Source organism: Eretmochelys imbricata, chromosome 6, assembly GCF_965152235.1.
Source record: "Eretmochelys imbricata isolate rEreImb1 chromosome 6, rEreImb1.hap1, whole genome shotgun sequence".
NCBI lineage: Eukaryota > Metazoa > Chordata > Testudines > Cheloniidae > Eretmochelys > Eretmochelys imbricata.
The window spans coordinates 70,870,223-70,986,120 of NC_135577.1; the positions used below are offsets into that span (position 1 = coordinate 70,870,223).

Here is a 115,898-nt window from a genome sequence, read left to right on the forward strand (position 1 = left end):
TGCTGACACAAGCACAACTGGGCATTTCAGACCCAAGCCCCGATCTCCCAAACACTGAAGAGGCCTGGGTTATCTGCACCATGTCCTTGTGCTTCTGCACTGCTTCTGCACTCATAGCAAAGCCCTCAACCCTCCCCACTGGGAGTGCCTGCAGCAGTGAGGCACAGAAGGTAATGCTGACTGATGAGGCATTATGGTAGAGAGGTATTTCCCCACAAGGCTTATGGTGGGGAAATGATACCAAGGCCAGCCTGCTCCCAGTATGTGAACCCTAGTCCCTGCAGCTCATCTCCAGAGGAGCTTTGGCACAGGTGGGAGATATTCTGTGTCCCCCAGACCTAGTCGGCTTGATTTGGGCCCCCTCCACTTGTCAAAATGTAAGGGACGATGTAGCCTATGAAAAGGGAACAGATTTTAGCTTTGAGTTTCCATGGAGCTATTTTTGTGAGGGGGAAAAGAACCCTGTGAAGGTTATAACAAATAGCCTGACACATAGGTGCTGGAACTAGGGATGCTGAGGGTGCTGCCTCACCCTGTGGCTTGAAGTGGTTTCCATCCTATCCAGGGTTTACACTTTGGTTCAATGGCTCTCAGCACCCCCACTATACAAATTGTTCCAGCCCCCCTGCCCTGACTCTGTACTTTCATCATAATCACCCTGCGAACCATAGCAGAAAGGTGCCATAAGTATCATTATAGCACAGTGCAATTTTCAATTTGTAATCATAGTTAAGATGTGTGGCACTTATATGGTGCCTTCCACCTCAGGCTCCCCCGGCAAGCATTTGTGAATTAAGTCCCCTGTGAGGAAGGAAGGTATTGCTATCCTCATTCGACAGATGAGGAAACTGAGGCACAACAGGGTTCCATAACTTATGCCAGTGTTTCCCAAGCCCCAGGCTCTGGTTTCTGCACTCATACTAATCCTCATCCGTTTGCATTTCTGTTAGGAATCCCTAAGGTGTTGGAACAATGCCAAGTAGGGGTGCATGACTGTAATGAAAATGTGTTTTCTCTCCCTCCTCTGTTTCTACAATCTGAAATGAAAAGGCAAGGAGGAGACACTGACAAATCAGGTATATCAAACAGCTAGCAGGGAACCATGGTGCTCTCGGGGTAAGGAATCCATGGCAGATCCTTTGTGGGGACTATGATGCTCTTGTCAGTTCTTGGGCTATGATGCTCAGTGTATATGATTGCTAAAAGCATAAAGCATTTCCAGTATAATCACTGTAGCTAATCTCTATCTCTCCCTTAAATCCATATGTACAGATCTAACTATATATGCTGTATATTGATGTACACATTTATGTGGGCCATTGCTTATAGAAAGTAACTATGTTCTCAAGGTTTAGCAGCCTTGTGTGAAGAGTAATGGGCATTATATGAACTCTTTGCATTTTTACAGCATCTTTCATCTAAGGATTTCAACTGTTGAGGTTTACAAATGTCACAATATCCCTCTGGTGGGGGTATCAATATTCCCAATTTAGAGAAGGGGGAATTGAAGCAGTGATAAATGGGAAATTCAGGTATAGATAAATGAAGTGAGTTGATCAAAGTCACACAGAGAGTCAGTGGCATAACTGAGGACTGACCCATATTTCCTGATTCCCAGGCCCATGCTGTAATTATTAGACAATGTTTCACATACAAGTGTGCTCAGGGCCAAGATAATTGAAACAAACTGCAGATGAACAGAGAACAAGATGGAATAATAGAAAAATGACACACAGAAAAAGAGATCTGACCCCCAAGAGATTTATATGAGATATAAACAATTGTACATAAAGATTTTTATCTGATGTGCTATTTTACACACAGCCCTGTCTCCTCATCTTGGCAATGAGTTCAGGTAAAGGCCAGGAACCTATAGAGAATGCACCTAAGAAATGCTGGGAGATCTGAAATAGGCATTTACTCTTTTATGGTTATTATTTTAAAAGTTTTTGACCAAGTATAGAAAAAAATTTGTCTAAACGTTCACCAGATTTTTTTTTCCTGTTTCTCAACTAGCTCTAGTTACCAGCGTCCCGAAAAACGAGCCTATAGAGGCAGCTTTATCTGCAAACGTGACTGTGTGATATGAACTTTTTGTTAAGGGCCATAGGCCTGACTCTCAGCTGGAATAACTCAGCCTAGCTCTATTGAATTCAATAGAATTCATCTGATTTACACCAGTTGGGGATCTGGCCTCATATCTTCTCAGAAGTCGGTTATATCCTCAATGATAAGGATGAAGAACTGTGTGAAAATTGGACTGAAATCCTGGATACTTTGCCAGTTGGACTGCAGACTGCTGTGGGAAAACTTACGGGAGAGTGCTATGTTACCATGAAGAAATCAAAAAGAACTTGTGACTTTTGAATGCTTTTAAGATTCAGAGGATCATGAACAAACATTCCTTGCTTTTCAGCATCAATGATTTTGTGTATCGGTGCCCTTGTACTATTGGCCCTAGACTACCAATGACAATGTTCATTACACATCAATTTATAAAGGACACACCACAACGACTCATAATTAATCTATCTCCTTCCTTCCTCTATTTTGATATTGTGGTGTTATGTTTCACCTGACCCATTGGATGCTTTATACGCATTTTGGCAAAGGCAGAAAGAGCTCAGCCCTACAGAGAGTCAAGTGCCAGTCGAGCATGTTGAATTTTTTTTAAATTTCAAAATGTTGGTGAAAAATTTAATGATGAAATTTTCATGATTCTCCCCCCCCCTTTTTTTTTTTTGTTTTTTTGTTTTTTTGAGCAACTACAGAGCTGGTCAAAGTGTTGACAAATTTCTAAAGGCAAGAGGAAATTTTTTCTTTTAAATATTGGCCAGATTTTTTTTGCTCTGTTTTTCAACCAGCTCTAATTATGAGGGTTGCTGAAAAATGAGCCTACAAAAGAAGAACTGTCCATCAAAAAAGAAAACAGCTTTGTCTTCATTACCATCGCAGCCTCTCTCCGATGGCTGAAAAATAAAGGCCTCACTCTAGTGTCCCAAATTCTGCAAAGGCTACTAGATTACATCCATCTTTATCGTTGCTGCTGCTATTCCCCTGCAGTTTTATACACATTCCCCATGTTTTAAATGAGGTGGTCTCCAAACAGCTGACTTAGTTGACACTCAGATGTGAATGTCCAGTCCTTTCCATTCTCTGACTTTAGCTTCAAAGGGCACAAGTTGTTCCCGTAGTTGTTAGAAGATAGGCCTGTCATCCTGCATTAGTAAATTGAAGTGCTGGCAAGAGTGACAGTGAAGTGACATTCAAGTTGCAGGAGTAGCTCTGCTCTGCGGCGAAGGAGATCCAGAATGACTGTTCAGATACTTCCTGAGCTGGCTGGGGGATGGCTGAACCAGCATGTTCAGCCCCAGGTCAGAATGAGAATGGGAGCTACATCGGGCTTTTTGTTTTGTCAAATAGCATGAATGACTCTGAAGCTAGCCCAGCTGTGTGGGCCTGCTAAGCTAAGGTGTAGCTTCCTCAATTATGCCCCAAGGCATGTTCAAAGGGGTGGGGAGGGAAACTTGGTGGGAATCTTTAGGGCTTAAAGCCCTGCCAAAGATATATCCAAGGAGATGGGGGATATTCTGATGGAGGTAGTACATATATCTAGTGAACACTTCCCTGAAAAGATTAAATTAATTGGTTTGGCAACAGTTGTTTCCCACGTTCTGCCCAGCCCATCATAATAATGGATTTGTTACAACTTGTTTACATCATATAATAACTTTGCACAGTAATAACCATGTCTAGGGACCCACTTAACATACGGCTGTCCCTTGACATAGTTGAAACACGGGTCAGTCTCAGTCTTGCACCTAAATATCCTTTTAACCATGTCCCCAGACTGACTGTGCTAGAGCCTTGGATGTGACTGGGATTTTCGCACAGTTCAGAGACATAGGCTCCAGCTACACTCCAAGACTGAATCACATTTTAATTGTGTTGGGGGAACTCGCACTGTAACCGGCTGAGAGCTCTTTAGACACATCTGAGCCCCTTCCTTTCACTCAATGTGTATGTCTCTATCATCCCTTTTCTGTCTCCTTTTGTGTTCCCTTCCCCCTCTCCTCTACCTCTCCATCACCTCCTCTCAGGGCCAGCTCTAGGATTTTTGCCGCCCCAAGCAAAAAAAATTTTGGCCGCCCCTCTTCTTTTTCGTGCCCCCACAACTCCGCCCCGCCCCCGCCTCCTCCCCCGGGCGTGCCGCATTTCCCCCCCCATTGCTTCCTGCAGCTCCCCCCCAACCCCCCACCCTAGCTCACCTCCGCTCCGCCTGCTCCCCCGAACATGCCGCCACTCCGCTTCTCCCGCCTCCCTCTCAGGCGAGGGACAGGCAGCGCATTCAGGGGAGCAGGCGGAGCGGAGGTGAGTGAGGGTGGGGAGGGGGAGCGCAGGAAGTAATGGGGTGGGGGGTAGAGGAACCGCTCCCCGCCCCAGCTCACCTCTGCTCCACCACCGCCGCCTCCCCCGAGCGTGCCGCCGCTCGGCTTCTCCTCCCTCCCTCCCAGGCTTGCCGCGCGGCAAGCCTGGGAGGGAGGGGGGAGAAGCCAAGCAGCGGTGGCGCGCTCAGGGGAGCAGGCGGAGGCGAGCTGGGACACATTTCTAGGGGCTGCATGGCCGGCGCCGGAATGCCACCCCTAGAAATGTGCCGCCCCAAGCACCTCCTTGTTTTGCTGGTGCCTAGAGCCGGCCTTGCCTCCTCTAGTAGGAAATAATGCTGAAAAGTGTCCAGTTCCTGTATTTCTGGAAGCTGCAGCCTCCTCCAGTTCTTAAGTCTTTCATATGCTCTCAGTTTAACTCTGTGCGTGTGTATGTAAAGGAGAAAGGGAATCATATTTTAAACAGTCTCATCTGGAGTCCTGTGTCCAGTTTTGGGCCCCACACTACAAGAAGGATGTGGAAAAATTGGAAAGAGTCCAGCGGAGGGCAACAAAAATGATTAGGGGGCTGGAGCACATGACTTATGAGGAGAGGTTGAGGGAACTGGGGATGTTTAGTCTACGGAAGAGAAGAATGAGGGGGGATTTGATAGCTGCTTTCAACTACCTGAAAGGGGGTTCCAAAGAGGATGGATCTAGACTGTTCTCAGCGGGAGCTGATAACAGAACAAGGAGTAATGGTCTCAAGTTGCAGTGGGGGAGATTTAGGTTGGATATTAGGAAAAACTTTTTCACTAGGAGGGTGGTGAAACACTGGAATGCGTTACCTAGGGAGGTGGTGGAATCTCCTTCCTTAGAAGTTTTTAAGGTCAGGCTTGACAAAGCCCTGGCTGGGATGATTTAATTGGGGATCGGTCCTGCTTTGAGCAGGGGGTTGGACTAGATGACCCCCTGAGGTCCCTTCCAACCCTGATATTCTATGATTCTAACTGCTCCATCTAAAAAATAATTAGAGACGAGCTCAAGCTATAGGGCTCAGATCTGATTCTTGATGTGGATTTAAAATCTCCTCTTATTCTGAGTGGTGGTGGGGTGCACCGTTGTTCAGATCTGAGGTTTGGGTGGCTCATTATAGTGTGAATCTAGGTCTGAATTCTTCCTAGATTTGAATTTTACCACAATTGAGATTTTGAGGTGAGTCCATCTCTGAAAACTCCCCAAACCTAGAACTGGCTCTTCTAAGCATTGGAGCAAGTAACTCTAAGCACTTTTTCTAAAGGTAATAAACTAAAAGCATCATGTATGTTTCCTAACTTTTGTAATTAGTGCCTAGCTGTCAAAGTGGTAGTCACTTACATAAAACATTTATAGAAATAAATAAATTCCTGTAGACTGAGACAACCTTTTGATTGCAATCACCATCATTTACAGATTAAGTTTGTGTTGTATATGTGAAAGCAATCCCTATCTCTCTTGTGTTGAAATAAATGCAGTATTACAAAAACAGAATAATTAAACTGAAAGGATTTTTACATGATGCAACAGTCAATGCCATAAGAAATCACTGTATATGTATAGATACAGATATGATCTACACATACCAAACAGGCAGTTCAAATTTCAGATTACAAGTAGATATATAAGAAACTGGTCTGGGAGTAAGCATTTGTTAACAATCTCTTAGTGGACAATGCTTTTTATTTATTTGCCCTGTGGTATTAAAACACATTGTTTCTGAAAAATACTGTAGTGCATTCTGATATCCACTGTAAGCCAATGATAATCATGATGTCCGTGATCCACCCAACACCATTTCTAGGTCTTGTTCAGTGTGAGACAATCACTCATTGCATGCAGGTTTGCGTTCTGAGATGGTCCCTTAGCAGTTCCTGAGAATGGTCAGCCGCCTTTGACTCGTTCAGATCTTGGAGCTAGGAAATGTTTAAAAAATGCTGACTCCCAAGATGGGAAAGCAGGAGTGCCACTGACAGAGCCTAGAGCCTTGTCTACTATTGCCAACGGCAGTTCAGCTCCACCAGTAGCAGAGCACTCTGTTGTAGATGTGTCATGGGCTGCAGCCGCTGTTTTAACCAGTGTGTCATTTAGACCTGCTCTGAGCAGGATTAGATGACACAGGGGCCAATCTGGCATTACACTAAGGCAGCTCTACCATGGTCTGGCAGCATAAAGGGGCCTTATGGGGAGAAGAAACAGCACCCCAAGGATATCTCTATATAAAGGGCCTCCTGGCCAGCATAGACCTAGCATAGAACTAGGGGGGGAGGGATAGCTCATGGGGGGAGGGATAGCTCAGTGGTTTGAGCATTGGCCTGCTAAACCCAGGGTTGTGAGTTCAATCCTTTAGGGGGCCGACAGGGCCATTTAGGGATCTGGGGCAAAAATTGGGGATTGGTCCTGCTTTGAGCAGGGGGTTGGACTAGATGACCTCCTGAAGTCCCTTCAAACCCTGATATTCTATGATTCTATGATACAGGCGCTGTGCCCCCAGCCCCTAATGTTGGGGCCATGGAGTGGGAGGCTGAGAATGGGGCAGGGGATGTAGCTTAATACACAGTGCTACAGCTATTCTTTGTTTCCCAGGGCCCATAGAAGGCATGGGAAACAGAGTTTAAGTTAGAGCAGCTCTGAGGTTGCTCTAACTTACACTGCGGCCTGTGGCAACCCCCAAACAGCCCCAGAATATGGGGAGGACAAAGGTGACAAAAGGCCACCTTGCCCCTTGGCCACCTCATTCCTGTGCCAGGTGTGGGAATGGAGTAACTGGGAGTCAGGGTCACAATGCTAAAAATGGTGGTGCCCACCAGCACTCAGTCTACAGTAGTGCCCCCAACATTGCTAACTGTGAAGAGTAGAACTGGGGCTAGCAACAGGAGGAAATGTTTATTGACAAGGCCCGGGAGTGTGATGGGGTAGGAGGAAAGGTGGGATGGAGCATGTTCTTTCCTTTTACTGGTAAACTTCAGTATTTTGGGGCTTGACCCTTCAGTGAAAGTTCTGGGTGTGCAGCACCTTTCAGTATCAGGCCCTTAGTTTATACAAATGTGTTAAACTTTAATCCATTAAACTTGTGCCTTGTAGATACCATTTTTTACTAGTACTAACTGGCTGTACCCAGAAAGCAAGGAAGAAACTTTGATTAGGCAAGATCCAGCACTCTTTAAAACCCTGGGAAGGAATGACGAGAACTTAGGGAGCAGAACTGAGACAGCCATAAAGGAAGACAGGCATGGACAGAGAAGAACAGGAGGAAGTGAAAGAGGGAGGGAGTAAATGAGAGAAGGAGGAGGGAAAGATAAACCTGGTCTGGTGGTAACAGCAGGTGACTGGGAATCTGCAGATTTGAATTCTGCTTCTGGCTCTGCCACTGACCTGCTGTGTGATCTTGGGTGAATAGCTTAACCTCCCTGGGCCTCAGTTTCCTGCCTTACAAGAGAGTTGGGAGGCTAAATGCATCAATGTTCGCAAAGCGCTTTGAGATCCTCAGGTGGAAATTGCTGTTGTAGTGCAAAGTATAATGACTGAAATGTGAGGGGAGGCTGGAGATGGGAATGAGAGGGGAGACAGAAACAGGGGAAGAAAGAAAAGGGTGACTGATGAGTGGAAGAAGGGTAGGAAAGAGGAAAAAAGAGAGGGGCACCTAATGATGGGGAAGTAATGGAAAGTGGCAGGAAGAGAAATGAGTAGCTGCTTGTCGGAGTGGACATATTTTCTTGCATTGGCAGGGAGGGGAATTAGAATCGGAGAGTTTGCCCTGTGGAGCCAGTGTGTGGTGGCACAGTCTTGAAGTTAACGGTTTCCCTGCTGATACCATCTCTGTCAAACAGCACTAGTGCAGTGGAGCTGTCCTGGGGAGGGAGGAGCCTAGAGCCATAAGGCCTGATCACAGAGATGTCTCCAGGCAGGATGAGCGCCGGATGTAGAAGCGCCTTCCCTCGTGCCCTTCAGATCTGTGCACAATTAACACTGGGAAAAAGCGGGCATCCTGGTAGGTGGGTGGGTTTTCATTGATGGCGAGCTGGCTAGAGTAAGAGCAACACTGTTCATCCTGGCAGCCACGGTCTGCAATGCTGCTGCTGCAACTCCTCCAGAGGCCTGTCCTGTGAGAACCATGAACCCGGCACAAAGAGAAGCGGCTGGTGTTGAGGGAGAGGTGTGAGTTTCCGCTGCCACTGTGGAAGGCGTAGCGGGAGAAGATGGAGGAGGTGCTGGAGGCCTGATTGCAGCGCTCACAGCCATGAGCTATTTCACTGTACCCACGCATGGAGTAGCCGTTGTACACAGGGGAGTCTGTCAGGTCCAGGAGCATGGCCTCCGAGTAGCTGGGGATCAGCTGTCGGTTGGTACAGATGTGCCATTCCAGCTCAGTGCTGTCCTGAGTGTTATCCCGGGGCATGCAATACCTATAAAGGGGCTCCTCTGCTATGCCGGGCACTGTGTACTCTAGGCCTAGGAGCTTCTCAATGCGGTAGTGCACATATGCAGTCCGATACTCTATGAGCACCCGCAGTGGCCAGGAGATCATCAAGACAGCTGCCACCCAGAAAGTGTAGTGGGACACATACCATGGGAGATGCTCTGGGTCCCCATAGGCCATCATAAGCTCTTTGAAGTCTATGTTTTTGAGCTGCATGCCTTCCCTGACCTCCATGTAGTCATCCAGCCCCTCAATTTCTGTGAAAAAGTGAGTCCTCTGGGTCAGGTAGGCGTTCTCTGACTCTGTGTTGGCAAAGCTGAAGCACTTGGTGAACTTCAGTTTTGTGGCTGTGTAGCATTCCAGGCCTAGCAGCTCCTTGGAAATGTCCTTGAATCCACAGTGAGAGTAGTCGAACTCAGCTTCAGCCACATGTGTGTTGACCCGCTCATGGTAGACCTGTGTGGTGGTATAGGCATCACCATTGCGGTACCGGGTCACCTGCCGGGTGCGTCGCACAAAGTGGTAGCTGATGGCCTTCCACCAAATACAGGGAGTGGCCTGCTGCATGTGGTTGATACGGTCATAGATGCTGTCCACATCCGCCTTGTACTGGAGTTCACTTTTGGCATGGCAGTGCCAACATTCCACCAGGTAGGCCACATACAGTATGGTGAGGAAGGCTAGGGGGATGTAGACATAGCCATCAGAGCACGGGCTATCATGGTAGATCATAGACTTGCCTTTGAAGGAGCTATCAAAGCTGAGCTTGGTGACTCGAGCTAGCTGACACCAGGCCACAGCACCCAGGCAGCCATACATAAGGACGGAAAGGAGGAGGCATTTCCAGTGGGATTCTCTGCACATGGAGGCACTCAAGGACTGCTTGACAGGGCGTTGCTGAGAAGCGAGAGAAAGAGTAATTTACGTCAGTGGCATCATTTTACATAATACATGACTCTTACTTTCAAGATTGTGTTTGTCTTAGCCACTGAATGCCTTAGGGCTAGCTTGGGCCTGTAGGCAGAGCCCTCAGTAAGGTGTGGTCTGCGTAAACTGCAGTCACAGGAGTAGCCCCATAAGGCATTATGCCTCAGAAATGTCTCTCCAAGGCACAACACCTTCCCTTTTCTCTCCTTGCTCCACAATGGGAGTAACATGGTGCTGGCCTGTACCAAAAGCAAATCTACTCCAGACCTCTCTCCTTCTGGTCAAACTAAAATCGCAGCCTGTCTCTCTGACATCTCCTTGAGGATGTCTAGCCGTCAGCTCAGGCCAAATATGGCTAAAACAGATCTTTCTTCCAAAATTCTCTCTGCTACCTCCTTTCACACCACCATTCTTCCTGTCACTCATGCCCATAACCCAGATGTCATCTTTGATTCAGACTTCTGTCTAGGTCCTCATATCCAGGTTTGTAGATTCTTTCTGCTTAACATCTCTAAGATATGGCCATTCCTATCCATACACACAGCTAAAACTCTCATCCAGTCTTCTCATCATCTCGCATCCCAATTACTGCCACATCCTTTTCTCTGACAAAGGCAATTGTGCCCTCTTCATATCCATTCAGAAGGCAAAGAAAATTTCCTATCCTGTATCTTTGACCATGTCACCCCTCTCTTTGTATCCCTTCATGGACTCCCTCTTCTCTTTTGTATCAAATGTAAGCTGCTTGTCTTCACTTTCAGGCCCTTCATGACAACATCCCACATAGTGTTTAATTTGTAATGAAAGAGGTGCCAGGGCTCAAGCAATTTTTTTACATTCACAACTGATGCAGCAAGCCCAGAGACACCGGGGCTATGAACTGCCAAGCCCAGAGGCACCGGGGCTATGAATTGCCAAGCCTAGAGGTGCCGGTGCTCAGCCCTGGCACATATTAAGCACTGTTCCCACCCTACCTATCATCTCTTATTCAGTACGGAAAAGTCATCTCCTGCCTCTGACCAGCCCAAGAGGCCAGCCTCTATCTGCCATTTGTTAAATTTCAAACAAGCACCTTTTGTGCTTCCTCCCCTGTTGCCCCTCATGCCTGGGAGGTGCTCTCTGTAACCACCTGCAAAGCGACCTCATTATCCTCCTTCAAATTCTTCCTTGAAACTACTGTGCTGCGATACCTACAAAAAACATGACAATGGTTAGGCTGCCAGTGTGCTGAGGCCAGTGTCGATCATGCCGACCAATATTGTCTCATTGTGTCCTTGTACTATCCTCATGTATTGAGGGGCAGAGTCAATGCTTCACCCATTCTCACCTCGCCCATGTGCTCAGGGGTGAGGATAAGCAGAGGCACAATACCTGCTCACTCCTCTGTGCTTGGGCCCCAGATCCGATAGCCCACACAAGGCACTTACTCTCTGTTACACCCCATAAGGACACATAGTCCAACCTCTGCCTTCATGTACATTCTGTGCAATCCCACTGAAATTGATAGGGTTGCACAGTGTATGAATGAGAAGACAATTTGGCTGCTGTCTTGGCCCTTACATTCTGCAACTGCTGAATTTCTGAATCCGCGCTCCGTTGCTGAGAAGCCTTGGGAGCACTCTTCTTTAGTGGTTTTCCACCCACTCATTCTGGCCATGCCCCAGAGTTGGCAGAGGACTGCCAGAGCAGCATGAAGCCAGAGGAATGTAAACCTGAACCAGGGCCTGTGCCTCCAGCAGCACGGAGCTGACTCACAGGTAATATCATAAATGATCTGGAGAAAGGGGTAAACAGTGAGGTGGCAAAGTTTGCAGACTGTTCAAGATAGTTAAGACCAAAGCAGACTGTGAAGAACTTCAAAAAGATCTCACAAAACTAAGTGATCGGGCAACAAAATGGCAAATGAAATGTAATGTGGATAAATGTAGAGTAATGCACACTGGAAAAAAATAATCCCAACTATACGTACAATATGATGGGGGCTAATTTAGCTACAACTAATCAGGAGAAAGATCTTGGAGTCATCGTGGATAGTTCTCTGAAGACGTCCACACAGTGTGCAGTGGCAGTCAAAAAAGCAAACGGGATGTTAGGAATCATTAAAAAAGGGAGTACTTGTGGCACCTTAGAGACTAACCAATTTATTTGAGCATAAGCTTTCGTGAGCTATAGCTCACTTCATCGGATGCATACTGTGGAAAGTGTAGAAGATCTTTTTATACACCCAAAGCATGAAAAAATACCTCCCTCTACCCCACTCTCCTGCTAATAGCTTATCTAAAGTGATCACTCTCCTTACAATGTGTATGATAATCAAGGTGGGCCATTTCCAGCACAAATCCAGGGTTTAACAAGAACGTCGGGGGGGGGGGGTAAGAAAAAACAAGGGGAAAAAGGTTACCTTGCATAATGACTTAGCCACTCCCAGTCTCTATCCAAGCCTAAGTTAATTGTATCCAATTTGCAAATGAATTCCAATTCAACAGTCTCTCACTGGAGTCTGGTGTTGAAGTTTTTTTGTTGTAATATCGCAACTTTCATGTCTGTAATCGCATGACCAGAGAGATTGAAGTGTTCTCTGACTGGTTTATGAATGTTATAATTCTTGACATCTGATTTGTGTCCATTTATTCTTTTACGTAAAGACTGTCCAGTTTGACCAATGTACATGGCAGAGGGGCATTGCTGGCACATGATGGCATATATCACATTGGTGGATGTGCAGGTGAACGAGCCTCTGATAGTGTGGCTGATGTTATTAGGCCCTAAGTGAGTTGTAGCTCACGAAAGCTTATGCTCAAATAAATTGGTTAGTCTCTAAAGTGCCACAAGTACTCCTCTTCTTTTTGCGAATACAGATTAACACGGCTGTTATTCTGAAACCTGTCATTAAAAAAGGGATAGAGAATAAAACGGAGAATATCTTATTGCCCTTATATAAATCCGTGGTACGCCCACATCTTGAATACTGCGTACAGATGTGGTCCCCTCATCTCAAAAAAGATATACTGGTATTAGAAAGGTTCAGAAAAGGGCAACTAAAATGAGTTTGGAACAGGTCCCATATGAGGAAAGATTAAAGAGGCTAGGACTTTTCAGCTTGGAAAAGAGGAGACTAAGGGGGGATATGATAGAGGTATATAAAATCATGAATGGTGTGGAGAAAGTGAATAAGGAAAAGTTATTTACTTGTTCCCATAATATAAGAACTAGGGGCCACCAAATGAAATTGATGGGCAACAGGTTTAAAACAAATAAAAGGAAGTTCTTCTTCACTCAGCACACAGTCAACCTGTGGAACTCCTTGCCTGAGGAGATTGTGAAGGCTCAGATTATAACAGGGTTTAAAAGAGAACTGGATAAATTCATGGAGGTTAAGTCCATTAATGGCTATTAACCAGGATGGGCAAGGAATGGTGTCCCTAGCCTCTGTTTATCAGAGGGTGAAGATGGATGGCAGGAGAGAGACCACTTGACCATTACCTGTTAGGTTCACTCCCTCTGGGGCACCTGGCATTGGCCACTGTCGGTAGACAGGATACTGGTCTGGATGGACCTTTGGTCTGACCCAGTATGGCCATTCTTATGTTCTTAAAAGCGACACCTACCAAATTATCAACACCATGTGTGCTGTAGCATTGTCTTGGAGGTCTCCCATCCAGAAACTGCCTAGATTATACCATGTTTACTTTCAGTTCTGACAGAATCACAGTTCCAGGTGGCATGGTAACAAGCTGAAAACAATATTGGCAAGAAGCAAAAAAAAGGGTTTAAGCTATGTAGCTAATGGTGTATATGTGAATAGTTAAAATCCAGCAGATCCCCCTGCTTTGAGGGCTCAAAAGGCAGGACACAGATCACAAATAAAAGAATTTACTCTTGTACACTCCCACCTGTGTTCCCTGAGAGGACAGGATTAGCATCCTCACCCTGATGATGTTGCAATGAACCTGTTGCAGGTCATGCTGTGCTGGGCTGTAATAAGAAACAAATCAAGCCAAGTAGCCAGAAACTGTAGCAACTGAGCGGTCTCTTTATAAAGAACAGCAGCAGCGAGAGTTCCAGCACCGGCTGGCTCCAGTGTACGGGCTGGGAGGAGCACACTCAGCAAGAGCCTTACACCTGATGTGTACGGTTGAGGAATATCTCTGTACTGGCCTCCCTCTTGCTACTGATGCCCTTTGGCCCCACTTTGTAGTAAGAGTGTTGTAGCAATAAAAACAGTGAAACACACCAAGATACATACACCATCTCTCTGCTTTTCCCCCACTGATGCAAAATGGAACTAATCCATCTCCCAAGGGGCCACCTCTAACATTCCAAACTTCTTCACAGCTTCCAACAGATGCCACAGTTTTAAAACAGCCTATCAGAGAAAAATTGCCTCCTTCTCCCCCTAAATGTGATGTTTCCCCCTAATATTGATTGTGTGAGGCCCACAACAGGCAAGATTCAGTTCTGGACCAGTGATGAGTTTAAGGTCCAATGCTTCATGACCCTGCAGAGCTAGAAATGGGAGCTTTATGCCATTTGCAAGTAGAGTTTGCCTTTTCCCGGTGGGACAGCAGCATTTGCTTTTAACTTTGCAAGGCTGAGGTTTGACTTTAAAGTTGTTCATTTTTAGGCACAGAAGAGCTATTTTAGGTCATTTTTAGAGGTCTTTGTGGTTTCCTTTGAGGCTGAGCCCCATACAGTTAGACTCATGGGGCTAGATTCTAATTTCATAGATTCTCATCTCACTCTGGTGTAAACTCAGAGTAACTCCAGTGATTTCAATGGAATTACACCAGTGTAAATCTAGAGTAACTGAGATCAGAATGCTTCCAGGAGGAAATTATGACAACCACTGGCAGTGTAAAGGGACCAAATTGATAAAAATGTAATTCACATCCTCTTTAAGGCCCCATTATGCTTCCATAGTGGTGTAAAGGGACCTTATTACAAATGTAAATCAGGCTCATTTTTCCTCATCTCCTTTAGGGAACTCTGAGGAGAGGAACAAAGTGGTTACAACCAGCACCCAGAACTCTGAACAATAACTGCAAAACAGCAGGAGCCATGTAGGTATATGATTGAGTCCAGATCCAGCTACTGAGGGTATGTCTATGTTGCAATGTAAGCCCAGGTTCTGACTCAGGTTCAAGCCTTAAGCCCTCTTCCATTGACATTCAAATCTCTCAGGCTTGGATCCAGGGTCCTAGGAGCCTGTGAGAGCAGAGGGTCTAAGCCCAAGTCAGAGCAGGACCCAGGGTTCGAGCCCTATCATTTTGCAGTGTAGATCCAACTGCCCTGGACTCAGGTTCTTGGAGTCCACCAAAAGTATCCACAACACTATGCGCAGACTTCATTTGTCCTCTCTCTCCCACGAATCATCAGTCGACTCCAGGGAAAAGGAAGCACCCCACCTTGTTCTAATACAACAGTTCAGCATTTTATTCTGACAGCCAATCTGCAAACAAACCTTTCGAGAACCTGCAGCGTTTGCCATGGATACTGACCAGAAGAAGTCCTTTACAAAGCATGCTGCATTGTGGTTACCGGAGCACAGATCGATTTTGGTTAATCTATTGTGTGAGGCCACGAGAGTTTAACCAAACAATTAATTTTATTAGTAAGAGTATCAGAAATGACCATGCATACCAGCAAACAGCAAAGAAGCTGGCGGTGCTGGAAATTTACCAAAGCGGTGATCAGTGCAGGGAATGGATTAAGTGGATTAAGACCAAATACCGGAAAACCAGGCATCACAAATGCGCCTCTGGCAACTCACCAGCATTGTACCTATTTTATGATGAGTTTGACCCTGTGTAGGGATTGCACTGAGCACTGGGCAATGAGCGGTGCACAATGACCTGGTCAGCTGGGATGATGCCCTGCTGGCCCCTGTAGCCAGCATGGGAATTGATTGGAGCCAGCAGCAGGCACCAAATGAGGCAAATGAAGTAACTCTGCTGATGAAACGAGCCCCAGAGGAGGCTTTGCTGCAGAAGCAACTGAGCACATCCTGGGGCCATACTTAGAGGAGCTTTTTGATGCCCCCCCGGCCCAGAGGAACAGCCCACCGTGGATCCAGCAGCAGAAATGGAAGAAGGAGAAGCTGCCCTGAAGCCTGGTAAGTTTCTGAGTCTATATGTGGATTTATTAATATAGGAACGAAAGGGATTTCGGCTCTATGAACCAATGCAAACCCTGGGAAGCAGTGTATATCTGCTAATGGTGGATTGCACGTCAGTGCCTTGCATCCCCCCTCCCCAACCCTGTGGAATTTCAAATGGAGACCAGGAAATACAAACAGTAAAACAAGCATGTAAAAGTGAGTTTTTACTGGGAAGCAGAGGCAGATTACAGTTTAGTGGGGCCCTGGGCCAGGACAAGTGGAGGACCCTCCCCACCCCTTCCACCTGCAGTCCCCTCACTCCTGGTGCTCCTGCCACGGAGTAGGGTCAGGGGGCGGCAGCTTTCCCTGCTCTGCCCCTCTGCCTGGCACTCCTGCCAGGGAGCAGGGTCAGGGCACAGGGACTTGCCCCCCTTCACCTGCCCGCCCAGCACTCCCGCTGTAGAGCAGGGACGGAGTGTGGGGGCTTGCCCAGCCGTGTCTATGGAGCGTCAGTGGTGTGAAGCAGCCCTCTGCCAATACACTGAAGTTCAATAAGGAACATTTTCTGTCTTTGAAATTCCAAGATGATTTTTTCTGGGCTCCTGCACTCAGCTATTTGAGACAGTAACCTTCTGAGTCTCATCCTATTCCAAGAGGAAAGACAAGCTGAAAGGCAAGCGGGAAGGCTCACTCTGGCTGCGCAGCTTGAGGACAGGGTAGTGGTGCAGGAGCAGGCATATGCTTCACAGTTCCTGGAACAGGAAAGGCAGTGAAGGGAGGACAATGGAGCACAACAGAGAGAATTGTTTGAGCAGCAGCTGTCTCGAATGGCTGCAAACGTAAAGGCTCCAAGGGCTTGCGTGCCCTCCGTGGTACCCTGGCCTGCATTCAGGAACAGCCTGGACAATTCCATGGCTGGGTAGGCCATGCATTTGGGCCCTATCAGTGGCTGGGATGGACATATGTGCCCCATGCAGTCTTCAGTGCTGAACCCCTCCCCCATGGACACCTCCACGTCCCTGCCCCAGCACCAAGTGAATGGCAAACGTGAAAGGAGAACGGTGGGCCGGGGGAAACACAACAGTGTGTGTATAGGGTGTCTTGTACATCATTTCACTGTTTGCACAAGTTGATGCTCTTGGATACTTTTAAAGCTTTCGGTGTTGCTGGTGTTATAGCGGGCTAATGGCAGCTAGCCTGCCAGGCAGTGGTTAATATTGGACTTTTCCACTAACTGTGTAAAAATAAAGGTTTTTTTTTTCATAAAGAATATTTATTGCCATCATTGCAACACATGAGATAATGTGTATTTCAAATAATAAAGATAAACAGAGGAGCAGGGACAAGTGGGACGTTGTATGCAAAACCCATGTCTCACTACAGCTATATATATACAGCAGCTATTTACATCAATCCATAGTGGTTTCTCCACACCACCCCATTACATAAACAGTTATGTCATTCAAAAGTACAATGCAGGGCAATCAATGCCCCCTCCCCAACAAGCACGTAGAGGTACTATTCTCCCTCTTCAGCTGGCCCATGGAATGTGGAAGCACAAAGCGTCCCTGACTTTTGTTGCCGGGGTACATCCAGCTCTAGCTGTGTTTGATGCACTCTCTGGCTGAGTGTACCAGTTCAGGGGGCCTTGCAGTCATAGGTTCATTCAGGGGCAAATGGCTCACCGCTGGCTTCACAACGATCGTGAAGAGCGCAGCAAGCCACAGAAATGCAGACAGCGTTGACGACACTGGCGTCCAAATAGGTCTGTAGATACCGCCAGCGGGATTTCAGTCTGCCATATACACATTCAGCCACCATTCTACACCTGCTAAGAATGTAATTAAACCTTCTTTTGCCAGGGCATCTGAGATCAGGGTATGGTTTCATCAGCCAAGGCAAAAGTGGGTACATGGCATTCCCCAGAATAACAGTGGGGATGGAACTTCATATACAATAATGTTGTGGTGGGAATAATGTCCCAGCTTGTCCATGAATATAGACTCTCTCAATCAGCAAAAAACCCTGACATCATAAACTTTTCCAGTGCAGCCAATACTGACATTCACAAATCAACCTCTGTGGACCATGAGGGCCCACATAACAATGGAGTAGTACCCTTTGTGGTTTATGTACTCATGTGCTCCATGATGAGGGCGAACCATGGGTACACGGGTCCCATCAGTGTCCCTGGCACAGTTTGGAAACCCCATTCTCTCAAAGCCAGCAATTACCTCAGGAATATTTTTTATACCTACCAACTTGTGGTAAACCACACACCCGATTGCCTCAGAAATCTCCACTGCCACTTACCCACTGTCGACTTTCCAATACCAAACTGATTGGCCACTGACTTGTAGCGGGATGGGGTAGCCATCTTCCAGATGATTATAGCAAGCTGCTTGTGGACAGGCATGGCCAGCCTCATGCATGTATCTTTACACTGTTGGGTCAGGGCAAGCTGCTCAGAAAGCTCCAGAAATACAGTTTTCTTTGTGTGAAAGTTCTGGACCCACTGCTGGTCATCCCAGGTCTCCATGATGATGTGACCCTAACAGTTTGTTCTTGTTGCCTTGCTTTAGAAGTGCTGGTCTATGGAGGGGATATCAGTGGCTATACCGAGTGTCATGAGCAGCATCAGCCAGTTCAAGTCTTCCATGTCTGTGTCCTCCTCCTCCTCCTGCTCTGTCATTATCTCTGTCAGGTACCTTTGGTGGGTCAGAAAACACTGCCGAGCTGCCCACCAGCGCCTCACATTTTGGGAAGGTGCTAGGAAGCCTGAGATACAGTTGGTTGGATTCATGTCTGCGTACTCCAATGTGGATTCCAGAGCTTAAGGTTTGGGCCCAGGTTAAAAAATTCTTAACCTAAATTTGGCAACAGGGCTGGCCTTCCCATGAGGTGAACTGAGGCGGCCGCCACAGGTGCCAGACTAGGCGGGAGGGGTACCACTAGGACCCAGAGTGTGGAAAATTGTGTCTGCTGCTGGTGCATATGTATTCTCTCTGCTCTAGGTGCACAGAGATGGTGGAGCGCTGTGCTGGAGGAAGGAGGGCACAAGAGACATAACAGGCAGGCACGAGAAAAGGTGAGAGGGAATAACAGAAAGCAGCAGGAGCTGCAGGAAGAGAGAGGAGGAGGAGCCTCTAATGTACCTCTCTAGCACCCCCAGGAGCCTGGACTGATTAACATCAGCTTCTCAGGGAGCTTCCTGTTTCCCGCTGCTTCCCTGAACCCACTTGAGGAGAACAGGCAGTCGACTGAAGTAGTAGGAGCCAGTTAGGACCTTAAGAAGCTGATATCTTCCCTCACTCAGACCCTGCTACCAGCCTGCTTATTTGTCCCCTTCAACTGAGTGTTGAGAGCCACTATAGCTGGCACAGAACAGCAGTCATGAATGAAAGAAGAAAACACCCCTTTGGGGCAGCATTCAGAAAAAGAAAGAAAGCACAGGAAGCTAGTTAGTCAGAGTGCAGGTGTCATAAATATAAAGGGAAGGGTAACCACCTTTCTGTATACAGTGCTATAAAATCTCTCCTGGCCAGAGGCAAAATCTTTTCACCTGTAAAGGGTTAAGAAACTAAGGTAATTTGGCTGGCACCTGACCCAAAATGACCAATGAGGGGACAAGACACTTTCAAATCTGGAGGGGGGGGGGAAGGCTTTTGTCTGGCTGTGTGATACCTTTGCCGGGAACAGATCAAGGATGCAAGCCCTCCAACTCCTGTAAAGTTAGTAAGTAATCTAGCTAGAAAATGCATTAGGTTTTCTTTATTTTGGCTTGTAAATTTGCTGTGCTGGAGTAAATGTGTATTCCTGTTTTTGTGTCTTTTTGTAATTTTAGGTTTTGCCTAGAGGGATTCTCTATGTTTTGAATCTGACTGCCTGTAAGATTATCTTCCATTCTGATCTTACGAAGTTGTTCTCTTATCTTTTTTTGTTCTTCTAATAAAGTTCTGATTTTTAAGAATCTGATTGGGTTTTGGGGTCTTAAAAATCGAAGGGGTTTGTGCTCATCTTGTTTATTCTCAAGCCTCCCCAGGAAAGCGCGTGTAAAGGCTTGGGGGGATATTTTGGGGAAATAGGAACTCCAAGTGGTCCTTTCCCGGTTCTTTGTTTAAATCACTTGGTGGTGGCAGCGTTTTACCTAATCCAAGGGCAAAGACTTTGTGCCTTGGGGAAGTTTTAATGTACTGAAATACCCAGAATGCTGCATACTGTTTTTGTTGCAAACTCTTCCAGTCTAATGTTCCAGCCACAATGGGTGCTACAAGAATAAAGGGCTGGAAAAATCTGGCTAGAAATCTGGCATGCCATGAGAAGGCAGCAAATCACCAGAGAGCATTCCATAGGTGGAAAGAGCTTGAGATGAGACTAAGGTTAAAGGCCACCAGAGATGATCAGCATCAAGAGAAGATTGCATCAGAGTCTCTTCACTGGCAAAATGTTCTGAAAAGGCTCATTGCCATTGTGAGAATGCTTGCTACCCAAAACCTAGCACTGCATGGCACTTCACATCAGCGGTATGTGCCAAATAATGGAAACTTCCTTAAAATTGTGGAGCTGATGGCTGAGTTTGATGCTGTACTCCAGGAGCATGTAAGAAGAGTCACCACCCAAGAAATGTACACACACCATTACCTTGGAAAAACAATTCAAAATGAGATCATACAGTTACTGGCAACAAAAGTCAAACAGAAGATTGTGGCAGATCTGAAGTCAGCAAGTTATTACTCTGTTATTCTGGACTGCACACCTGACATCAGCCATACGGAACAAATGGCTTTAATGGTGAGTTTTGTAACAACAACAGAACCTAGTGAAAATGTCCCTGCAATGGTGACTGTCAGAGAGCATTTTCTAGAATTTATTGACATTGATGATACTACAGGAGCTGGTATGACAAATGTGCTTCTTAAAAAGCTGGAAGATACGGGAATTGCGATAGCTGACATGAGAGGGCAGGGCTACGATAATGGTGCCAACATGAGAGGAAAGAACAGAGGAGTACAGACATGGATCCAAGAATTAAACCCTCGAGCTTTTTTGGTCCCATGCAGTTCTCATTCATTGAACTTGGTGGTCAGTGATGCAGCATCAGCTTCGAGTGAGGCTGCTGAATTTTTTAATGTAATTCAAAGCATCTATGTATTTTTCTCTGCATCAACTCATCAATGGCAAATTTTGAAGCAACATCTGGGAACCTCCTCTCTGACGCTGAAACCAGTGAGTGCCACACGATGGGAAAGTCGAGTGGAGACGAAAAAGCTTATCAAACACCAAATTGGGAAGATGGATGATGCCATAGTTGCCATTATGGAGGATAATGCTATGACAGGAATTGTTCGTGGGAGAACAGTGGCAGAGGGAATTGGAATCACCAGAAACGTACATAACTTCAAATTTCTGTGTGGCTTTGTGTTGTGGTATGACATACTGTTTGAAATAAATGTTGTAAGCAAGAGACTCCAAGGTATTGACCTTGATATATCTGGAGCAATGGAACAACTGGACAAAGCAAAGTCATACCTCCAGTCTTACCCGTCAGATGAGGATTTCAAAATGTTCTGAAGAGTGCACAGAAGTTGGCAGAGGAACTTCACACTGAAACTATTTTCCCACCCATTCGAGGATACAAGAGTCACCAAAAAAGAAGACATTTTGATTACGAGGCATGGGATAATCCCATAAGAGACCCCAAACAACAATTCAAAGTTGAATTCTTTAACCAGGTGCTAGATTGTGCAATACAGTCAGTTGAAGAACTTGCAGCTCAAGGAACACAGCGGTGTATTTGGGATGTTGTATGATATTCCAAAACTCCTCACTATACCTGAAGAAGACCTACAACAGCAATGCAGGGCCCTAGAGACAGTGTTGACACATGATGACATGCGCGATATTGATGCGAGTGACTTAGGTGATGAACTGAAAGCCCTTTCAAGATACAATTCAGCAAGATCAACTCCAAAGGTCGTACTGGAATATATGTGCACAAATAAGATGACCACTCTCTTTCCAAATGCTTTTGTTGCTCTGCGCATACTTCTAACACTTCCTGTAACAGTTGCGAGTGGAGAACGCAGCTTCTCCAAGCTGAAGTTAATAAAAACACATCTATGCTCCACAATGACACAGGAGAGGCTGGTCGGCCTTGCAACCATCTCAATAAAGCATGAGCTGGCCCAGACTGTGGACCTTCGGGAGGCAGTTCAAATCTTTTCAATCAAGAAACCACCACTTTGATTATTCAAACAGATAAAAATGCCAGTGTTTACTATGCAGACAAGAAAAGTTACATTTGCTGTTCAGGCATTTGAAAGTTAAGTGTTACCTAAAATTTTTGAACAAAGCCTTTTAAGTTGTTAGTTCTCCTTTATTGGGGTATCAGAGTAACAGCCGTGTTAGTCTGTATTCGCAAAAAGAAAAGGAGTACTTGTGGCACCTTAGAGACTAACCAATTTATTTGAGCATGAGCTTTCGTGAGCTACAGCTCACTTCATCGGATGCATACCGTGGAAACTGCAGCAGACTTTATATACACACAGAGAATATGAAACAATACCTCCTCCCACCCCACTGTCCTGCTGGTAATAGCTTATCTAAAGTGATCATCAAGTTGGGCCATTTCCAGCACAAATCCAGGTTTTCTCACCCTCCACCCCCCCACACAAATTCACTCTCCTGCTGGTGATAGCCCATCCAAAGTGACAACTCTACACAATGCGCATGATAATCAAGTTGGGCCATTTCCTGCACAAATCCAGGTTCTCTCACCCCCTCACCCCCCTCCCAAAAACCACACACACAAACTCACTATCCTGCTGGTAATAGCTCATCCAAAGTGACCACTCTCCCTACAATGTGCATGATAATCAAGGTGGGCCATTTCCAGCACAAATCCAGGTTTTCTCACCCCCCCCACCCCCATACACACACAAACTCACTCTCCTGCTGGTAATAGCTCATCCAAACTGACCACTCTCCAAGTTTAAATCCAAGTTAAACCAGAACATCTGGGGGGGGGGGTAGGAAAAAACAAGGGGAAATAGGCTACCTTGCATAATGACTTAGCCACTCCCAGTCTCTATTTAAGCCTAAATTAATAGTATCCAATTTGCAAATGAATTCCAATTCAACAGTTTCTCGCTGGAGTCTGGATTTGAAGTTTTTTTGTTTTAAGATAGCGACCTTCATGTCTGTGATTGCGTGACCAGAGAGATTGAAGTGTTCTCCGACTGGTTTATGAATGTTATAATTCTTGACATCTGATTTGTGTCCATTTATTCTTTTACGTAGAGACTGTCCAGTTTGACCAATGTAAATGGCAGAGGGGCACTGCTGGCACATGATGGCATATATCACATTGGTGGATGTGCAGGTGAACGAGCCTCTGATAGGTTTCAGAGTAACAGCCGTGTTAGTCTGTATTCGCAAAAAGAAAAGGAGTACTTGTGGCACCTTAGAGACTAACCAATTTATTTGAGCATGAGCTTTCATGAGCTACAGCTCATTAGGCCCTGTGATGGTGTCCCCTGAATAGATATGTGGGCACAGTTGGCAACGGGCTTTGTTGCAAGGATAAGTTCCTGGGTTAGTGGTTCTGTTGTGTGGTATGTGGTTGTTGGTGAGTATTTGCTTCATGTTGCGGGGCTGTCTGTAGGCAAGGACTGGCCTGTCTCCAAAGATTTGTGAGAGTGTTGGGTCATCCTTTAGGATAGGTTGTAGATCCTTAATAATGCGTTGGAGGGGTTTTAGTTGGGGGCTGAAGGTGACGGCTAGTGGTGTTCTGTTATTTTCTTTGTTAGGCCTGTCCTGTAGTAGGTAACTTCTGGGAACTCTTCTGGCTCTATCAGTCTGTTTCTTTACTTCCGCAGGTGGGTATTGTAGTTGTAAGAAAGCTTGGGGTAGGTAGCAGAGCAGTACCATGAGAGGAGTAGAAAAAGAAGAAGGCAGAATTGAGACCTTTCAGAGTTTTGGCCCAAGCAAGGGGGCATGGGGCTGTCATTTGAGCTCCCTGCCTCAGGTGCCAAAATGTTGTGGGCCGGCCCTGTTTGGCAATCACTGTATATGCTCAAGCCCTGAGTTCTCAAACCCAGAGTCCGCTGACTTGAGTCCCACTAACTTACATTGCAGTGCAGATGTACCCTGAGTCTTGTGAAATTCCCTCTAGCACCTACTTTTAAACCCTAATCCCATTATCACTCTACTGTGCATTTCTGAACAGCCCAACTTTTGGGCCCAGCAAAGCCCACAGCCCCAGACTCCCCTGATATGTGGGAACTATGGTGGGAACCTCATGAAGACTCTTAGACATCTTTTCTATATTTTAAAGTAAGTTTCTAGCCCTCTTCTTTGCGAGGGGACTGTAAACTTCTATAAACCAGTCTCTAGGCTTGGATTGAAGCAGCACCTGGGCTTTCCTTCTACAGCAGAAGGCCATGATGGAATTTCAGATCCACACTCACCTGCACACAGAGGCACTTTTTGTGTAAAAAGAGCCAGTTACATGTGAATTCTGGAGGAGATTTGCAAAACAGTGCAGGGGCTCCAGCCATCTATTGCAATGGAAGATGTGTAGCTAAATCCCCTGCACAGCTTTGCAAATCTCAGCTCTCCTCAGTAGGTCCAACACCTCTCCAAATCCCCAGGCTGGGCCTGAGCACAATGCAAGGGTGGACAAGGATTGTTTAAAGCTGGCTGTGATACCTGACAGCCTCATGTGTTCCCAGTGACACTGGAAATACCAGAATCACCAAAAAATGGCAGATATTCATGCTGTTTTGCAAACTCATTTTGCCCATCCCTACAGCCTGTCACTGTCTCTGTACCATTGCCCTTACATGCCAATGCCTCCACTGCAGCTCAGCTGTAATCCCCAATCATGCCTCCATCTCTTTCCTTGATTATCTACAATTCTGTTCTCTAGGGTCCACTCTCCACACACCAGCAGGTACAGAATGCTGCTGCCCCCCCCGCCCCCCCCCCCCGCAATCTCACAGGCACAAAGAAGTGCAACTATATCACTCCCATCCTCAAATATCGCTCCCCTGACTCCTCATTCACTTCAGAATCCAGTTCAAAATGGTCTTTGGGTTCAAAACCCTCCATGGAACTGCTCAGGAAACCTTGTCATTATTTCTCTCCCTTTGTTCACTGTCTTATTTCTTCTTTTTGCCCCTGCACCAATTCTCTCTGCAGCTGCCTTATATCTATCTCCTCCGCTGTTCATTTTATCTCAAATCCCAAATATATTTCCCCTTGCCTATACACCTTCATTTCTCCCTTCCTTTGGCATTATAATTATTTAATGTTGTAATTCTATTGGCATATGAGCATTTTGGCTCAGTTTGTATGAAAGATGTCAGATATAATAAAGAATAAAAACAACAATAATAGTAGTAAAGTATCGCCCACTCTCAAAATCTAATGAAGAAACACACCCCTCTTTCATACAAATTCATTATATATTAAACTACAGTCTATGAGTTTCATATGCTGTCATGACTTGTTTACTATCTGTTGGTGTGAAGCCTTTGGACCATTGCTTTATGTGATAGATGTTATTTAATTTGTTCCTGTGGTCATTAGAAAATAGTCTGGAAAGTCACAACCTGCAGATTAAGAACTGGAATTTCTGGTACATGTACCAAACAGGTGTTTCTAGGTTGGCACTTGAAGAGATTACCAGAGGTGGGGCAGGTGTGTAAGTCTACAATTAGGTTAATTTTCCCCTTCAGGACACACGTAGAGAATCCTGTGTGCAGTTTCATTTGTAAATCATGAAGTATCAAAGCCCCGACTTCCTGGGCAGTTGCCTTCAAAGACACTGTGGGGTGGCAGGTGCCCAAAATAAAGAGCAGCTATGGAATGGTTTTGGTTTCCCAGGCACGCCCAGTGTTTCATGTTCCTTGCTGAACTGCAGCTACAGCATGTTAGTCCTTTTGCTTCTTCAGCAGTAACTCAGTACCTGCCCCCAGCCCCACCCCCTTTTAAACAATATTTTGTGTTGTAACAAGCTTGGGGTCAGACTTTGGCTTTTACTCCTAGATACCAATGCTGGGTGAAGGAAGAGGAGAGTCTGAATAGACAAGCTGGCATATTTTTCCACTTGCCTATCAGGGATGGATTGTACTCTGTTGGCTAGAGCAAGGAACTGGGTACCAGGGCGCCTGGATTCTTTTCCTGATATCTACTGCCCTTGAGCAAGTAGTTAGGAGCCCGTTAAGATGTGCATTGTTACACTCATTCTGAATGTCTTCAGCAGAAATGTCTCTAGCATGGCCATGGATTCCAAAAGTATTGCTGTTGTCTCTTTAAAAATTACAGTCCAAAGATGAGATAGAAGTTAGAGGTTCAGGAAAAATATTTATTCCAGTCAGGAAATGTCTTTGTCACTCTGCTTCCTGAGAGTCTTGTGAGAGGTAAAGAGTTTTAATGGAGCTGCGTGATAGCCCAAAAGCATGCACTCATTTTCATATGCTAGTTGAGTGGTCAGAATCACTGACTTCTGACGAAAAAAGTAAAAATGTAGGACAATATTTTCAAAAGCTTTCACTGACTATGAGAGCCTCACTTTTTGGGTGCCCAACTAGAAACATTCTGGGCCTGATTTTCAGAGGTGCTGAGGATCCACAGCTGCCATTGACTTCACTTTGGAGGTAGGACCACGCATCACCTCTGAAAAGAAGGTCCACTGTGTGTCAAGTTGGTCATCCAAAATTAGCAGACAACTGAATATGCTGGCTCATGTGAAAATGTTGACCAAATGACCACATGACAGGTCCCAGCTAACAATGAGCTGGGATTTTTGTCATGTAAATAACAATCAAGGATAGTCTCAGTTATTCTTGGATATTTAAGGATATTCTGAGGCATCTAAAATATTTATGAATATTCCTGGCTTTGTAAGGATATTCTGGACCAGGGAGCTTCAGCTTCCATTAAAACTAAATGCAGATTCATAGAGTTTAAGGCCAGAAGGTATCATTAGATCACCTAGACTAACCTCCTATATATCACAGGCCATTACATTTCAACCAGTTACCTCTGTACTGAGCCCAATTGTGTTTGACTAAAGCATAACTTCCAAAAAGGCATCCAGTCTTGATTCAAAGACATCAAGTGATGGCAAATCCACCTCTTCTTCGTAATTTGTTCCAACAGTTAATCACTCTCACTGTTAATAATTGTGCATAATTTCTAACTGGAATGTGTCTGGCTTCATCTTCCAGCCATTGGTTCTTGTTACACCTTTTTCCTCTAGATTAAAGAGCCCTTTAGTATTGTGTCTCGATGAAGGTTCATATCCATGGTAATCAAATGCCTTTTCCATCTTCTTTTTGACAAGCTACCCAGATGGAGGTCTTTAAGTCTCTCACGGTAAGGCATTTTCTCCAGCTCTTGAATCATTCTTGTGGGTCTTTTCTGCCCCCTCTCCAATACCTCAACATCATTCTTAAAACGAGGACACTAGACTTTTTCAGAATCACCAATTTCCAGGATACAGTCCCCCACTCTGTAGATATGGCCTTCACTCATTGTTCCTAAATGTATGACATTGCATTTGGCTGTATTAAAACACCTCTTATGTGTTTGGGCCCAGCTAACCAAGCAATCCAGATCACTTTTCATGACTGCCCTACCCTCATTATTTACCACTCTGCCAATCTTTGTGACATCCACAAATTTTATCAGCAGTGATTTTACATTTACTGCCATAACATTGATGAGAATGTTGAATAGTGTTGGGCCTAGCACCAATTCTTATAGAAGTTTATGCCTTCATAAAACTAAACGTCTAGGTTGTAAAACCAAAACCATGAGCCCCCATGTAGTCATTAAAGAGCCCATGTCAGTTTCAGCACCAACACTTTGGTGTAATGACAGTATTCATTTCAGCATAGTAACAGTTTTACGTAAATCCTCCTTGTAACTTTAATTGCATAGTGCTGACTCTGTGGGTGCTCCGGGGCTGGAGCACCCATGGAAAAAAAACAGTGGGTGCTAAGCGCCCACCAACAGCCCTGTGGATCAGCACCTCCCCCCCACCCCCCAGTGCCTCCCACCTGCCAGCAGGCCCTCTGATCAGCTCCTCCCTCCCAGGGCCTCCCACCCATTGTGGATCAGCTATTTAGCAACAAGTAGGAGACGCTGTTGGGGGGGGCAGGGAGGAGCGAAGGGGGGTGTACTCAGGGGTGGGGACTGAACCAGATGGAGCAGGGGCAGGAAGAGGCAGGGCGAGGGTGGGAAGAGGTGGGGCTGGGGGGAAGGAGTGGAGTGGGGGCAGAGCCTGGGGAGGAGCGGGGGTCGAGCACCCCCAGCAATTCATAAAGACGGAACCTATGTTTAATTAACAATTTATTATTTACTTTCTGTTCCAAACTGTTATTTAATGTTGCTGAATGCTGTTAGACAGTAGTAGTGTTCTACTCCAGAAGTAATTGCATTTTGGTAATGCATGAAGCAATCCCTCTCTGTATATCTTTTTCTAGCTAAGTGCAGCTGATAGAGAGAGGATAGCTAAGGTTGCAAGCAGCTTCCGTTATAAGCCTTATATTTAGTCCAGTTGTAACTCTGGCTGGCAAAATAAATTTGACCTGAAATTACCATACTTACTCTGAAGGCTGGGGAAACATTTTCTGCAAAATTCAAAGGAAACTGAACAAACTGTTTTTGAGTTATAGATCATTAAATATGTTACCCTAACGTGAAATGGTGACCTATGTTTATTTCTTTTTCTCTCTCTAGTTAAAAAATGCCTTGTTACTACCCATTCAGATTTTCCACATCTTAAATCTTGAAAACTCTTGCAGTGGATCTATTTGCAGAAAATGTGTTGCAGGTAAATACAATGATCCATTGCATTTCTTTTGTGGATAGTTTAGGGCCCAGTGCTGACTGTGCTGTACCTGACTCCAAACCAGATCTGCTGGTTCCCCACTTTCAAAAGCATTAAAATTCACAATTAATAAAAAAAATCATTGCAAAAGCATTTCTAAAATAGACCTCTGTTCCTTTTAAAAACCATGCTTGCCCTTGATGGCTGACCTCAAGAGCTGTAATTTTGCTGAAGCAAACTGCTATCATGTCTAAAATGAAAGATTGAGGGAAAAAACAGAGGGTAACCCAGACGTGGCCTGAATGGAAATAGCAAAAATGACAGGGAATTGGAGAAGAAAGGAGAGAGAGGGAAGTCAGCGAGAGGAGGGAGAAAGGATAACCCAGACGTGGGTAGAATGTAAATGGAACAAAGGCGGGGAAATAGCGAAGACAGACAGGGGAGAGAGAGAGCAACTAACCTACACAGGAAAAGACTGGAATATAGCACAGAGATGGGTCCCAGGTAAGAATTAATTGGATGGCAATGAAGATTACACCACTAAAGCATGATATACCCAGTAATCCTCAATGTGTAGCTGTAATGTTGCATGTGGCCCTTCCAGGTACCACATATGGTTCCTGTGGAATTCGCTGGATAAGAGCTTTGAGAGAAAGAGAAAAAAGAAACTCTTTCCTCCAAATTCCATCTTAGCAGACTTGAGCGGTGGGGAGGGATTGTAGCAAATGGAGTCAGAGAGCCTCATAACAATCTGTCATGCTGGGATGTCTCTGCATTCCACTGTGATGTTTACATCACGGCGTAGCAGCAATATGGATTGTGTGGCCACCTCCCCTTCCGAGCCTAATGCAAAGTCAGGACATCACTCTACAGTGCCTTTATGACGCCATTCAATGATAAAACAACTCAGTAACTCAGCAAGGCTAAGGATTACTCACGTGGGCAATGATTCAATGTTATTTGTTTACATGGGTGAGCCTTTATTTTTATATACCGGATAAGGGGCAAATAAGTAAAAGATTGAGAACACAGATGAAGGAAATCAGAGAAGAAGAAACATAGCTAGACAGGGAACAAGCAAATAAAGAAAAATATGATGGGCCAAATTAATCCCAGGTGTAATTCTACTGACTTTAGTGGTGTACACCTGGGATGAATGTGGCCCAGAGAATGAGGGCAGTGAAATGAGGAAAGAACACTGGATTACCAAACATTACGCTCTACATCAGGATGGTGCCATGCCTGGGTGGAGATGGATTTTTGCTATAATTCTGTGAATCTTTTCACCTTGATCTAGAGAGGGCTGTGGAAATGCATCACCTAAGAAGAGAAACGTTGTGCAAAGCTACCTGTTGGTTGACTAGGGTGTTAATAAAATGCTATTGTCCAGCACAGTGGCACTGTACATGCAGCAAGGTGCTGCAGTATTCCAAAGTGTCCCACACTTTAGAGAAATATTCTCAGCTTGCTTCAGTTGGGTATTGGAAAAGAGAGACAGAAAACTCCCTGTGAAGCTGCCAGGGAGAATCGCATTACAACCCACTTTTCTTCTGACCGTTTGGGAGTTAGCATAACCATTGTCTAACGCTGTGGAGGTGGGGATGTCTAGAGAAGAAAGTTAACTGACTGGGAACCATTCAAAATCAATGCACATGCTCCTTTTTCAATCTAGTTCCAGCTGAACCCCTATATCAGGTTTAATTTGACATCCATATAACGAGAGAAGGTCCTGAACCAAAATTCTAGCTGCCAACATCCCTGAATTAGGAAGCTGACCACCCCTAAATTTCAAGATGTGGACCCATATGTCATGGCCTTTGGCCAACAGGAAGTGCTGAAAGCATGGCTGCCAAAGTGTATAGAGAGGAAAATATAAGGGGATAATTTAATGGAAAGAGTCATGTAGCATCCAGGAGGATTTCCCCACAGCACCTGTTTGTTATTGGGTATATGTTACAAATGCACTGTTTGCTCTTCTGGGATGGAATTCCAATCAAAGTGAAATCTTTTGTTCAATAACTCTCCTTTTAAAAGCTGTGGTGTCAAGTGCTGCTCAGAAATGTTCTTTCCTATGGTCTAAAAAAAAGAATTTTCACACAATCCGTGCCTTTGTAGTGTCACAAACCTAGAGGTATTTATTTCTGCAGAAGATTTAGTCCTTATCACTCCCATCTGCTTCTTGTGCACCTGAATCTCTTTTGGCTTTAAATCTCTGCAGCTTCTGTTTTCCTCTCATTAAATCAAGTTATCAGACTGATTGTTTAGAGAGAGAAGGCCATGCAAAATGGAGGGGGGCAAATTCTCTCCTTAGTAATTGCCTGTATCAGGATGGCAGGTTATAGTACCCAGAAGAGAGAGGCAGAGCTCTTCTGCTGATTGGTCTGAGTGGCGAGCTCTAGGACCTTGCATAAACACATAAAGCTGCTCTACTGACTCACACTGGCCACCGTCCCAGATGGGTCCTATTGGCTTCAACCTAGTTTATAAAAACATTTGAGCCTCCCTCTGAAGACGAGGGAACCAGAGGCAGGGACAGAAGGAGCCTCCAACCCTGAAAGCAGTCAAGTTCATGGGCAAACTCTTGCGCGATGCTTGTTTATTCTTCAAGTCAGAAGGAAAGAAAACCCCAGGAGAGAAGTAAATTTGGATCTTAGCCAGTGTCTGTAATATACTAAGAACAGGTCGGGTGGGAATGCCCCCTACTTCAACACCAATGGCATGAAGAGAAAAATTTGGTCCAAAATCCATTAATGAGTTTAAGGCATTCAGATTCTACAGTGGTGAGGGCCAAAAAATTAGGTCGCTCTCTAAGCAAAGGATCCTGATCAATAAGGTGACCTTGATTTTCAGAATTTTATAAAAGGCCCACTTTTGTGGCAACATTTTACATGGTCACAAAACATTAATGCCCAGAGAAGTGCCACCTTTTAAAACGTGTGCTGCTGCTGCTGCATTCTGACTCAGCAGCAACACAACGTGTATATTTCCAGCAGAGGAGGACTCTTCCCAGTAATTCTGTGTTCTGAATGACTTCGTCATCCAGTGCTGAACAAGTGTTAGAGCTACTCGTTTACTCAGAGTAGATGCTGATAGTGACTGCACGCATTAAAGTTTTCAGTCCAAATTCTGCTCAGCAGACTGAACTCTCATTCCACGGGACTGTTTGTTATCTCTGGTAAGCACAGAGCAAGTTTTACTTCCTATAGCAGTGTGTCCTGAACAAAGATTTTGCATTAAAAAAGGTTCGATTGATGAAATAAGAAAAGAAAAGAAAAGAAAAGAAAAGAAAAGAAAAGAAAAGAAAAGAAAAAGGAAATGTAAGATGTCCTGAAAGAAATTCCTGAGACACCAGGATGTTATTTGAAAAATGAGGACTGTACCAATAAAACTGGGATGCATGGTCTCTTCGCCTGTCAGTGTCCTACATAGCTGTCCAAGACCGTCATTATAGCTTTCAAAGGAAGTGAAACTGGCTAGTGGGTTTTACGGGGTGTGGAAAATACAACTGCAAGGCTCTGTGCCTGACCTTACCATCAATTCACTATCCTTAGACCAGTCATTTGACCTCTGGTGCATCAATTTACCTAGACACTTAGAATAAATAAATAATGATCATCATCATAATCCCTTTCCACGTCATAGGGATCCTGTAGGACTTAATCTGTGAATATAAAGTTCTGTGAAATCCTCAAAAGAAGTATTCTGTGGGACTGAGCCACACCCCACTGAAGTCAATGTTAGTATGTGCATTGCCTTCAGTGAGCTTTGGCTCAGGCCCTTTAAGAATAATTGTTCTGTTTTCATATAGTTTTTATTCACACCTCTGCAGTTATTTCCTCCTTTCTACTTTTTAACTAGAAAGTTTTCAATTTTTATCCTATGTGATGACTCTCTGGTTAGACTCCACACGCACCTGCCTTGTGAATCCATGAACCGCTTCCTCACAGTAATAACCTGTTTGTGGCAGCTAAAGCTACTGTAAAGGAACTTCTATCACTGAAGTGTCTACAAGGGTCAGGCATCAGCTGTGGTAGCTTCCTCACAGTGCTAGCAGTGGGTGATCCTCACAGTAGTGTCCAGCCATTGTTACAGCATCAGCAATGCTGCCACAGAAAAGTTGGGTTTAAGGAGTATGTTTCCTTGCATCCACACCTTGTCAAATGTAGCAAGGACCCTGGCAGTGTGGTAATTATAACAGTGCCCCTGTTAATACCAGCTAGAATCTGTGCAGTGAACACTTCTCTGGGAGAAAAGAGAATTGAAGGTAAATATTGCCTCCCAAAGGAAGGTCACACAGACAAGTTCTGCCAAAGATTCTGAAAGCATAGCACTTAGAGGACTTCAGCTGAGGCATACTCACATATCAGTTTAATTTTATCCAGTGCGTCCAGTGGGCCAGGAGCCAGGAGTCTTGGGTTTTGTTGCTGCTGACTCATTCTGTCCTCAGTTAATCTTGCTGTGACTGAGTGTACCCATCCATAAAATAGAAAACACACACCTGCCTCAAAGGGACATTGAGAATTCATGTTTGTGAAGCGATTTAAAATCACCTTATTAAAGACACCCTGAAAACGCAAAGCAGCAGCCTGGGAGCTGGCTATGAAGAGAAGGCCAGGCAGCTTGGGAGCAGTCATATCCTGCAATGGGTCAGTTACAAACTTGTGGTAGCTATGGGATTCCAACCCACACCCCCAAAGCCACAGGACCTCACGGTGGGGCCAGCAGACTGTTATAAACCATCTTTCTTTGGTGTTGAAATCCCAGTAGGGTAGTAGGGTCCACTCTATTGTATATCTTGAGCATGGAGGTAGGGTGTCATTCTCCCCCTCCTCGGACACACCTACTCTTACCCTGCTGTCTCATTTCCATCCAAAGAACAGTCCTCCAGAGGTTTGTTTCTTGCACCTGGTACTTGCACTTCTGGCCAGTGGGACGAAGTAGGAATGTTCTTAATGTTTTCTCTGAATACTGTGTGTGTGCCTCAGTTTCCCCTAGGCATTTCTTAAGTATCTAGGTGGTGGGATAAGGGTGTGTGATTGTTGCAGAGCCCTAGAGGGCCAGTGTGATGGTGTCTGCACAGAGAATGGCTGACACCCTGTCTCCTGGCAACTGATGGCCTGGGCCCCTCCTCTGCAAAGGTGCCAACTGAAGGTGTTGGAGAACAAAGAGATCAGGTGGCCTCCTGGCCCGGGAAAGAGACAAAGGCCAGAGGAGGGGTGGGAGAGTTTCAGTTTGGAGCTGGCTGGGGAAATGGAGGGAGGCCCAGATGGGGCTCTGAACTCCCTGGCCCCCAAGATGGACCTGACTGAGGGGTCCTGTTTCCTGTACCTACAAGCTCTGTTTTAGACCGTGTTCCTGTCGTCTAATAAACCTTGTGTTTTACTGGCTGGCTGAGAGTCACGTCTGACTGTGGAACTGGGGTGCAGGGCGCGCTGGCTTCCCCAGGAGCCCCGCCTGTGAGGACTCGCTGTGGGAAGCGCACGGTGTGAGAAGAGGATGCTGAATGCTCCGAGGTCAGACCCAGGAAGGTCGAAGCTGTGTAAGCTTCTTGCCCTGGAGACAGTCTGCTCAGAGAGAGGAAGCTCCCCCAGAGTCCTGACTGGCTTCGTATGGAGTAATTCCAAAGCATCGCCTGGTGACTCCGTGACAGCCAGCCATTCAACCTCTTGTCAATTGGAAGGGTTTCTTCTCCTCTATTTTGGGCTATTGGTGGGATCCCACAGCTTCCACCGGTTTGTTGGGGGTATACCAGCTCCTAGGTGGCTGGTGGCGGGTTCCACATGGTCAGTGCAAGTGCTGAAGGTGCTCCAAGCCTTAGGCTTTTCCAGCTCTAACCCCTGAAAACACTGATGTCTTTGGTAACAGAGGATTTCTTTACTAGAGCTGCTGGAAATAGGATGCAGATTACCTAGGCACCATTGCTTTAAGTTACAGCACAAAAGAGATGGTACTCCACAGGTCCTAATGCAGCCCCTAGGTGCAGTCGAGTCGTGTCAAAGTGGGGCTTCTCATGCCAGGAATAATCACTCCAGCCCTCCCCTTTCCTGGAGACAAGCACACATTGGCCTGCACATCCTCCAGCCAGAGTCCAGTCCCCTTGTTCAGCACCTATGGTTTCATTCAGGCCACTCCACATAGCTGCCCCAGTCTGCAGGCTCCTCCTGGCTGGCCACCAGCTGTAGATACCACTAGTCCCTTTGCCCACAACTGGCTGCTTCCCAGCTTGGTTCTCAGCCCTTCAGTCCCAGTTCCCATGTTCTGCTTCCAGCCCACTGCTCTAGCTCCCATGCAGCCTCTGCTCCCTCATCTCTGAACTCAGATGTCACTTCCCTTTCCTGTGTTTTGGAGATTATGGAGCCCTCAGAGGGCTGGGTGTTGAACTGGGGATTAACACAGTGCCCTGTAATGAGCCAGCAGGTATTATATTAGTACCCAGAACCACAACATTGTGTGTGAGTTAGGTTACTCTGTACATAACATACCTAATCCAAAAATCACAAAAGCAAAGAAATAAAAAGTTAAGGCACCTAATAGTACATCCACTCTACTCCTTCTCCCAGACACCCATCCACCACCAGAACCACCACCATACACCATAGACAACACATCACAACCCTAACTCTGCTGGCAGGGATGCCAGCCTTCCAGCACTCCCTTCCCCAAACTCATCACCAGCCTTCTCCCAGCCCTCACCCCTTACTACGTTCTGCACATTTCTGGAACATCACACTCTCTCATGTTTGGGGAATGGAGGGCTGGGATCCCTACTGGGGTGGAGTGAAGGTTGTGATGTGTGTTGTCCGTAGTGTATGGTGATTGTTCCAATGGTGGGGTGTTGTGTCTCTGGGTTGAGGAGGAGGAGTAGACGGTGTTTACTATTAGGTACCTTCACTTTTCTTTTCCATGCTTATGTGGTTTTATGTTAGGTATGTTATGTACAGAACAACCTTGACTGACGCACAACAGTGTGTATTAATTTCCCAGGGATATTCAGATTGAAAGTAGCTCAATTACATAGTGCCCAGATGACTTGGTGGTGCCACTCCAGAATTGGATGACCACTGTGACAGAGCTCCTGGTCCAAGATGAACCAACAGCTAGTGCTTGATAGAAGGTCCTGGTCATCATAAACTATGGGCTCACTCGGCTCATGGCCATGTAAACTAACAGTTTTTATATAAATCCCCATTTTTCTTTTTAAATTAATAAAATAATTACATAACCCAGAGACCTCACTGAACTCTATGTACATTTTTTAAATTTACTTTCTACAGGTTGTAATTTTTAAGCTAGAAGGGCCTAAAAAACCACAAGACTCAGCATACTCTTTTGTGGACCAATTTTTCATTTATTACAACTTGGAAACTAATTAACTGATTTTCTTGAAACTCCTCAGAAACTTCAAGTTTTCCTCAGAGGTTATGTACATAAAATTTGGGGCAGATGCACTTGCTTGTTCATCAAAAGCAAAGTGCTTGAATTCCTTATTTAAATGAATACAATCTTAGCTATGACGTTGCAACCATGTTGTGGTAATGACTCAACAAACCTTTCAATGGTTACTGTTTGTCATCTAACATTTGTCAGTGTTAATGTCCTACAATGTACTACAAACTCACCTAAAGACTCGTGCTACTCACTGGGTGCTACTTCAGAGCTTCTCAGTCTTTTTGCCTCCATTTTTTGCAACATCTCCTGATGAGATGAAAAAACTTAGCTACCATCTTTTGCAAAGAGGCAGAAGGAGATGGCAAGAAAAGCAATATCAGGCACAGATACCGATTCTCAAATTGTACAGGCTGGAAGGATTAAAATAAATAAATGATCGATACCCTCTTATTCAGGGGACCCAACGTGGGTCCCTTGCACTGAGGTAAGCAAAGGCTGGGATCCCAGCAGAGGCAGCATGCTCTGCTCCCAGGAAAAAGATGTACCTTACACCACTTTCTAGCAAAAGCTTCGACTGGCTAGAGAAATAGCCTTTGTGAGCATCAGAGGGAGACTGGTCCAACTGTTCTCTGCCAGCGAGAGGTTAGCCATAGTATGAGGCCCCTGATGAAGCAGGGGAAAGTAAAGAGAAAAACAAGGAACATTCTTGGGGTTCCAGGCATGGAGAGTTTTCTCCATCTGAAGTGGTGGGAGAAGAGAGGTTAGCAGGGCATGCTGGACGTGCACAAGTCCATGGGGCCGGACGAGTTGCATCCGAGAGTGCTAAAGGAATTGGCGGCTGTGATTGCAGAGCCATTGACCATTATCTTTGAAAACTCGTGGCGAACCGGGGAAGTCCTGGATGACTGGAAAAAGGCTAATGTAGTGCCAATCTTTAAAAACGGGAAGAAGGAGGATCCTGGGAACTACAGACCAGTCAGCCTCACCTCAGTCCCCAGAAAAATAATGGAGCAGGTCCTCAAAGAATCAATCCTGAAGCACTTACATGAGAGGGAAGTGATCAGGAACAGTCAGCATGGATTCACCAAGGGAAGGTCATGCCTGACTAATCTAATCGCCTTCTATGATGAGTTACTGGTTATTACTGGTTATGTGGATGAAGGGAAAGCAGTGGATGTATTGTTTCTTGACTTTAGCAAAGCTTTTGACACGGTCTCCCACAGTATTCTTGTCAGCAAGTTAAAGAAGTATGGGCTGGATGAATGCACTATAAGGTGGGTAGAAAGTTGGCTAGATTGTCAGGCTCAACGGGTAGTGATCAATGGCTCCATGTCTAGTTGGCAGCCGGTGTCAAGTGAAGTGCCCCAGGGGTCGGTCCTGGGGCTGGTTTTGTTCAATATCTTCATAAATGATCTGGAGGATGGTGTAGATTGCACTCTCAGCAAATTTGCGGATGATACTAAACTGGGAGGAGAGGTAGATACGCTGGAGGGCAGGGATAGGATACAGAGGGACCTAGACAAATTGGAGGATTGGGCCAAAAGAAATCTGATGAGGTTCAATAAGGATAAGTGCAGGGTCCTGCACTTAGGACGGAAGAACCCAATGCACAGCTACAGACTAGGGACCGAATGGCTAGGCAGCAGTTCTGCGGAAAAGGACCTAGGGGTGACAGTGGACGAGAAGCTGGATATGAGTCAGCAGTGTGCCCTTGTTGCCAAGAAGGCCAACGGCATTTTGGGATGTATAAGTAGGGGCATAGCGAGCAGATCGAGGGATGTGATTGTCCCCCTCTATTCGACATTGGTGAGGCCTCATCTGGAGTACTGTGTCCAGTTTTGGGCCCCACACTACAAGAAGGATGTGGATAAATTGGAGAGAGTCCAGCGAAGGGCAACAAAAATGATTAGGGGTCTGGAACACATGACTTATGAGGAGAGGCTGAGGGAACTGGGATTGTTTAGTCTGCAGAAGAGAAGAATGAGGGGGGATTTGATAGCTGCTTTCAACTACCTGAGAGGTGGTTCCAGAGAGGATGGTTCTGGACTATTCTCAGTGGTAGAAGAGGACAGGACAAGGAGTAATCGTCTCAAGTTGCAGTGGGGGAGGTTTAGGTTGGATATTAGGAAAAACTTTTTCACTAGGAGGGTGGTGAAACACTGGAATGCGTTACCTAGGGAGGTGGTAGAATCTCCTTCCTTAGAAGTTTTTAAGGTCAGGCTTGACAAAGCCCTGGCTGGGATGATTTAATTGGGGATTGGTCCTGCTTTGAGCAGGGGGTTAGACTAGATGACCTCCTGAGGTCCCTTCCAACCCTGATATTCTATGATTCTATGATTCTATGATGCTGCATTGTTGGATATGGCCCAGTAAGAGAATTTACTGCTCCTCTGAGTATCCAGTAAGTAACAGTTATTCCTATTCATTGTCACACAGTGGTTACAATCAATTTGATTCAGTCCTATTCCATTTAAATTCATGAGCCCGATCTGCAGCTGGTTTAAACTGGCCTAGTTCCATTGAAGTCAATGTAGGTACTCCATTTACCCCAGCTGAAGATTTGACCAAATGTATTTAAGGACCTACCTTAAATGTTTCTTTGAGTCTTAGGCTATGTCTACAATTAAAATGCAACAGCTATACAGCTGCAGCACTGTAATGCTCAGTGTAGACAATTACTACAGTGACAGGAGGGGTTCTCCATCATTGTAGGTAATTCATCTCCCCGATGGGTGGTACCTAATTCTTCCATCAACCTAGCGCTGTCTATACCAGGGATTAGGTTGGCTACACTATACCACTCTGGGGTGTGGATTTTTCACACTCCTGAGAGATGTTGCTCTGCCGATGTAACTTTTCAGAGTAGACCAGCCCTTATTTTGTACTTATTTATATTTTAATGCTTGGAAGAATGTTGAGAGTCAATTCAAAGAACTGTAGTCCTAAATAAACCAGACGGATGAAGTAATGAATATTGTTTATTACATTAATGAGGTTTTCAGGGGCTAGTGCAATTTTGATCATGTAGTTCCATCAGCTGGTTTCCCATGTTTTTTCTTCTCAGTGATATCCATAGCAGAGCATTATTGAAAGGAAATCCAAACTGATGGAATTTCATAGGTACTAAAAACCCACTGCTAGGAGGAAGCACACACTGTTAGAGTCCTATGGAAGGACACTACTGTTAAAATGCATGTACTGCTGGAGTTATAGCTGCCATTTGAAGCTCAAACACAGAAAAGTGCAGTTTCTTGGTTATTTTTTTCACTATCATAAGTTTTTGGTGCGGAGGACAGAGTACAGAGCCAACCCCAGAACACAGACCATAGACACATGATTAGAAAACAAAGCAGGACAAAAATACAGGACATAAGAAAAGAACAGAAACTCTGAGTGAGGATGTGAAAAGACTCAATGGCAAGCTAGGACTAGCCGTTGACAGGATATGCAGTGCAGCTATTCCCTGGAACTACATTAACTGTAAAGAAGGGTATTCCATTTTCCTGCATTGCTGCTATGGTTGTCACTTTGAACTGCATTTACAGTGAAGTTATCCATATCAATAAAGCAAGTTTATTCCTTGCATTATGTTTGTTGGGGAATAGAGGTGGGGAGGGGAAGGGATCTTTCCTCTTCCGTTCTGATTCAAAAGCATTTGGATGAATGAGGCGATTGGGCCAGCAGGAGGCAAATACACTTCAGTGTCAGAAAATGTAGAATTAGTATATGATCAAAGCAGCAGTCTAAGGATTATGTGCTAAAATGGGACAGTCTTCTGGCAAAGCAATCAGGTAAGGGAGTTGGAGAGGTGGAAACATCAGCCTAGTACATAGCAGCTGTGTTTATATGAATAAAAAAAAATGAACCAGTTACTAGAACACATTAGCAAAGGGATAGAATATGAAACAAAGGGTGATGCTGTTGCTGTATCATGCTCTGGTGAGGCCCCTGCTGGTATCTTGGATGTTGCTTTGGTAGTTCTTGCCAATGGGATTCAGAAGGGGCCAAGGAGGAAATGGTGCTTCTCTGGCTTCATCACCCCCGGCTCTTGATCTGGGAGTCCCCAAAAGCTCCTCTGCCAGAACTCTGTGGGGATGGTGCCTCATGGAATTTTGGAGAGGGCAAGGATGAGAAAGACACCAACTGCTCTCTGCAAGATTGTCACCGACTGACTCTCATGATACCTGATTGGGAGCAGCATGAGTCTTCCCCCCTCCCTCAGCGTTGTTTCTATTGAGCAGAGAAAGAAGAGAATGTAGCACAGCTCCTTCCTTCGGAAGGAGGAGGACAAGAGGGGAGCATGGAGGAAATGTCCCTCTATGGGACTAAGGAGGTTCCCATCCCTGCATATTCTGGAGATCTACAGTGTTGGGAGGCTGCACTCCCTGTTTACAGGGCTCATAAACCTTTCTCAGATGAAGATGAAGATTTGATGAAAATGCCATGAATTACCTGGGCCTCTTGTCACCTTCCATTGATTATGATTCAGTCCATGAACAGGGTAAAATTTAGAACATGAGAATGTTAGGCCTAAATCTAAGTCATGAAGAAAGGCAAGGGTAGTTGATCCAGTTCTTAGCATTTCCAAGGCTGTGAAATGGGATTGTTAACATTAACATTAAACATGCCTGAAAATTTAGGGCATTCAACCTAAAATTTAGTGAACGGCATAAATTAGGAATTCAGAACTTCATGCAAACAGTGATACACAAGGGACTATGATATGACAGGTAGAGAATGGGCAAATGAATAATACAAGTGCATTTGAGATGCCTAGACTTATGTCAGAGAGAGGGGTCTGGTGAAAAATCATGAAGCTGTGATTAAAATAAACCCCAAAATGGAAAATGCATTGTATTGTATGGCCTTTTGTGTGTGAGAGAAAAGAGTCACATAACATGCTGGCTGCTCTAGAGAGAGCCAGAAGCTCACAAATAAGCAATATTTTTTAAAGTTGCAATACTAAATGGTGTCATCATGACCATAATTTGCACTCTTTGATGCTATAAGAAATAAGCTCTCCATGTGCCTGCATTTGCAACAGGAGATGGATGAGATGACTTAAGAGGTCTGTTATCTGTAATGTTATGATCATGTCACACAGCCTCGAGTCTGCGGATTTCAGTAACGTCTGCCCATGGCTTCTTGTAGTTTTCTCTTTCATCTGGAGAGCTTAACTGATTACATTGTATCACACTCAATTAAAGTTTTTTAATACAAAGGACAAGTTAAAAGCAGCAAAGGATAAGCACTATTTAAATCTACAGGAATGGATGAGACAAATATTTCAAAATGACAGTAACCTGCTGGTATCCTGGTTGCTGATTCCTTGGCAATTATTTAGCTATGGAAGGTTATAAATGACTTTTTATTCATGAAGTTTAATTGGCTAAAATAAAACTTCCAATTAAGGTTTTAAAATTAAGATATTTAAGGCCAAATCCTAAGCTGGTGTAAATTGGCATTGCCACATTGAAATCAATGGAAATACATTGATTTGCACCGGGTATGGGTCTGGATCTCACAGTAATTTCCAGTCTGGGAAACTTGGCCAGCCAGCAGTTAAAGCATAACAATGGAGGAGGGTGGGTTAGAGCAGGAAAGGAAGTCAAGAAAAAAGGTAAACAAGAGGGAAAATATTTCTGGAGAATCCATGTAGATATGGAAACACCTTCTGAAATACCTGGAAAATCATTTCTCCTTCCCTTCCCTACCAAAAGCTTTGTTAATGCGTCTGTGTTTCTTGTGCAACAGCTGGTGGCGTTACTAAACAATGCAGAGCACCAGCTCTAGGTCTTGCTTTAATTGTCAGTCGTATTGGGATCCAGGAAGTGGGCGGGCGAACCACAGAACATTGGTCTTAAGTCCAAGGGCTTGTTTCTACACTCATTGAAGTCAATGGTGAAGATCCACTGACTTAAATAATGCAGGATTAGGGTCATAGTAGGTAACTGAAAACAAATTGGTCTTCAAAAGGTCTGTTTTAAATTGTATTTGTTTAGACTCAGCTGTTTCAAACATCTATTACTGGCTTGGGAACTTACCAGTTTTGTTTTCTCTTTTCAATTAAAAGCTTTTCTAGTCACTGTTAAGATTTTCTTCCATGATTTATAAAGAAACCGGAACACACAAATTGTGTGAATAATAGATAAGCACCCATGTTATACCAGACACTTAAGGGGCTGGGGGGGATCTAAGAACATTACACAGAAACTGTGTGTGCAGGCAGATGGGGAGGAAAGGACTCATTACATAAGGCTAAAATAATGAGACAAGGAGTTAGTGTAAAATGAAGCATGGAAATGTTTGTATTGGACCAGAGGAAAAATTTAAGAGTGGGGATCATTTAAGCATGATATAAGTGTGGAGACCAAGTACTCTCATCTTCAGAAATGTCCAGTAAGAGTCTAGACATTTTTGTGATGGGATTAATACAGTGAAAACCCTCTGTGGTTCAGGAGCACAGACTGGCTAAATCAAGAATTCCTTCCCAGCTCTACCCAATTATTGATCTCCTATTAGGCTGTAATTACATTGGAGAGTTCCAGTGATATCAGCAATTGTAGAATGATACTAGTTGAAGTTTACAGTTGTGAACTATGCCTCACAAGTTGAAAAGTGACTGACTTTGGGGTAAAATACTTTAAGTCACTGACTGAGGACATTATTGTTTTTCTGTAGTAACTTTTTCAACCTAAGCTGAAAAGTCAGTTTTATAGTCTTTAAAAAATGTTGTTTTTTTTGTTGTAGGTGGTTTACTCTAAATATACTTGAACTTAATATAGGGTTTGCTGAGGCTGCCCTATTTAAACTTACAAGATCATTTGGCACTCTGAATCAGTGACAGAGCCCCAGCAGTAATAGCAGGAGCTATCCTGAATAAAAGTGGAAATGTTCCTTGGTTGATAGTTTATGCCTCTCGTATTCATTTCCTTTGGGGAGGGGATAGTATTTAAATTTGTTGATAACTTCATACTACTTTAAAACTTCCTCTCCGTCCAATGATTTATGTCTCATAATGGGGATAACAAGCCTATGAAACTGCAAAAGAGCAGAAAAGTGAACACCAAATCCTGCACTAAGTGTGACAAAAAGCTTAAATATCTCTTTGCTCTAAATGTATTCTAACATAGGATGATGCTCTGGTGCTTATATTTACAATCATTGAGTCATGTGATTCTGTCTCAGCCAAAGGGTTATGGGTCAATATGTTTTATGTCAACCTTCAAATAGACAACACAAGTTGATTAGAGGTGATGGTCTTGGAGGACAATAATACAAAGCTATTTTAAGTCACTTGAGGGCCTCAGCCAATTGGATTTTTGCTTGGAAGTTGAAAAATGTGGGGGGTGGGGTGGGGTGGGGGAGAGTATGTTTTTGGAGGCCAAATCCTGAAATCCTTACTTAGGCAAAATTGCCATTGAACTCAGTTAGTTTTGCCATAATAAGGACTTCAGGATTTGGTTCTGTACTACATTGTTAGATATTTAAACACAAGGCTTAAATGTTTACATTTGAAACTTTCTGGTTTGCATTCCACATACCCAGCACATTATATTACATCGCTGTAATGTTATAACAACAATCATGTAAGAGTGTAGTGTGAGTATGGCTTTTGATATTGTTTGATCTTCAGGAATTTTTTAGCACACTCATATTTTTAGTATTTGCCTAAAGGTGCCATTTATTGTAATTGTGTAGAGGCCCATTAAAAATGCAAATGTTCGTGATTAGGGTCAGCAGGCATTAAAGTTAACCAGTGCTTGTTCTGCGGGGTATCCATGTCTCAGAGAGATCACAGCAAGAGGCACTGAAAGGTCTGGAGACAGTTCCATGATTCTGTCTGGAAACACTGATTTGTTCAGGACAGTCTATAAATCTGCAGCAGCCAATGGTTAAGAAAGAAACTGTAATGTCAGCCAGACAGCCGCAGAGCCCTTCTTGTGACTCCCTTACAGGAGAAGCGGGGCGAGACTCCCATCCCTTCTTGGGACCCGGTGCTTGGCTCCGCAAAGGAGCACTGCGTGATTCTGCCTTGACTTTTGGGGCGGGTGGTGGGGAAAGCACAGCCCCTTACTCAGCTCTCACCCTGCAGGGTGTGGTGCAGGGTAAATCCGACGCTGTCATGGGGAGAACCCCAGCACCGTGGAGAGCTCCCGGAGCCTGCTAGGGGCATGGAGGGGGATAGTCTCTACTGTGTAGGGTGGGATTAAATCGCCCTGCACCGGCTGGTCCATGGATACCGGCTGACTGGTTACTGCCTCAGTAAAGAGGTTGCAAGAAGCCCAGTGAGGCTGCATTACAATCACTTATTTTTTTCTCTCCTTTGCATTACAAACCACATACAGGTCCCCAAACGCCCGTCTAGCTGGCTAGACTTCAGCAGCGACAGCTCCTTACATTCGCTCCCTGAGACCGTTTCTCTTGCACTGAAATCCCCCCCCCCCCATTTCCTCTCGCCGTTTCATTTGTTTAATCCAGTTCGGACGCAGAAACACCAAACCCCGCAAGTGATCGAGCCCTGCCCGCAGTCCGGGTTTTCCCGCCGAGTTCAGGAACCAAGACCCATTACCGATCACTTTTCTCCTGGGTTTGTAGACAATGCATGCGTGTGTCTCCATCCGCACAGCTGGGGCTGTCAGACACACGCATATATAGCCACACACTGCACACAGGTACACCAGTGATCCCCCCCCACCCCAGCACAGATACGCCCTGGGTTGCTCACCTCCTCTCGAACATCTGCGGGTGCCGTTGTTCTTCCCTCTGGGCTGCTCGAAGTTGTTTCAGCAGCTGGTTCTGTTTCCGAAGACATTCTTTGCCATTCCTGTCTCCCAGCCCCCCTCACCTCAAATAAACCCGGGGGCCGCAGGGTTTCCAAGCGCCTCCTCCCAGCAGGACAGTCGGGTTTTACCAGTCAGAAAGCCCCGAGACTGCAGCTTTCTCCCCATCGCCAAGGCAGGGTCCTGCTCCTGCAGAATCTACGCGATTCAGAGCCGTTCCCCACACACGCCACAATCCGAATGAAGAGGGGAGGGAGGGAGGGAGGGAGTGTAAATCCCTCGCAGTCCCGTGGCGTTGCAAGCATGGTCACTTTGTCAGCCAAAGCCAGAAGCTGCATTTAGGGAAAGTGCCTCTCCCACCAACCGGCGGGAGACGTCCGCCTGGCAACCCAATGCAGCCGCGGATCGTTCACCTGAGCCAGGACAACACAGGCCGTTCTCGGAGCTGGGGAGGCTGCTTTGCAGGCAGCCGGGGTCCCCTTTCCCTTCGGAGGGTGCAGCCTCCCCGCCTGCGCTCCCTGTCAGTGCATCGCCTCAGCGTGTGCAGGCAGCCCCGGAGTCTGCAGCGGCGCTAGTTCCTGCCAACTTCGGAGCGCCCTTTCCAAAGCCCACCCTGGGCTTCCCTGAGCCGGACCGTCGCGTTCCTCCTCGGGCCGCTGGCGGGCAAGCGGGAGGGGTCGGGGTGTCTCTCTTGGGCAGACTCCCTGGGTTTTAAAAACAATCTTCTGCATGTGTCGCCGCCTGGGTAAACAAGCCCCAGCTCCCGTTTGCCGGGAGTCCAGGGCGCGGGGATCTTCCCCACGCCCAGAAATCCCAGGTCCTGCCAGCGTCTTTCTGTGCACGGGGCCCGCCAGCCGCGAGTGACCAGAGAGTCGTCTGGGCCGCCTTGGTCCGAGCACAGCACAGCTCCAGCCTGTCTGTGGCAGTCGTTCCCTCCTTGCCCCGAGGCCCGGGGCTCGCGGCGGTGCACGAGGGATTTGCTGTTTGAAGCGGTATTAACACTCCCCACTGAACGATCCCCATGCATATCTCTGGGATCACAAACCTGCGCCCCCTGCAAAAACCAGCCCAACCCGGGGTTTGCTCCCTGCCTTCTCCCCATTGCCGTGGCCTTGATGGTTCTGCGGCACGAGCGCGTTCATTCAGCTGCACCACACCTATTCCAGCGCCCATCACCGATGCCTCCTTTCACCTGACATGCGAGTCTGCAAGGAGAGGCCCCTAGGCTCGCTTCTACCTCCTCCCTTCCCCCACCACACACCTCACTGCTTCCTTAGCCTCTCTTTTGTTCGCATTCGTTTCCAACAGATCCCCGGTCCCCTATCCCGCTCCACACAACTGCAGCCTCCTGCAAACAGGCTGCCCTGTCCATGGCTCTGGGCCTTCAGTCCGTACTTCCCTCAATCTGACCAGGGGTGTCATGCTGCATCCCCCATGTTTGCTGCATGTTTCATTATGCTCTACGCCTGTGAGACTCCTGTCCTGGTATCCCTTTCTCCCTTTGTGCCATGGAGGTGTATATATATTTTTAAATGCTTTTTAAAGTCTCACCAGCAGGCAAGTGAGCAAACACAAAGCATCTCTTTTGTCTTTAGTATTCCTGCTATGCCCAGTCCCGCCATATAATGTTACTTTTTTAAAGCTGGCCCCCTTTCTGATAAACTCCAGCCCAGTTTAAAGAAGCTGGCAGGTCCATGGGGTGGTAGTCCAGGGCCAGGAGGGTTCTGGAGCAGAGAGGGATGCTTGGTGGGTGAGTTCACTTGCACAATCAAAAGCAGTGAGCGGTGCTGGGATTTCCTAGAAGAGTTGGTCTGAATGAACTAAGTGGGTTAAGGGTACTTGTTCCTTCAATGTGGGTCAAGTACCAGCTGCACACTCCTTGCATATCTAACATGAGGCTGCTAGAAGGGCAACTGTGAGGCAGAGAACTGCTCCAGCTAACTCTGGAGACCTGGCTATGAAGGGTTGTTCCAAGATTATAGAATCACAGAACTGGAAGGGACCTCGAGAGGTCATCTAGCCCAGTCCCCTGCACTCAAGGCAGGACTAAGCATTATCTAGACCATCCCTCACAGGTGTTTGTCCAACCTGCTCCTAAAATTCCCCACTGATGGAGATTCCACAACCTCCCTAGGCAATTTATTCCAGTGCTTAACCGCTCTGACAGTTAGGAAGTTTTTCCTAATGTCCAACCTAAACCGCCCTTGCTTCTTGTCCTATCCTCAGAGGTTAAGAACAACAATTTTTCTCCCTCCTTGTAACAACCTATTATGTACTTGAAAAGTGTTATGTCCCCTCTCACTTTTCTCTTCTCCAGACTAAACAAACCAATTTTTTTCAATCTTCCCTCATAGGTCATGTTTTCTAGACCTTTAATAATTTTTGCTGCTCTTCTCTGGACTTTCTCCAATTTGTCCACATCTTTCCTGAAATGTGGTGCCCAGAACTGGACACAATACTCCAGCTGAGGCCTAATCAGCATGGAGTAGAGTGGAAGAATTACTTCTCGAGTCTTGCTTTCAATACTCCTGCTAATACATCCCAGAATGATGTTTTCTTTTTTTGCAACAGCGTTACACTGTTGTCTCATATTTAGCTTGTGATCCACTATGACCCCCAGATTCCTTTCTGCAGTACTCTTTCCTAGGCGGTCACTTCCCATTTTGTATGTGTACAACTGATTGTTCCTTCCAAAGTGGAGTACTTTGCATTTGTCCTTATACTTCAGACCATTTCTCCAGTTCGTCCAGATCATTTTGAATTTTAATCCTATCCTCCAAAGCACTTGCAACCTCTGAGCTTGGTATCAGCTTGGTATCATCCGCAAACTTTATAAGTGTACTCTCTATACTATTATCTAAATCATTGATGAAGATATTGAACAGAACCAGACCCAGAACCGATTCCTGCGGTACCCCACTCGTTATGCCCTTCCAGCATGACTGTGAACTACTGATAAATACTCTGGGAATGATTCTCCAAACAGTTATGCACCCACCTTATAGTAGCTCCATATAAGTTGAATTTCCTAGTTTGTTTATGAGAAGGTCATGTGAGACAGTATCAAAAGCCTTACTAACGTCAAGATATACCACATCTACCACTTCTCCCCTATCCACAAGGCTTGCTACCCTATCAAAGAAAGCTATCAGGTTGGTTTGACACAATTTGTTCTTGACAAATCCATGCTGACTGTTACTTATCACCTCATTATCGTCTAGATGTTTGCAAATTGATTTCTTAATTATTTGCTCCATTATCTTTCCAGGTACAGAAGTTAAGCTGACTGGTCTGTAATTCCCCGGGATGTCCTTATTTCCCTTTTTATAGATGGGCACTTTATTTGTCCTTTTCCAGTCTTCTGGGATGTCTTCCATGACTTTTCAAAGATAATTTCTAATGGCTCAGATATCTCCTCAGTCAGCTCCTTGAGTATTCTAGGATGCATTTAATCAGGCCCTGGTGATCTGAAGACATCTAATTTGTCTAAGTAATTTTTTACTTGTTCTTTCCCTATTTTAGACTCTGATCCTACCTCATTTTCACTGGCATTCACTATGTTGGACATCCAATCGCCACCAACTTTCTTGATGAAAACCAAAACAAAGAAGTCATTAAGCACCTCTGCTATTTCCACATTTTCTGTTATTGTCTTTCCCCCATCATGGAGTAACCAGCCTACTCTGTCCTTGGTCTTCCTCTTGCTTCTAATGTATTTTAGAAAGTTTTCTTGTTACCCTTTATGTCCCTAGCTAGTTTGATCTCGTTTTGTGCCTTGGCCTTTCTAATTTTGTCCCTATATACTTGTGTTATTTGTTTATATTCATCCTTTGTAATTTGACCAAGTTTTCACTTTTTGTAGGACTCTTTTTTGGGTTTTGGGTTTGAAGATCTCCTGGTTAAGCCAGGGTGGTCTCTTGCCACACTTCCTATCTTTTCTATGCAGTGGGATAGTTTGCTCTTGTGCCCTTAATAATGTCTCTTTGAAAAACAGCCAACTGTCTTCAATTGTTTTTCCCCTAAGACTTGCTTCCCATGGGATTTTACCTACCAACTCCCTGAGTTTGCTAAAGTCTGCCTTCTTGAAAACCATTGTCTTTATTGTGCTGTTCTCCCTCCTACCATTCCCTAGAATTATGAACTCTACCATTTCATGATCACTTTCACCCAAGTTGCCTTCCACTTTCAAATTCTCAACCAGTTCCTCTCTATTTGTCAAAATCAAATCTAGAACAGCCTCCCCCCTAGTAGCTTTCTCCACCTTCTGAAATAAAAAATTGTCTCCAATACATTCCAAGAACTTGTTGGATAATCGGTGCCCTGCTGAGTTATTTTCCCAACAGATGTTTGGATAGTTGAAGTCTCCAATCACCACCAAGTCCTGTGCTTTGGATGTTTTTGTTAGTTGTTTAAAAAAAGCCTCATCCACCTCTTCTTCCTGGTTAGGTGGTCTGTAGTAGACCCCTACCATGACATCACCCTTGTTTTTTACCCCTTTTATCCTTACCCTTGCAACAAGTCTGTCTCCTATTTCCATCTCAACCTCAGCCCAGTCCAACTAGACATTTTTAATATATAAGGCAACACCTCCTCCCTTTTTTCCTTGCCTGCCCTTCCTGAGCAAGCTGTACCCTTCTATACCAATATTCCAGTCATGCGTATTATCCCACCAAGATGGAGAGGTCCACCTGGTTTCAGGTCTGATCAAAGCTCATGGAAGTCAGGGGAAGGACTTTTCTTGAGTTCTATGGACTTTGGATCAGAGCTGCAGTGCACACACCCCTGACATACTTGAAAGGCATCAGCCCAGGTGGGCCAAGTGGCATAGGGGAGAGCTACCTCTGAGTTGAAAGCTGAGTCAGACTGGAAGGAAAAACAAGGACGTGGCTGAATTCTGAATGTAAGATATATTTCCCCCCAACTTATTGAATATTCATTCACCTGTACTACGCAAGAACCTACCCAATGAGGGTTGGGGCAGCCTTGGACAGTGGTATGAAATGTAGTGATTTGCTTTAATTTCCATAGATTCTTTCGTATAGTTTTGTATGTTGAATAAACTTTGATTTGCTTAAATTAACTTGGTGGTTTCTAGGATTATTGCTGCCAGCTGACCCCAAGGGCTGGTAACTGAAGGGATCAGGTGCAGAAGAGGTAGAGATTCTGCTCCTGAGCCCAGCTGGGGTTCTTGGTCTGAGGCACAGACATGGGCATCCTGGTACACTAGGTACTGTCAGTGCTCTGGCTGCAGTTGAACCAAAGCATGGGAAAAGCCTAAAGACATGAGGAGAACTGAGAACGCGGTGGGGTGGGGGGGTTGGGGGGGGAGGAATGGCTGTTACTGTCCCTGATAATTAAGCTTCAGAAAGTGGTCACATCTCACTTGCTATCACTTCAGTCTCGCTAGCTGCAGACTCAGTGCATCCGCTTGTTATGAAGGTTGTCTTCACAACCAGAAGGGACAGAAAAAAACCCCAAAAGCTTAAATTCTAGAGAGGACAGCAAAATCCATGCAAAGAAGCTCATTCTGCAATTCCATAAATCAGCGGATCAGTGTCACTTGCTCTATCTGCCTGAAGGGGCTATTTTTTCCCTTTATAAGCCTTTCTCTCTATTCTAACACACATTAAATATGCATAATTATGTATATAGTGCCAAAGTATGATAAGCGCTTTACAGGCAGACACACAAAACTCACATACCCTACCCTAATGTTTGCCCCCTCTATCTGGGCTTGATGCCTAGTCTCTTTCTCTTTATATGGCTAGTAAAACAAGAAACAAAATGCATCCTCAGTGACACCTCCACTCTGCAGAGCAATAAGAGGTGGGTGCAGTCAATATCTGTAGCTACTGTAAGGTCAGAATCAACCACTCAGAGCGGGAACACAGAGCACATGTTAATTAAAGTTTTGATGACCCTTCCTCCAAGATTACACAGGGGCCATTTCACAATTTAGCAGGCAGCATGTTGTTCTATATTTTAGTGAGTGAATATTGGGGCTAAATTTGCAGAGCTATATCACTGTCTTAAGTCATTTTGAGCATGGGTGTTTGTTGTCTGCCTTTCAGATGACACAGAAAACAGAGGTCCTGAGCACTTATGATTATTAGAGATCCTCTAAAACTTCATCAAAAGAGAGGTGTTAAACCTTCTGTCCTGATCCAGTTCCAATTTGGGTAATTACATTATGACTCTTAATTTTTTCCCTCCTCTGAACACTGGTGAGAACTTTTTGTGTACTGTTAAACAGCTACCACATTCTGCCCCAGAGGTAGCTGCATTTCAGTAGGAGGCAGAGTGATTCCTATATATGTGGTTTGTAATTTGACATATGTACACAGGCATATTGGGATCATCCTGGATGAGAGGTGCTATTATTACAAGTAGATTACATCACATTGTCCTACAAGTGTTGCATTAGCAGTCATAGGAACTGTGGGGCCTGATCTGCAGCCTGTTAAAGTCAGTGAGAGTCTTTCCATTAACTTCAGCAGGCTTTGGATCAGGGCCCTAGTATAGGGATGAGTACCTGGTCTTAACTACACGTTAAAGCAATTACTTTGCATGACAGTGGAGCTGCCTTTAACCTATGTCTCTTTATCAGAGCATAACCCAAAACATGTCTCTTACTATTTGCAAAGACTGTAAAATTGCTGCAGTGCTAACACTTAGGCCCAAACCCTCAAAGGCATTTTGGCACCTAACTCCTATTGAAATCAGTGTGAGTTAGGCACCTACATAACTTAATGCAATCTCTGTTAATCAAATTGTGGATATGTTCAAAGAAAGTCTGTCTCGACCATTTACAAAATGAGCTTTGATATTCCTTTTGTAAGTAAAGAGCAGAAGGGGGGTATCAATAATTTATCAGCACTTGGATTGCATCCTCTATTGCTTTTACTTTCTTGCCTCTTTGGAGCAAAAAAGGACAAGTGCAATATTCCCTCTTAGTTTGTAAGGACTTCCTATTTTCTAATGGGCTCGCACTGTGAAAGGATGCATCCATTACTGAGGATTTTCTGACCCCAATATTAACCATTCTGAATGTTGAGGAGCTGTATAGTTGAAGGGATTGGTAATGGAATATGATCATTGGGTTGGTTGTTGTCATATGAGGACTTTTCAATGAACTATGTAAAATGCACTTGGCCCAGGGGCGGGAGAAGAGTCTCAGTCCAGTTTCCAGTGGATAAGTGTCCTTATCAATCCTGTTGGAAGTCTCAGTAGAGAGGCCTGGGATTTAATAGCAGGTGTGACAGGACATATTCTCTGTGTGGGTCCCATGAGGCCCTGAGTGGCTGTGCTGGGGCTGCCCAGGTAGAACTAAAGCCCACAATTGTATTTTCCCTGTCCATTCTGGAGGGGTATGGAATGCTCCTCTCTCATCTCCTGGCAACTGCATCTCCCACCTCTTCAACCTTCCCCTCTTTGCGGTTCATATCAACTCTACCTTCTCCTTTCTCCCTTCCATCCTTGTGCCTCCCTTCCCACCTCTACAAATTTCTCTCTCACCTTGTTTTTTTCTGCCACTTCTTCCTTGGTTCTGGTGACAACTACTCCAACTCTGGTCCCTCCTTCATCTTCTCTCCTCTGGCCCATCCTTTCCAAAACTCATCCACACTCTTCCACTTCCTTCCTCCCCTTCTCTTGCTCTCTCTGGAATGCCCACCTCCACTACATCGCTAAAAAGATCCCCACCAGCCATGACCTCTTCCTCTCTTGCTCCCTCCATCTTGCACTCACAGAAACCTTGATTGCCCTTTCTGACACTGGCTCTGCGCTGCTCTCACTAAGAGCAGCCCCTCCTCACATACTCCCTGCTGTGAGTCATCTCCAGAGATACATAGTAGAGGGGAAGGGCTACTCCTAATCCTGCTGCTTCCAATCCCTCCCTGCTCCTATTCCTTCAGACTATAGGTCCTCTCCCCTCTTTCAAAGTGTGCTGCTCACATGGCTGGGGAGGGAGAACATACCTACACAGAGATGGAAAGTGAACTATCCTCTCAGCTCCAGGCAGGATAGAGTTGCATAGGTGAGCCAGCATGAGGAATCTTAAACAGTCACTGCCCATGTGATACCTGCTCTCTGCAAAGATGACTTTGTTCTCCACAGATGCCAACACATCACATTCCATGAGCACTAGACTCACATGTAGTGAAATCAAGTTGAAACTTAGGGACATAGGAGTGTGACAAACATGATGCTATGGAATCACGGAATATTCAAAGACTGTTGTGTTAATTGTATAAATATTATATGTATCTTTACGAGCTGGCTATTGATTGTATTCCTGGCTAAATGGTTAAGATAAAGAATGTTTTTTGCTGGAACGAAAGATAATGGGGGGCTGGTAATTAATGCAAATTCCCCATACTGAAACAATGCAGGTAATAAGCTTTTTTTTTAAAAAAAAAAAAAGTTTTGACTCTCTTGGGGAATTGCACACAGACTGATTTGACCTGGTTCAAAGGCCTTGTCAGACAAAAGACTTGAAACTGAATAAAAAACAGCCCTGACCTGAGGGGAGGGTCGCTCTCACTCCATCTAAAAGCTGGCAAGCATGAGATTCTCTAGCAGACTCAGGGCCTGCAGAAGAACCTGAAGTATTTTGGACCTTTCAGGATGCGATGTGGAAGATGACTGACCACCTGATAAGCTAGGTATGCATATAAGCTGATTATTGTTTTGAAGATGTGTTTTAGCTGAAATTGTTTTGTTCTGAATAAACAGAAAGCTGGCTGGTCACTGGATAACCTTGTCATTGCCTCTGAGAAAACAGGACTGCAGGTGCTCAACTGCAATCAGAGTTGCTGAGGCAATCACAGTGAACTGCAGGAGTCTGCAGTGTAAGGCCTTGGTCTAGTGGGGAGAGAACTGTGGGATTCTGTCCTGAGAAAAGGGATGGCTGGAGGCCTGAGACTAGAGTTGGGGGCCCATATGGAGACAAAGAGGGGGTGTGGGTCAGAGGTATAGTTAACTCAGGGACTGTGACAAGGGAGCTGGGAAGAGTCAAAAGCACAACTAAATAACAAATAGAGCAGTCAAAAAGTCTGAGGCAAAAGTCTCACCAGAGGAGCAGCCAAAGGGATAGATAAACTGCCAGTGGCTCCAGACACTAAAAAACAGTGGACTTCACCAATTAAAGGTGAATATTCATCCTGTTTTGCATCCCTGGAGAGGGATTGTGGTTCATACCAAGTATTGTTTGGCCAAACACCATCCCAGACTAAACTCAAAAGGCCAAATCTACCTTTAGACCTCAGCAGAGTTACACCAGTGTTGTGACCCGGGCCCAAGGTTTCTGATCCAGAAAGAGCAATCTGGACAATGCCATCCTGTAGCCAAGCTGATAGCTTGGAGTGTTCCCAAGATGGTCTCCCGAGGGAAGACAGCAGGGCAGTTGCTGCTGCTTTTATTTCTCTCAAAGGCAACATGCCAGCACTCAGAGTATCCACTGCCAAACAGACTTTGGTTTTAAAATAGAATCTTCCTTAGTAATAAGATGAGACTAAAAGGTACTCTTAATTTAACTGTTAACACACACAGCAATCAAGTCTCTTAACAGAATTATGGAGAGCAACATGTGGTCAGAAGGTCTCTGCTGCTTCTCGTTACGCTGCTATGGGGGAAAGAGCCTTCTAATTTTAATTTTGTTTGTGTACTGGGTTATCTTTGCTGATTAACTTGAGGGAAGCATTGATCAGCTATTCTCCAGTGTTATTGCTGTGTGAAGCTAATAGCAAAAGGAGGAGACGTACCTTGCACTCTGAAGGTGTCAAGAGTTGGTGTCAATCTGATTTCTGGAGGAAGGGCATTGTACATCTGTAGGTAAGAACACCTGGTCCCAGTGCCTGTGAGTTTCCCTCTGGACATTATCAGCTCCATAGTTCCTGATGGATGCAGCTGTCATGATGAGTCACTAAGCTAATCGTCGCCAACCCACTGATGGCTTTGAAAATAAAGAACTGAGCTTTGAAGTGGCTCTGGTATTGGACAGGAGGCTAATGTAGCAAGCAGAGCACTGGAAAAATGTGCTCCCATCAACCTGTGTCACCTGGTAGATGAGTTACTGTGTTTTGGACTAGCTGGAGCTTCCCTATGACTTTCATTTTCCTCCCCAGGCATAGTGCATGGCAATAGTGCAGTCTGGATGTGATGAATATATAGATCACCATGATTAGGTTTGCATCTACCAAAAAGGGTTTCACCTCCTACCCAGTGCAAGATGGAGAAGGGCATTTACACTTGCTGTTTGGGTATCCCAGAGGCAACCAAGAACACAGTAGTATCCTAAGACTGTGTAACGGATAGGAGAGTAGACACTCTTTAAGGTAATGGCAATTTCAAGGAATCTCCCTCTTCCAACCATCACTTCCATCTTGCCTGGGTTTCATTTTAGCCAGCTATTTTTTCATGCAACTGCTTATCTCTTCTAGGGCTAGAGGTCTGGGTGATGGCACTGTGTGCAGCTGACATGAAGAAGAAAAGAAGTACAGATGCGTATCACCATGCGTATTGCTGGAGGAGGCTACAGCATCTCATGGTTTCCCCAAGGGGACTAACATATATGTAAACAGGAGGGGAGACCAGCTTGAGCCTTGTGGGACAACATGGGTGAGCAGACACGAGGAGACACAGTTGCCCATCACAACCCTCTGAGTTCTCAAAGATGACTGAGCAAAGCCCATTTTGTGTGATTCCACAGTCAGTTTTGTGAGGTCGCTTAAGTCAGCCCTTCATGATCAGCAGTGTCAGTGGCTCTTGCCAGATCTAACAGCATTAGTGTAGTTGTACAGTATTAAATACTTTCTGATGGCTTGATCCTAGTCACAATACAATATAGCTGTCACACAGGGGATCTACATTCATTACTGAGCTTTCTGCACTAAGAGTGTTGCAAAGGCAATACAATTTTACTGTATGTGTGTGTGTTCACCTCTTCTTAAGCTGCTCCCTCTGTTTTACACTCTGAATAGCAATGATGGGTTATGGTGGGAGCAGCATTTAGACCTCTATCACCCTAATCAGCTGGAGAATGGATTGCTATGATGTGGGAGACAAAGTAATAAAAGGATAATGGGAAGAATCCTGGGGTACCTCCAAAATAAAAAGTTCTTCAGGAGATCCCCAAGAATAATTTGATACAGGGAGCAAGCCCACTGCATTAAACTATTTTAAGTTGTGTGAAATGTCAGGCTTAGGCACTTTGACAGGATTTCTTTAAAATCTGCCACAGTAGACTTAAATACATCCGTTACATTACTCAGACTTTGGCAGTCAGGTCCAACGGCAGTAGCAATGAGGGAAAACCTCCTGTGCAGAAGAGGATGAAATTTAGAAGCATCTATTTCATTATGGTATTTTGGGGTGTGTTGCCAGTAAAAGAAGTGACTCAACTGTCAGTTCACAGATTTTTCCTTTAGTCATTCTGTGTATTGATGAGGATGTGTTTGCTATCTGTACAAATGTAGAATTTCACCTACAGTTCTCTCCAAATCAAGTGTTTGACTTATGATGTACAGTATAAGAGAAGTAAATCCACTTTGACTACACCTTCCCTTTTGAAAGGGAGTCAGCCCTCAGGAGTGTCAGCTGTAGGCTGATATTTGGAGGAAAACTCTTTCCTAACTGGGAGTTATTTTGGGATTGTGATGGGAATGGTGATGAGACAATGAAGACACCTTAGTTTGTTAAGAGTAAATTATATCAACTTCGTCAGAAATATTATCTGTAGTTTTTGAAGACTTGTATTATTTCAGAGTCTGTCCTCATAGCCTGATAACATTATGTACAGGAATCCAATAAAACAAACAACTAAGAGGAAATCCCACACTAATTCTCAGAAGCCAACATACTGCTAGGCAGATGTATTGCTAGATATGAGCAAATATTGTTTTAAAAAAAATCCACACATCCCCATTCATATGTTTACATGAATTCACTTTGGCCATGAATTTTTTTTAAAGTAAGTAGAGGTTTTACTGAAAACATCCCTGGCTTACATGGGCCTATAAATCCACAACAGTCTGTTCAGTGAGGTGTACCTGTTCGGATTAGTACAGTAGGGCTGGGTTCAAATCCAAATGAAGGCTAGAGATCTAAAAGAAAAGCCATCTAGAACTCTGCAGGTGGATCTCTGGGTATATATGGACATGCACACTGGCTTTGCTTGCCTCTCAGTTTGTCCTACTTGCAACAAAGCTGTCACTGACTCCAGCTGTGCTCATATGGATGCGTGTAACGGGGCGTCTGCCCTGCACTGGCCCTTGAGGGCTACAAGGAAACAGCCAATTAGGGCAGTGGCTGCAGCCAATCAGGGCCCAGCTGGCCTATATCAAAGGTAGCTGCAGGCCAGACCAAGTGACTATGCTGCAGAAAGCCCAAAGGAGAGGACTGGACTGAACAGGGTTGCTAGGACTTGCAGGCCTGAGGCCCTGGGAAGAGGGTGAAGGAGCCAGAGGCAGGAGCCGAGGGTGCTGGGGCTGTGGGGAAGTAGCCTAGGGAATTGACACTGGTGGAAAAAGAAAGGTGGGGCAGTGGGAAGCTGTTGTTTACAGGGTCCCTAGGCTGGGACCCAGAATAGTGGGTGGGCTTGGGTTCTCTTCCCCCACTTGCTGCTGAAGAAGTGGCCAGGCTATAGACTGCCAAGTTGCTGTGAGGAGCAGCTAGACTGTTGTGGAAGGAGTCCCTGGAAGGGGGAACCTGGATTGTGACACAGCCAGAAGCAGTGAGACTGGAACTGCAGTGAGATGAGGATGGGAGAGCCACTACCACTGGAGGACATACCTACTGACCAGAACTAATTCATGAAACAGCCAGCAGGAGGTGCCAGTGTGGTGAGACAATGTGCATAACTTTAAGCATATGAGTAGTGTGGCAGTTCAATGACAAGACAGCACAGAGCTTTTAGCAAGCAAACAGCTGGTCTGCTAACAGGCTTCTGCCTGTCAGCTTTCCACCTTCCCCTTTATTCTTTCTCTCCCCCCCGTGCATTACATTCTCCAATAGATAAAAGGAATACACTGGCTTTGTTTAACATTCTTATTTACCAGTTTCTATCTACCGCATTCCTTGCTCTCGGGCCTTGAGCCCAGTCCTGGGAGGCTTCCCACGGTTCATGTCATCTGGGCGAGATTCCAAGGTTGATGCCCTTGAAAGGAACTGTGTGTGCACAGCTCCTATACAACACTCCGGGTGTGCCCTGAATGTTGCCAAGCACATGAACCTTGTATGAATCCTATAGAGTAGTCCCTTTTGACTTCATGGGGGACTACTCATTCTTTAAGTTACACACGTACTTGTGTGCTTTGCTGGACTGGGCTATGAGTCTTCCCAAGGGGTTCATCTATCACTTTTCCTGTGAAGCGCTGAGCACTCCTCTGCAGTCTTGAGTGCCTTCATTCTTACTGACTTCAGTGGGAACTGATGGCACTTAGCCCCTTGCAGGATTGACCCCACAGTGGAGAGGGTTGACTGGTGCTGCATACATTCCATCTTTTTGGAGGAAGAACATCCTAACTGTGGCTGTATCTCCTAGCCAGCACCCCTTCAGGGAGCCTGTCATCTTTTTACCATGTTGCAGCTCTGCGACAGACTATTGGTGGACATATTGTATATCCCCACTGCCTTCCCCTTCATACAATCCTCCAAGCCCACTTCCAAGAGATCTTTGTCATTCTGCTTTCTTCCATGCCACGCAATGGAGGGGAAGCATATGGCTCTTAGGAAGAGACTGTCATGGCCATCCCTTAATCAGAAGATGAATAGCTTCTACTACAAGGTGTTAAACTGGGGGCTTCTGGTGGGCTAGAACTAGGAATGAAGATTATCCAGGTTTGTGACTGAGGGGAAGGAGTCCATAAAGTCTAAAACAATGTCTTTAATTCTAAGTAAAGCATTGCAGTTCACCTCTTATGACTCCTGGAACTAGACTAGGGACATTTTGTTAGCCAGAATAATTGAACAGATGCACACAAGTAAGTTGGTACTTATAAATTATAAGACCAATATGAAGATGCATGGGCATGATTTATTGATAGAGCATACACTATATAGTATCTTTGACTGTATTATTAAAACTGATCATAAAAAAATGAGGGGGGGGGGGAGATCCATACAACTCTGGCAGCTCTGAGGGGAAGTTGTCTTGTCTGTGAAAAAATTTATAACTGAATACTGAGTATTTTATTTTATTTTTTTACACCTATCTGACAAAAAATATTATGGACACTTTCCTATTTCATGCCTACAGTATCTGTCACACTATGCAGACCTCAGAACTTGTACAGAAGATTTGAGATAAATCAGAGATGAGAAATACTTATTCCTGTTACGTCACCTTGTCCATCTCTCTTACAGCGTAGTATTGCTCTCTGCAGATTATTTGTTAGTCATGCTTTGACCAGTCTATTCTAGAGATTAAAGCCTTAGAACAAACTAAAATGCAGCCTCCTTATTTCAAATAAACTAGGGCATAATCCAAAACCCATTGAAATCAATGGGTACAGATTTTGGCCCTAGAAGTCCAATACCAAGTAACGTAAATAACTATTTCAAACTCCATCTGTATGTCCCACACTCCCAAAATATAGCTGCTTTCTTATCTGCTCCCACATCCCCAGAACAGCAGAAACTGGGAACTACAAACTAAAGGGAAGAGCCTGATTGTCCATTTAGTTTTATGCTAGTGCAACTGGAAAGGCTTCAATACAGTGCAGAATCAGGCCTTAAGTTTCCCAGGGTGTAACTGGGAGCATGCCTCCCAGCTTGGGTATATGGACATACACGAGCTGAGCTCAAGCTAGCACACTAAAACTAGCAGTGTGAACACCATGGCACGAGCAACAGCCCAACCCTCTCGGTCTGTACTCATGTGGCTAGCCTCTGCTGCAATGTCCATACTAGAAGCAACATAGTTCTGTGAACTAGGATCATCTGTCACTCTCTGTTCCCTTAGCAAAGGCAAAGCACTGCTCTGCCAGCAGAAGAGCTGCACTCCGATAGGGCAGCATCAGAGGAGCTTCAAAGTCTCTGGGGTTTCCTTTCCTGGGAACCCACACAGGTAGTTAGGAATGCCTAACATGAGGGATAAAATATAGCAGCTCCTAAGTACACTAGATGTAGTATTAACTGCTCAACATGCAAAGGCCAACAGCCATGATGGCCTGAATCAGATAACATTACTTCCAGAAGCAGGGAGTAGAAGGGCATCAGATCATTGGGTCTGGATCAGAATTGTGTCTCTGATCTCTCCGCCTAGCTGGTGGGTTGAACTGTGTAACTATAGGATATTTTCTGTGCTGGCCACACTCACTTAAACAACAACCACCAAAAAAACCCTAAAAGAACTACAATGGAGGGGTTCTTAACTTTGCCATTCCTAGAAGCAGCATGGCCTGTTGGAGGACTTCAATAGCTGAAAAGAGGGAAGTTCTCTGTGAAGTGTTTTTTGGTGTACAACTGAATTTCTCCCTTTTTGACATTTTAAATTAATCATGACCTAGGTTTTAAGCCAGGAAGCATCCCAAATCTGCAATGCTGGTCCTAATTTGCATATAGATTTACATGTTTTAGTAATTGATAAACACACACATCCAATATTTACTTTTACTTTTTATCCTCCTTTACGAGATGAAGAAAAGAATGTCTGCAGGATTTTAACAATCAATTTGGTTCAGACCCTGGAGGGACAGGGGAGCTATGAAGAGCAAATTAGGATGCCACAGTATGGGCATCCCTGATCTAAATCCTTTGGCATTTATAATCCCACCCCCACACAATACATCTACGAAGTGGAAAAAGATGACAGCTGAATAAGCCTCAGCTCTAATGGCAGTTACTCCTTTTCTGTAAGTAACAACAGCTTTTCCATTTTTATTTATTTACTCTCTCACCAACAGAAATCGGTCAAACAAAAGATATTACCTCACTTACCTTCTCTAATATCCTAGGATCAACACAGCTACAACACCCCTGCAAAAAGCAATGGACGTTCTACAAATAGTCAGTTACACTCCTGTTGCTATAGACACCTTTTCTCCTCTAGTGTTTCCAGTCTCCCACCTGCAAACACCTTATGACAACAACATTAAAAAGCAAGATTGTAAATTTGCATAATTCTAAACGTATTTACATAAATCCAGGCACAATTCTTAAAACTCTCTGTCCTTAAAATTCATGTCTTGAATACCGGGAACCGGACTTGGGGCAAGCTACATCATGAGAGGATTCAGGGAAATATGTGAGTCGCATCGATTTTTAGTGCTGCGGTCTCTCAGGGAACCTGCAGGCCAGCACTAGCATGTTGGATGGTTTTTGGCAGTAGCTAGCGGAGAGAAGCAGGAGACTTGGTAGCTCTTCAGGGGCGTACCTAGGAAATAATCTTAAATTAATATTCCTTGCCACGATCTACTCCAAATCCTACACATTGCAAGGCGGAATTCAGCCCCCTTTACTGCCCGTGCCTCGGCTCCCAATGTTTACAGATTCATGCACAGGCTTAACTTTAGGCAGGGGAGCAGCGCGGCTAAAATCCCACGCGCGGGAAGTTAAGCACCTCCCCAGGGGTTTGCAGGCTGGCTGGGGGGCCACAGTGGGTGTCTCCTCCCTTCCTCTGTGAGCGGGGCTCTGGCCCCCTGGGAGCGCGAAGACCTCCCGGCACAGCAGCCAAGCGGGCTCTGGGCGGTGGCGGGGAATGGCCCTGCTGGGCTCGCGCGGGGCAGTGGAAGGAGCCAGGCACGCGCTGCGGGGTGCAGGCGCGAGGCAGGGCCCAGCCGGCAGGGACACGCTGTCAGGGTGGGGGAAGGAGGGGCCTAGCCACGTGCAAGGCTCCCTGGTGGGCGCAGGCTGCAGCTCCCGAGCGGGCGGTGACTGACAGCCATGCGTTAGGGAGGCGGGACTCCCGGAGACATACGCCGCTTGCGTCACACGTTCAGACCCCAGAGCTACATCGGCCCACGTGAGCCACCGCCCTGCGCGGGGCTGTTCTTCTCCCATGGCTCCAACATGGCGGCGGTGGGCGGAGACAAGAGCTTTGGAAACCGCTCTGGCCCGGGGTGAAAGGCCGCGGGGCGGGGCGGGGCGGAAGTGACGACCTCTGCGGGGCGGAAGTGCGGCGGGATGGCGGGGGCGGCCCATATGCGCAGGTCAGTGTCGGCCGGTGGCTGGGGCAGGGGCTTGTCCTGGGCTGTTCCCCTCGGGGTGGCGAGGACGGGGCTGAGTGGGGACAAGCAGCAGGGACAGGTCTCTCTCTCCTCAGGCGGCTCGGATCCGCCCTCGCCCTGGGCCACTGGTGCGTGGGCAGCAGTAAAAACCCCCTCGGGGGTGTATGTCCGTCCGTCCGTCCGCACTGCGCCCGGGAAGCGCGTGTCAGACAGAGACGGAAAGTTTCGCGTCGTTCCCTGCTAGCAAACCCCCTTGGCTCATTCCGGAGCCGGGTGCCCATTTCCTTACTTCCCTGCCCCCCAGCAGATCGCAGCCAGGGCCCAGCCCTCCCCGCCGCCCCCCACCACCCGGAGACACACACACACGTGCCTAAAAGAACAGGAGGACTTGTGGCGCCTTGGAGACTAACCAATTTATTTGAGCATAAGCTTTCGTGAGCTACAGCTCACTGAGCAACCACCCAGAAACACAGCGGGTCGCAGTAATTGTGTGGCAGGAGTGTGGTGGGTGAAAGCCGGCAAAAGCCTGAGAATTAGGGTTATCCATTCAGAGATAAATTGGAGGTGAAACGCAAAGGGAAGGAAAAATTCTAACCCCCTGCCTGGGGACCCTTTGATGGACATAAAAGTGCTAGTGGAGATAATATAGGCATTTTCTGCTCTTACTGAGGAATTAGAGTTGCTTAGGGTATGTCTACACTGCAATTAAAAACCCATAGCGGGTCCCCTGCCAGCTGACTCAAGCTTGTGGGGGTTCTGGCTAAGGAGCTGTTTAATTGTGGTGTAGAAGTTTGGGCTCAGGCTGGAGCCCAACCTATAGGACCCTGCCAGCGCTGAGGGTCCCAGAGTTTGGGCTTGAGCCCATACCACAGATTAACAGCCTCTTAGGCTGAGCCTGAGTCAGCTGGCGTAGGCCCGCAGTGGGTATCTAGTTACAGTGAAGACGTATCCTCAGCTACTGTCTTGAACATATGTTGACCTAAAAGGGACATGTAGTCACAAATGTGAGAAATAAAGCTTGCTAGGACATCAGTTTTGCCCTGACTTATGAACGTATGTTGGAATGTTGTGTATGTTTAGATTTACAGCAAATAGTTGAAAAACAGGCACTTATCCTAAATTTTTGGTGCCATGGACAATGTTTTGAAAGCACAACAAACAATTAACCACCCCCTTCCTCCAACCAGCAGCAACCTCCAGTACATGCAGTAGCAATGCATTTGACCATATGGTGAATATCACTATATAATCATAACTAACCTATGTGAGAGTTATTTTGACAAATTATTTTTCAGACCAAGAGCCATTTATTTCTACAGGTTCTAACTTAAGCCTATTTTTATAATCTGTCTCAAAATCCTCATATAGAATGACTTGTATACCAAAACCCCATCAGTGTTGTATACTCTGAAAAAACTGCTGAGTACTTTAGTTTATTCTAATGTAATCTATTAACAGCAGATCTCTTCCTTTATTTTAACGTTTGGCCCTCTGCAGTAAGTCTTGAGGCTTCCCTTACCCCAAAGATCCAATTGATAGTGTAGGGGCATGAAGTTTTTCCTAAGGCACTCGCTGTTACCTGGTCCAAATGCAGGTAATAAATATTCTGTGACCATATACGCCTTGTTTTTTCTTCTGCAGGTGGCCCATTCAGCAGGTCCTCTTCCAGGGTTAGACTGGTTATAGCCCTGGATATTTGGCTATATTGTTGATTACAGGCTACAATTACTACCCCCCATCCTAGAGCTTTTGTGGGTTTTTTTTGTGTGAGTTGCCACAGTCTCTAGGATAAAAAAAGCCTTTCATGAGGGGCAAACGACCTAGTACACATTGGTCTAGTAGACAGATAAATAGCTCAGTTAGTCTTTCATTGACATTGATTTAGAGCACTAAGGCTGTGGCCTTCCTTGATCTCTGCACTGCCATGAGGGAGGCCTGCCTGAGTGCAATTCTCTGCCTTTCTCCATTCACTCCCCCACTTCAAGGCCAGCAGGACAGGGCTGGAGGTGTTGTGGGGAGAGTGTGCTCAGCCTCTGGCTGGAGGAAGCACCTTATGTTGCCCTATAGTGATCCCTTTGTCTGATTTAGGAGCTGTGATTGAGGGGCAAGTCCCTTCTGGTCCACTTTGGTGACTAAACTGGTAATCTCCACTGAAAGGAGTTAACAAAGTCATGTTGGGGATGGGGAAAATAAGAGATCTTGGGGTTCAGAGACTCCTCACAGACAGAGAGGAATTTTCCTACACTCCTGTATGGGGTGCCCTTCCTCATTTATTAGTCACATCTAGGTCAGAGCTGCTGTCTTGCCACTTGCAGGCTGCTTATAGTTTTCCTTCTGTTCACGCTCCTCCAATATAAGCACAGTTCATCTGGCTCCTAATCAGAAATCACTGTGGGAATGGCTCACATCAAATCAGCGCAATATTTTCAGGCAGATGTCTTAAACTGACTCAGTACCCATCACAATAATTGGGAGGTGAATTTAGGAGTTGCTGGAAGAAATTTTCTAAGTATGGGATGCTCCAGTAATGAAGTTGTATGCTAAACAAAAACCTCTCAAATCAACAACTTTCAATTGTTTTGTATCCAGTGAGAAGAGCAACAGATGGACCTGCTCACTTAACAGACTTTAATGCTGATTTGGGGAAGCTTTGCAACTCTTAGAAACATACCCATTTACCATTGTAATGGTAAATATTGCCTCATCATTAGGGCCCTACCAAATTATCAGTCCATTTTGATCAATTTTATGGCCAGAGGATTTTAAAATTGGTCAATTTCATGTTTTCAGATATTTACATCTGAAATTTCAGGGGTGTTGTAAGGGGGTCCCTTTTCTGGTAGTGGGGATTTGCAGCTAGGAGCTCCCCCAGCAGCAAAGAAAAATCACAAGCCGCCTCCAGCTGCAGGAACCTCTGGGGCTGCTGCCCAGCCCCACAGTTTCCTGCAGCAGGGGAGGCACCTGCAGGTGGGTCTGATCTTCCCTACCCCCAGAGATGTCATGCAAAGGAAGGACAAATCCTGTCCCAGCAGGGACTCACAGCTAGGAGCCCCCTGGCTGGGGTGCTTCCAGCATCAGTGGGAGATCGGACCCATGTCAACAAGCCTCTACCAGAGCTTCCTGCAGCAGGGAGAGGCACTTGGAGATGGATCTGGTCTCCCCCTGAGATGAGTTGTGCAAGGGAAGGACAAGTCCTGTTCCCCCCCCGCCTTCCCCCCCCCCGAGCCTGGTGGGGACTTGCAGCTAGGAGCCCACCTAGGCGCTCCCAGCAGCAAGGGGGTGATCAGATTTCACAGGGAAGGGTTTTTTCATGGTCAATTACACCTTTTTCAGGGCTGTGAAATTGGTAGGGTCCTACTCATCATCTACAGCAAAGATACATGTATCTGCTTTTGGTGACAAATATGGCTTCCACTAGCCCTCCTCCCCACTCACATGCTTGGCGATCCTAACAGAAGAGACAGGGTTCAATGAGTTCAACTCCTGTAACAAAACATGGTTGATCTCCTACACCTGTTCCCATCCCCCTCTCTCACATCTAGTAGAAAACACTGGTCTCCAGGATGTTTATAGACCATTACTTTATATCCACAGTGTTGGTGGGTGTTTTACCAAAAATAATTATAATATTTTTTATATATGGACACCCTTAAGTGTGGCAGATACCTGTGTATTAAGGTTCTTCTTGTAGTGCAGATGGAGGCCTGAGTTGCAAGGCGATTGGGTCCAGTCTTTAAGGCCCTGCTGCACTGGGTTCAGAGCTCCACTAGCAGCAATATGGTTATTGCTGGTGATGTTCTATCATGCTTTTTCTGACAGCTGTGAGAAGGGATTTCTTACTTTCTGTCAGTTGTGCAAGCCAAACTGTACAGCAGTCTTCCTGTAGGTAGTCTGGTAAATGGTCTAGAACAGGGGTGGGCAAACTACAGGCCACATCCGGCCCGCCAGCCATTTTAATCCAGCCCTCGAGCTCCTGCTGGAGAGCAGGGTCTGGGGCTTGCCCCACTCCGGCGCTCCAGCCATGGAGCAGGGTCGGGGGCTGCTCTGCACGGCTCCTGGAAGCAGCGGTATGTCCCTCCTCCAGCTCCTACACATAGGGAAACCCAGGAGGTTCTGCTCTGCACGCTGCCCCCGCCCCAAGTGCCACCCCTGCAGCTCCTATTGGCTGGGAACCACGGCCAACGGGAGCTGCAGGGGCGGCGCCTGTGGACAGGGCAGCGCGCAGCAGAGCTGCCTGGCCGTGCCTCTGCATAGGAGCTGGAGGAGGGATAATCTGCTGCTTCCAGGAGCTGGTTGAGGTAAGCACTGTCCAGAGCCTGCATCCCTGAGCCAACCCCCCTCCCATGCCCCAACCCCCTGCCCCAGCACTGATCCCCCTCCTGCCCTCCAAACCCCTCGGTCCCAGCCTGGAGCACCTTCCTGCACCCCAAACCCTCATCCCCATCCCAGAGCCTGCACCCCCAGCCGGAGCCTGTCCCCTCCCCCCCCGGTGCCCCAAACCCCTGCCCCAGCACTGATCCCCCTCCCGCACCCTGAACTCCTCATTTCTGGCCCCACCCCTGAGCCTGCACCTCCAACCAGAGCCCTCACCCCCTCCCACACCCCAACCCCAATTTTATGAGCATTCATGGTCCGCCATACAATTTCTATTCCCAGTTGTGACTCTCGGGCCAAAAGGTTTGCCCATCCCTAGTCTAGAATGAAGGTATTGGGGAAAAAATAATCCTGTGCACGCTAGTCAACTACTCCTGCCCACCTGCTAGCATCAAATGTATTTAAACCATTTCTGACTCATCCACACTTACAAATGCACAAAACTGGGGAAGCTGGTTACAACATGTCTGTCTCTTGACCCAGTTACAACATGGATGGAATCGGGAATGTGATTGTTCAAGGCTTAAGCCTGGTTCCAGAACAAGGTTAAATTCCCATCCACACTATAACTCTGATGTTATGTTGTAACTCATCACTCCAAGAGGTGGTAGTTACACCCATGCTGACTGGAGTGGCTTTCACTTGTTCCAAAAACCCCTCTCTCTTTTTCAATGTCTTCTGTGGCTGGCTTTCACCCTGCAGTGTCTGATGTTTCTCTCTGGACTGTTCTAAAGCGCCTATTTGGCCCCATTTATTTTCAGATGGTGTGAGTAATGCACAAAGTACCCAGGTAGGCTTGTGTAAATCTGGGTGTTGAAGGCAGGGCAAGGATGGAGGAATTGGTGAGGGATTTATTTGAAGGGCATCTGCAACGCATTTTGATTCTAGCCGATTTGTTTCTGATATTCCAGCACCATCATAATTTGGGCTCAGATGGTCTTTGAAGTCCATTATGGTAGATCATGAAGCACATGGTTTTTGCTCTCATGTGATGCTGCTTATGCATATCATAGGGGGAACCAGTCAATCAAAATGAGATTTTTGCAGCCCTTGCTGAGGCAGAGAGCTCCATAAATAAACTACAAGCAAGTGTGCTTGTGTCGTGAAGTGAAGAGGGAAGAAGTGTCTAAATAAGTCACAGGTGTTGCAGTATTGTTGGAAGGAAGCCAGATTGTAAGGCAGCATTCTGCCTTCTCCCTTTAAAGGCAATCCAACACCAATACATGCTGATTTGTGATATAAAATCATGCTCTCTTGTGTTTACAAAGAACATAGCACATACCTCCCTATTGCCTAATATAGGGCAGCCTCATTCCAGGGCCCCAAAAACCTACCAGCAGCTACTCGTGGGACCTTTGCTGGCAGTTGTAGAGGAGAAGCCAAGGAATTTCCCTCTGGCTCCTAGAGGTGGTTGTGTTGGCAGGTTAGTGTAGGGAAGTTCATCCTGCTGTTGCCTGTGCTGTACCTGGTCTTGGCAAAAACAGAGGATACCACTCTATGATTGTTGAGTTGGCAACTGTCACAAGCATTAGGCCATTGTATTCAAACTTGGGTGTCTAAAATTTGGCACCTAAATTCTCCTTTTGGCGTCAGACAAAGGGGTCTGAGAGTCAGAGGTGCTGAGCACTCACAACTACCATTGAAGTTAATGGGATCTGTCGGTCCTCAGCACCTCTGAAAATCTACTTTATTAGGTGCCTAAAGATAGGCAAAAATGTTTAGATTCAAGTGGCTAACTTCCTGTCTTTTTTCAAAATAGAGAGTTTTTACCCCTCCCCCCATAATGGCTGCATTTATATGGGTCTTTGGATAAAGAACGGTGAGAGAATAAGATGGATCTATCCCTAGTCTAATGCCATTGAAGTCAATGGTGTTATACCGGGGTGAACTATGTCCCCTATTCCAGCTATTTCCTTCCAATAGATTCAATACAGGTGATTCAAATATTTCAAATATAGATTATTTAGATTGTAAATCTAGAGTTGAGTTATTTTGTGTAGTATCCTTTTTCTCAAACATTAAATCCCAGGCAAAAGGCCAGTGAGAGAGGGAGGGCAAAATTAAGAGGAATAATCAAGGGAGAAATCACTTGTCAGGTGAGATTTGAGTAAGATGGAGAGTGAAAGAGGCAGGAAGATATAGGAAAGCTGTTCCAGTTTTCAGGAGCTGCAGAGGAGATGGGTCTTGCACCAAAGGTGGACAGAGAATGGTAAGATTCTGAGAGGAGGCTAGATGCGTGGAGAGAGGTGATTGATTCCAAAGAGGGGATTTTATGTTTGTTTGCACCTTCTGAGTGACCTTGCACTAATTTTGGTGCTAAAAGTAGGATAAATCCAACTACACCACTGTGGGCCTCACACTAACAGCCTCACGCAATTAAAGGCTGCATGCAAAGTTTGTTTTTAAATATCTTGAAAAGAGCAGTGCCTGTTGGACTGATGGAGTTTTGCTCACAAATATCTGGCAGAGCAGGTGTCTGCTTGTCTGGTAGTGCATTGACTGGTAGTGAAGACAAGGTAACAGTTCATTTGCGCCATTAATAGGAAGAACAGTGTTTGGGGTGATTCAAGAGGGTGGGGTATTGCAGTAAGAGTGTGGGAGAGCTGTGTGTGTCAGAATGAAGTGTTTAGGGGGTTTCTCCCCAGAATCCAAGTCTCTAATTTGTTTCCTGTGTGTGCGCCAGGTACCCTGACACACAGCTCTAGGGCAAGCAGCAAAAGTGAGGAAGCAGGATGTTATCAAGGCCAAAGCCTGGAGAGTCTGAGGCAGATCTGCTGCGATTTCAGAACCAGTTCCTCGCAGCAAGAGCTTCCCCGGCAGTGAAGGTCGTGAAGAAAGCAGACAAGAGGCGAGGAGCTGGTGGCAGCGGAGATGAGGAGAGACCCCCACTGCAGGACAGCAGGGATGTGGTGATACTAGAAGGTAACTTTCTTTGGGGTGTCTTTATTTTATGTTAATATGGACATCTTCCCCCTTTATCTTTTGGTAATCACCCCCACCTCAGCACTTGTATGCTTTATGTCTTCTACCTCCTTGCCCTCAACATCCATCTGCTTTTCCCCTGCATTTGTATCCTGCTTGTGACATTCTTCATCCTTACTCCTTTATCTAGGGTAAAGTGCTCCTCTTATGACCTGTGCTTTTGCTTGCACCTGTCCTCCAACAGCGTCCATCAGAGTTATCCCTGCAACACACGTCTGCCTCAAGTGCAATCCTGGCATCATATATCCATTCTCCCTGCAATATCCCATTTGCTTGGACTTGCATTTGTAGTAGCTGTCTCATGTGCATAGCACCTGCTGTTTTACTCGGCATTTAGACTCTCTCCTCAGCGCCTCTGTTTAATTCTCCACACAGTCCTGCCAGCATCCAGCTTTTTTAGTGTGCTATACATTCCTTCCTCTAACATCCATCAGCCTGCCACTGCACTGCACTAACTATAGCCAGTTCTATAGAACCTTTGATCACCTAAGTTCAAGGTGCTTTTATAACATCAATGATTTAAACCTCACAGCCATTGATGAGGTAGGGAAATATTGTTCCCACTTTTACAGATGGAGAGACTGAGGCATTGACTTGTTCAAGGTCCCGCAATGAGTCATTGGCAGAGTTGGGCCTAGAAGCTTGGTCTCTGGAATCCTCAGCCTGTGCTCTAACTGCAGAACAGTGCTTCCTCTCTGTTTCAGTATGTCGTCTTAGCATTTCTGTGTATTGCCCTTGTACCTATAGCTTTCCCTTGTGACCCGCAGTCCTGAACTCAGTGCTCTTCCCTGTGCCCACAACTCTTTAAAACCTTTCCCCAGAAGTGATGCCTGTAAAGAAATCAGCAATAAAATCTTTGAATACATAAGTTCAAACTCTCTGCTTCCCAGAGAAGTTGAGAATTCTCAGTTTGCTTCTTCATCATGTTCAATTCTTGCCAAGGTAATAGGCACCTTAAAATACCAGAGCAAGATTCCCTAGTACATATCTAGCCCCTTGAAGATATGAGTAACTCCGTGCATCATAAATAACCTCATGGAATGTGTATTGGGGTTCTTTTGTTATTTTTTTTTGCCTCTTCAGACTTTCCTGATGTGCTCCCGGCCCTAACTCCAGCACCTCCAAAGAAGTCCAAGTTCAAAAATGCCTGTGTCTGCTTTAATGATGAGGATCCAGAGGAGAGATTGGAGTGTCAGGATCGACACATCACGGCAGTCTTCAGCAAAATCATTGTGCGTTGTGTGTTGTAATAGCGTGTCAGGTTGCTGTGAATAGAGCACTAGGGAAGGGGGGAGGGAGTGTTATCAGATGGGAAGAAGCCCTTGCTCTCCTACAGTGTGGTGAATCCAGTAGCTGTGGCACTGCAGTATCCTGGAGCACACTGAGAAGAGCGAACAGTTTATGTTTGCACTTGCAAGAAGTAGTTTGTTTAGTTCCTTCTGTTTCTCCTGTCTTTAGGAACGAGACACGAGCACGGCAGCTGTGACCATGCCAGTGCCCACTGGAGACCCGTTTCCCAGAGCATTTCACCGGTCTGAAATAAAAAATGAGGTCAGAAATGCAGCTTCATCCAAGTCTTCCCTCACTTTCTTCTTTAACTACCAGAATTTCCCACTGTAGAGCAGAATGCCTGGCAACGGTATTGGTGCTTCTCAGTGCTATAAGCAGGCAGCTCAGCATGCTGGAGATCAGGAGCTAACTCGCATATCTATGGAATTTCCTCCTCATCACAAGAAAGAGCTGTCCTGACAAATCAGAGTCAGGGGTTGCCTTGTATCCCACAACTAAATGAGATTGAATTCCCCTAATCTAGAAAGAGAGGTCACTTCAGAGCTGTATGCTGAGGAAGCATGGAGAATCCAGATCTCACTGTGTACATGGCCTGTTTTGTTTTTGTTTTTTAACCAGAGAAAACACCATACTCTATTAATAAATAATGAAAGACTTTAACGATAGGATTTATACTAATTCCCCTGGGGGTGGCACTTCTTCACAAACCTTCTTGTGAGTTCATTTTCATTGGTATCTGTTGCAGGTTTTAGAGTAGCAGCCGTGTTAGTCTGTATTCGCAAAAAGAAAAGGAGTACTTGTGGCACCTTAGAGACTAACAAATTTATTTGAGCATAAGCTTTCGTGAGCTACAGCTCACTTCATCGGATGCATTCAGTGGAAAATACAGTGGGGAGATTTATATACATAGAGAACATGAAACAATGGGTGTTACCATACACACTGTAACGATAGTGATCACTTAAGATGAGCTATTACCAGCAGGGGGGGGAAGGGTGAACCTTTTGTAGTGATAATCAAGATGGGCCATTTCCAGCAGTTGACAAGAACGTCTGAGGAACAGTGAGGGGGTGGGGAATAAACATGGGGAAATAGTTTTACTTTGTGTAATGACCCATCCACTCCCAGTCTCTATTCAAGCCTAAGTTAATTGTATCCAGTTTGCAAATTAATTCCAATTCAGCAGTCTCTCGTTGGAGTCTGTTTTTGAAGTTTTTTTGTTGAAGAATTGCAACTTTTAGGTCTGTAATCGAGTGACCAAAGAGATTGAAGTGTTCTCCGACTGGTTTTTGAATGTTATAATTCTTGACGTCTGATTTGTGTCCATTTATTCTTTTACGTAGAGACTGTCCGGTTTGGCCAATGTGCATGGCAGAGGGGCATTGCTGGCACATATCACATTGGTAGATGTGCAGGTGAACGAGCCTCTGATAGTGTAGCTGATGTGATTAGGCCCTATGATGGTGTCCCCTGAATAGATATGTGGACACGGTTGGCAACGGGCTTTGTTGCAAGGGTAGGTTCCTGGGTTAGTGGTTCTGTTGTTGTGCAGCTTTGTGAGTTTTGATTTTGTTTGGCCTGAAATCTGCTAGAGAAGCTAGAATCAGACGCAGTAGCTTCTGTCAGCCTAGTTTTGCAGTAACAGGAGGTGCAGGCTAAGAAAACAAAACTGAGCAAGAGCGGAATCCAGTTTCTGGGGCGATGACACAAGATGGATGTGCTGGTGCATCTGAAGAGATGGCTTTTTAGAAGGAAGACTATTAAAAAGAAGTAGCTTCTGTTAAACCGCCAAGTTTGTTACTATAAATATGTAAGCATATGGAAGCAACTTCTTAGAGTTTTATTTTAATAAGCTCTCATTTTTTAGGCACTCTTCTCCCATCACTGAGCAAGAAGAGTTCAGGAGTCCTGTTTCGTTAGTGTGCATGGATTCCCTGTATATCGATGGGAATACAGAGCCTTGCCTTCCTTAGCACAAGCAGTGCATTAATTTAGCCAGGATTATTTTAGCATCACTCTCCCACTTATTACTGTGTAAATCTTCTCACCTCACTGCAGGCCAATAATCTTGTAAGAAGCCTGTTCCAAGCATGTGGTGAGTACAGTACAACCCCCACTTATCCTCAAAAATGCAAAGCACTCAGATAAACAGGGTTTCAGATTAACCGGAGATGGTGAGCTGTTGTGCTCATTGATATTGAGGTGTATCTGCGTCCTGATTTTCCAGAAATCACCTATAATTAAACCCAGTTGTTTCTAACCAGCAAACAATGAGGGCAATTATTTTTCTCCTTCTGTTCTACCTTCAAACAATACAGTAGAAAACTGTCATGCATGTGCAGGAGAGAGGGGAGACACTGGTATTTATTTCCCTCATAAATGTCCTGTTCCAAACTCCTTGTTTTGGAAACACTTTTGTAGAGCGTATAGACGGTTGTCTGCGATATGAGGGTGGGGACGTCTGGAGAAGAGGTAGTGTTGATCTGGGAATTTATCTTCCTACAGGTGAAGGTGGAATCTGGAAGAAAAAGTATCTTTGCGCAGAAGATAGCTGCTAAGAGAGCAGCTGAAGAGGCCGTGACAGCTCCACCTGCTGTTGAGACTAGGCGTACCCATGGAAGATTAGCAGTTCCAGGTGCCATGTGTTCCCCTGGATCAGCAGAGGAGGAGCCACTCCACAGCACTAAGGATGGTGAGTCATGAAGCCTCTGTCTGTCTCAACTGTCATACTGAAATGGCTGCCACTAATGTAGAATGGGTTGTTCTTCTGTCTGTCTAATGTTAAATGTCACAGCTATATTGATGGGAAGCCTAGGGTTTCTTCTGATAGGCAGTTCTGCCCATACTTGGCTCCTCTCCATCTCTCCCCCCTCACGCCTCAAATGCTCAACACACAAGGCTTTCAGCTGCTGTGGAGACAGTACAAAACATGTTTGGTACTGTTACAGAAATATTACTTAAAACTGTTTGAAGAGCGGTCCAATGCCTGCAGGATTTCCAGTTTACAGTATTAGGGATGCTCTGGTATTGTATGCAGCAGATGGAATGTGCTGTTGTTCCAGACAAAAAGAATTGAATCCTTGAGACCATGTCCTTGAGGGGTGGACCATGGACCAGTTGAAGGATTGAAGTCACTATCTGGTAAAATGAGAATTTTACAGCACTGTTAGGCTCATTCCATTTAACCCTTTCTTTAAGAAGGGTGTTAGATTGGCAGATAAAGAGAGAGCTGGGGTTTGCTCAGGGCATGATCCTTCTGCATACTTAGAGCTCTGACAATCAAGGAGAAGAAAATCAGTAGATTAGCAGTCCCCAACCTGTCAAGGCAAATGTCTGTTTAGCAGACTTTCACCTGTTAATGTCATTCACATGCTGTTTGTTTATGTGTGCTGTAATCTGCAGTGTGGTTTGGGTAGTGCTCCATCTTTTACAATCATGAGAGCTGTGTGAGTGTTGGAGATTGCAAACATGGACAGGATGGGGGCAGTGGTGGTGTACCAGGGCTTAGCAGAGGGCTAACATTAAACCTGGAGCAGAAACCTAAAGGGTAGGTAACAGTGGCTGCGAAAACTGGAATAGGTTATATTCACTGTTATCTTGGATAGTAATCCATTGTTAAGTACTGTTTTTATCTGAAAAAACTGGCAAGTAATTGATTTCTGTGCAGTGGCATGTTTTTGATCTGTTCAGATTTGGATGAATTAATAATGCTATAGACACTTGACTCACTAATGACTTCTGTGGCTGGATTTTCTAGGCAAACCTGATGATGGTGTGAGCACTCAGCGACCTCATATCATAACCGGAGAGGGTCTTGGAAGCTTGGAGAGTGAGCGGGAAGCTCTGGCTATCCATGAGGAGAACCTACAGAAGTTGCACTCCATGACCCAGGAGGAGATCCTACAGGAGCAGAGGAGGCTGCTGGTTCAGCTGGGTATGAACCCCAGTATTCTGCACATGACCACCTTGCTGCTTATTCCAGGCTGGAGGAGGGTGAAGAAGATGTAGAGTGTACTGGATAGGCCACAAAGGGATGGAGTAAAGCAGTTGCAGCCAGAATCTTGGGGGCACGCTTAATTCAGAGAGCTGCACTATCCGAACCCCTGAGATGAAATGAGTCTTTATTTCTATCGCTTTTAACAAGACTAATATAAAAGGAAACCTTTCTTTCTGCACTATGGAACTTGCCCCCACAGAGTATTAGTGAGGCAGAAGACATAATACATTTCAAAAAGCATTTCACATTTTTTTGGGAATAAAAATACCTGTAGTATCTACGTTTATGCCAAGCACGGTAAAACTACCCAGACTTTCAGTCCTCTGGCTTCAGGGAATGAAACCGGTCAGATCTGTGGGTTGAATTTTATGCCCCCAAAATAGTGAAGTGTTATGAAGAATGGCTCACCTGAAGGCAAATTCTAAGCCCAGGCTCCAGACTGAGTATGTGGCCCGATGCTGGGCAGACACAAAGGAGTGGAGGAAAAGAATCCTCTCCTCCGGTCTCAGGCTGCATAGGGACACTGCGAGGGCTATTGCAGCCCAGTAGCTAGGTTAGCATCTGTGTCCTTGGTGTGGAGGAGATGATAAAGCTTCATGCCCAGCTGCACTGTATAGCCTCTTCAGATTGTAGGGATCTTTGCAGCAGGACTATATTGATTCTATCACCAAAGAGACTATGCTGAGGCAGAGCATGATTTTGAGGACTGTCTCTATATTGCCATAATCAGTGTCTTCGGAATATTATTTATACATATAACTCTAGAATGATTAATAAAACCTCTTTTTCCTTTTTCTGCGCAGTGAAGTACAGGAAAGCACAACTCTACTTGCATTAATAGAAATAATGGGTGTTTTAAGACGGTCAGCCCTGACACAGAATGTTTGATCCAGTGGGATCCCTCGCTGAGGGAGGCTTAGTTTGAATTGTGGGGTGTGAGAGAGAGAGACATGGACAGGCTATGGCGAACAGGGGCATAGGGTAGCTTGTTATGTCCCAATTTCATCTGTTCCTTTCTATAAACTGATTTCAAAACATGGAGTACGTTTACCAGAGTGAAATTTCCACAAGCCAATGTTAATCTAACAGTATAACCCCCTGCAGGGTTAATTTCCTAATACCTTGTACCTCTTCTCTCTGAGTAGTAATCAGTGTGATTGTTGTTGTCTCTAATAACATTTCACTTCTATTACCGTCTATTGGAGGATCTCTGTGCACTTGATAAACACTTAATGAACTGAATCTCACCATGCTGCCACAAGGGATGTAATTTTCACTGTCCTCACTTGACAGATGTGGAATCTCTCACATAGAGAGGTTATGTGCCTGGCACAAGATTATATGATGTCAGTGGCAGAGCTAGGGGTAAAACTCAGATCACCTGACTCTGACCTGTGTTTTAGTCACAAGAATATTCTCTCCCCGCCAAACACCTTCCCCTTCCAAGCACCCTTTCCCCTCAAATCATGAAGAGAGCTGCCAGTGTTTATATGTGGTATATCTTGACTTTAGTAAGGCTTTTGATACTGTCTTGCATGACCTTCTCATAAACAAACTAGGGAAATACAACCTAGATGGAGCTACTATAAGGTCATTGCATAACTGTTTGGAAAAACCGTTCCCAGAGAGTAGTTATCAGTAGTTCACAATCAAGCTGGAAGGGCATATCAAGAGGGGCCCCACAGGGATCAGTCTTGGGTCCGGTTCTGTTCAATATCTTCATCAATGATTTAGGTAATGGCATAGAGCGTACACTTATAAAGTTTGTGGACAATACCAAGCTGGGAGGGGTTGCAAGTACTTTGGGGGATAGGATTAAAATTCAAAATGATCTTGAGAAATGGTCTGAAGTAAATAGGATGAAATTCAATAAGGACAAATGGAAAATACTCCACTTAGGAAGGAACAATCAGTTGCACACATACAAAATGGAAAATGACTGCCTAGGAAGGAGTACTGCAGAAAAGGATCTGGGAGTCATAGTGGATCACAAGGTAAATATGAGTCAACAGCGTAACACTGTTGCAAAAAACAAAACAAAAAAAGGGGGGGGCAAACATCACTCTGGGATGTATTAGCAAGGGTGTTGTAAGCAAGACATGAGAAGTAATTCTGCTTTGCTCTGCACTGAGTAGGCTTCAACCTGAGTGTTATGTCCCTTTCTGGGTGCCACATTTCAGGAAAGATGTGAACAAATTGGAGAAAGTCCAGAGAAGAAGAGCAAAAATGATTAAAGGTCTAGAAAACATGACCTATGAGGGAAGATTGAAAAAATTGGATTTGTTTAGTGTGGAGAAGAGAAGACTGAGAAGGGACATAACAGTTTTCAAGTACATAAAAGGTTGTTGCAAGGAGGAGGGAGAAAAATTGTTCTCTTTAACCTCTGAGGGTAGGACAAGAAGCAATGGGCTTAAATGGCAGCAGAGCGGTTTAGGATGGACATTAAGAAAAAATTCTCAGCTGTCAAGGTGGTTAAGCACTGGAATAAATTGCCTAGGGAGGTTGTGGAATCTCCATTCATAGGAGTTTTTTAAGAGCAAGTTAGACAAACACCTGTCAGGGATGGTCTAGACAATGGTCTAGACAAAACTTAGTCTTGCCATGAGTACAGGGGACTGGACTAGATGACTTCTCGAGGCCCCTTTCATTCCTATGATTCTCTGGATTTGAAGTCCATGTCTGATACTAGGGATGATGATCCAGTTCAGATAAAGAGAACTCCCCTCAAGTTGTACCCAGAACTTGAACTGAAACTTTGTTGTGGTTCAATAAAATGTGAATAATTCTTCTTACTATGTTCTGTGTTTCCTATTCATGTGAAAATCAGATTGATGTCAATGAGAAGTCCATATATAGGGAGAGCAGAATGTCAGAACTGAGATTACCAGGTGGATCTGAGAGCAGAGTTTTCTCCATAATGAATAGTGTGACCTGTATGTGCCTTTTTTTTTTTGTAATACAGGGGGAAATTACTTTGTTTATATTTGTGAACTGGGAGAATTAATAGAATTTTTGGTCTTTTCCCTGCCTTGAAAGACATTTATCAGATCGGTTCTTCCTGTCATTTTAACAACCAGTTGTCCCCACCTTACAGGATCAAGAGGTCCTAAAGCAGTAAGTGCCTTAGAGAGGATCACCAAGAGCATTTGGGACTGGAGTAAAAAAGATTAAAGCATAAATAGCAGGAGCTGGACCAAGAAGCATTTTGATGACTCAATTTCACTATTCTATTTGTCTGTCATTACTTTCAGATCCCAGCTTAGTTGCTTTCTTAAAGTCACGACATGGTGTTGATGAAGGTCAGGAGAGACGGGAGAAGCCTGGACCTCCAGAACCTGGGACCGAATCACAGCATGGTGCAAAGGAGACTGTGAAGGATTTCTCTGTAGGGGTGTCAGGCATGGAGGAGTCTGTGCGGACTGAAAAAGATACAAGAATGGAAATCACAGGTGACAAAACTCGTGCTTGGTGGCACGCTAGACCTAATTCTGTGGCAAGATTGTCTGTTTTCTAAATCATTCCAGTGCTGAATTCTGCAGCAATTTGTTAAATACCCAAATTAGCCTTTGGTCAGAAGTTTTTGAATAAATCAGATTTTGAGTCCAAGTGGAACAACAACACTTATTTTAATTTGAACTCCGTGCATTGTAAGGGTGTTTTTTTATACAATGCAGCCTGTAAATGGAAAGAACCCATTAATCTCTATAACTCATTCAGAGATGCATTGTGAAGAAATAGGGTGAGCCTCACTGATCTTCTGAGCAGGCAAAGGAAAGGAAAGGACAAAGTGTGGCAGAAAGAAACAGAGGCAGCTGCTGCTGGAATAGCTTTCTTTAAATGGCACTGCCACTTCACGAATAGCTGCTTTATCTGGGAATGACTGATGCCCTTTGCTGCTGATTCATTTGCAGCATGGTCCAGGGATGTCAGCAACCACCGTTCAGTCGCAATGAATCCGCACACCTATGGGTATTTACAGCCCTTGGGTCTCAGCTTCTGCCTTCAAGAGTTCAGCTCTCGTGGAGGGTGCTGGCCCTACTAATAAGACAAGATGTTAGTGGGAGTTCTGCAGTAAATGGCCTTGGTCAGGTTGGGTGACCTAGTTGGTCTTTTCTTTCCTTACTTCCCATGATCTTACTGTGTGGCTTGGATCTGAGAACCAACTGAGTGGATTTCCAGCGGATGCCTGCCTGGTGCTCACACGGGGGTGGTTGTGGTCGGGGTGCTCCACCATTCTTTGGGTGACAGAGTAGTACAAAGCAGCAAGGGAGCAATCGTGCTGTAGAATTGTCGTTTACAGAGTGAAATGTTCAAAGATAATCCTACTAAGTTTTCCATGGTGTTTCCTGTATTTTGCTTTACCAGGGCTGGTCTTTGAAGCTCAGACAGAGAGGAGGCAAAGTGTGTATGGGAGTGGGTGGGGAAATGCCAGTTTCTTGTCAATGAATATCTTGGCTCCCGGGTCAGAAACAATCCCCTCAGCCTCTTGAGTTCCCACTCAGGTGTCTCCTACCCTGGCTCAGCAGACATTTTGTTGTCAAGTAATCAAGCATTTTTCCCTCTGAGTAGTGCTTCAGGGGCACCCTACAGTGCTCCCTTGGGTCTTATTCTCCCCAAACCCCTACTAACAAACATCTCTTTCCCCCTGCTCTGTCCCCAAGGTGGTCTACTTATTCTCTTGTCCATGGAGATGAGGGGTACCAGTCAAGGCTCAGTTTTTCTTCCTCTCTCAGAACGGGCCGGGGGGGCGGAGAGAGGGCGTCTCCTTTTCTCACCAAACCCCATAGAAGGGAAACGGGAGAGGGGGAAGGAGTAAGTCTCCACCCTTTCCGCTCTCCCAAAAGGAGGCTAATTTCTATCCACTGTGCATAAAAGGGGCTGTGGCCTTCCAGGCTGCGAGGAAGGTGAGATACTGAGAGCTACAGTACTGCCAGTGCAGAATAAGTGCCCACTGAACCTGGCCTCAGTCTAGTCAGCATCCTACTCCCAGCAGAGCCTCAGTGCAGATCAGATGCATGGCTACTGGATTTGTTGAGACCACCAATCTGTGTGTCCTCTGCATGCTTTAATGCCTATTCCTATTTCCCTTTTTTAAAAGTTAAATGAATTGATGGGTCTCAGGTGAGCGGCTAGTGGTCCTCACCAAAGTGCCGATGCAACTGGTGCTAATTGTCCCCTTATTTACAGTCTCAGCAGAGAGGCCAAAGAGAGAATGGACATGGAGACAGAAACACACTCTCACTGTAGGTCCTTGTTGGGGCACCATGAGAGGGCACTGTGGGGAAGCCAGCACTGCTGCTGCACCTGCCCTCTTGACAAGAAGATCTCTGTCTCCAGGAGTCTTACGTCAGCATTGAATTTGCTTAGCGAACAGGAGTACTTCTCCCTTAAGTTTCTGTTCCCAGTCCTGCTTTCCTCCCTGTTGTTTTGTTTGTGCCTTTTCCTTTTCTCCATCTTGTTGTCGTTTTTTCCCCAACACTGTGCCTTTGTTGCTTACATCTCTCCCTCGCTGGTGTACCTCTCCCCAGTTTCACATTGTTCCTTTGCTGTCTCCATCTCTCGATCCTCTCTTCTGATGTGTTCTCTGGGTCACAGTGTAGCGTGCAGGCTGCCTAATGAGATCTTTGAATTGCTCCTGGATTTCGGCAGTGTGTTTTGGGGAGATAACGACGGTGTTTACCATTTCCTTGGTGAGAGAGAAGCTTGTGTGTGTGGAGGGGAAGGAAAGCTGTTTTAGCATCTATTGAAGAAAATGCCTCGCCCCACAATCCTTCTGTTGTTTCTCCACAACAGTTTTCTCCCTCTGATTCTTTATCTCCATCAGCCTTAATATAAAGGTTATTTTTAGCTCTTCAGTTCCAGAACAATGGCGTGCACAAGCTGCATCTTAGTAAGTGACACTCGCTTGCCCCACTCCACACCAGGCACCAGCACAAATTAGTTGCTCAGGAGAAGTGGTCTTTAAAGGGTGGGCAGGGTTGTACTGGAGCTCTTGGGAAGAGTATGTTGGTTGGGGAGGGTGCTTTGCTCCCGCTGGAAGCCAGTGTTGGAACGGGAGAAGGGGATTTTCTATGGGAGACTTCATATTTCAAGGAGGAGAGGAGCAGGAAAGCAATTTACAGAAAGAAGCAATTCTAAAAATCACTGAGGCATTTCCAGCTGCATGAGATTACACATGCAATGCACCATGCCCAGCAGGAGATGTAATATTAATTTTACATTGGCACTTAACATTGGGAAGCTGCCACTGCTGATGTCAAGGAATATATTCATCATGAGTAAACTGGCAGAAATGGTAATCCTGAATCCCACAGGAGAAACAGCAGCTCGGTTCAGCAGCATTCGAGGAGGCATTCGTTTTAATTCCTTCTTAGTTAGAATAAAAGGCTTCAATTTCTGGTAAATTTGTCCCAAGTCCTTTGCCCATAGGCTGTACTCTCATCAGAGGAAAAAAGTGCCTACAGGCTCTGGGAAGGAGGGTGGAGAGGGAGAGGGTTGAGTTTGTCACCCTTAAAGCAATGGAAGCCTTGCAAAGTTTGGTACATATGTTGCATTCAGGCTACCAGCTTGTGTTTCTGTAAAGGGATTTCTCAGTAATTGAACAATCTGCTGATGCCTTGGAATATGTATCCGTCTTTTCCTGTTGACAAGATTGTAATGCAAGGGCCACTAGTAACATTAATAATCCTGTTCATGGCATGATTAAATTAGCCCTCTTCATTTAGTGATTAATGGAGAGGGGAAAAACAACTTGTTGAATTAGAAATGTTAATAGATTTCAGTTTTCTGGTGATTTTGCTTCCTTTTGTTTCACACCCACCACCCACAAACATGCCACCTTCTTTCATTTCAGATGCTTTTTTTCTTTAATTAAAATGTGCACTGGGCCTTTGGCTGAAGTTCTGTGGAACAGTTTTCTGGCTGGGGTAGATAACTCTGCTCTTGGTTCCTTGCATGATTCAGTACTACACTAATCATGAGTCTGTGGCTATGTCTCAGAAATTATGGGGGCCCTTTATGAAGATTAAAATGCTAACTGGAGACATGAGCCAGGAGAAGGTTAGGCTTCAGGCTGGGCCAGTTATCTGCGGGAAAAGGACTGATCAGGAAAAAGGATTTCTGTGTATCCATTGTTTCTTGCAAGGGTGTGTCAGTGCAGAGGATTACAGCAGTAATTTAAACATCTCCATGTCCTGCTCTTGTTTTGTTCAATCAGAAACAAGGCTGCTACTCTTCAATGCCCTCTGGTCACAGCAACCAGTCCTGGTCCAGGCTACCTTGAGCTAATGTTTGTGTGGTTTTCCAGGTAGTATCTGGAGATGGAAAAGACTGGTAACTAATCCATCCTCAAGCCAGTATGGGACAGATTTCTACTGTGCCTTTGCTAGTGTTTAGTTGGCTCCAGGTACATGTCCCAAGCACCCCTTCCCTTTGGAGATCAACTTGCAGCTTAATTCATCTCTCTGACAAAAAGTTTTCCATGATGTTGAGCCTAAATTTCCTCTCTCTCAATTTCTTATAGTTTAAAGCTCTGTTTATTATGCTACATAATTGATCTTCCTCCATCGTGTTTACATCTTTCAAATACCTGTCAGCTGTTGTCGTGCTTCTCCGCTGAGTCGTGGCTCAGCCAAGCTCTTTCTCTATATGTATTTAGCTCTGTGAAGGGTATTCGCGTGCCTCAGGATCACCTCTTCGTGGCCAGGTGTGGCATAGCAGTGGTTTCCCCACATGGTGCCCTCTGCTGATGGTCACTCCGGTGGCCTCTCTTCCTATAACTCAGTCCTCTGGCCAGGTCATGATTTTGTCCACCCCTTAGTTCACCAGAAGGTCTTTTGGCCTCAGCTCCAGGCTCCTGCCACCTTCCCAGGCCCTCCCACTACACCAGGTTCCAGCCCAGGGACCCTGTAACCAGCAGCCAAGGTCTGTGCACTTCCACTCTTTGCTGCTGTTTCCCTGGGCTCCTTTTTACCCAGCCTCTCTCAGCCTTTCCCTTATGCCCCTTAAGTTCTCATTACTCTGTTCCTCCACAGAACATCTCCCAGAGCTCTCTCTTCCTGGCAGTCCAAATCCTGCCCTTCTTTCAGGGTGCAGCACAAGGGCCTCCTCCACCTCAGTAGCTGATTTATGCCTCCCCAGCTGCTTACCAGCCTTCTCTAATCAGGCTAGGATCCCAGGGTTTATCCCCACTCCACCCCGACTCTCTCCCTGCAGCCCCCTTCTGCTACAGATTTCTGCTCTTTATATTAACCAGCCTGCTCTTGCCCAACTGGGCTTCATGATCAGTAACATAACTGGCCTCTCAGCTCACATTGACCTGCTCAGGGCCTGTGCGGGATTTGCATGCCATCACAAGCTCTTTTAATCTTTTTCTCAGAAGTCAATCGCATCAGCTTCTGACTAGGTAGTCAGAACTGAATACAACATTGCAGGTGTGGATGCATCAGATCTGTGTAGTAAGGGACTATTACCTCTCTGTCCTGTGACATGATGTCTCTAGGCAGCTCCATATTGCACTGACCTTTTTATTACCATAATTCACTGCAGGCTAATAATGTACTGTCCATTCTCATCTGTTTCTTTCAGCATTACTGCTTCCTAGCTTTCTGCCTCTTTATTTCAGATTATTTTCCCCCAGATGTTTTTAGTTTGCAGTTCTCAAACTTGAATCTAATTTTTTTTCTGTCCCTAATCTCTTTGTTTGTATCCTGTCTGGTGTTCAGCTCCTCCCAAATTAGTATCGTCTGTGAATTTCATTATAGTGCTGTTTACTTCCTCTTCTAGAGCTTATGAAAGATTAAAACAGCAGTAAATCTTTGATGTTTATGCACCAGCTATAAGTCAATTTGAAAATAGTTTTCTTGTTACTTTACATGAAAACTGCACATGAAATACTCTCATAGCCAAATATTTGGCTGTCTCTCTCTGTGCCCAGGAAAGATAATGCCTCTGATGCTTTCTCTCCTTCCTCAAAGAAGTTGACCTTCCCATCAAGCCCCAGAAGGAATGGATCCACATGAACAATGTGGAGTTTGAGAAGCTGGAGTGGATAAAGGATCTGCCCCACCCACGGCAGAAGAGAACCAAAAAGGTTTGGAAAGTAGAAACTGATTTTTCTCTCTCTTCGTTTGTTGGTGGGACGTGTGGTTCATGTTGGTGAAGTCTTCAGAGACTGATGTTGCTGGAAAATGAGCCTTCTCTTCTTCAAACTATAAACGATGCCAACAATGGCATCTCTCCAGATCTGTCCCTATCCTCTCTTAGAGTGCGATGAAAATCCAGTTACCATGTTCATCCAGTACTTGTCTTTTCCATGATACTATGCAGGGTAGATCTGGAATTAGAGGGGACCAGGGATTGAGATGGGAATTTAGTGTCTAGTGTCTGAGAGATCTGGGAACTTGAAGTTTGGCAACTGGAATATGTGGGGAAATAGCTCTGGAAGTTAAGAAACCAGGGCAATGGAGATAAGTTGTAGAGAACTTGGGACTTCGTGAGCTAAGAGCTTGAAACTGTATTAATGAAGTAAGATATAAAAGCTGAGTGGAGTGAAAGGCAGTAAAATAACTTTTTTTTTTTTTTTTAAATAGGGCATGCAAGCACGATTTAGTTTGAAAGGAGAATTGATTCCCCCAGATGCAGATTTACCTACTCATCTGGGCCTACACCACCATGGAGAAGAAGCAGAAGTAAGGGAGATATCAGAATAAAGTGGAAATGGAAAGAGAGTACACCGTATTCTGATTTCCATGTTTAATTCTCAGATTCTTCGTGTCTGGATATCCTACTGATGTGCCCCTTAGGAATGCGTGTTGAATTAGGACCCAGGAGAGAAATCAGAACATACTGAGTCACTATTTCCGCCCCTTAATCCCATTTTAAAATGTATCTACTTGCAAAAGAATACCCCCACACAATTGGCTTACCTATCAAGGCTTACCCTTTAGCTAGTCTCTCAATGAAGTAGAATAGAATCTCTTTAGTCATTTGCATAAAGCAGCACCCACAACTCTTTTGCAATGCAGTTTATTCCTTGTGCTATATTTTGTAACTACTCTAAGGATCCTGTTTTATCTATCTATCTTTTTTTTTTTTTTTTCCTTTACTCTCCCCCTCTGTGTAGAGGGCTGGTTACTCCCTCCAAGAGCTCTTCCATTTGTGCCGCAGTCAGATCATTCAGCAGCGGACATTGGCATTACAGGTGCTAGGCCATGTTGTCCAGAAGGTGAGTGACCTTTGTATGGAAGTTCTTCCTCCTAGTTTACAGTGCTGGCAATATCAGGGCCCAGATTCTCTAATGCGATAAATTCGCTTTGCACTGCTCAGGCAGCACAAAGTGGATGGATTCCAGCCAGAAGACACCAGCAGAAAATTCCCCCTATGAAGGAGAACCTGTCACGGGTGTGAAGCTGGCAGAGCCAACTCCTGTATCATCTGTCCCTGCCACCTTGACAAAGGGGCAGGGTGTGTGTATGCACATGTCAGGTGTGGATCTGTGTGAATCCAAGTGGAAATGTGCTATGGGAGAACTGAGCCCCAGCTATCTCTAGAACAGGGGTCTCAAACACGCGGCCTGTGCGGTTATTTTCTGTGGCCCGCCAGCTCCCCGTGGCACCCCCACCTCCCCAGAAGTTACCTAGAGCAGCTCCGGCCTGGTGCGCACTGGGGGCAGGGCAGGCTTCCTCCCTGCCCTGCCCCCGCGCTGCTCTGGGAAGCAGTCAGGACCTGGGGGAGGGGAGGGGGGGGACTCAGGGGTCTGTGTGTTGCCCTGGTTGCTCCTCCAGGTACCTCCCCCGAAGCTCCCATTGCCCAGGAATGGGGAACCGCGGCCAATGGGAGCTTCAGGGGAGGTATCTGCAGGAGCGGCCGAGGCAACACACAGACCCCTGTGCCACCGCCGCTGCTCCCCTGCCCCCCGGGTCCTGGCCGCTTCCCAGAGCGGTGTGGGGGCAGGGCAGGCTCCCTCCCTGCCTGCCTGCCCTGCCCCTGGTACGCGCCGGGCCGGACCCGCCCCCCAAACCCCTCCTGCAGCCGAAACCCCTGCCCTGCTGCACCCCACACCCCTACTGCACCCTGACCCCCTGCCTTAAGCCCCATGCTGCACCCCTCCTGCACCCCAACCCCCTGCCCAGAGCCCCCTCCTGCACCCCAATCCCCTGCCCTGAGCCGCCTGCCCCACCCTGCATCCCGACCCCCTGCCCTGAGCCCCCTGCTACACCCCTCCTGCACCCCCTGGAGGCAGGGAGGGGGCGGAGTTGGGGTGGGGATTTCAGGGAAGGGGTTGGAATGGAGGCAGGGAAGGGGTGGGAAGAGGCAGGGCAGGGGCAGAGCCTCACAAAAGGGGTGGAGTGGGGCGGGGCTGGGGCAGCTGTTGGGGGGTGGGGTGGGGCAGCGGTGCAGCCCTTGGGCCAATAAACTAGTCCTCACATGGCCCTCGTAGTCATTTGAGTTTGAGACCCCTGGGCTAGAAGAAGATGCTCAAAAGTGCTGTTCCGCAGTGTCGCAGACATTGCATATTTGGTGGCTCCATAGTTTCATCTGACTAGGGCTGTCAAGTGATTAAAAAAATTAATTGTGATTAATCACCCGATTAAACAATAAGAGATGACCATTTATTTAAATATTTTTGGGTGTTTTTGACATTTTCAAATATATTGATTTCAGTTACAACACCGAATACAAAGTGCACAGTGCTCACTTTATATTTATTTTTGATTACAAGTATTTGCACTGTAAAAAAAACAAAAATAGTGTTTTTCAGTTCACAAATACTCTAGTGCAATTTCTTTATCATGAAAGATGAACTTAAAAATGTAGAATTATGTACAAAAAAAACTGCACTCAAAAATAACAAATTTTAGAACCTGCAAGTCCACTCAGTCCTACTTCTTGTTCAGCCAGTCACTCAGACAAACAAGTTTGTTTACATTTTCAAGAGATAATACTGCCTGGTTCTTGTTTACAGTGTCACCTGACAGTGAGAACATGCGTTCTCTGTTGTAGCCGGAATCTCAAGATATTTATGTGCCAGACGCACTAAAGATTCATATGTCCCTTTATGCTTCAACCACCATTCCAGGGGACATGCGTCCATGCTGATGATGGGTTCTGCTTGTTAACCATCCAAAGCAGTGCGGACTGTCGCGTGCTCATTTTCATTATCTGAGTCAGATGCCACCAGAACAAGGTTGATTTTCTTTTTTGGTGGTTTGGGTTCTGTAGTTTCTGCATCAGAGTGTTGCTCTTTTAAGACTTCTGAAAGCATGCTCCACACCTTGTCCCACTCAGATTTTGGAAGGTACTTCAGAATCTTAAATCTTGGGTCGAGTGCTGTAGCTAGCCTTAGAAATCTCACATTGGTACCTTCTTTGCATTTTGTGAAATCTGCAGTGAAAGTGTTCTTAAAATGAACAACATGTGCTGGGTCATAGAGACTGCCATAACATGAAATATATGGCAGAATGCGGGTAAAACAGAGCAGGGGACAGACAATTCTCCCCCAAGGAGTTCAGTCACAAATTTAATTAACACATTATTTTTTTAACAAGCGTCATCAGCACGGAAGCATGTCCTCTGGAATGGTGGCCGAAGCATGAAGGGGCATACAAATGTTTAGCATATCTGGCATGTAAATACCTTGCAATGCTGGCTACAAAAGTGCCATGCAAATGCCTGTTCTCACTTTCTGGTGACATTGTAAATAAGAAGAGGGCAGCATTATCTCTTGTAAATGCAAACAAACTTGTTTGTCTTAGCTATTGGCTGAATAAGAAGTAGGACTGAGTGGACTTGTAGGCGCTGAGGTTTTACATTGTTTTGTTTTTGAGTGCAGTTATGTAACAAAAAAAATCTACATTTGTAAGTTGCACTTTCACGACAAAGAGATTGCACTTCAGTACTTGTATGAGGTGAATTGAAAAATACTATCTTTTGTTATTTTACAGTTCAAGTATTTGTAACAAAAATAATATACACTATGATTTCAGTTACAACACAGAATACAATATATATGAAAATGTAGAAAAACATCCAAAATATTTAATACATTTCAATTGGTATTCTATTGTTTAACAGTGCAATTAAAACTGCGATTAATCGCGATTAATTTTTTTGAGTTAATCATGTGAGTTCACTGTGATTAATCTACAGTCTTATATCTGACATAAGCGATTTTATTACACTTCCGCTTCCGTTGGCTGAGCCAGCTATGTGACATGCTTGTTCTTATAGCAGGTGAGAATAAACAATCCTGCTCCTAAAGTAATGCACCAGCATCAGTGGCAGAATGAATTGTCTGCCTCAGTGGAAAGGAGCATAACTTCCTACTGGCTCACAGGGAAAGTACTGCAGGGGATGTCAGCAATGAATGATGCAGAGAGGACTTAATGTGAAGAACTTTGTGGGCTGGGGTGAGGAGCAGGAGTTTGGTCCAGAATTAAAAAGTCTGATCTCTGAGGTGAGGGAAGGGGAGCCATTCACATACAGAAAACAAAAGGAAAAGAATAGAAACCAAGGGATGAAGTGTCTTCCTACTCCTCCTGTACTTGCTTTTCACTCTCCCTGCCCCACACATTGATAGGGTTAGTGCAGTGGGGCTAGACCACAGTGGGAGAGCCTTAGTTCAGTTATAGGGATAGTTTGTCATGCTTAAATAGGAAATGAGTCGTGATCCCTCAAACTAAGTGTGAAATCTCAGCAAATGGCAGAATGGCATGAGGAACGTGGGACTGTTCCCTTCTAGTGGAGGTACAAAAGGAGTATTCTGGGGGGACTGTGGGTCGTGAAGCTGCAAGCAGTCTGGTGTTCGTGATGTGCACGGCCTTCCTCATGGATCCCCGTGTGTTTGCAGTGTAATTGCTCATGTATGTTTATCCCGTCGGGGCATGTTGGTGACCCTCCTGTGGAGAGAGGGAGAGGTTCAAAAGAAGCCATGGCAGGTTGTTAGTTGGAAACATTCCCAAAGTGCAGAGCATTGTGGGTATCTGAACTCAATATGGCTCTACTGAATTTCTCTGTGTCGTGCATGTCCACTGGAGTCCAGGATGCCCGTTGGATTCCCTTTTTAATTGGTTCTAAAGTCTCCTCGTGGGCAACTGCTAGCGTCATTCTGGGGTTAATCAGCTTTGGATTAAATAGTGTAAAAATGTGTAGCCACTATGTAATGTTCCAGTCTTGCCATGCAGCTCCCATTGGACAGGGTGCTCCATCGTTGTCACTGACCAAACACAGCTTTCTTAGCTGCTTTACATTTAACATAGGCAACAGCAAGTGTGGTGCATGTTAATACACACCTGGCTTTAATGGGGTGACTCGGTGGATGCTGAGGATGTGGGTGGCATTTCTTTCAGGCCAAGGCTGGGGAGTTTGCCTCCTCCCTGAAGGGTAGTGTCCTGCGCTTGCTGCTCGATGCTGGATTCCTCTTCTTGTTGCGCTTCTCCTTGGATGATACGGTGGATAATGTCATTGCGGCATCTGTCCGGGCTCTTCATGCACTGCTGGTGTCCCCTGAAGATGAGGTGAGAGAGCGGTGCTGGGTGTAATAGCGATTTGGGTGTGGGAATCAGAAGGAAGGGACCTATTAAATCATTTGGATCAAGCTATATGATGGTCAGTGTCCCGTTATTCTCCACAGAACACTATTTTCATGCTTTGTTCAGTCTCACTGTAAGCAGTAGGGCTTCCACCGCTCCTTTTCCTTGGCCTAGTTACTCTTAATAGATCTCACTGTTCAGAATTTGTTCCTGCTGTTCAGACTAACTCTGCCTTGCCCTAAATTCATCTCAGGGCTGCTGAACTTCTCTCCCTTTTTTGGTGTTCATGTACACTGTATTATTTCACAGCCCCATTTTCAAGCTATATGTATTTAGTTCTTTTAATCTGACCTCTTACATCTATGGTTTCCAGCCCTTTATTGTGGTGCCTCCTTTCCAGCCAGTGGACTGGCAGCTGGACGCTCTCCCCCTCATGCCTTATCCCAGCACAGTTGCCGCCCTCACTCCATTCATCTGTCCATTTTTTCTGGTTCCCTCTCCTGTGCTCTTTTGCTCTGTTTTCTTGGTCTTGTTTCTTATTCTTTCCTGCGTGTGTCCCTCTTTCACCAGAAGACTACATGTCTTTTTTGAGGTGCAGATATCATTGATAGCTCTCTGAGACAAAGACCCACATGCCCTCCTGGCTGGGCTTTGCCCTGCAGAAGGAGCATGGGTGAGCCCTGCTGCCTGAATCTGCAGCCTTTTGACCAGGAGCTGCTCCCCTGGGGAGCTGCAGTAGGACTGCCACTGAAGTAGGCAAGGAAAGCAGGTAGCAATCACAGGAGCATAGTCACAGTGGGGGAGGTGAGGTGAATGGAGGTTTCATGTAGCTTTCCCTGTTCTACTGTTCCTTTCCTCTGCTCCATCATCCCTTGGTCTAATTATGCTCTCCTGGGTGGGCCCTGCCCCCTGCATTGGAAACAGTGCCATAAACCAATCCTTCCAGCCTCTTAATGATTTTTTTCTCTGACTCCCTTTTGAATTGTCTGCATGTTTCTGGTAACTAGGTGTCCAGAGCAAAATGCAGTAGTCAAGGTGTTCTCTGCTGGAGCCATAAAGAAGGAATGTTGCCTTCTTGACTTGTGGTATGATGTCTTTGCATATGCAAGGCCAGAAACTCTACCAACAATTGCACTATAAAGGCATCTGTCTGTGTTGAGATTTCTCATTTTGAACATCCTCAGTGTGTCACTCACGTTATCAGGCTTCAGAGGGTGGCTCCAGACCTACGAGGGAAGGATGGTCTTGTGTGTAGAGCTCTGGACTGGGCATCTGCCATTGTGTCCTTGGCTCTGCCACAGACATGTGGCGTGATCTTTGACAAGTCTCACAGCCTCAGTCTTCCTGTGTCAAATGGGGATAAACAATACTGCCTTGCCTCCAAACATCCCCGTGAGACTCCATTTATTAATAATTGTCAAGCACTCTGAGATCATTAGCTGGATGATAATTTACATGTGCAAAGTACTTTTTATCCAAGGGCAATGCTCCACAAATATGTCATCATTAACTTATCTCACCTTCGTCTGTGCATGACCTCACTCTTGAGGAGTACTCCAGCTTTTCCAGGTATGCCAAGTTTCTGCCTAGTTAAGGGTCTGTTAATACTTCTGTTATCTTTGTTATAATTTCAGGGCTTTATCATTCTAGCCTAAAGTTCCCGTCATCCATAAATTAGGTCTTGCCAAAGGGAGGCAAGGGTGACTTATTTCTATTAATTATTTGAAGACTGAAATAATCTATGTAGAGTTTGACTTCTAGATTTAAAACAGTGGATCCCAATTTCAGGGCTTCGAGCTGGAAACCCAGCCTTCTCTCTGAGCCCTTGACTTCATAGTTTACCCTTCATCTTGTCAGCATTGCTTTTTGTGCCTAATAATAGTTCAAACTTCTATAGCACCTTTCATCCAAGATTGTTCGGGAACTTTACAAGCATTAACTAAGCTGCACGACACACTTATGTGGCAGGCAGCTAGTAGAATAATTGTTTTACTGATTGGCAGACCAAGTGATAAGTTTAAAGGGACTTTGTCAAGTAGTTGAAGCCTCAGATTTAGTTTTCATTTAAAAAAAATAAAATAAGTTTTTTCTGCAGTTAAAAACATTCACTGGAAAACAGGTCTGGTTTGGATGGAAACATTTCTCTGAAGTGGTGGAAGCTCAAATATTTACAGCCTTGTTCTAGAGCAGGAGAACCTGAATGTGAAATGGGATAGAAACAAAAGTAAAGCTGTCTATTCTATATGTTCATTGTCCAAGCTGAGAAAGATGCAAAAAGTAAACAAAGTTTAATATAGAGGAAAATGGATAACACTTATTTTAACATACTTTTTAACTCGAGTGCACCTCTAAGTAACCCATTTGAGATCAACAGTGAGCCAGTGGTAGAAACCAAAATAGAACCCAAGAATATTGTCTTCCAGGTAACCACTAGATAAACAGTTACTACCCATCCTGCGTATCTGTTCAGAATGCTTTTGTCTCAGTGGAATTTGGACCAGTCTGAGGTTGGCATCATCCCCAGGTCCTTTTAGCTTAGACTTGGGCTTTGTGAATACACCATGGTTTCTTGTTCCCATTTTGTGCTGCACTGGCTTGTATTCAAAAGCATTTTTAAAATGCTGCCCTTTTCACCCTCCCTTTGCTATAAGTTATGTATGTGCTTTTCTTTTCCTCACAGGAGTATCTTGACCAGACTTTCTCATGGTACCAGGGGATGGCTGTGTTCCCCTTCACCCCCAACAGTGAAGAGGAGGAGGAGGAGGAGGAAGAGGAAGAATTGACTCTAATGGAAAAGACACCACGGAAAAAATCAAAGGATGAAAACAAGCCAGATCCAGATGTGGCCCGGTATGATGTCATAAAGGTAAACCCATAGCTGTGTCTGGAATCTCGCCAGCAAAACCATATCTTGCATGAAGGCTGTATGTGCTGTTAAAGCTAGCTAGATGGACCTGTACATTGAAATTCCAGTTTGATTTCTGGAACATTGGTGACCTTGATGTCACCATCATTTATGGGATGTCACTTAAGTGAGACCACCTAATAATTCATCCACCTCCCTCTTATATTTGCATCTTGCAATTAAACCCTTATAACTTTAATGTGAATTCTGCATGCACTTCTGTTCATCCTTGTCCCACTGATATGAGACCTAGAAACACAGTCATTTTTGTTATCTCAGAGCCAACCTTCTAGGTAATGATAGTATGGCCACCATTACTCACTGTGGTATATAAATCCTCAGTTATAGCATTTTGACCCACGTGCTTAAGGCTGTCACCATGTTACTCCGTTTCCCTGGGATACTCCAGCTGAATAGCTCAGGGGTAGCTAGATCTCTGTTCTACTCAGAGATACTGGCAGTGTGTTTAAAGGAGTAGTAACCGAGACCTGAATCAAAGCAGAGGAGAACTCAGCTTGTGGTGCTGAATGAAAAGTTTGTCATTCTCAGATCAGTATAACTGCTAAATCCTGCTGATGTGATTGTTGTCCTCAAGTAGTGTTATGACTAATCTGAACTAACATGAATTTTTGTGAATTAATGAACAGATGCTCACAAGATGTTAGCTACAACCTTAATCCAAAAATGAACCCAGCAGAAACAGGCTGGTGACATTAGAGGAAATGCTGTTTGCGATCCAACAGTTACTAAATAATAAAGTACCTGGTCTTAACAATATTTCATCAAAACTGCTCAGGAGTGGAGTTTCAGCTTTTAGTTGTCTTAAAAGTTTGGGAAACCAGTCACATTCCAGAAGATTGGAAAAGGGGCTGCTTCATCTCCTTTTAAAAAAAGGACCGCGATCAGCTTGTACAAAATGAGACACAACCAGTGTGGTTTCCGTGCTGGTCAGTCCCTGCTATATATACTTTGTGGAATGTTATTGAAAAACGACTAGAGTGACAAAAGGAGGTTCAGATTGTGTTTATAGATTCTGCGGCCACCCTTGACTCAGTGCATCCATCAGCACTGAGGGTACTGCTATGCTAGTATGGGATGCCTCAGGATATAGTGTGCCTAGTGGTGGAGTTGTACCACAGTATGTTTAGATGTATGAGAGTCAACAGATGTATTAGGTTGATTTTTCGGTAGAATAAGGGGTGTGCCACGTGTGTGTTCGCTCCCCAACTTTATTTACTGTTCTAATAGACTATCTGATGACAAAGCTGGTTGAGGCCAAAGTAGGAGGTCTGAAATTTTAAAGATTCATCTTTAGAAGGTCTCGTATGTGGATGATGATGCCTTACTTGGAGAGAGTACTGACCGACTACAGTAAATGCTGGAAGAGCTGCGAAAAACTGATGGGTCTATGGATTTAAGACCAATGGTGATAAAACCAAAGCTATGCATGCCTCCTATAAAACAGAAATGAATGACCTATCGACACCGCATGTAGAAGGCCGTGACATTGAATGGTTGAATTGTTTTATCTATCCAGGTAGTTGGTTGACAGCAGAAGGTTCTATAACCAAAGAAGTCATACGTTTGATTGGTCTTGTGTCAGTGGCATTTTAGTATCTTCAGAGGTCTGTTTGGCTGGATGCATGTCTTTGTGACAACTAAGATAGGAGTGTTCAACATGATACTGATGAGCAGAAACATGGCTGTTAAAAACAGCTGAGGAAAGGAAACTAAACTGTTTTCAATGCCAATAATTATGGCAGCTTCTTAAAATCCGTTGATTTGATTTTTTGTAACGAACTAGGAGATACTTAGACAATCCCATCAAGTTGCAGGCTTGCACTAGTTGGGAACAAGATGACTACATTGGTAGGGTCATGTCCAACGTGCATAAGAAGGGGTATGCTTTTACAGAACGTTTATAGAGTGCGGTCGCAAGAAGTAGAGCATAAGGATGACCATGAATGAAGTTGGAAGGTGCAATTTTGAGGGATTTAAGAAGGCTATATCCTCCCATACTGACTCTTATCAAAGGAAGAAGGTTTGCAAGGGACCTTTCAAGATACAGGTCCACGGCTATGTCATAGCCATATGAATCTTCTGCTTCTTTGAAATTCAGTTCCCTCTATTTTTATTGCAAGTGCATTTTATATTAAATGCCAGAACAGATCACCAAGATGTTACCATAAAACATGAGTAGTAAATCCACATGTTTTTGGAAATACCTGCTTTCCAGGTCCAAAAATGAATGTCACTTGACTTTCAGATTCTGTTCCCTCCTTTGACACTGACTCTGATCTCCCACTGTTTAACCCTACAAAATGACCTAATCTTTCTGGGATTAACTGTTGTCATAAAGATAAAGGGAAGGGTAACCACCTTTCTGTATATAGTGCTATAAAATCCCTCCTGGCCAGCGGCAAAACCCTTTCACCTGTAAAGGGTTAAGAAGCCAAAATAACCTTGCTGGCACCTGACCAAAATGACCAATGAGGAGACAAAATACTTTCAAACTGGGAGGGGCAGGAAACAAAGGGTTCGTCTGTCTGGGTGATGCTTTTGCTGGGAACAGATCAGGAATGCAGTCTCAGAACTTCTGTTCGTTAGTAAGTAATCTAGCTAGAAATACGTTAGATTTCCTTTTGTTTAATGGCTGGTAAAATAAGCTGTGCTGGATGGAATGTATATTCCTGTTTTTGTTTCTTTTTGTAACTTAAGGTTTTGCGTAGAGGGATTCTCTATGTTTTGAATCTGATTACCCTGTAAGGTATTTACCATCCTGATTTTACAGAGGTAAAATCTTTTACCTTTTCTTCAATTAAAATTCTTCTTTTAAGAACCTGATTGATTTTTCATTGTTCTTAAGATCCAAGGGTTTGGGTCTGTGTTCACCTGTACAAATTGGTGAGGATTTTTATCAAGCCTTCCCCAGGAAAGAGGGTGTAGGGCTTGGGGGGATATTTTGGGGGAAGACGTCTCCAAGTGGGGTCTTTCCCTGTTCTTTGTTTAACATGCTTGGTGGTGGCAGCATACAGTTCAAGGACAAGGCAAAGTTTGTACCTTGGGGAAGTTTTTAACCTAAGCTGGTAAGAATAAGCTTAGGGGGTCTTTCATGCAGGTCCCCACATCTGTACCGTAGAGTTCAGAGTGGGGAAGGAACCTTGACAACTGTCCATTCTCAGTTTCTGGTTCTGGACACTGCCAGAGACAGGATACTGAACTAGATGGGGATCGGTGGCCAGTTTCAGCAAAGGTGGGAGAACCCGTACAGGCACATTATTTCATAATTGTCTATTACGGTGGAAATGGTCTTCCTATCCCCTGTCAGTCAGTAGTTGTCTTATGCGCTGAAGCATGTGGGTTTGGATCCCTCATACACTGGTCTGATCCCATATGGAAGTTCGGTTGCTCTTTCTCTCTCTCTCTCTCTCCCAACTTATACTTGTTTGTCTTTGCACTAGCAGCTCTGAGTGGGGAGTTCTCCCGTTAAAACAAAGGATGGTTTTCAATCCTGTTCTTATAAATAGACACCTATTTTACAGGGCTTTCTTTCCAGCGGCTGTAGCATGAACACTGTGTATAGAGCTAATGTTAAGAACATGATGGGTTTGTTTTTGTTTTCTTTGTCTTGCAGGGGCTTCTGAAGACTCAGTTTCTTCATCGGCTGAGGTACATCCTTGAGGTGGTGCGACCTGTCCCCGCTGTAGTTCTGGACATCTTGGATATTCTCACCCGGGTAGCAAGGCACTCCTCTGAAGCATGCAGTCAGGTACCCACCTGTGCAGGCGGTTAGAGAGAAGGGGGCAATGGGTGAGGAGGGGGAATGGTGAGGAAGAAGATGGAGAAATGGAGAGGGGATAGGGAGGCTCAGTATTGTTGTGCTACTTGCTCCTGCTGACAATCAAACTGCCGGAGTTGCGTTCCTGCCCTGAGAGTCAATGTCTGTGTTGCTTGCTTTTGTACAGCTCCTGGCCTGTCCTCGGCTGATTGAGACCATCGTTAGAGAGTTTCTCCCTATCCAGTGGGATCCCCGGGTAGCTGAGCCAGGGCACTTGCTCACCAGCCTCCATGGAGTTGCGTGTGCCACCGCCATGAAGTTAATCAGAGTCCTGGCATCTGGGGGGAGGAATGCAACAGCCAGACTGGTAAGCAGTATGATTCAGCATGGTCTTTCTGGTCACAACGGGCAGAAGTGGAAGCCCTGGTTTTAATATGCCTTGGTTTCTAAATAAAGGGAGAGAATTAACTAGAGATGGGTCTGAGTTGCAGATTTGGACCCAGAGTTCATGTGGAGGGAAGGGTTCTGATTTGGATCCATCTCTGGAATGAAGAAAAGCAGCTGGCTTCCAAACACTTAAATATTAGCAGTGTAACTCCCAGCCCCTCCATCTCTGTCTCTCTCAGCCATATGCTGCCAAATGCATACGTTCTACGTAATTTGATTGACTGTTAAGAGGCGTCCCTGAAGGTCAGACAGTCCTCTTAGGAGGCCAAGAGTGTATGTGTGGACGTGTGTTGGGAAATTGCTGGCAGCATCTCTGTAGAGGTGCCCTCTTACAACTGTTCCACCCAAGAAGGTACCAGGTGCTTTCTCACACACCTCCTTGAGTCCATTACTTAATGAAACCATAAAGAGGATGAATACTCGGCAGGTAATCTGCCTTCAGAAATAGTCGTTCTTCCTTTATGCTATCCCTGCTCATCAAACTGATGACCTCACTTCCAACAACCAATCAGAAAAACAAATGAAGTCAGTTATGCAAGGCAGCGTATGAAGTCAGCATGGCTAGCAGGTACCTGTCATAATACAGCAGGCTCCTCCTGGAGTTTTCAATTCAGTATTTATAGAGGCTCCTAATAGATTGATATCCAAGAAACTAAATTAAAACCTGAAGGTTTCCAAGAGAGCAAGAGCCCATGATCAAATAAAGCACCTGAACAGACATGAGACACCCCGTTTTGAAAGAGGAAAACCTATTGAACAACCACCAAATATCAAAAATTAGGTCACTCTTTTATATTAAGTTTCCATTTATAAATGGCTTATAAAGGATTAGTAGGCTTTTAATAAAAGGTTAATCAGTAGTTATAGAATGTTAGAGTCCCACAATGGGTTGCTTATAACATGTTTGTAACATGCTTGTAACATTTATTGATCATTTAGTAAACCCTTATAAATGGAACCTTAATGTAACACAAACTAAACCGATCACTTTGAATGTTACAGTGAGCTGTATGATTATAAAGGAGAGTTTAGAATGGGTTGAATTAAAATTAGCATTGCACACATTAAATGAACAAGAAACTGGCTAACTGATAGGTCTCAAAATGTAATTGTAAACAGGGAATCATCATAGAATGATGTATTTCTAGTGGGGTTCTACAGGGATTGGTTGTTGGCCCTATGCTATTTAACATTTTGATCAGTGACCTGGAAAAAAACACAAAATAATCCCTGAGAAAATTTGCAGATATGACACAATTGGGAGAGTTGGAAATAATGAAGAGGACAGGCCACTGATACAGTGATCAACATCACTGAATGGTAACCTGGGCACAAGCAAATAATATGTGTTTTAATATGGCTAAATGTAAATGTATACATCTAGGAACCAAGATTGGGGGCCATCTTTACAGAATGGGGGACCTATCCTGAGAGGCAGTGACTCTGAAAAAGATTTTGAGATCATGGTGGATAATCAGCTGAATCACAGAATCAGCTCCCAGTGTGATGCTGTGACCAACAGGGATTAATGCAGTCCTTGGATACTTAAACGAGTGAATCGAGTAAGAGCGGAGAGGTTATTTTACCTTTATATTTGGCACCAGTGCATCTGCTGCTCGAATACTGTGTCCAGTTCTGGTGCCCACAATTCAAGGAAGATGTTGATGATAAATTAGAGAGGGTACAGAAGGGCCATGAGAATGATCAAAGGATTAGAAAACATGCCTTATAGTGACCGACTCAGAAATTGGATCTATTTAGCTTAAAGAGAAGATTAATGGGTAATTTGATTACAGTCTGTAAGTATGTAGGTGGGGAACAAATATTTGATAATGGGCTTTTCAGTCAAGCAGTGAAAGGTATAACATGGTCCTGTGGCTGGAAGTTGAAGCTAGACAAATTCAGACTGGTAATATGGCATTCATTTTTAACGGTGAGGGTAATTAACCATTGGAACAGAGAGTCTTGGTAGATTCCCCATCACCAGTAACTTTTAAATCAAGATTGGATGTTTTTTGAAAAGGTCGTTCTCAGAATTATTTTGGGGAAGTTCTGTGACTTGTGTTATAGGGGACATCAGACTAGATGATCACAATAGTCCCTTCTGGCCTTTGAATCTATGAATGGAGGCTGCAGCTGCATGAGGCTTTAGTGAGAAGGCCCAAAGAAGACACACATCTTACTTCTTTATTTGTCTGCTTATTCTTTCCAGCTTAATAAATTTGAGCTGAAGAGTCGGCTGAGTCGGTTTATAGCTGAAGATCCTCAGGACCTGCCTCTCTGCAGGGAGGAAGCCATAAGGCTGAGCACTGAGGCTTTCCGGCTGTGGGCTGTGGCTGCTGGCTATGGTCAGTCCTGTGATCTGTACAGGTATGGCCCAAACCTGGAGAAATGGGGACTCAGTGTCTGTGTAATGAAGAGAATGAGCTGCCTGTTCCGGGGCAGGTAATTGCAGGGATCTGTGGAGCCTCCCCAGGGTGCTGTAAAACCTAGCTTCCATTGATTTCTATGTTGTGATCTCAACTTCTTCTGTCCTTTCATGATCTCCCTCATTTAAATGAGCATTAGCACCAGCATCGTGCTGCTCCTTCTCCACACAATAAGAAATTCCCACTCTCCCAGCAGTTCGCGACTGGATTCAGCTCTTTCATATAACATGGGTGGTCTATGCATTCATGACCTCCAGGCACAGTTGTTGCAACACACCTAGGAATGAACCCGACATCTGTAAGAAAGCTCTGAATGGTCCAACAAGCAGCAGCATGCCTACTAAATGACACAGGCTAAATGTTAGTGGGCTGGGTCCAGGCTACAATCTTCTTCTGATAACTGTGCTATCCTGCAACCATAGACTTGTTTTCCAGAGGAATGCGGTTCGTAGGAGGGGAGGACAGAGCTTTTTCAGTGGCAGGGCTTTGGCTGTCGAGCTCCCTTTCAGAAGAGATTAGGGTGACGGGAAATTTCACTGTCTTCAGGCGAGAGACTTGTCGCTTCATAATAGTGCTTCCACAATATCCATCCCCCAATACTCCAAACCCGCTGACTAAGATCAGGACGTTTAGGATTATCTTTAAAAAAAAAAAATCTTAATGCCAAGGAGTGGTTGGGAGAGAAACCGAAGAGGATTCCTTAAAGCTGCATGTCTGTACGTATGTTACTCTGGGCAGGTGATTGAATGTTAGAGCAGTGAGTGTGGTATAAATACTTTGTTATGCTAGGGCACTGCCCTATCTATCAGGAAGAACTTTGCACTAATTGAACATTCCCTTTTTGCTGAGCTTGGAATGACATTCTCCTGGTTTTGTTTTTTTACTCATCCTCCCCACCCCACCCCCATCACAAACTGCAGGGATCTCTACCCCGTGTTGGTGAAGATTCTCCAGTCCCTGCCCCACTTGCTAAGTGATTGCCAGGAAAACCCCACATTTCCACTTTCCATCCAGCGAGCTACAGCTGTGGTCACCCTGCTGACCCACGTGACTCAAACAGCTGGCTGCACGGCAGAGCTGCAGGCCCGGCTTAGCAGGTAGGCCTGTCACTTTCTGTCAGCTGTGGTTTTAAAAGAACACTGTCTAGTTCTCTCCAGGGCATTGTTTGCAGTAGCCGCGCAGAAGCGTGAATGTAGAATGGCCTACCCTCCCATTTTGTTTAACCTTCACTTTAGATAGGTCATGTTTGGAGCCTAAACTATGTGATAGTGTCCTGTTTTCCAGAGGTACCATCAGTGTGCTCAACAGTGTGTAATACATAGAAGAAAGCAGGATCCCTGTCCCAAAGATGTTCCTGGGTTTTGTAGAAATTCTGCAAAAGGACACGTGTTTTGAGAGTAGCTGAAGTAGTTATCTAGTGCATTGGGTGTGACATAAGGGGGAACAAGACAGTGACTAGAGATGGGGATATACGTGGAGATTAGAGTCAGAGTTGATCTATCCTGTACCTGGTACTTCTGTGTAATGAAAGTTGTGGTCAACTGAATTTAAAAGGTGCATCATTGAAGCACTTTCCCAGGAACACTAGTTTCTCCCATTGAGCACCTGGCTGTTGTCCTCCCATCACTCCACTGGTGAGAGTGTTGCTCATGCATCCTGAAGGTCACCTGTGCAGGAGTGGTTAAAAGATAAGAAACAAAGGGTAGGAATAAATGGTCAGTTTTCACAATGGAGAGAGGTAAATAGTGGTGTCCCCCAGGGATCTGTACTGGGAGCAGTCCTATTCAACATATTTATAAATGATCTGGAAAAAAGGGGTAAATAGTGAGGTGGCAAAATTTGCAGATGATGCAAAATTACTCAAGATAGTTAAATCCCAGGCAGACTGCGAAGAGCTACAAAAGGATCTCTCATAACTGGGTGACTGGCCAACAAAATGGCAGATGAAATTCAGTGTTGATAAATGCAAAGTAATGCACATTGGAAAACATAATCCCAACTATCCATATAAAATGATGGGGTCTAAATTAGCTATTATCACTTAAGAAAGAGATCTTGGAGTCATTGTAGATTGTTCTGTGAAAACATCCACTCAATGTGTAGCAGCAGTCAAAAAAGCTAACAGAATGTTGGGAGTCATTAAGAAAGAGATAGATAATAAGGAAAAAAATATCACATTGCCTCTATATAAATCAATGGTACGCCAACATCTTGAATACTGTGTGCAGATGTGGTCGCCCCATCTCAAAAAAGATGTATTGGAATTGGAAAAGGTTCAGAAAAAGGTAACAAAAATGATTAGGGGTATGGATTGGCTTCTGTATGAGGAGAGATTAATAAGATTGGGACTTTTCACCTTGGAAAATAGATGACTAAGCAGGGAATATGATAGAGGTCTATAAAACCATGACTGGTGTGGAGAAAGTAAATAAGGAAGTGTTATTTACTCCTCCTCATAACACTGGAAATAGGGGGCACCAAATGAAATTAATAGGCAGCAGGTTTAAAACAAACAAAAGGAAGTATTTCTTCACACAACACACAGTCAACCTCTGGAACTCTTTGCTAGAGGATGTTGTGAAGGCCAGGACTATAACAGAGTTCAAAAAAGAACTAGATAAATTCATGGAGGATAGGTCCATCAATGGCTATTAGCCAGGATGGTCAGGGATGGTGTCCCCTAGCCTCTGTTTGCCAGAAGTTGGGAATGGGCGACGGGCTGGAACACTTGATGATTACCTGTTCTGTTCATTCCCTCTGGGACCCCTGGCATTGGCCACTGTGGGAAAACAGGATACTGGGCTAGACGGACCTTTGGTCTGACCCAGTATGGCTGTTATGTTCTTAAGTGAATTCTCATGGTGGTGCTGGTCAGCTGTAGTTTAAAAAGTAACACCTGAGGACTGGTGAAAGGAAATGGGCATCATTAATAAAGCAGTCTTTGGTCCTCCATAAAATGCCACTCAAATAAACCTATTCCATGGTGGTTTTATTTTTAATGAAAAGCAAGTTTTTATGCCTCTCTTGGATTCCCTTTGATTGCTCCCTGTAAGGGTTGGAGATTCAGCTGCAACAGCTTGCATTAGTGTATGTGGAACCAGGCACTTGATGAGCAGTAACAAAGTGAAACTGACCTGCCTCATTTTCATTGTCCAAACCAGTGGTTCTCAACCTATTTACCATTGTGGGCTGCATCCAATGCTACTTCTGTGGCCCTGAGGATGTCACATGGGCCACAACTCCTTGCTGATTGGACCACAAGCAGCCCGTGAGAAGCAGGTTGAGAATCGCTGGTCCAGACTGAGTGAGGTGCAGAAAGTGAATGGTGGAAAGCAAATTAGATTTTAGAAATTCCTTCACCTTTCAGAATTTCTGAGTGACAGAGAGATGTGAGAAAAAGATATATGAATTTTAACTTGACAATGACATGAGTATTCTTGTTTGCAAATTCCATAGGTATAAAACACCTCACTTTAAGACCATATCAAAATTCCTCAGGGGGAATGAGCTAAACCTTTTACTACATTCCTCACTGCTGCTACTCATCTCCCTCCTGCCCAGCCCAGTTTTTTGCAGTGAGGATTGTTCCATGAGCTAGCAATGCATTCTGTCATTCTTCTGTGTGTATTTGCCACAGCTCTCCCTTATTTTTACTGAATATCAGACTATTACTGTCTGTCTGTCTCCCCCTTATTTCTATGAAGATGAGTGGGAGTAAATAGCTAAATCTCATAGTGGGAAAAAAATTAATAATGGGTTCCCCCAGGGAATCAATATTGAGTCCAGTGTCTTAATATTTATTACTGCTGTAGAGGAGGAGTAGACAGCGAAGCACTAGAATTTCCTGAATATGGTTGGTTGGAAGAGAGCAAGGAGCTCCAGAGTAAGCTACCCAAATTGGGCGATTGGGTCAGCATGGCAGATAAATTTAAAGTAGATAAGTAGAAGGGAATGCAGGTAGGGGCAGTAGGATCAGGTGAGAATATTAACACATACTGGTACGTTCTGAATTAGCTGGAGCCCCTTAAGAGAGATCTGAAGTTGTTACAGATCATTCGACGACGGCATCTGCTCAAGGCGCACTAGCAGTTAAAAAGCTGCTAGTAAAGGGACAGACACACATAATGTTGGCACTATGTACGTCCATGAGGCAGATTGGGCAGGTTTGTGGTGGCTCTGAGCCAGTACCTTGCCCTAGTGTCTGCCAGTCTTTAAGACTGCACATTGCTGGAAAGTATTTTTAGCTGTGATGATTCATGGATAAGATTCTTGTTGAGAAATTCCCCTTTGCCATATCATTCTTCTGTTACGTTGCAGCAGTGGTCCAGGGGATGGAGAGCAGATTCCTCCTCCACCAGTCACCTGGAATCAGGTGTCAGGCCTGAGACCCTTCCTGGAGACCAGTCTGAGGAGGTCTGTCCAGGAGATATCCCGGCTGGAAACCTGGCAAGCTCTCCAGCCTCTTACAACAACATACATCATCTACTTGGGGGTTTACTACAGTGTTTGCAGCCAACAGGTAAGGCCTGTTAAAGAACCAGGACATCCTTCCATGTCACCTGCTTGTGTGTTTTCTTCCTAACTCCTGAATTCCAAGCAAGGCTTGAAACAAGAGCAAGTTAGAAGGAAATGTAGCTGACAGTAAGTTGAAGACTATACATTGATCGCCAGTCCTTAAGTCCAGGCTGGACAGCCTTTAAACTGCAGGCGACCATTGGCTGAACTGTCAGTGTCCTTCACATTCAGCAGTGCCCACAATCCTGTTTTCCCTGTGACTGAGTGTCATCCCATCAGTATTTGGAGTATAGGAACAATGAAGATGAGTGTATTTGCCGCCCAAAGGGCATTTGAGGTAAAGTTCTGTAATGACAGGGAGAGGAACCCAATAATTGGCATGGTACATGACCATCTTTAAAGTGAATTTTCTGAAATGTGTCAAGCCTCAAAATACATCAGCCTGACATCTTGCATTTACTCACAGAAAAAGTATCAGACAGGCAGCCACAGTGTAAGCATCCTGTGCACTGCCCCACCAAAAGGTCTCAGCCCTGACCTGGAAGAAATATCCCTTAAGAGTGTGGGATAATTTGGTATCTCTGGCCAGTCAGTCTTTGCTGCCCCCTCTGAGAGTGCCCAAAACATGTGCACTGTAGTGTCAGTTCAAGTGGTGGCCTTCAAATAGGCCACCAAATAGCCAAAAGATGCTAATGACTGTCAGTCACTACAAACTTGGGGGTGGCTCTGAACTGGTGGCATTAGTGTTTGACGTCTCTAACGCTCATTGGCAGACATTTATGCCATCCAGTCCTCCTGGGATATTTAGAAATCATTTTTATTTTTTTTAGAATCTTGAATTCTAATTCTAGAATGTTTTTTTCCCTTTAAGAATAAAGGAAATTGTGTGTAAGACCCTGCCAGTACAAAGATTACTTATCCCCAATAATGTTCTTGTGGTTAGATGACATGAAAAAATATGCAAAACATTAATTGGCAGGTATGAAAATCTGTTGTTGTCACAGTTCACGGCAGTTGCACCTTTACTTTCCCCCTCTGTGGTGTAGCAAGGGCACCAGACAGTGCCTGTCTTGGAGGGAGACGTTTCTCTTTCTCCTTTCTGACCAGGGTATTTCCAGACTGCGCAGTCCCCTGACTATACTGATATCCCCCACAAAAGACAGGCTGTTTATGCAGACTTCTTTTGCTTTCTCTTTAGAGACAGTAGACAGCGTAATTGCCAGTTATCAGTTACCACACAGATCTTTATAAGCAAGCACATTTTACTCTTAAGGTAAAAGCATTACAGAGAAAATATACAGAAAACAATAAAAGAACCTATACGCATGCTAATAAGCTTACCGGAGATCACTCCAACAACAAGGCCTCTGACAGATCAGCAGAGCTTCAAACCCCTGCACAGGAGTTTTCCTGTAGCTTCAGGTTCGTAAGGTTCTTTGCTCAGAAGAAGAACCCTCATGACTCTGAGAGTTACTCAGTTATCTGGTTTGGGCCTTTGAAGAGACCGTGAATAGGTAATCAACTAAACAATGGTTTTCTGCTCAAGGTTCAGCTTCAAAAGGATGGATTTTGAGGTGGGTCATTTGCATTCCCTTGACCCCAGGTGTTTTCTAGGCAATCCACTTCATGCATATTGTCCCCAAAAGTCCTTTGAAGTCCCCAGTACTTCCCAGAAATTGCATGAATCCTGTGTTCCTCCATAAGAAGTTCTATATAGTCCACAATAGTACAGAAATATTTGCATTTTTAATACAATGGACTCTTCAAATACTTAAATCCATAAGGTTTGTCTGGGATATTGCAGGATATTGTCATATCTGTCACAGTAATAATCATACAGTGGTGACTATCATGGCTTCCTTATGCCGTGCCCATTAGAAGGCACAGAACTGAGGTGTGCATCTCCACTTCACTGAATAATCAGCTAAGTCTCTTTCTGGAGAGGGATTTAGTTTGTTCTTTGTGGGGTGACTACATTCTGGTGAGGTGAAGGAGATGCAAAATTCTCTGCAATGCTTCTTTCATCTAAAGTGTTCTTTATTGAGGGCAGGAGAAATGGAAAGGTCCCCTAAAGGCTCTGCGTTGGGAGTGTAAAATGCTATCATGTGCATTGCTCATCTAGGATGATGTTTGGCCATACTGGGAACTATTCAGTCTCCGAGGCTAAACTGATCTCCTTGTGTGCTGCTGATTCTCCTGAAGTCTTTGATAACACTGCACTAAACTACCCACCTTTAAATAACAGGGCAGTTACATTAGATCTTGTGTTGTAATTGTAGTCCTTCAGTCCTGCAACAGACAACATAGTTTTGTATAAGTGTGTTTAATGGAAAGGTTAGCACACTGGGGTCTCTCATTGGTGTAGTGGGAGGCTTATCTACCTGTAGCAACTTACTGTAACCCATGGTATTATCGCTAAGCAAAAATCTGTGTGTATAGGGCAAAGAGCTATTTTAAACAAAAGGGGACGAGGGGAAGAGAGATAAATCTAGCTGTCTCTTCCCCAAGAATAGTTTGTTCACTTCATTTGAATGTCTTCAGACATGCCCCTTTTTTCAATGATTTCTGCAGCCATCACTAAATCCAATTGATTGCCTGGAGGAAGTGGAGCGTTTGACGTTTGAGGTGCTGCTGCCTCTCCTTAGCCAGCCTGCCATGCACAGCATGTGGGATCTGCTCAGGTAAAACCACTCCAAGCCAGACTGCAGCTGCAGCTTGACAAGTCAGGTGCAGTCCCATTTCTGACCTGTTTGAGCAGGGAGAGGTGCAGTTGTGTGACTTAGAACGTTTCTTAAAAAAATAAAGAAACCCCCTAGCATGTGCCTCAAATATGTGAAAAGTGTAGTTTTAAGAGCATTACAAAGTCCTACTCTGCTGAAAGTGCGGAGCTTAGCAATTCTGTGTCATGAGTGTGCCCTTGTGATCCATTAGTTTGGAAGGTGGGTGATGTGCAAACAGCCTTCTTAAACCAAATTCTACAGGTGAAGATTTATTTTAAAGGGACAAGAGAATGCTGAAGTGCTCACTTCCCACACACCAGAGATGTGTGAGGAGGCACTCAGAAAAATCCAGCATGTTTTCCAATTCCTGTTTTTTACGTAGGGCTGGCTTCCTCAGTCTTTGTGGGTAGGATTTTCTTTGACAATCTGGGTCACGCTTACCTATGGAAAAATGTTAGTCTGTTTGGGTATCTATGGCCCAGTAGTTCTGAATGCACAACATCAGATATCGGGTTTTGTGCTCTTTGTTCCTGGACTCTCTGAAGAGTTCAACATAAGATTGGAATCCATTAGAACCAGCATGTTACATTATTTGGTATTGAAGTACTGCCTAACAGCTCCAGTTAGGGCCCCATATTGCTAGGTGTTGTACATGCATGCAATCCCTGGGATATTCCATTTGGCTACAGTTTATTGTATGGGTGTTTCTGAGATGTGGGATTCTATCTGCAACTTACTACCAAAGCTCTCAGTGAAATGAGTGCCCATGATCTGATCTGCATGTCTCTCTTCACACAGGCCATGCTCTGCTCTATGCAATCCCCTGTCCTGTTCCCCAGCACCAGAGTCTCTCCCCAGCATTGTATCTTTGAGTTGCACTGGAGGGAAACCCCTGATGAGTTTAGCTGGTTCCAAGTCACCATTCCCCTTCCTCACTGCCCTCCTCTTCCTCATCAACAACGTCACCCATATCCACAAAGGGCTGGTCAGCGAGGTGAGTGTTGGCTTCTGGCTATGAATGCTGCATGAGTGATAGCCCAGCAAGGGGGTAGGAACTGCACACATGATTCAAGGGTAATAGTGTTGGGTAACTTATGCTGAACAATAGTTTCGTTTTGCTGAAGAGAAAACAAAGTAGCAACTGGCGAGGAGTCCCCTCTCTATTCAGATCCTGTGAGACGACACCTCAAATACCGCGTTCAGTCGTGGGATCCTTGGTACCCGAAGGGCTTAGAGATTCTGGAAATAACTCAGCGAAAAAATGATCAAAGTGCTCAAAGGATTGATTTATAGGAAAAGATCAGAACAGATAAATATTTATAGTTCAGCTAAGTGATGGCTAAGGTGCGGGATATACCTGAACATTTGAAAAATCTAAATACCATGGAGTAGGAGTAGAGATTAATTCTTTTGGGTTGTCAAAGGAGATAAAACTGGAGTAATGGGAAGAAATTAAACAAAGAAACGCTAAGGATGGGTATCAAGAAAACCTTTCTGCCAGCTAAGCGACTACATTATGGAATAATCTCCTTAAAGAAGCAGAAGTGCATGGCCAGAGACATCTAAAAGTAGACTAAAGCACTGGAGAATATATTGTGTTGAGATTTACTCTGTATTAGCTCCCTGTGGATGAACTATGTGATCTAATAGGTTTCTTCTGACTCTGATTTCTGTGAATGAAAAGATAGTGGCAGTGAGTAAATTCAAATGCATGTAAGCAGGCAATGACAGAAACCCCTTTGTACTTTGCTGGAGAGAAAATGACTGATACAGGCCCTCCTCAAATCTGCTTTCTGGTCTTCTGCTAAAGTGACTTTGCTTGGAGCTGGGCAGCTGCATCCTCCTCATATAACAGAAGCCATGTAAACCATTGTGCTGATTTTCCCCATGTGCCACCTTTTGAAGCACTGTGGGATCTGGTACAGATGATTCTGGTGTTCACACTAGGAGGCCTGGTTGTGATTGCATGTATGCAAGGTAAAGAAATCAAAAGACTGGGAATCTCTGACGTAGAGCCTCTCACTGCAGTGGAGAGGAGGGAGGTTTCATCAGGTCATCTGAGTGCATATGAATACTCTTGTCTGAAGAAGCCTCTGTAGGGGATGAGGTGACACGTACGGGAGAGTATTCTCTGCCTGAGTGGGTTGTTGTTAATGGTATTTGCCTCCATTTCTGGTTCTACAGTATACCTCTGTGCTAGACTTCAAAGGTCTGAAGGACTACCTGCTCCAGAGCTGGCACACCAGACCTCCCTCCATAACCCCTTCATCTGCCTGGATCCTGCGGCATGAATACCATCTTCAGTACTTTGTGCTAGCATTGGCTCAGAAAATGGTAACCCCCAGCACCTCAATCATTCTTACCCCGACAGCTAGCCTCAGCCATGGCTCCCTTACCAGCTGACATACCAGGCAGGCAAATGATTCTTGAATCAGCTGGTCTTTGTCTTGCCTCTGACTGCCCAACTCACCTACTACCAAAACTATCATAATTTTACTGTTACTTATACAGAGCCTTCGATCCCAAATCACTTTGCAGGCTGTAACTACAGGAATGCTTTCACCCACTATTGAAAGACAGCTGCTTCTGGACCTGAACACAGAGGCTGTTTTATTAATGTACAGAAATGCTACCTAAAGATTTAGGACAAAAAAGGAAGGAAAACTATCTCCATATGAAAATTGGCTGTTCCTGTGCTCTGACTCAACATCTAATATGCCTCTGGTCCAGTGATGCCCCCAGGCCAGTTAACTGCCCCTCTGACTCATTGTAACTGCCTCCTTGAGACATGCTGCAATGTTCTCATCTGTTGGGTTTTTGTTTCCTGTGCAGGCAGGCACTTGTCCGGATTACGCCCAGCATGCCTCGCTTCATCACTGTGTTGCCATGGCATTGTTAAGCCGTCTGTTGCCAGGGAGTGAGCATCTGGCTCATGAGCTCCTTTTGGGTCTCGCCTTTAATCCAGAATTCATTCCGTAAGCTTTGCATTTTTTTCCCTTAAGAAGCTCATTCCTTGCCTGTAGTTTGGGATATGGGAAATCTCTTGGAAAAGAAAGGAAAAAATGGATTTTTACATTAGATCGTAGTTACGATTTTCAGCCTTTATGGGTGTGACTACACTGCAATTAAAAACCCACAGCCCGTGCCAGCTGACTCTGGCTAAGGGGCTGTTGAATTGCAGTGTACATATTCAGGCTTGGGCTAGCACCCAACCTCTAGGTCAGGGCCGGCTCCAGGCACCAGCTTTCCAAGCAGGTGCTTGGGGCGGCATTTAGAATGGGGGGACAGACCATGTCCCGCTGCGGCATTTTGGCGGCAGCTCTTCCCGCTGTGGCTGCTTGCGGCGGTGGCAATTCGGCAGTGACTGCTTGGGGCGGCAAAATTGGTAGAGCCGCCCCTGCTCTAGGTGGAAAGGTCCCAGAGCTTGGGCTACAGCCCAAGCCCAGACGTCTACCCCATAGCTAAACAGCTCCTTAGCCTGAGCCCCAGGATCCCCAGTCAGCCGGCAGGGAGCAGCAACGGGTGTCTAACTGCAGTGTAGACATGTATGGCCTGAGTGAAAACAGACACCATAGTGCATTCCCCTGCAACATGACCTCCTGGTGAAGGCTGGAGGCATGACCTTCAGGTCTCTCTCCAGCACACTGGTAATGAGAGAGACATGATGGTTTGCTTTCCCCCTCCTGTTAGTGGCAGGTGTCCTTCCATCCCCATCTACTGGTCTCACCTTCCTGACAGCAACAAGGTACCAATGCCGAGTCAAGATTCGGTGAGATCTGTGAAGCAGATGGAAATCTTGCCCACTTCTGTTCTCTGCCCCCTATTGGAAGACCTCTTTAAATCTCCCTTTCACCGTTAATGTTTAGCTACCTGCACAATTTGCTCCAGTATTGTAAAGCTGAAGGTTTAAGAGGTAACCACAGATATTTTCTACTTCATACTAGTGGAGACTGAGCATTATAGATGTGAGGCTTTCAGTGTTTGGCAATGGGGATAGTTGGGTCTTGTATTGCTTCTGAGTGTCTCCTTGTAGCTTGCCATGGAGCAATGGTACATCCCTGGAAGAGGCTGGATGAACCCACCATAAAAATACTTTGGACTTCTCCAGTTGTTTTCGTGTTCAAAGTGCTTTACAAACACTGTCTAATCCTCCACAACAGCCTTCCCAGTAGTCTCCATCGAACGGTTAAGGAAGCTGTAGTTGGAGTCAGTGACTGAGCTGAGATTAGATCTTGGTGGGTTTGATTTTTCTGTCCTGTAGTCTAAGCACTAGAGCACATCTCTCTCTCAATCCCTTATCAAAGCCAGCTGCAAAACCAGCAGAGTGAGTATTGCCCTGTCAATGCAAATGGGGCTCCTGCAGTGTGTTTTTTCTCACATCAGTGCCCTGACAGCACTGCGTAGCCAAGCGTGTTATCTACCTACATAGATAACACCTGCTGGCACTTCATCCGGCACTGCAAGTTTCCAAAGATCATTGCTTCCTTTAAGAGTAGCAAGAACTCTACCGGTGTGTATGTTTCTTTATGGCAATGGGTTGTGCTCTTGCCAGCTGAGGGCGTGTGATCTTCCTCACAGCAGCGACCTGCCAGTGGCATCTGGGATGCTAGAGGCGTCATGTCATGCTAGCTGGGAGCCATAGATGGGTTCAGTGATGCTGGGTACTCCATTGTTCCTGACGTTGGAAAGGAAATATAGAGGCGCACAGTTTGATTTTGTGTGTGCACGGGCAGGGGTTAAGTACCAATATTTGGTTTCAGAGTAGCAGCCGTGTTAGTCTGTATCGGCAAAAAGAACAGGAGGACTTGTGGCACCTTAGAGACTAACCAATGTATTAGAGCATAAGCTTGTAGCCCACGAAAGCTTATGCTCTAATAAATTTGTTAGTCGCTAAGGTGCCACAAGTCCTCCTGTACCAATATTTGTTATGTTTGTCTTTATTTTACAGAGAAGGGAAAACTGGCGGGCCAGAAGCGGCCGATTTCTCCGATATCCTACATCTGGGCACAAGCACAAAGCTGGCACAGCCTGGCTTAGTGGCAGCAGGTTTCCCTAAACCCCGCCGCGGTGTGTTGCTGGGAGAATCATACCAGCATCTCCCTTTCATTCGGGCCTGTTATCTCTCTCTGTTTGTTCATTTGGAGCCTGCTCTTGCCCGTTCCCAGGTAGCCTACCAACGACGGACTTACCTCGTGCAATCATTGCTGCTTCCTGAAGTCAAAGGGCCCATCCTACCTTCTGACTGGCCGTTCTTTCCTCTTATCAGCCTCTATAACAAAGTGACCGGTGCAGAGACACGGGGGGCTGTACTGAACTCTCTTCCACCTGATCTAGTGAACACTGTGACCCGGAATCTGCAGTGGGTCCTGCTCCTGGAAACGTGGCGTGCCAGAGTACTTCAGAACATCTCAGCTGCTGCCAAACTGGCACGGCTTATGTGTGTGTTCCTCACAGGTGGCGACCTGTTCCGGGAAGGACCTGTTTATTGCTACACAGCTGCCCTTCTCGCTCTCTATTGCCAACCCAAGGTCCTGGACTCCCTGGAATTGGATGCTCCTCTGCCTGGCTTGGCATCATTCCATGACCTCTATATAAGTGTCCTGGAGCAGTTTGAAGGCGTCTCCTTCGGTGACCCCCTTTTTGGAGTCTTTGTTCTCCTCCCTTTACAGAGGCGGTTCAGCGTTCAGCTGCGGCTGGCAGTTTTCGGGGAGCATGTGAGCACCTTGAGAGCCCTGGGAGTGCCCCTCAAACAGGTAACGTCTAGGCACACTACTCGGCAGTCACTTTATTCCCCAAACTGGGATACTGTCACCATCATTATTCTTCCCTTTCTGCAGTGGGCATTCTAGCTGTCTCTTTCCTGTGTGGCAGTTATACATTCTTGTTGGCAAGTTCTTTATTCCTGCTGAAGAAATCCAATATGTCGAACATAAAATGTCACACGGACTGACATAGGCGATATTCCTTCAGTTCAGGGCTATTGTAGCAGTTGCCGGTAATGCCTGCTGTAGTCAAGGTCCTTGGTACTGTCTGCAAACTGAACCTAACCTCAAGGTGGGAGGAGAGGGTGGAGGGGCAGTTCCTGGATTCTGTGGCACTCTGTTGCTGGAGTGTTGGAAATTCTGCAGCAGCTTCAGTTAAATAACCAAATCAGAGGTGTTTACTGAATTCAGTGGGAAACTGAATAATACATCCTGCATAGAAGGTTGTATTAATTTCAGTGTATTTTACACTCTCCCCATATCTTTGGTATATTACGTGACAACTCCGCTTCTATGATTAAGTTTATTGAGGGCCACTGGAGATTCTAGCCACTAGGTAAGGATTGTTTGGGGCTTACAGCAATGGGAAGGAGCTGGAAAGGTGTTAGGATTGTGGGCTGAGCACATTCGCTGGTACTTTTAATAAAATGATTAGGAGCGTAATAGCAACATGTTGGCATTTAAGTTGTCATCCATTTTAAATGGAGGCTTTAATTCTGGAGCACAATGCTATGGTGTGGTATGGATTCCACAGTCACAAAACCATGGAATACAGGGGCTTCTGACTAGCGAAGGTTACAGAAAAATTTCAATTTTTATCCCTCATTTTCACACGCTCATACATTTATGGAACACTAAATATTTAGGTTGATATTTTCCATGCTTTGTCACTGCTCAAAATTAATTTTGTTTTGGAACATTTGAACAAAATCCCTCCTTTTTTTAAGAAATAGGAGATTGGTGGAAAAAATACTTTAAACAAGGGGAAAAATTCCAGTTACACTGTTGCTACAACAAAGACTGAAGTTTGAAACTTGGCACGGACATCCTTTTGTCAGTGAGGACTGTTGCCTTTACTTGATTTGAAAAGTAATTGGAATTGATTTAACAGAGATGATCCTCCTAACACTGCATACTTGAGGAAAATCAGCTGAAAATTATATTTTTGAAAACCCTAGGAAGTTAGGTCAAAAAGCTTTGTTAATGCTTTTTTAAGGTGGACAGTTAAGTCAGGAAATGCAAAGGTGAAGCTTCCAATGGTCATGTAGACTCGGCCCCATTGTCTGCTTGCCCCTGTCTGGTTAGATGCATATATCAATGTATTAATCTCACTGCCACATTAGCGGGCTGCAGTGATACTAGAGTGACTCTCCTTCATAACTTGAATGTGCTTCACCTGCCAACTCCTCACTGTTTCATTCACTACCCACGAGCAGAAAGGCAACCAAAATTTTGTGTCCAATAGAATGTTCTTCAATGTAGCAGACAAAGGTATAACATGATCCAATAGGTAGAACTTGAAGCTAGATGAATTCACCCTGGATATAAAGGGTACATTTTTAACGGTGAAGGTAATTAACCATGGAAACAACTGGAATTGTGCTGGATTCGCCATCCCTGGCAATTTTAAAATCAAGATTGGATGTTTTTCTAAAAGATCTGCTCTAGGAATTATTTTGGGGAAGTTCTGTGGCCTGTTTTGTACACAAGTTCAGACTAGATGATGACAATGGTCCTTTCTCTTCTTGGAATCTGTGACTATTTTGTCTGTCAGCAGAGGAGGTATTTGAGGACACTGCAGAGGAGCTTGTCCTGTCGGTCAGTGACACAAACCCTTCGGGAAGGGTGATGGTGCTCTTTTTGGCTTTGTTGCAGTTTCCTGTGCCGCTGGAGCGGTACACCTCACCTCCTGAGGACAACCTGAACCTCTTGAGACAGTATTTCCGAACACTGGTCACAGGTGTGCTGCGTCATACCTGGTGCCCCGTTCTTTATGCTGTGGCTGTGGCTCATGTGAATAGCTTCATTTTCTCTCAGGATAGCACAACACAGGTATGTCCTGGATTATCTTGGGGTTCAGCTACAGGGCTAGGAGCTGTGCAGTCCATGTTCCTGGTCTCTTGCTCTAAGCACTAGATTGCTCCTCTCCATTATATAATGCCTGAGGCCTGAGAGTTGAAATGCCAAGAGGCAAGAGTAGAGTTTCAGCTGTGGCAATTTGAGAGCGACCCTATTGACCCAACTGCTTCCAAAATCTTCCTCACTTGGGGAGGAAGAGGAGGGGTGGGGGTCACAGCTACTGCATATTCAACTGTTCTGCTCTAGAACCAATTGCTGTCTGATGCAGTGTAACAATAGGCAGAACTCCCTCAGGAGTCCTGTGCCGTCTGAAGGAAAAATATGAACACGTCAGGCTTTGCTGCGTTGAGCTGAGCATCTCTGTTTTCCTCCCAGGAGGCTGATACTGCTCGGAAAAGCATGCTGCGGAAGACCTGGCTGTTGGTGGATGAGGTAGGCTCCTTGGTACCCAGCTGTTGTATTCGGAGCAGAATTATACTGGTGTTGAATCATCATTGATTCAGCTTTGGCTATTGGACTCCCCATTTATCCACCCTTGGTAGATTAAATATGAGTTACTGCTGTCTTGAGCAAGTGAAAATTTAGTGACAGTATTTTGGCTTCTGATGCCTAAACCTGAGCTCTGACAGCACTATACTGGCCTCCCTACAAATGAATGAATGGCATAGATGATTTTTGGGAGTGAGATGGGTTTCCTGTTCTCTCATTCCATGAAAGCGGATTGAGCACTAGTGTATCTGGATACCTCAAGATCTGGGGGGAGGTTCCATTCTAGCTCAGCCATGAGCAGGGTGCCAGCATGGATTTTCATGGCCCACTCTCCTCTGCTAACCTTCTAAACTAGACTTTAAAAAAAAAAAAAAGTATAAAATAAGTTCACATGTTCTTCTGCCTTCCCAGAAGTCATCTTTTCAAAGAAACCAAACCTCTTCCTTCTCAACCCGACTTGTCATGAAGCACCATGCCAGTTTGTGGTGTTGTATTTTTTATTACGCAAATGATAAATATATACATTGTTAGTACCCATTGTCTAAAGGTGGGCTCCCTGCTTCTCAGTCAGACCCCTTCTCTGACTCCTGACGAAAGCAAGGACATGGGGTGAGCATGGTGGTTGTATGCAAATGGGGTCACCTCAGGCAAATAGAGCATAGAGGAAGGAAGTGAATCTTCCTCAGAGACAGCTAACACCCCACAGATTTTTCTCTTGTGTTGGGTGTGGGGTAGTAGTAACATCTGGGATTCCAGCTGTGGTGAGTGGGTAGAATTTTAGATTCTCACTTGCTCCCACCACACTTAGTGGCTGCTTCTTTCTTTAGGTATTGAAAAAGCACCTTCTCTACTACAAAGTGCCCAACCCAGAGAGCCCGATGGGTATCGACCTTTATGAGCAGCTCCCTCCCATTCGACTGAAGTACCTGCAAATGGTGACCAAGAAAGAGCCCAAGGAGAACATGCAGATGTCAGACCCAGAGTGAAGCATCTCAGCGACAGAAGGACTGAGAGCTGGGAAAGCTCATTTTAGACAAGCTGATGAAAAAATTTAAGTGAACTCCATGGGGTGCAATGTTGCCTGGGCATCCTTGCCATATTGGCAAAGGGAAAGGCAAATAAACCCTTTCAGCACTGTGGCACATCACATGGCTTCTGTGGGTGTGGGTGATCTGTATATAGCCTAAGTGTGTCTAGTGCTGGAACATCCTTTTGGATTTTCTCGGACTTGCTGCTGCTTGAGACTGGAGAGTGCGACGGAAACATGCCTGTGTAATGGAATGTGAGTGCCGACTGATTTAATAAATTAAATGAAGTGAAATAAAGTTCAGTCCTTTCTGATGGAAGTCTGATTTTCTTAATGTGATTTCCATGGCCATCCCCACTTTCTGAATTCTAGCCTCTCCCTCGCTTTTCTGGACCCTGAGCTTTGCAGGGTTTTCCGACACACTGGCAATGTGGGGGAAGGAAGAAGCTGGTTTCTCCGGCAGTCTCTCTCAGAAAGTGCTGGATGCACTCAGTAAGCCACCCGGTTGCACTGTGTCAAACCTCTAAGGAAACTATGCTAGAAACCCGGGC

The 115,898-nt window shown here is 45.2% G+C and overlaps 2 protein-coding genes across 4 annotated transcripts; one reads left to right on the top strand and one right to left on the bottom strand.

Annotated features, from left to right (window-relative positions):
* Nucleotides 1–8,286: 8,286 nt before the first annotated feature.
* On the bottom strand, nucleotides 8,287–44,889 carry LOC144266803 (transmembrane protein 151B-like). Its single transcript, XM_077820326.1, has 2 exons — nucleotides 44,803–44,889; nucleotides 8,287–9,717 (listed from the first exon to the last, which is right to left on the bottom strand). The coding sequence occupies exons 1-2, from the start codon at nucleotides 44,887–44,889 to the stop codon at nucleotides 8,287–8,289; spliced, it is 1,518 nt and encodes a 505-aa protein (XP_077676452.1).
* Nucleotides 44,890–61,953: 17,064 nt separating this feature from the next.
* Nucleotides 61,954–115,661, top strand: RPAP1 (RNA polymerase II associated protein 1). 3 transcript variants are annotated; one of them, XM_077818852.1, is made up of 25 exons: nucleotides 61,954–62,004; nucleotides 69,080–69,318; nucleotides 70,462–70,610; nucleotides 70,837–70,929; nucleotides 73,174–73,360; nucleotides 74,426–74,602; nucleotides 77,917–78,114; nucleotides 83,641–83,756; nucleotides 84,256–84,354; nucleotides 84,789–84,890; nucleotides 89,014–89,181; nucleotides 91,877–92,062; nucleotides 95,736–95,870; nucleotides 96,067–96,246; nucleotides 98,539–98,696; nucleotides 99,676–99,852; nucleotides 103,073–103,274; nucleotides 105,842–105,951; nucleotides 106,789–106,984; nucleotides 108,175–108,324; nucleotides 108,823–108,965; nucleotides 110,939–111,743; nucleotides 113,628–113,804; nucleotides 114,207–114,263; nucleotides 115,148–115,661. In XM_077818852.1, exons 2-25 carry the CDS (start codon nucleotides 69,129–69,131, stop codon nucleotides 115,304–115,306), a joined length of 4,314 nt encoding a protein of 1,437 aa, XP_077674978.1. In that variant the 5' UTR covers nucleotides 61,954–62,004; nucleotides 69,080–69,128; the 3' UTR covers nucleotides 115,307–115,661. The 3 variants fall into 3 exon arrangements, with proteins under 3 accessions (XP_077674978.1, XP_077674980.1, XP_077674979.1); XM_077818854.1 differs by having other exon boundaries at nucleotides 103,076–103,274; XM_077818853.1 differs by having other exon boundaries at nucleotides 83,644–83,756.
* Nucleotides 115,662–115,898: the final 237 nt, after the last annotated feature.

Bases quoted from the DNA above. Each gene is read 5' to 3' on its own strand.
- RPAP1 (XM_077818852.1), top strand. From the start codon at position 69,129: ATGTTATCAAGGCCAAAGCCTGGAGAGTCTGAGGCAGATCTGCTGCGA. The intron at 95,871-96,066 runs GTACCCACCTGT...GCTTTTGTACAG, and splicing joins CCTCTGAAGCATGCAGTCAG to CTCCTGGCCTGTCCTCGGCT. The intron at 96,247-98,538 runs GTAAGCAGTATG...TATTCTTTCCAG, and splicing joins GGAATGCAACAGCCAGACTG to CTTAATAAATTTGAGCTGAA.
- LOC144266803 (XM_077820326.1), bottom strand. From the start codon at position 44,889: ATGTCTTCGGAAACAGAACCAGCTGCTGAAACAACTTCGAGCAGCCCA. The intron at 9,718-44,802 runs GTGAGCAACCCA...CTCGCTTCTCAG, and splicing joins CCGCAGATGTTCGAGAGGAG to CAACGCCCTGTCAAGCAGTC.